At 40.1% G+C, this 135,052-nt stretch overlaps 1 protein-coding gene across 1 annotated transcript; it reads left to right on the top strand.

Annotated features, from left to right (window-relative positions):
• The first annotated feature begins 902 nt into the window (after positions 1–902).
• On the top strand, positions 903–120,821 carry LOC104579190 (guanine nucleotide-binding protein G(q) subunit alpha). Its single transcript, XM_088522074.1, has 7 exons — positions 903–1,105; positions 39,762–39,946; positions 82,724–82,878; positions 95,385–95,513; positions 96,524–96,653; positions 114,835–114,988; positions 118,443–120,821. The coding sequence occupies exons 1-7, from the start codon at positions 970–972 to the stop codon at positions 118,631–118,633; spliced, it is 1,080 nt and encodes a 359-aa protein (XP_088378200.1). The 5' UTR covers positions 903–969; the 3' UTR covers positions 118,634–120,821.
• Positions 120,822–135,052: the final 14,231 nt, after the last annotated feature.

Consider the following 135,052-nt stretch of genomic DNA (forward strand, 5'->3'; position numbering starts at 1 on the left):
GTTTTACTTGTTGCAACCACTAGTGAACATCTTCCTCTCCTCCTGCCCATGGCAGGAGCTGTGCAAGCACCGTATCCAGGTTTCCTTCTGGTGTGGCGAGTCCCTAGCGCCCAGCACGCTGCTCCCGCACACCGCAGCGCCTGGCACAGCGTGGCAGGGGCTGCTCTCCACCTCGTATAAACGTGCGTGTTTTCCCCCGAACCTTCTGTGGGGAGAGGCCAGGAGGGAACAACAGAAATGCCTCACACTGACCGGAGAAAGGGAAAAAAAAAGAAGAAACAGAGGAAAATAAACCATATAGTATCCAAATAATAATAATAATAAATGAATAAAAAAAAATCCAACCTCCCAAACTGCTTTATCGGGAAAAAAAATCGTCCCTACAGGACAAATAAATAAACGTATAAATAAATAAATAAAGGCGGCCGCGCGCCGCGGCCATTTCGCTCCCCGCGGCGGCGGTGCCGGTGCCGGTGCCGCAGGGCCCGGAGCTCGCGGCGCGGCCCCCTCCTTCTCCGCTCCTCTCCGCTCCGCTCCGCGCGGCCGCCGCGCGGGCCGCCATATTCCCGCCTAGCCGGGCGCGCGGAGCCGGCGCGGGGCCGCAGCCGCCGCCCTTCCCCGCGGGCTGCGCGCCCGCCCCGCCTCGAGCCGCGCGCGCGGAGGCCGCTAGCGGCGCGGGGGCCGGCGGCGGGCAGCGCTGCGGGCGCGGCGGATGTTTCCGCGTCGCGCGGCGCATGATTGAGAGGAGGGCGCGGAGCGGGAGGAGGAGCCGCAGCGGCGGGGCCCGCGCAGGAGGCGGGGGGCAGCGGGCGCGGCGCCGCCGGGGGACCCGCTCTCGCGCTGCCTGCCCGAGCCGGAGCCCGTGCGCGGCGGCGGCGGCGGCGGCGGCGGAGCGGGGCGCGCGGGGCCCGGGCGCGGGGCGCGCGGCTGGCGGGGGCGGCGGCCGCGGCGGAGCGGGCAGGAAGGAGAATGACTCTGGAGTCCATCATGGCGTGCTGCCTCAGCGAGGAAGCCAAGGAGGCGCGGCGCATCAACGACGAGATCGAGCGGCAGCTGCGCCGCGACAAGCGCGACGCGCGCCGCGAGCTCAAGCTGCTGCTGCTCGGTGAGCGGGGAGCGCCGCGGGGGGACGCGGCCGCGCAGCGGGGAGCGGGGCCCGCGCGGGCGGCGGCGGCGGCGGCTCCGGCAGCCGCATTGTGCTGCGGCCCCTGCCCGCCTGCCTCCCCCTTCGTTAATTAATTAATTAATGTCTTCGTCGCGGGGATCTCGTTTCGCGGGGTGGACCGGGGCGAGGGGTTGTGCACCGACTGCAAATATATATATATATATATATGTGTGTGTATGTATAAAGACGCAGGTCCCTGAAGCCCCCGTGCGTAGCGCCGCGGAGCAGCGCGGGCTCCGCAGCCCCCGGGCGCCGCGCTGGGGAGCCCCGCGGGCGGGAGCGCGCCGCGCCGCGTGGGATGCGAGCGCGCCCGCCGCCCTGGGCACTCCCCGTGGGAATCCGGCCTGCGCCGCAGCTCGCAGGCCGCGGAGTGTGTCCGCGTGTGCCTCGTGCCGCGGCGCCGAGCGGAGGGGCGCGCGCTGCCGGGGCCGGCGTCGCGCGGAGCGGCGCGGAGCGTCCCGCGCGTGCGGGGGGTGGCGCGTCCCGCGCGGGCTGGCGCGGGGGAGCCGCGGCGCTGCAGCGGCCTCGCGCTGCGCGGGCTCGGGCTGCTGCAAGCGCGCGTTGTCGCTGCTGCGAGAGCTGGGGGGAAGACGAAATAGGGATACGTAGCATGCATCTGCTTGATTTTGCAGGCGTTTAAATATGATTGCTTAATTGCATGCATCTGCTGCAGGAGAGACAGTTGGCGTTTTTGACTTACTATTTGGGTCCAAATCATTTCTGCGTTTCTCTGTTTTTTTCAGTAATGCTAGAGGCTTCTTTGAGGTTAAAAAATACAGACTTGTTTTATATATCTACATATAAAATGTAGTGAGAGCTGCTGGTAGGTAACATGCAGAGAGGGGGTTCAGAGGGTTTTTTCTGCCGTGTGTAACGCAGAACGTGCATTGCTCTGTAAGAGCCGCCACCGGCCACGCTCGGTGTGCAGGTAGGTTCGGCGAGGCTGAGGCCTCATGGTGACATTGCTCTGCACTGCATGAAACGTGGTGGCCTCTGAGAGGAAGCCGTCCATGGAGATCTGTGGAGAAAACTCGCTGGTTGCCTGCATGAAAGTGGATTTTTATTTATTTGTTTGTTTATTGGCATGTGTTGCCCTGAGCCGTTGTAGCAACAGGGTGTTGCTGTCCTTGGGAAGGTGTGATGGTGAGGTGGTTGGAGCGAGGCGGGGTGGATGTTCTGCCCCACGGTGGCCGCCTGTCCGCGCTTGCACCGCGGAGCCAGCGCAGGAGTAGTCGTCGCGGGTGCATTTTTCGTGTTGCTCTCCGTCAACCTCAGTCATGTATTTGACTGAAAGTGTTTGTGCGTGTGCAGCTGTTTGGATTAACACTTAATGATCTCATCTTGTAAAATGCAGCACAGTGGTGAGCCACTGTGGAGGGGTTGCATAGAGGTTGGAGCTTTGATTTATAAACAAATTTTGAGGAAAACTTTTTTTTTTTTGGTAGTGTTTTTTTTTTGGTAGTACTTTTATTTTAGATATCTGACAGCACTTCCCCCACCTCTCACTGCTTCCCGAAGTCAGCTGTTTAGCGCTTAAATTTGTGGTGTTCATGTGGGTCATTTGAATGGTTGTAGACAGACAAAAATCACTTTGCTAATAGGAACATTGTCACTAAAAATGGTGATATTGGGAAGACAAATAACGTCTCAGCTTGGTGAAGTGCATTTTATTTCTTATTTGACTAGGCTTCAACCTGATGTCCCATTACGTATATTTCCCTATCAAAACTTAAAGTAAAATTGCTTAATTTTGTTTTGTGTAAACATTAGTCAGACTTTTCAAAAGTGCCAAATTCTCAGTCCTGCTTTGAAAAGTGTTGCGGGATTTACAAGCCTACGTGGGTTAAAGGCATTTGAACGTGGAACTTAACGTGTATCCTTTTGATCATGAAAAAAGTAGCAGCAGTTTAAGTTGAGCCATGTTAATTGACCATGTGGGCTCCTTGAGCATGTTGCGAGTATAAAGTAGAAGGTTTTAATTTAAAAGGTTTTAAAGAACAAATTCATCTGTCTGCAACAGTTTTTTTTCATGTTTAAACTTGAACATGCAGAAGATGGAGCATGTATTTTAAAAAAAAAAAGTGCCTTTCCCAGCTCACAAGGGATTTTTCCCCCATAATCTTCAGAAATTACAACTGCTTCCTTGCAAGGTGAAATAGCTTTTTTCATTATTTGTTTGTTTGTTTTGTGTTTTTTGTAAGAAATGTTTAATGTGCAATAATAATTATATCTTTTACTTTTCATGTGATTAAAGAATTAAAAGTGCTACAAGTCTTTTTTGGGGACAACTTACATTGCTTTGTTGGGTTATTTTTAAAGATTGGCTTAAAAATAAACCCTCTCTGTGATGACAAAATAACACTTGGGGTCCTGTTTTGATCTGTTCTAAAATTAGGCAAAGGTGTCTTTTTTATTTCATTCTTTTTTTTTTTTTTAATCTTCTAATTCTACAAAGCCAGAACTCAGAGATAAGCCCTGCAGTATTTTACAAAGACGTACCAGCAGTTCTGTTAGCAAAACTTGGCTGTAACATTTAAGTACTTTGGAACAAATTCAGTCCTCCACTGAATTTGGTTTTAATCTCACATATTTTCCGAATTCTTCTGGTTTTCATTACTGCTGAACACTTTGTAAAAACTATGATTGTTCTCCAGAGCATAAAGTTGTTCATTACATCTATTGTTCACTGTTAGCTGTAAAAACACTTATAATATTCTTATTAGAGAAAAAGGTGTTTTTAATATGTTCCTTTATTGTTATGTGCCTGACAATATGTCCAGTATGTGTGATTGTGTTTCGTGCCTCCGTACACATTATCTCTTTTTAAGCAGTAAGAACCACGTGCTCCAGCTCTTCTACGTATATCGTTTTGCTTGTCGTAAGTGGAAGTTTTGCCTAGTCTCAGAAGGCAGTTTGGGGCCTCAGTGACAGATCGCAGCCATGAGCCTTCACCACCAGATTTATTCTACTTGTAGGGATTTGTGTTACGCACCGTTCTCTCAGCAGAAAGCGCGGGTACCTGCATAAGTAAACTGTCCACACCTCTGTGTGGAGTGTCTCCACCTTTGTAGCTGTGAACCTTGGCCAGGGTGAGTGCTGGAGAGCGTGGCATCACGTTCAGCGTTTCTCAGCGTGAAGCCAAGGGGAAGCCACACGCAGGAGAGTCCTCTCACCCGCTACGCGTTAGGGCAGGTGGAAGATGAGCCATTTGAACGAGCAGGAGTTGCAGCCAGTGTTCATGAGGAAGACGGATCCTTTTTGAGCCTAGGGTGAGCGCGCAGTAAAGCTACAGAATATGTATGTGTTTATTTTCTTATGCTGTGTCAGCTGAAATAAAGATTCACATGCAGAATGCGATGAATTAGCAAAGGCCAGGACTTTCTTTAGAAATCTGAAGAGGAAGTGAGCCCATTAAGCCAACAATGGTTTACACTGATTTTATATAACTTTTTCGTCGACGAGAGAAACAAGCACACTTCCTTGTTGTTCACGTAATGTAGCTGCTGCGTGTGGTTTGTTAAAACAGGACAGGGCAGAGTGGCAGTTCCTCACAGCAGATGCTGCAGTCAGTCTCTGCTGGTACATTACTGCTCGGGTGTGCGTCCTGGAATGCGAATGCATTTTAATGAGAATTCTGAGAAGTCGTGCATAAATGAATTTCCTGTTTGTATATGTAGTTTGGCCAACGCAGTCACTTTGACCACGTGTTGTTTGTTTGTTTGTTTTCATTTGTAGCTACCAAGCTGTGTGGAGGCTGATTTCTGGAGGTGTGCAAATCTGGCTAGCCAAAGAGGACAAGCCAAATAACAGAAATACTGAATATTAAATAGACACGCTGTCTGTTAGCTTTATTCATCTTGAAAACTGTGGATCTCGGACAGCAGGTTCTGTTACAGCCAAATCTGTTCAAAATCATTTGGAAAAGGGTGTGTGCAGTACGTGCAAGTGTAGTGTATGGTGGTGTGTGCAGTACGTGCAAGTGTAGTGTATGGTAAGCCAGTGTGGTGGTCAGAGGCTTCCTGCTGTACTGATTTCAGTGGTTTCACCTTCAGAAGAATAGCATTTAGAATAGACGTTCAAGTGTGCCTTTGAGTACTTTGAGATGCCTGTTTTTCTGTAATGAAGTATTTAATTGTGCTTGATGAGAAGATGACGTGGTTGTATTCAGCTCCTGGCTGTTCTGGAGAGGTTGCTTCACAGCTCTTGTCTCGATTTTCTTGGTTTACTTTTTTGCAATTAAGAAAATCGAATTGCAAAAAAGTAAACCATGATGATAAACCATGAGACGCTTCCGTTTCTACTATTGATTAAAAATACACTCCAATGCAAAAATGCTGAATGTTGTTAGAAATAGGTTAAACAAGGAGTTAAAAATCAATTTCTGGTCTGCATCTGTGCCCAAGTTCTCAAAATTTTATATCTTGGTGTTGGTTTTGTTTTTCAGTTTGTTTTGGTTTCAGGTCTGCTGAATTCTGAAAAAGAGCAATGGTCTGCTAGCCTCCTGCATTTAGATAAGTAGATGCACTGATTCAAAGTATTTTGGTTGTGGGTGCAAAAATAAGCATGTTGATATTGGCCAGTAAATTCTTAATTGACTATTTTATTTTCTCGTTGTTAAATCAGAAAACTTACTGTTATTGAAACAGAATTGTAACCTTTTATTACTCTCATTATTAGATGACCTACCCATCCTTATGCTCACACTGAACACTTTCAAATACTTTTAAGCAGTTACTGTAGCATACATTTACAGTTCGGAAATATACAATACTTAATGCGTGTCCAGATGTCTGTTGTAACAGCACTAGTAAGTTTATTTTACTCTGGAAAAGTCACTGGTGTATATATGTAATTTAATTCTAGACGTGAGGTGTTTTAATATATTCCAGTGTATATGAGTGTATGTGTCTTATATGAGTGACTGTTTTTGAGAAAACAGTTTATGGTGGTGATATCAGCGTGGTACCCCCAATCCATCACTAAGGGGTATTTTGTTTTCAGCCCTTACAATAGGTTTTCTTTGTTTTGTTTAGGTTTTCCTTTGTAGAAGCGATGTGCTCCCACCAAAGTTAATGAGAGTTAGCTTAGAGTCTGAATAATCAAGGAAGGCTAAGTTGATTTTACTTTTATGTCAAAGTGCTAAGGAACCCCAAATTTTACCTCACATTAAAGAACACAATACTGAATTACTAGGGGAGGGAAAGTATATGATGAATAGAAGAATCTCTTGAAACAGGGCATCTGAGTGTATGCAGAAACATTAAGAAAAATCATTCTGCCTTTTTAGCTCCTTCGAATTATTTTTTATTGGTGTATAGCGACAATGGCAATTTCATGGGGGAAAGGATTTTTCTTGAAGCAATATGCCAGTCTGTGCAAAATTAATCCCAGGAAGGTGTAAAACAGCATTGTAAACTCCCCTTCCCCAAAGCTCCCCATTGTCAGGTAGATGTATGATTAGTGGTAATTAGCTTTGTTGCAATTGACACTGGAGTAGAGTACTGTAAACATGGAACATTTCATTTAGCAGGGCAGGAAAAAAAAAAAACTCAGGAAAGAGCTGTTCTCACACTTGAATATTACTGTGTATGAACAGCTGTTGCTAATAAATTTATGATAAGTTTTTCACCATTCACCTTTTCTGTACTTAGAAAAAAGCCTGACTGGCAAGAACCAAGAGCAAGAAAGCAATGACAGAGGAAGGACTCTGATGTAGAAATATGCAGTATTTGGAAGACTTCAAGTATTGTGTTAACCTTGTACAAAGAAATGAGGTGCATTAATGTTGAAGTGATACCAAAGTTTTGAAAGTTTTGGAGTTACTGAGGAAGTTACTAGAAGAGCACACGTGCCTTTTTCAATCTAAATTAAAGATTAAGCCTCGGATGTTCTGAAAGTACCAGGTTCCCCCAGTAAGTATCGCTGATGTAGAAACCAGGCAGCAGAGGAATTGGCTGCAGGTTGCTTGTCCTCTGCAGCTGCTGAGAGGCTGGATGCTGAAGACAGCCACCAGGCACAAGGTTGGTCCCCTTGAGCAGAATCACCCAACAAATAACTGATAGGGATTATGTGGTTTAGATAATCCCCATGATGGTTTTGAGTTTATGTTTCTGTAGGGTGAGGAGGAGCTATAAGCACATAAGGGTAAATAAAGCAGTAGGAAATTTGGAGTCTGTCCAGTTGACCTGGACAGGCTGGACAACGCGGCAGTGAGAAACCTCATGCAATTCAACAAGGCCAAGTGCAAGGTCCTGCACCTGGGGAGGAATAACCCCAGACACCAGTACAGGCTGGGGACTGACCTTCTGGAGGGCAGCTCTGCGGAGAGGGACCTGGGTGTCATGGTGGATGACAAGTTGACCATGAGGCAGCAGTGTGCCCTCGTGGCCAAGAAGGCCAATGGGATCCTGGGCTGCATTAAGAAGAGCGTCTCCAGCAGGTCGAGGGAGGTGATCCTGCCCCTCTACTCAGCCCTGGTGAGGCCGCATCTGGAGTATTGTGTCCAGTTCTGGGCTCCACAGTACAAGAGGGATGTGGAGCTGCTGGAGAGAGTCCAGCGCAGGGCCACAAGGATGATCAGGGGCCTGGAACATCTGCCCTATGAGGAGAGGCTGAGGGAGCTGGGCCTGTTCAGCCTGGAGAAGAGAAGGCTGAGAGGGGATCTGATCAGTGTCTATAAGTACCTCAAGGGAGGCAGTGAGGAGGATGGTGCTGGCCTCTTTTCACTGGTGGCCACCGACAAAACTAGAGGCCACAAACTGAAGCATCAAAAGTTCCACAGGACTTACGGAAAAATTTCTTAACAGTGAGGGTGACAGAGCACTGGAACAGGCTGCCCAGAGAGGTTGTGGAGTCTCCTTCTCTGGAGATCTTCAAAACCCACTTGGATGCCACCCTGTGCCACGTGCTCTAGGTGACCCTGTGTGTGCAGGGGGGTTGGACTGGATGACCTCTGGAGGTCCCTTCCAACCTTAAGGATTCTATGATTCTGTGACATCAGGGAATTCCTGAAAATGGAAACTGTGACTGTAAGAGTGAAGGGAAAAGATGGGAGAGGTGCCGTGTTGCTGCTGCCTCCACACATCTGGGCCGTGCATCAGCCTTTCCCTCTCGGGGCTGGGTTGCTGATGAGTTAGCTTATCTCTAAACATGAAACAAGCTTCTGCTAGGAAACAGACTGGATGATAGGCTTCACCCCAGAGCAAATAGCTAGGTTAAATGCCTTCCCAAAGTCTTGTCTAAATTAATTATATATGTTTTTGTACTGGAAAACTATGTACAGGAAAATACTGTGACTGCTGTTGTTAAAATGCTTTAGGATTCGCTGCCAGTCACATGAGTCCGCTGCAGGAGAGCCTGCTTTCTCTTGGGGGAACCTGTGAATAGAATAGTCTGCATCTGAAATAAACCTTTTTTTTTTTTTTTTTTTTTCCCTAAAAGTTCCCCTTTTCTGCAAAGATATTGGTGCAGTTGGATCTCCAGCTGTTTTTAAAGTTAGTTCAGAATAGAGCTCAAACCTTGGTACGCGTCACCAAATGTGAATCAGAAGTTTTCTGCAAATTCAGATTAAACCCCAGACAGGAGCTCAGGGCGATCATGTGGTTGGGACTCGGTGTAGGCAGATGCGACAGAACCTGACATGGGCTGTGTCTCCTGCCAGTCTTGCCAGCTGAGGTACCCTGCAAGAAAGCTGGGCTAGGTACGTGATGCAGTTTTGCATTAGAAGAAATGTCCCAAATTTGGCAGGGTCTGCTCCTACGGCCCGGGACTTGCTCAGGGCCTGGTTGTGCTGACGGGGCAGTGGCTCCTACGCGCTGGCTGCCGCGGCGCCTCGCCAGCCGCCTCAGTGCTCTGCCAGCTGCAAACGCACGTGCAGCGTGGTGAACTTGGGCTGGAATCCTTGCACTGAGTGAGAGCATTTATGTGAGTTAAGGGAAGTCGCTTCTCTTCTTGTTATAGAAATCCATTGAGCTTTTAACTCTCAAGTCTTTAATTTTGCTAATTCTCTCGCTGGTTTTGGGGAATGTTGGAAAGCCAGAGCTATTCCAGCCTGCGTTTCTGGGTGAATGGGTGTTAGCCAGAAAGTCAGACAGAAGGTTTCTGTAACAGCAACTACTAACTTATAAGGCCAGAAGAACTTGAACACATAAAAATTGGGAAAGATGCCATCATTCCTTGTGCTTTTGGGAACCTATCAGCCTTTGGAAAATGAGGATCAAATATGGGACATTTATTTAGCAGGGTGTGTTCCCTTTCATCTCATAGTTCAGAAGTACTAGCAAGAAAAATTGAATACTGAAAAATGGATGTGTGTGTCATGTATCTTCAGAAGGTTGCTCTATTGCCATCCACGTATTGAATGATTTGGTGTTTGCTCTTCTGGAGTGTGATGTCCGGATGAATCTGAAATCAGGATTTTTGATGCTGGCTTGAAAAAAAGGTCTATTTCAAAAAAGGTCTATTTTTTTTTCCTTAAACACTTGTTATGAGCATGATTTGCTATGGGTAGAACTCAGTTTCTCTAGGAGAGAAAATAATATGGATACCTCATCCTTGAGTGTGTGTGTATGTATATATATTTATTTGGCTTGTAAAAAGGAAGTAATAGAAGCCTGGAAACTTAGATGCTGTGTGATGGTGTGTGGAGGGAAAAAAAAACTCAAAGGATGTTCTGTTTCTGCATAAGTTGATATGTATTTAAATAGCTCTGATTAAGATTTTTTTAAATTCTTTTTGTTCTGTGTCTGTGACCAATCCTGACACTTTGAAGTATTTTCAGAGAGGATGACAATCGGTCTGCCATTTTAACTTTTTCTGTTTTTGCTGATTCTTCCAGTTTTTATTAGGGCAGTTACAGTTCATGCACCTGATCGCCATTAAGAAAGAGATCACTAACTTATCTTGGAGCGCAGGCCACCAGGCAGCTCTCTGAGTGACTTTTGATCACTGCTGGCCTGGCCCAGTGCTGAAAGAGAGATTTAGAGGTCAAAGACCCCTTATCTCATTACCATTCCCCTCATCGGTCAAGTCGTCTTTAAAGTGACCTTCTGCTCTGTGCAGGGTTTTCAACCAGGAAATCACAGGTGATGGATGTCATGCCAAAACGTTTTCATGTAATTTCTTGTGAGAAACGCTTCTGGATTAGGGTGGGTTTTTTTGTTTGTTTGTTTTTGAAGAGCATGCTGTTTTCTTCCCTGGATGGGGATTTGTCTTTGGGGACCCTAAGACTCAGTCAAGCTGGAGCTCAGAGTGCTCCTTTGTAATGAGCAATTTCCTAGAATTAAATATTTTATACCTCTTGGCAACCTGACCGCTGGATGGAACAATGCTTGAGACTTCTTTTCTTTCCCCTCTGAATTTGCATGCAAGACATAATTCTGTTTTCCTGATGGAGAGGGTAGTGTGGAGAAGCAATAATGTGACATTTTGGTGCTGGGTTTGGTTTCCTCATGCTCTTTGTTTATCTCAGCTTTAAAATGGTAAATAAACTGAAGGAGGCAATAGCATTTACTTTCATCCATGAGAAGATGGGTTTCACTTAGGTGGCTGTTCCTCTTGGTTTAGCAACTGATTTCACAGAAAGGAAAAACAGACAATTTGGAAGTAAGATTGCTTTTATCAGAATGTAAACTTGAGCTTCTTGCAGAAATAGGGCCAAAACCATTGTTTCATGGATTTACTGAATTTTAACCAGTCGTCAGCATGTTTGCTCTTACTCAAGGGTTAGTCTCCATAATATTTTATTTTTATAAGGGTTGCCTTGGTGACCTTAAACCTGCGATCGCAGGAAACGAGGAGTATTGTTTGTGAGGAACAGTTTTTGATTTCTTGGGATTTATTGATTGATTCATCTTGTCTATTCTTGCTTACTATATACAAGACATTTCTAAATCAATGGCGTTTACCTCTGTGTTGGGGTGTCCAGCAGAGTACTACACTACAAATTATTACAACTAGCTTGGGTTAAGGTTGAGGATGATCTCTGGAAAATTTAGCCTTTGCACCAAAACTAGAGACGAGCTGTGGGCAGAGTTTGCTAATAGCTTAGTTGCAGCTGTACTCCCAATGAGAGGTGCCTTTGTGACTTGACACAGAAGATGGTACGCATGCCTTTTAGTTGCTTGCCTTGAAGAAATTCCTAGCACAAGCATTCTCTGCACAGTAGTGTTTTGTGCTTGTGCTCTGCGTAAGTATACCACCATGTTAGATTTTCTTAGTGCAGTTTTTGCTTGGCTGTTATCCTGAGAAAATCCTTCGTTTGAGTCCTCTAATATATGACTTTATTTTACTCTGTGTACAGTTTCTTGTAGAAGAATATGCAGAGTAATATTTTAAAATTTTGCATTTTTTTTATCCCTGTAGTATTCCTATTAAATAGTATAAAACCAGAGAAGCAGCATTGTCTACAAAAGGCAAAAATGTTTGTGATTTTTCCTTCTTTCCATAGTAATTACACGCTGCACCGTATATATCACTGACCAAGGTGGTAGGGTATAGTCTTGTCAGAAGTGCTTCCAAAGCCCTACAATTTACTTCTCAATTCCAGTGCCTCTGCGTTGCAGTTTGGCCGTCCGTGTCTCAGAGGAGCGATGTTGCTTCTCGGGATGACGCGCGGCGGGAGGGACGGGCCGCCACCTTCCGTGCCCGTCCCGGCGACGAGCTGCTGCTGCTCCGTCCTTCCATCCCTCCGCCTTCCTATGCACTCACAAAACCCCGCAGACGCTAGGAAGTGGTTAGAACCAGGGCCATAAGAAAAACAATTGCTTGTTTATTTCAAATATTTATTTTCTTTAGAACAGTATTCCAGACGACTAATCCAGAATGTCACTTAGGTATAATTACGCTAGTTCTATGTTTTGTGTGCATCTACCCTGGATTTATGGCTGTCAAATTTGCTTGTGTTCCGATTTATTTATTTACTTTGATTTTATTTTGTTTTCTGTTTAGCCAAATTGTATGCCTGTTCCACCACAGCAAGCAACATGTCGGTTAACCTGCTTATTTACTGCAGAATTTATTTTTTGAAGTAAGATAAAGGAGAAGAAATAAAATAGCTGCTCTGCCCCCAGTTTAAATAAACAGACTTCATGCACACTGCATTTATTAGTGACTCCAAAGGCAATAACAAAAGAAATAGTCAGAGACGCTCTGTTCCTAGTGGGGGAGGAACTGCATGGGGTCGGTCACTGCTCCCTCGAGCCTGTCTTCACATGTTCCGTAGGTTAAATGCCTGAAGTCACTGCTGTTGTTGGATCCGAGTTGCTGGATGGGGTTGGACCCCTGCCCTACTCCTCTTCCATTTTGGGGCACTGTGTTTGTCAGCACTGATAGTCCCCTGTGGATCCGGTTGCTGCCTGGGTGTAGTCGGTGAGTGCAGTTGGCTGCCCGGCACCCTACGAGTAGATGGCAGCCTTGGGAGGCGCCTGGCAGAGCGGAGGTCCCGCGGTATTAGTTTGGAGTTGCCTGGGTTTGCATCTAGCTGCTCATTATGTCCTGTTTACATTATGTCCTGTTTACTTTAGCCTGCGGTACTAAATGCCTGACTTGGGGACACTTAGGAAGCAACACCAAGGTGCTCATTCATCTTTGTTGTGAAGCTAAATAAATGGATTTCCTAAGGCTTCACCTGCAGGCTAGATCTGCTAATCCTTAAATGGTTCTCCTAGTTCTCTGGAATCCTTTCCCGCTTTCCAGCATCATTTCTGAAGCAGGGGTGGCAAGTGTAGAGCAGAGGTACGTACCTCTGTGCATGGTGCTGATGGGCTCGCCATTGGACTCGGTGACCTAAAGTCTCTTCAGACATAATGATTCTGCGATTCTGTACCACAAGTACAGAGTAGAATTTCTTCTCCGGTGGCCAAGATATTAACATTGTTACATGCATGAGGAATTCAACAGGCTTCAAGCTAGTTATGTTTAGGTGACTATCCACGATGACTGAAATATTCTTCAACATACTTGCTTTCCAGAGTAAGTTCGTTCATCACTTGCAACCTGCCTTCTCTATTTCTGTATGGATAACTTTAGATTTATCTATATTCAGATGCACAGTGTTGCCCGCTCCTGGTTTACAAGCTATTCTAGTTATTTCACATCATTGTATCCTCTTATTATTTACCATTTCTCAGCTTTTGTCACTTATGTGTATTGTCAGTAATATTTTTTTGTTTTTCTTCTTTGTCCTGGGTAAAGATACTTAAGTTTCTTAGCCAATATACTTGGGATCTCATTAGGAGCAAAGCTGTCTGTTGAGGACTTTCTCCTGGGTGATGTAATACTTGCTGTTTGAACAACTCCAACTGATACAACGTTTGCTATGTTGATTTGTTCTGTGACACCAAATCAGTTGCTGAGCCAAAATCCAGTTTGTCAAAGCCACTGCTTTTGTAAACTGAACCAGTGGAACTGTTGTTAACTGCATAAGAAAGTAGCCTTTGGTATGCAATAGAGAGTGCATTCCTCATCACCTTCTTGTCTTCTGGGTTTATTGGGTGATATTTCAAGACTTTTAAGGCTGGGAAGAGTTTTTTTGTTTGTTTTGTTTCCTCAAAGCAAATACTTACAACTTCTATTTGGATTTTTCTGTGTTCATATTATCAGTTTTATTGCGTACCTTACGAAGACCAACGATGTCCTAAGAATTTTGTGGTACAAAAATGTGAGGCTTAGAACTCCCTCTGGAGCCCCGGAGTTCTTTGAAAAATTGCTAAGCACAGAAGAGTCAAACGAAGTTTTACAAGGTTTTGATTTGGTTAAACTTCCTTTATCTCCCTTCTTAACCATACTACTTTTACTGTTTTTGTATTTCAGTTATTTTTTTCTTTTTTTTAAATGGAATTGAAGCTGTTCAGCTATTTAGTAAAATGGTCTGAATGGCTCTCAGTTGCTCCTGTTTAAATTTAAAGACAATTGTTTTCACGCATAATTCGGTCAACTTTTGTTGAAGTAGCTCAAATGAAACATGAAATACTTAAACTACCGATGTAAGCAAAGGCCCCAAATATAGCAAATGTAATTGAGTGATGTTCACAAGCTCCAAAAGCTACTTTTATCCTTAATTCTTCCACAAGTTTATTTTTCTTAAAACACTGGTGTATTTCTGTGTTTTGCTTGTGCGTGTATGATAGAAAATTATAATCTGCAGAACTTGCAAGGTCATTTGCTTCAGACCTCCTTTTTTCTTAAAGTGATAAAGGAGCCCCACCATATTTTATTTCTTTTTTCTTTTTTTTATCTATTAGAACACACAAAAAAGGACATTGTGCTTTAGAAATGGCTTCTAGACAAAAAAGAGCTTATGTCTGAATCTTCAGTCATGTAAATCTATGCTTCATTCATACCTCCCTATGCAAATTTACGAATTAATTTTATTAGCAATTATTGGGGTGTATCATCTATATCTCAAGCATACTTTTTACATGCAGTTAAATCCTGTTTTTTTGATTTGATGCTTTGCTTGATGTTAATCTTGCTTTGATATTGTGCGAACTAGGTGCAGCTTTGTTTTCTCTTTTATTTTTTCCCATTCAATTGTGTAATAATATTCAGACCTCTCTGGCCAGCCTTTTGGATATCGTTCTTCGTCTTTTAGCAGTAACCACTGTACAAAGTCCGCAGCTCCATCTTTCGCAGAAATCAGTGCATGTTCCCCAGAACAAAGCTCTCTCTTGTGTACTTTTTGCTGGTCTGGCAGTTTAGGTCTAGCTTCTTCTGTTTTCCTCTGGTATGGAGCAGAAACTGTTTACATTGTGCATCAAGATAATAAAGGTGAGGTGCCTAGATATTTGTAAAACAAAGCAATATGGTTCTTCGAAATGACACCAGACCTGAAGTGTCACCGCAGGACGCTCGCCTGGTGGCTTGAGGTTCTGCGTGCGACACTGCATGTGTTGGAAAGGACCCTGGCAAGTCCTTGAGTGTGTTGTGAGGGTCCTGCTTTCATCCCGACGGAGCACGCTCCTGGATCATCCTTGCCTGTCCCGCTGTGCAGATGTTCCCTGTGTCCGTGTGTCTGCACCGGCTTCCCACAGGTTCCTACGGGTGCTGCTCGGCTTGCAGCTCGGCCCTCGTGAGTGCCCAGGCTCTATGAGTTTGTGCATGGGACAGCGCGTGGTGCGCGCCCACACCTGCTGCCTGGTGCTGCTGCAGGCACGGGAAAAAGCTTCCCGGGTCGCACCGTGGCCAGCGGTGACTCTGGGGCCGGCTGTAAGGTCTGCTCCATCTTCCCAGCGCGTGTGCCCCACAGCTCGGTGGTTCTTGTTATCCTGAGCGCGCCATCTATGTTCTGCAAGCAGAAGAGTCAGGGGTTTGATTGCTGCTCTGCAGATGCAGCCTGCACCCTGCAGAGATGGACGTCCTCCTTTGGTGCCACGTTCAAACCCCTGACTCATGCTGTGCTGTGGGCACCTTGGGGTTAGCAGGTTCACAGTGAGCGACGCTGTGGCAGCCCCTTGCAGATGCCTATCAGCTGCTTTACCAGGTCACTTAGACCTTTAATTAGCGCGTAGTTGCGTGGGGGGAGCCCAGGGGATTCACGTCCCACCGTGTTCTGCCCGCTTCTCGTCAGGATTGTGCCTGTGGGTTTAGGAAGAACCCGCGCTGCGGGCAGTGCAGACAGTTGTGGTTCCCGGGCAGTCTGGAGACGCCTGGCCGTGCGGCTTGGAGCGCTTCCCGCGGGAGCAGGTGGGCACACGCGCCCTCCTGGGCAGCAGCAGCCCCCGTGCCGCTGAAGTGCGGGCGTCTTGTAGCCCTGAAGAGTGGATGTGTTGGATAGCCCTGGGCGCCCCGCGGCGGTGCCCTGAGCACACGTGGCTTAGTGTGGTTTGCGGTAACGCAACCTCATGTTGGTGTTGCCAGCTCAGTCAGTATCACTGTGCCACGGTGCTGCGTAGGTCCTTAGCGTCAAGAGCAGTTCCCGTTCCAGGAGGCTGGCACGTCGTGACCAACAGAGCCATCACAGGAGGTCCAGCACGGGTGCATGTGCTGCGGTGCAGCCTCGGAAGCCCGCGATGGGCTGGTGCGGTGCTGTGGGGCGCGAGGCCGGGGCAGGCTGCGGGACGTGGGGCCGGACGGGATGTGAGACTGGGACGGGATGCGAGGCTGGGGCAGGCTGCGGGCCGGGGCAGGCCGCGGGACGTGGGGCTGGGGCAGGCCGCGGGACATGGGGCCAGGACGGGATGTGGGGCCGGGGCAGGCCACGGGACGTGGGGCCGGGACGGGATGCGAGGCCAGGGCAGGCCAGGGGACACGAGGCCCAGCTGCCCAGCGCGGCCTGGTGAGTCTCGCCCGGCAGCGATCGCGCACTCCGCTCCCTTGCCCAGCGCGCAGAGGCCCGCAGGCCAGCGCCGGCAAATTGCCTCTGCACTCAAAGCACAGTAACAGTAATAACAAGTAACACAGGAGAAAAGCAATCTCTTTTCCGCCCACCAATGCTTAATTCACATAAGTGGGCTGTAAGGTCAGAGGTTTATTTATGAAGGCCAAGGTCAGTCCCCTTGTGTAACCAGACAAGGGAAGGAGGTGGAAAAGACTAATGGCTCATAACTCTCTGCAAAGGAAGAGAGACCCAAAATGTTGCCTGCATTCCAAATATAAATGTTTTCTAAGCTGCATACAAACGTGCTTTTAACAGGCACTCTGTCCATGGTACGTGGTTGAGGTTACTCGGAGGTCTCTGCAGGGGGTAAGCGTGGCCTTGCCTGTCCAGCCCAGCCTGGCTCCCATTTCCTGTAGGGAGGAGCTCGGGTGTCATATTGAGGCAAAAAGCATCCTGCAGCACGTTGTTTGGGAGAGATGGTGTGTTGGAATGGGAATCCTACTGTTTACTATAAGCTCTTTTAAATATAAAATTGTCCCCTGGTGTTGCCATGATAGCTGGCAAATGGAGTTCTTGAGGAGGACCAGGCCTAGAGCCCTTTGGCAGCGATAGTTGGTTTTGTATTATTGTCTAAACCTGCAGGTGAACTTCTGATTTTCCTTTTCTTACAGCTCTGTTTTTAATTATAGTGGCCTTGTGAGCCTTCAGCCTGTAGAATTTCTTTGCATCTTGACAAAATAAATGATGGTGAGTTCTTTCTGTGGCTCTCTCTGGCTCATTCCAGCAGTGGGTATTAGTGAAATCAACTGTTCAATGATGCACTATTTTCTTTTCTTTTCTTTTCTTTTTTTTTTCCCTATGAAAATCAATAAATGAAGAGAAAGCCCATTTGAATGGTGGATTATCTCAGTCTTTTTGTCTGTCCTTTCGCAGTAGCCTGCTTTAAATGTACTAAGGTTTTTGATTACCATAGAGATTTCTTTCAGTCTTTTTCCCCCTATGGAATAAGTTGTTTTATCAAAACAAAAATTCCATGCTATTGAGTAGAAGAAACAAAGAAAACCTTAGAGGTTTTAGTGTGCACCTTTCTTCTAGCCAGGCATTGTGAACTTGTTAGTTTTTCATTATGTCTTGCTCTCTACCCTGAATATCTCAGGTTTCTTTAGTTCGGAAGGCTGCAAAGAAGAGGTTTAGAAATGAGTTCTTAAATATAGGTTTGCAGTGTTGTAAATGAAGATGTTTTTCTCTTCATGCTACTCAGCCATCTGACACAATTGCCTTCCTAATGAATCCCTTTCTCAGCCTCTTTCCTGAGACAGTAGGTCAGGACCTTCCTCACTCTTTTCCAGTTTGGGTAGTTAAATGTAAGAGACTTAATCTCTCTAAATAGATTAAATAGGAAGGCTACTTAAAACCAGACAGGAAATACTTAATTGTTTCCCCTAGCACGTCCTCTCAGGAGCAGAAAGGGGAAAATGATTCTCTCTCCAGTTCTTTTTGGAGTGTGAGGCCTTCCTGACCAATGCAATTTTAGGAGTCCGACGCCTTCATGTTAATTTTGCTTTGGACTTTGGGCAGTTCTTCATGTGTCTCAGCAAGCAAGGTAGACTGCTTTTCCAGTAATTCAGACTATTACAATTATGTGTTGTGGCATATGATTTAAGAGTACTTCATCTCTTCTAAGACTAATGATACCTTTGTTACAATGAGTATGATAGACTTCATTCTCTTCCCAGTAATCGCAATCTTTTTATTTATTTTCTTTCATTGGCAGCACAGTGCTTGCTGTACTGCAGTTTATCAGGGATGGAGTGCATATGACCAGTGAACTTATTTGCCTGTGAATCATTTAAAATAATTAGTAAAGCTTGGATCCTGCTGGATGTTTCCTTTCCTAAATGGCCATGAGTTTGCCTTCTGCTCCTGACTTTGTGGATCCATATCTTATTTTCACGCAATAGATTTTCTGTTTTAAAAATCACTGTATTGTCACTAAATATACAAGCTGGGGGAGCAGGAGAAAGGAGAGAGAGATGATGCTGTGATCTGTGATGCTTACAGATGATGCTGTTCTCAGTCCAGCTCATCATCCAGTTTATAGGCTGAGATGGAAGAGCCCAAGGCTGATGAGAGATATATAGTGCACTAGAAATGCTTGCCTTGGAATTAAGTATAAGATGATTAAAGACTTGTCTAAATGTCTGAAATTGGTTTCATATTTAAGTATCTTGGGTACATCTTCTTGTATTAATTCTATAAAAGTAGCTATTTAATAGGAGTTCCTTGACAGATGTAACAAAGGATTTAAGTAGATAGTATAGAGATTTAGGCAGGCTAATTTACGTGTGTAAAATATCAGAATGATCCAGCAGGTTTTGCTTATAAGTATTTTTGAAACTTACAAATTTTCCCGGAGAACCAGAAGAAACAAAATACTGTGTTGAAATAAGCAATAGTGAGTCAGAAAAGAAACAAGAAGTTAAGAGGGGGGTAAAAAAAGGCATGGTGTAAGTTACTAGTGCTGGGCTATGCAGTCAGCACTGCAGGAGCCAGGACTCCTCCTTTGAGTGAGGATGGGAATGTGGTAACTTCTGTCCCTTCTGTGTGAGGAGGCTTCCCGCTTCTCCGCGCGTGGGAGAGGCCTGGCAGTGTGCACAGATAGAGACTTTCCTGCTTTCCTGAGCTGAACGTGGCCGTTTGGATTGTGTTGGGCAAGTGAGAGAAGTGAACTGTAATTTTTCTACATCCTGCATGACTCAGCTGGACGCTAAGCTACTTTTATGTAGAAGTGGTTATTATCCGCTCTGGCTGTATTTTGGAGGAGGGAATTTGTCCTCGTGTTTTGTGCCAGGCCTGCCCTGGTAGCTGGCCTCGGTCGGATGAGCTCCTCTGAGAGGTCTGTGGACCCTGGCGGGGCTTTGGAAGGAGAGGCTGAGCTCCTGGGTGTTGTGAGCAGCAGGGCGCTTCAGGATAAGGCAGAAGCAAAATTCGAACCGCCTGCTGAACTTAAATGTCAAAAAGTGACGTGCGGATTTTGCTCAGCAGAAATTCAGAGCAGCAGAGCAGAGACTCAGAGGCCTTGCACTTGTGGAGCTGGGCCTAACTCACAAGTTATTCTTTCTTTCCTTGCTGATGGGAGATGAAATTCAGATTGACTTACAGTCACTCGGTTCAGCGCGCTGGCTGCCAGGAGCGCGGGGACGCGTCCGAGTGAGCGCGGGTGCGAGGGCTGCTCTGTACTGCTTTGCCTTGGATCCGCAGACCTGGGTCGTCAGACTCACTGCAGACTGCTGCTGTACTGAAAAATCTGCTTTGGGAAGGAACTTTGGAGTCTTAAATGTAGTGCTCAATAGATCAGGGAAAGATAATAATTAACAAAGCAGCTTTTCCAAAAGTATTGTGCACAAATACCTTGAATTATCTCTAGTTAATTTAATTAAAATAAACAAATATTAGCTGGTATTTGTTACTTCCATTCTTGCAATGACGATAAGGAGGATTCAGGGTTTTTTTGGGTATTTTTTTGGACTTGGTCTTAAATATCCTTCTCAGGCCCAGAAAAAAAATTACCACATAAAAAGGCAGACTTTGCCTTTATAAAATAGCATTCTAACTGAAATTAGCAAAAGCCCTTCAAATGGAGTGGAATAAGAGAATTTTATGAACTTTTATGAAATAAATGTTCTATTATCTGAGTTATTTGAGCAGCTGGAATAAAGGTTAACAGTAGAGAAGTTGTGGATAGTCCAAATTAATCCTTGTTTTCACTTTGCTTTCTTCTTGGATGGTAACAGCACAAGAGTAGAAAGGAATAGCTCTGTAGCCCTTCCTGTTTTCAGAGTGCTGTACACCCATAGCTAAGCAGTTGCTCTGTCACCTCGGTGAGAGAGATAAGTTGGTAACTATTATTATTACTATTATGCCTGTGACTATGGGTTGTGCCTACGTTAGCAAATAGCACAGACAGGAAAAGGGGTCTGTAGAGCAAAACGGTGGGCGCTGAGAACCCGATGTCCATATGCCAAGGTGTTTTTGCCTAAACCATGCACTTGAGTTCCAGAAAATATAGCCTCTTCTGGCCGGCATGCGTTAAGTACTTCTGAAGTCCAGGGGAACTTCTTCCCTTCTGTTTGCCTTAGATTCTCTGCAGAGGAATCCAGTTCACTCAGAATTCAGGGCTCAGTAAAGAGGGATGATCAGGGTGTTGCTTCCAAAGGGCCTTCCTAACCCTGAATTAGACTAATGTAGATGCATTCTGAGGGATGTCCCAGGTGGTGTTTTCACATGGCAATCCACCTCAGGAATTTTCCTGGACCCTAACCTTTCCGTAGGAGTGGGTCATAATGAAATATTAATCCTTTAGATTGATTTAGGTTTAGAAACATCCTTTATTTAATTAAATCTGATTCTCATGAAGACTCATGAGATATTTCATGTTTTTCTATATGTCAGTGTCTGCAATAATTTAGTCTGGGGAAAAAAGCTTTCAGTATCTTGTCTATTTTATATTTTAAATTGTGTAAACCCTTAATGCAATTTCACATGTCCCTTGCTTTGTTTTCCATTTTAGAGTCTGCAGAAAGGTTAAATATGGCAACCTAAGTAATTGATTGGGGAACTGTTTATTTTTTGGTTAGGTAACATAAAAACTGCTCAGTTATTGTTTCTATTTTATTAATATCTAAATTGTCAGTCTTTGATTTTTCAGTTTATGGTTACAAGTCAGTATTCTTAAAATGAGCTGAAGTTGGCTTTCGTATGTGGCCGTTCCATGTCTATTGAAGTGACCCTGACTTCTGATTTTGTCCATGCTTGAAGTGGGACAGGTGCCTTTGGTTTCACAGCGTCTTTTACGTATTTCTCAGCAATGCTCTATAAAGGTTATTGTCCACCAATAAACGTGGAAAGGAAATATGTAAGTTAATAAACAGAAGGTTTTGGTCAGAAAGATGGGGTAGGTTTAGTGTGCTGGAGAAGTGTGTCAGAAAAGAATCTTAGAAAATTAGGAGGAAAAAAATGAATTTTACTCAATTAGCTGAGTTTGTAAGAGAGCAAGAACTCTAAAGATGAGTCATACACTGCCCTAATTGTGGTTTCATACATTACCAAAGACAAAAGGTTCCTGTCCATAGCTAGACTATGCTGTAAGTCACATATTCTTGTTTTTGTTTGCCTTTTTTAAAGAAAAATAGTTGTTTATTAAGTAACATGTCACAGAAAAAGGAAAACAGGTGAAAACTCTGAGACAAGATTGGTTTTGGAGTTGGGAAATGAGCTAAATAAATTTACAGGACGTGAATTTGAAAATCATTTGTTAACTTCATTGTTTATCATTGTCCAGCTTCGTGGATTGAGAGAATCACAATTTGTCTCTCATGGCCTCACAGAAAATTAATAAATATCTCCCAAATTCAATTAGGAAGACGATCATTTGAAGTAAACAAACCATGGTCTAATATGTCATACATTTGCTTCTAATTAAGATTGCAGGTAAAATATATAATGGTAAATATGAATAGATGAATCTTCTATGCTCGTATTGCTTCCTAGGAGCAATACTTTGCTCCAGGAAGTTAAATGGGTGATTCAGTAGCTTTCAGCAATGAACCTCTGTTTAATATGAATATTGCAGATGCTATATGTGCAGCATCTGCATCAAGGTGTTTAGGCTCATTGGTACTGAGGTTCTAATGAGTTTCCATGTGGGATAGTTAAACCCTTTGCTCTTCTGCAGAGTGATCTGTTGGTAGGTTTCAAAACCTTTTACACAAAAGATTATTTATAGCTTGCACTACTTTAAAGCTAAGAAATGAAGCAAAGTAAGATTGCAAAATCTGCCAAAAGGTACTTAACGAGTCAAAAAAAAGTATGAGAAGTAAGAATAAATTACCTGGTCCCAGTCCAGTTACTTTTCCAGTGAGCTTTTGTGTCTGGCCGAGTCTGTAAAAGTCGTCCATAGGAAGCTGGTGGATTGCCATCTTCCCGCTTCATCAGGCTTGGAAGTCGTGCAGCTGCTGGCTGCAGGAGAGCTTCATGTCATCCCCTTTGCTGTACACCCTGGTGATCTAGATGGTATCCGCTCACATGAAAGACCCTGGTGGTCCATATTGGTGGTCTGTATGCAACAAGTTTTGGAAGCCAGCGTTGTTTTTATTTGCTCTAAAGCACAGAGCTGCAGTAGGCGTTGGTGTTTGCGGACATCTGTTACGCTTACCCAAAATACGAGTCCACTTCAGCGGTGGTACAGCTCAGCCCAAGCCTCAGTCCTCGGGAGGAGGCCTGTGGGCGAAGATCAGTGCAGCAAAGAAACTTCACGCTTTTGCCTCGATAACACACGATTGTTCTACACGGAACATCCCAAGGTGAATGAAGCTTCTGACTGTGCCGTGTGCCCTGGATATGGCCTTGTGCTTCCTAAGCCGTAGGTTCGGCAGGCTGCTGGGACACGGCGATGAGCGGCCTCCGCAGAGCCCCAGCGTCGCGCGGGGCCGAGGCCCCTGCTCGTGGCGGCCGTGCTCCGCACAGCCCCTGCTTTCCGGGAGTGCTGCCGGCGTGCCAGCAGCGTGTTTGCATTGGTGCAGAAAGCCCAGGGGTTTTATGGATATGCCAGGTATGCGGACATGATAAGAGCAAGTAACTGCCACTGGGCAGTTCTGCTTTTCCTGCTTCTTCGCCGTAGGTCTTTACCTTCAGCAAGGGGAGGCCATGGCCAGCAACTGACACTGGGTAGGAGATGTCCCTGCAGCCGAAGGTTTGTCTTCTGTCATTCAGAAGTGGGCATGGTTGCATTTCAGTCCTGCTAATTCAGGAAATAGCTGTGCAAAGGAGGAGGAGAGATGGAAACACTTGCCTCAGGTTTTAGCCCGTGACATTGGAGGCCATGAAAATACAGAGCTTTGATCCATTAGAATAAGACAAGTGTTCTAAAACTTAGGAGTTTGTCCAGCACTACATTGCCTGTCGTCATCTGTCATTTGAGACCCAAAGTGAGTGAAGTACAATGCACTGCACCCGCATTTATTTTATCCAGGGTTGTTGATCACAGCATTTGTGTTTTCCACTGCATTTAACTGAATATAGCTAACGTGCTGTCGCGTGGTTTGTGTCACTAGATGCAGGGTCATGGAACTCCAGTGAACACAGTCTCAAAGAAACCAGATGGCCCTGGTTTGTGTAGAGTGGACTCTCTGCTCAGAGGCTTGGTGTTTGATTTCTGCTTTCAGAAAATGTGTCAAGGTGCAGGGTGACAATTTTCATAACATTTCAGGTAACTGGAATATGAAACTGGTAACCTCCTGTAAGAAAAAAAAATTATTATGGAATTTGGAGGGGAAAAAACCTGAGTTGAAATATACAGACGAAACAAATCGAAATTGGTTCTATACTTAAATACCAGTTTTTTTAAAGTAATACAGAAAAATGACATTGTTTTCTATTTCTTCTATTTATTTATAATCAAGTAAATTTTTCCTTTTTAGGACAAAAAATGAAAAGAGTAAGATGGAAACATTGGTGGGCAACCAATCTGGGAAGTGATGAATCCCAGTCACTTGGCACAACCGTATTGTTCCCTAATCTGTTTCCATTCAGGTAGATGGATATTTTGCCCCTGTGTTCAAATAGAAATAATACCTGTACCTCTTGTTTTATGACATATAGAAAAATCTTGGATAGAACCTGTTCTAATGTGGAATTGAAAAAGAATTAGAGCAGGTTAAGAATAAACTTTAATAATAGAGCTGCTTTAAACTAAAGTAGGGAATTAGTGGAAAATGAAAGGTTTTTCTCCTTTTACTTGACAGTTAGGTTTATAAAAAAGGAAGTCATTACTATTAAATTATAGAGAGAACTCTTCAAAAAAAAAATAAATTGTCTTCATTTGTTGTTATGCTGTAGCACAAGTAAGTTGCTCTTCAGGATAGCATTTTAACTTGTTTAGTCTAGCTAACTACCAAGCCCAGTAAAATTTAGTGAAATGGAAGAGAAATCAGTTAATTTGAAAAACCCTTGGCATTTGCCCATAGCTGAGGTTACACATGCAGACAATTACTGTGGAGCAGCTGATACGTGGTAACTACCCGCACGCACCGTGGTGACTCTGTTCTTAGACTTGTCCCTCCTGTTTTAAACAAACTTATTTCATTATTTATGATACTGCATGATGTACAGAAGCATTTCTAAAACGTCCAATACTCTTTATTCTTCTTCTTTTTTCTTTTTTTTTTTAAAGAATACCTTTGAAATTATTAAAATATGCATTGGAACACACTCTCTTTGTCTCTACTCTCATTTTTCTATCCTCATTCATTTTATTAAGGCCATAGTTTGCAGTAATCTATTGGGACTACTTAAAGAGTAAGGATGGCAGAATAAAGTCCTTAATAAGTACCACAGAAAGAAGGTTTCTATGATTAACCTTTCCTGAGGTCATTATCGCTTAATTTATTTTTCCAAGCTATTCTGTACCTGCTAATTTTTTTTTGAAGAGTCTGGCTGTGATTTTCATTGCTATTGAAAACAGTAGGATTGATAAGAGAGGATCACAAACACAGACTATTTCTTTTTAATTGAAATAGTCTAGCCATACCTTGGATCTGCCTTCCTGCCATGACGGTTACAATTTTATAGTCTCAGTAGTGGAAGTCTGATATTTTAACCCTAAACTGGATACTCTAATAATCCATATTTTAGTGCAAGCAAAGTGTGAGTTTTATCTTGTTCTTGCTATACAACTTAGATTACAGAATAAGTTTTCACTCAAGGCTCGAAAAACTAGCTTTTCAGTACTTTCTCACTTTGAGATACATATATATTATTAATGTGTGAGAAAATATTTTTCATTATGTTTTCTAAATTTCCACGTGGGCAATGTTCAACATACTAGCACGGCACAGGTTGAAGTCAACCTCTGCAGTACCTGATATAAATCCTAGTCTTAGGTGTGTGCAGAAGCTTTTAAAATGTTTGAGGTTTTTTCCACATTTTAAAACATGAATGATGGAAAATTAGTGAAAATGAAATGGGAAACTTAATTTTAAAGCTCTATTCTTGAGACATTCAAAAGTGCTTGACTTGAATCTAAAGAATGCCATTCACTTCAGAATTTTCATCAGGGAATAGCAAAAGAGCATCCAGGATTCTCTATTCTGTTGTCTGTTTCAACATAGTACTGTAATTTTATTCTTTTTGTGCCTAATTTTCATTTATTCCACTTAAGTTTCTCTGAGAAGGCTGCTGTACGTGTTATTTAGTAGATACCATTTTTCGAAGCAGCTAAATCCCATTCCTAAATCCCTTTAATATTAGTCTTCCATAGAACTGTTCCTGTAAGCAAGGGCCCAAAGGAGCATCCTCTGTCCCCTGAGCATAAACGTGAGGTGCCCGTTTTGTAAGTTTCGATGATCTTTAACGATATCCTGCAGCATCTTCCTGGCGAGTGTTTCTGAGGACATGGCTGTTAATGAAGCAGGAGGTGTTGCTTGTGTGGGATGTGCATACATGGTTCAGCAGCTGCTGTGTACTTACCTAGGAGGGTGCGTTGGTTAATTTTTTACCAGTGTGCAAAGACTTTCAGCAGTGTTTGGGTTTGTGGTGGAATAGTGCTGCAGCAGCTGATTTTTTTCTTGGGTTTCTTCTGTGACAGATGAAGCAGCTGGGTTCAGCTGAGAGTGTCCAAGAAACTGGCAGCCAACCAGAGGAAAAAGGAGCGTTCAGAAGTATCTGGTTATCACGTTGTCTTGCACTTCCCTTCCCTCTTAAAAATAAAGATGTTGTGAAGTATTGAACAGGGTTGACCACAGGTACCAGTAGGTGTGACGTCCTAACCCACTTTCAGTCTTCCCTTGCTCCCCAGCAGCCGAGCAGCTACATTTTCCCTCTGCTAGAATGCTCCGCAAAGATCTTAAAATGCTGTAGAGATAAATTATGCACTATGAGCTATGTGGGGGACTCCCTTTATAAGTGTAACCTGTGTGTCACGCAAAGCGTACCGCTAAGCCCCGATGGTGCAAACCGGGCTGGCTTGTTCCACCGAGCGCTCTCCCCTGCGTGCCCAGGGATCCGCAGGGCAGTTAGCAGCTGCCTGCGGGTGCGTGTGAAGAAAACGTGCCCAAAGGGCACGTGCAGGTGGTGGAGGCAACGATCCCTCCCGTGGCGGCCAACGGGGGTTTCCAAACTGCGTCCCCTTCTGCGGGGCAGTGTCAGGAGCCGAACGGGAAAGCCACGCGCGGAGCCTGTTCGCCGTCGGGAATTGTGAAGTTAGGGGAGGGAGCACTGCTTGTGTTAATGTTTTTCCTTGCACTGCAAGATCCTGGAGTTTTCAAGGAAGCAGACTTTTATTATAACAGGTTGAAGGCCTTTAGGGTAGCAGTGTTGAGCTGTTGCTTTTTTTTTTTTTTTTTGTTAATACATCTAAAAGAGCTAGGTTATTTTTTAGTCATCATAAGCTTTTATCTGTAACTTCTTCCTTCCTTCCTTCCTTCCTTCTTTCCTTCCTCCCTTCCTTTAGAGCAGGCCTGAGAATGAAGTAAAAAAGGTCTTTTTATCTTCAACGTTGATGAATCTTTCAGATTAGCTATGGTTCTTCCACATGTTCATGCACATATGCCTCCTTACACAAAAAGGCTTTACGGAGCTGGTATAATTTTCTATAAATATGTACTTTATATATACTTTCTTTTTACCACAAAGATATAAAGAGTTGTGAAAGAATACAAGTAAATATAGAAGTGACAAATATAATCACTTTCCAAAATCTTACTCCTGTGGTCATAGGAAATAAATCTTGTTCAGCTTTAACCAATTAACCATATGTTTTTTGGTAACAAATGGGTGCTTGCTTTGCTGTTTGGTTGTTTATTTGGTTAAACCGAGATTTTATAATATAGTATAAAAACAATATGGAGATGGTTGACAAATGTGGATAACATTTTAGTAACCTAAAATGTAAACTAAAAGTTTAGACCAGAACACTTTTCATTTGATTGTTGTGCAATGGAAGGGCGTATAAGATAAATGTTTACTTCCTGGAAGTAAAAATTCCCTCCGAAAAGAAAAAAACTGGCAAAAAAAAACTAGAAATCTTCCCCCACAGTGTGAGTTGCAATTGCGTTATGATGCTTTGCCCTGATACTTAAATTTGCGTGTAGTTTGGTGTACGAAATCAGAAGTGGGGACTGATTCCCTAATGCTCTTCCTATGCATCTTAACTCCATAACAATGAAAAATGACTAGAAATGTGTTTCTGAGCTGTCTCTGTGAAACTGTAGGCCAGTGAAAAGTGGAAATACCTGGCTGCCTGTAAAACAACAAACGAGCACCACAGAAAATTTAATGAAACACAGAATTAAGAGTATTTAGAATGTCCTCAGGTAAAGCAGGATCTGTGGTGTTGATAGCTTATGCGCCTGCCAAGAGCATGCACACATCCTGTAGGCAGACAGTCATGAGCTGTGGGACAGGACTGTGAAATGGCTTTGGGAGAGAAAGGAGCTGGCTTTCTGTAAGAGACATGAAATGGCACCCCAGTAGTACAAGTTCTTAGGCAGAGCTGACACTGTTGGACTAAAATGGCAGCCATAGCTCAAAGCGGCTCTAATTCATGCGTTTATTAAAATTTCTCCTGTACCATGAAAGTGTCCAGCAAGTAGATATCTTTTTTTACAAGTCAACAAGAAAAGCTGTTGCTTATCCATTAATTTTATTTATGCTCTATTTCATATTCTCCCATGTTTTTAATACCGTCGTTAATAAGTAGTAGTTATTAAACTAGCCATTTGGTTGGTATTTTATATTATTTACAAATGGTATAACCATAAATGGAAGGAAAAAAAGAAAGGCCACAGAAAACATTCTTAGAAGTGCTATATACTGTATACTAGAATATATACAAGATTACATAATCAAATCAAGAAAAATATTAATAGTATTCATAGGACAAGCTGCCAGGTAATTTATCAGCAGTTTTTCTTGAAGAAACTTGGACTACTGGAATTTTTTTTTCTTTTTTTTGTTTTGTTTGTTTGAGATGCTGCTGGAACCCGTTTTCCATTCTGCTTCCGAAGCCGCTCAGCTAAGCAGATCACCAGGATGGAGCTGAACTTGGGCGAGTGTGGCTGGAGGGGCGCTCCAGCGGCCACTGCCTGCGAAACAACGCGGTGCTCTGCAGTGGTGCCCAAATGTTTTGGGCAAGAAATGGCTCATTAAAGTATTCCTTTTGTCCATGGGGAAAGTGATGCTTCCTGAGATGGCCTGCTCATATGCTGAGCTATGAAACCCGAAGGCAAAGTGAAGTGGCCAGTGCTCAGAGCAGTAAATTATGCTCTTGTGTCATTGGTGTCTTCTAATGTATTCTTAGTGGCCTAGTAAAGGCTTCTGTTCTCCCCTCCCCCATGTTTAAAAAGTTTCAGCTTTTCAGTTATCTTTGTGAGCAAATATTGCATCTGAAAATAATGCTGCGTTTCAGTAATCGTCTAGTTAGTTTCAGAATATCTGCGTGATGTAGTGCCAAAGGCTAGCAAGGATGTCCTCTCAGAACTCAGCTATTCAATTTACTTTCTATTTTTTTCCTATTAAAAAGCAGGGGTGGGGGGTGGGGGAGAGAATCTAATTATAACCTTTTTAATTATAAACTTGTTCTTTGGTAGCATTACCCTTGACCTGATTTCCTAAACTCCATGCCAGCGGTACATTTGTGTCTATAAACCTGCACCGCTCTGCGCGCACGTCGAAGCACGCACATAGGTGTGGTCATGCCAAAATATACAGGGGCCAAGAGTAAAACAAGAATTTATGCTTTGTAGTTCGTTTCGTCTTTTTTGGGGGGGGGAGTTAAGGAGGTGTCTCTTTTTTTTTTGCTTGCGGCTCCTCGGGATGGCTGTGAAGGCCCCAAAGGGCCCAGGGGGAGCAAACGCGCGCTGGCTTTAAGGCCTGCTCGGGACAGGGCCCCTGGGGTCAGTGCCCGTTGTGCTGCGCGGCGCCTTCGCCGCAGGCCCTCCCCTCGCTCGGGAAGCAGCCGGTGAGGCCATGAGGCTCCTGCGGTGCCTGGGGTCCGCGCGGAGCGGAGCCGGGATCTCCCTGCGGAGCGCGGGACCCCGCGTGGGGAGCTGCGGCCCCTTCCGTGTCCTCCTCGTCCTCCAGCAGGCGCTGTGGCCATGATGCTCCGTGTGGTTCCCCGCTCAGGTTTCCTGTCCTTTCCATTTATTTTTTTTAATTGTCTTGTAGGGTGATTTTCTTCTTGTTTGTTCCTTAGGAAATCCTTAAAGCACCTTGCCCCCATGTTTAAATTCAGTTGTGTACCCAAACGCAAAGGCACAGAGACTGAGTAGCCAGGATAAGAGCATATGGAAGGGAGGTTGATATCTTCTTAAGAAATGTGTGTGAACAGCCTTGAAAGTGGGGGTTTGTGTAGGGTCTAGGGGACTTGTCCGGTCTTCCTTGAAGGAAGGACTGTGAAGAAGTTCCCTGTACACTGGTAGCAGGAAGAAGGGCTAAATATGAGAAGAAAATACTTAATTTAAGACTTCATTTTTACATCTCTTCTTTGGGAACATGAGGTTATGCCATATGTCATAAAAATCAGAAAATACATTATTTTAAAATCCAGTTATTACGTAGGCATATTCCTCACTGAAGTCAGCAGAAGGTTTCAGTTGTAAGATGCTGGGCTTGTGGATTTTAGTTCGCTTGAAGTTTGATTGAATTAAGAATTACTCTAGCATTTTAGAACTCATGGTATATTTGAAATGTGAGGACATGTTTCTCAAGTTTGGACCCTTGTGCTGACAAAGTGGAAGTTATGGATCAAGGAAACTAAGACGGATATCTGAATGCTGACATTTGACACGTAGTATCTTTGCTTTTAATGTGAGTTTGGTAATGATGCTAGTAAGTTGACTTTGTCTAATTATAACACACAGAAACAGCTATCGTGTTGTTGCCTTATTAGTACAAGGGATGTGGAATGTTCTGTAGCATGAACATCAGAAAAGGGGCAGTTTCATTATCTTACACAGGGCTATATATACCTTCCCCGGGCTTAACCTCAGAATTGCTACATGGAAAAAATGTTCGTAGCCCATCATCTGTCGGATCTGCATGTGTGATCTGCATTTTTTTTTATTTTGCAGTCTGAACACTTATGAAAATGATCTCTCTTTTGCATGAGTAAATACCATATGAAAAGGTTGTAAACCAAAGTATTTGTGTTTGTTATTGTATGCAAAAATAATGCTTTTCTTTCAGAAAGAATGCCTCGTAATATCTAAGCTAAAGCTTAGAATCAGCATCTATTTTCTGGACAGAATGGCCAACTATTTTGAGGAAAGAATACAGGAAAACACTAGAGAACATTTACGATTCTTGTTCTCTCATTTAAAATAGTGATATTTAGTAATACCAAAAATATTGCTTGACACAATTGTACTTCTGTTACAGTAGAATATTTATTCCTGTGGTTTTTGTTTTTAGTAAAGATAAGTTTATGCTGTTTTCAATATAATGAAACAATTCATTCAGAAAGCATTTAAACAGTCAAAGAAACTAAACACTTGCCGTATCCTTTCAGTTCTTGGATGGAGGCCCTTCATGTGCGTGGGAGGTCAAAAGTTAATGTCAAGCTCTCAAAATAGATCTCTCAAACATAAAATGTGCGAAATATTACCCCAAAAACCTTTATTTTTTTGGAAAGTGTACTTTTTTGTACTTTAGAACATGTCAACATGTTCTTAAAGATTAATAAATTATATAACATAACAGTTTTTTAATCACTATTTCTAATATGTGCAAATATGAAACAAATCTACCTTCCAGGCGTTACACTTCTTCTCTAAAATATCAATTAGAAAATAGAGCACCAGATAGTCTATTTCCAGTTCATGAAACCAGAATTTAAAAAGTATACTATTTTATTTGTATCGTATTTTTTTGTGTGTTTCTTCATTATGCTTTTGAATATGGTAATTATGTTTGATGTAGGAAAGCATCAGCAATACAGATTTTTTTTTTCTAGTTATGATGAGTGAAATTTCCGTCAGTGGAGAGTAATTAACCAGTCAGGGGAGAAGGGAGAAAAAAACAAAAACCCATGTTGTTTTGTGTGAGACATGAAGATCATGTTTTTCTAAGAGTTAGTGTGTTTTGTTTTTGAGGAATAAAGACATCTTATTTCCCCTAGGTTAAAAATAAGGAAAATCACTAAGATTTTGAATACTATCATTATTTGTCCGTGCTTGTGATTAAGCAAAGGAAGAATGGTTTACACTGTCCCTGAAATGGTGTTCCTAGGAATACGAGTTATGTCTGTCTGTTCATAAGTAACAGAAAATGAAAGAGACTTGAAAGGAATTTAAACAATAAACTTCCTCATAAGAAACACTCAAAGACTTCTGAAACATAAACTTGAAGAGTAGATGTTATTATTTCATTTTACAAATGTGTATAACAATAGAATATGTCATACTATTAGAATATGTAAATATAGACTATGATAGGACATGAGTAATATCTGAATTATTTACCATTAAGCCATTCTGATGTTTTTCTTGGTAACATTTTAGTATAAGGAGCCTTAAATCAATCATGAGACTTTTTGCCCCTGAATTAAAAAATCTTTCTTAGAGATATTAGCTGAATATTACCCAGATTATAAACTGTTCTTTAGAATGGTTGCATTTTTTTTCACTGTTATTTTAAACTCGTGTATTAGATAGGCTTACTTAGTGGCTCAGAATAACACCAAATATAGAAGTTAAGGACAGTTTAATGTCATTTGGCTTTGTTGATCTGAAATAGCCTCCGTAGTTGCTGACAAGAGCTTACTTTTCTCTTGCATTTTATATAACAATCTACCTCATTTAATAATAAAGTCAGTAAAGTCAGAGTGCTCTGACATGAGCCTCATATTACAGTACCTGAAATAAACTGAACTCAACAGGAAGTTCAGCTCCCAGAGATCTACCAGATGGGCTGCAGGACCTGCACAATTTCTGGTATTTTCTGTTGGATTTACAAGCGCAGTTGAAGGGTGGTAGGTGGAATATAAAAAGAGGTTAGGAGAGTCGACTCAAGTTGCCGTCTTCATTCAGATAGCAGGTGATTTGCTTTTCACGAGGTCAACAAACTTATGATGTTCTTAGTAATTTTAATCGTGGTCATCATATTATTTCCATTTTCTATTTAATTCCTTACAGAAAGCCTACATACTGCTTTGTGGGTAGCTGTAAATGATACGGGCCTCCTCTAAGGAGATTACCGTTAAAACACTGAGGGAAGATAAGAGGTTGGGCGAGGAGTCTGTTGCTTTATCTATGTGGATATTTGTGTCAAGTGGGCTTGCTGCGGCGGTGGCCGGGCACCGCTGCGTTGGTGGTCGGCTCCACCACGGTTGTACCCTGGTGCCAAGGTGGGTTGTCCCCAAGGGAGGCCGCTTTCCAGAGCCGTGTGCCTCGCTTAGGCCAGCCCGAAGGATCCACGTGGGAGCAGGCGGTGCCGCGGGCGGCCTGGCCCTGCGCGTGCGCGGCGGGAAGGGCCGGCCTCGCGCCATCCCGCACCACCGCTCCGGCTCTTTCCGCGAGGCAGGCTGGTTTTCAGCAGTTTTCTGTCGGGTAGAGTTGTGGCTAGCATGAATAAAGCGTTTCTGCGGATGAAGCTTTACTTGCAGCACTTTGTCTGCGTGAAGTAGATCTTTGATCTGAACGCGTCTGTTTCCTCCAAACCGTCTAAAATGGACGGCTGAAACTGGGCTGTAGGAAATTGCTTCCCGTTAGGAAGTCCCTAGTGTTTCAGAAGGATCTGTTCAAAAGCAGCCAGGAGGAGAAGGTCACACAGGATGGGATGGGATGTTGTCCTCTTTTGATCACACTTTCAAAGCGCTGTAAGATCTAGAGGAGTTAATGTTCTTCTCTGAAGGCAGCCAGTTTATCTCTTTGCTCATTTTCTTGCCCGTAGATTGTAAACAGGTCATAAAATGATAGCTCCAGCATTGTGAAAATTATCTGATCCTAATTTAAAAGATAAGGAGGTTTTTCTGCCTTATTTATTTATTTATTTATTTTTCCAGAATTAAAGGTGAGGGGGAGGAAGACAGTGACTTCCAGTAATGGCCATGCCTGGCTGCATAGTAGTGAAGCGTGGTTTTGATCATCTGGAACAAGGCTATATTTGATTAACTAGATTTCTTGTAAAGGAATTTGAGAGTTCTGTTTCAGTAAAAAGCTTGAATTAATATTCATTTAAGGAGCTGCACAACATCCACTGAGTTTTCAATTTTAATTCTATCTTCATGATTGTTGTGAATTCAGTGTCCCATTTAGGCTTTCTTGCAGGAGTCACTCGGAATGTCATAATTTTGTTACTGCTACAGTGAGGCTGTGTGTAAGTTTTATTTCTTAAAGTTTAGTGGCTGCACTAGAATACCAGACAAAGTTTATTGTCTGCTCAAACACAGGCAGATTAAATTTGTAAGAGGATTACTCTGCTTTAGGAAGCATTCAGACTGTCTCCATAATGGGAGTTTTTTCTCTTTCTCTTTTTTTTTTTTTTAAATGAGAGAATTGTACAGTTGGATATATATTCAGATATTAAAGAATTTGAGAAAAAAAAAAGCTAATTCGTAGATATGGGTAACTGACTCTGGTTTCATAATCCTGTCCTGGAAAAGAAAATGTTTCTAATTTTTAATGGTTATCACTTGTTGAGTTTTGCATAAACATTTAAAGAATGTTAAAGACTATTCTTGAAACAGTGCACTGTACATTAATGTTTATGTTTCACATGATGTTTTTTTGATGTATTCTTAACATTCTGAGCTGTATTCATGAAATTCTAGCAGTTCTTGCTTTTGGAAGGAATCTTGACTTACCTAGTCACGCGCTCTCTCTTTCTCCTTTCTCCCTCCTTTCTCTTTTTGCCTTTCCTTTTTTTTTTTTTTTTTTTTTCTTTTTTTGATTTGTTATACAACAAACACGAATGGGTACAGGAATGGAAGTGGAGACACCTTCACTTCTTCCTGCCCTGTTTTATGACTTTGCTTGTAACCTGCAATGCTCTCTTGTTCCAAAGTCTTCTCCATTAGTGGAACTGAAATAATTTTTTTTATTGCCTGACTCTTGTGAGGTGCAATCAATTAATGCGATTTAATACCTTTGCTAGTTCTCAACTGGAAAATAATGCAGACCTGCAGTCAACTTGACAGGTAATGTAAATATCCTTAATGTACTTCTTATCAAGGCTTGTCATGTTTTCTTCCAGAAATTTCAGTCTTTTCTGCATGATGTGTTATCTAAAAGGATGAGAAACATGAAAGCAGTCTGTCCCGTTTGTTTTTGCTGCGTGGGCAAGGGTACATCAGTGCTCAGCAGAGCTGCTCGCTTCTTGCCTCCTCAGGACTTTGCTTACTGCCTTTTCTCCTCTTTTTCCTCTCCACGCAGAGGAAGGAGACTTTAATTTTGCCCCAGAACTTGCACAAAGGTGTTACTGGGGAGCTTCCCATCTTCATCACAAGTAAATTTTGCTACAGACTGGCTCAGTCTAAGGCCTGGTGCCATAAGCGGCCTTTGGATGCGAACCTGAGAGACTGCTGCAAGTGACAGGACAAGCTAGCCATCCTTCTCAAGCTCCTGGGATGATTCCATGCATTTTATAGCATGTTGTGGCTATCCTGTTACCTAAAAAATCATGCCAGGCCAGCCAAAATTCTGCACAGTTTCTGTGTTTTCATACGGGACATGCTCAGCTACAGCAGAAATGTGATCCTTTTGCATTCTTCCACTGGAACAGCAGCAAAAGAAGTCACAGTTTTCCTTTAGCTGTGTTAACAGTAGCAGAGAGGACATAAAACTCTCTTCCAAGTGAAATACGACTTTATAGTTAAAACTAAATGTTTTTCTTCTCATGTGTCACCTCTTTTACTGCTTTAGCTCTTACTTCTCATAGAAGCAAGTCTGGTTCTTAATAACTGATGAGTTTATGATTTCATCTTTTTTTCCTTTGACATTTTTTCAGCATTGTTTGCGAGACAGTTCACAACACACTCTTATTTTCTTCTGGGTAAAATATTCAGTCAAACAGTGTAAGTACAGTAACGCTGCAAGCACGTATGTCACGCTGCAAATGTGCATTCTGCACAGAATGCTGCAGAATGTTAATTCCTCTCAGAGAAATAAACTCACCTTCCAGGTACCTCTGACACTGGTAGTTGTGGGATCCAAAGCCAGGCTCCTCTGAAAGAAAACTACATTGGTAGTTTAACAAGTCTTAGTAAATTTACATGGATCATTGTTAGAAAGGTTGTGATTTCCACAAATTTTTTTTCTTTTTGCTTTTCTATGAGTGTCTCCTTTTCATCTCTTCCTCTTTAGAAATATCTAATTTAGGTAAAAAATTGCAACCAATAAAATATGATTTTGTTTTTATTATCCTTTCATAGGTCAAATTTAGGGAAAAAAATGGAGAGCAAGGCCTAGTTTAGGATCATTTTTTCTCTTAACAGATGTCCGTGAATTTTGCTTTGAGAAGGGCATTTTTTATTTTAGTGGCAAAACAAGCTCATGTTTGATCACGCAAGATATGACTCTTTGGATTTGTGTGAATTACAGTGTAGATAAATGGGAAAGCAAATGCAGGTATACATTGTGCAGCAGTGTGTGATTAAAAAAAAAACAGGCTCTGGATCTTGAATCTCGTTTCACGTGATTCTTCCGAATTTTCCTTGGCAGCCACTACTTGAATTTTGAAGCCACTTTGCCTTGAGCTGCACTGATACTTACTCAAAATGAACCAATATTTTAAGGTTTACTGTCATTTTCACTGAAAGAAAAGTGTTGTTTTCCCATTTTGTAGTTTCTTTTTTTGCAGGATGTGTACCAGGAAAAACGGCTGCAATGAAATAAATGGTGCGTGATCTGTGTGTGCAATGGCCTCTGAGCAACCTGACTTCCTTCCTGGCGGTGCTCTTGGAGATAATCCCAGTGGGGGACTTTGAGATCTCTGGCTGTAAAATCCTCATCAGTGCGATAATATCGGTCGGTTTTGCTGCTGGAAGGAGAAGGCTCCTGGGAGGTGCTCGGAGGTTCGTGGGGTGGGAAACTGCCCAACTCGTTCCAGACTTCTCAGGCTGATGAGCCTTTATCATCCACTTGAAAGGGAGTTTATCCCTGTTTGAGGGAATTAAACCCTCTATTTAAAACAGTTGGTTGAAACTTTTAGTTGTGCACTTTTTTTTTAGTCTGGAGTGAAGTGTACAAGATGTTAAGTAACTAAGTAGGTTGGGTGCTTGAATCCATAGACTCTCTTGTTCTGATGGAGCTTTAGACTTTGCTCCGGAGAAGGACCCCACAGTCGTTCCCGGGTCGTATTTTTGGCAGGGAGCTGCTGTTTCTAGCAGGTGAAGGCAGTGGTTGTCCCACGGCAGCGAGGGTTGTCTTTTTGGTTTTAAAAACCAAAACTACAGGTATGCTGTGTGGCCTTCAAATTTCCATTGGCAGATGGAGACAGATCCCTCATCTGGCTCCCGAGAGTGGATGCAGGTTTTGATTGATTTAAACACGTAGTGGCAGCGGGCGGGAAGCTGGCTGCAGGACAGCTTTCCTCTGCTGCCCTCATTGCAGCTGACTTTAACCCTTTCACTGCCATCTGCCTGCCTTACCGTCTTGACCTGTCCTGGGATGATGGTAGCAGCAGTGGTAGCAAAAGCAGCAAGGCATCCGGGTTCCCTTGGACGTTAGGGCTTTCTATCCACCTTTAGGTTTTCTTCTTGTCACCAAGCAGAACAGACCTATTCCAGCATCCTGTTTAGATTATTGCCAGTGTTACTGTTTATTATGGTGATAAATACGATTTTTTGCTGTGTTGCTGAGTTGTATTTCTTAACTTACTCCGTAATGTGTGTCACTCAAAGTCTTGATCTCTTCGTAATCCTAGTCATGGGTCTTAAAAAGGCCAGGGGTGTGTGCGCGGATGTAAATAATACATGAATCAGGCTTGACACTGGTGCTGGAGTAGTAGTAGCAGTAGTTCTAAACCCCTTCAGTAGGAGTAATGCTGCAATGAGAAGGTTTGTTTATCTAAGCTTAGTAATTCATTGTGCTCAACTCTTGGTTTTTTCTTTTGTAGTTAATGACTTTTTTTTTTTCTTTTTAATCACCTTATTTTGGGGGAAAGTATCTGAATAAGCTTCTTGGGATGTACAAGTATTTTGTATACTACCTCTATTAGTAGTTTTCACATAAATTGAATCCTTGACAGAAGGACTTGACTTAGTGGATAAAAAAGAAATCTAAAGTAGGGACTTTCTTCCCTTTGATTATAACGATTTAAGAGAAACTACTAATATAAAATGAGAGAAGTTCTTACATACTGTGCCAAAATGAAGATTTTCACTTCCTCTTTTTGTGTGTGCGTGCAATCCCTTAAGTGTTATTGTATCTGTCTTGTCTTTTTCTTTTATTCTATTTTAGTGTTTTCTAGTCTTTTCTAGTGTTTGTCCTTGGAAAATTTGCATGACTTCATATTTCCTCAGGATTAACTTTGCCCCTCTACATGTAACACACCATGCAGTTAAGGAGAATTTTTCGTTGATTCTGCAGTTGAACCACATTAATCTGTGGGAAGCAGCAGCTTAATTCAGCACTGGGAAATGATCTTGTTTGCAAATTTTAGATTTCCCTTAGAGCTCCAAGTATAATTGGTTGTTCTTTTTCTGACAAAGCCACCCAATTAAAAAACTGCAAAGCTGAGTAAGATATAGATTCTTTGTGTGTTAAAATCTGCTTTGGCTTTTTATTTTATTTGCTCATATATGGTAGCTTCTACAGACTTACTTCCAAAGTACAAGTTGTCTGAACTACTATCTTTTCTAGTGTAACAAATTGTTATCAGCATTGTTTTCTTTCCAATTGTCTGACTTTGGTTGCTATTTAAACTCTCATTACAGAATTAAAAGAATTGAAACCTCCATTTTTTAAAGTACAGAGGATAGCACTGGCATGAGCTTTCCATTTCATGCTCAGTTTGCTTTTTGTGAATTTGAAGGAATCTGGATTTCTTTTTGGAAAAGCATCATGTTGACCAAAAATGGAAGTCACTTTGTATTTGAATGATGTTTAGTGCAAACGGTCTTCCTAGGCCTTAGTTAGAGCAGAACTTCTAGTAAAAGAATTAATCTTGCCAGAAAGGTAGAGCATAAAAGCTCTCTCTCTCAAGCATTCATGCTGAGCAGACTTTCATGCCGAATAGGTGACGTATATCTTGCAGGAGGAAAAAATGTGTGGTGTAGGACATTATTTCACTTTTTATGAAAAGACCATGTAAGTTTTAGAGAAATGGAAAAACTGAGGTCACCTAAGAGTAGCCACTTTTCTGTAGTATTTTGTGCAGGTCTGGAGTTTTATAAACTCTCATGTTCTCATGCTCGTGAGCTCTCCTGATCTTGTGTTCGCTCTCCTCTGGCAGTTACCAGAAGCAAGAAGATCTCACCTGCCGCTCAGGTGAATTGGAAGTGATAAACTTAGCACTGATCCATGAAATATCACCCTTCTGCAGGTGTTTAGTGAATGCTAGTTCCTAGGCTGCAGCAGGGAGACTTCCTGGCCCTCGGAGATGATGCGTGAGCTGCAATGTATAGTTTGTATTTGCGTGAAGTGTATAGATGCAAGGACCTTTCGAGGAAGGAATGGCTGCCCATTAACAAGTATGGCCCAAATTTGAATTACAGCTGATTTCATCTGATTCAGAGGTTAAAGTCTGGAGAACTGTAATTGCTATACTGTTTTCCCTCTCCCTTTTCTAAAGTCAAACTTATCTAAGAGTTTTATATTGCTGCTTCTTATAATGTCCTTAAAGTTGGCCAACTAAGATAATATGTATAAGTTTCTGAATTTTTGTGATAGTAATTCACCCAAGTTAGATTTTGCTGAGAATTTTATCTTCAGGAGTGGAGATTAAGGCTTACTACTTTCAACATTTCATTCAACATTTAATATTTTCAATGTGCAACAGTGTATTTAGATATTTTGGATTGTGTTTTTGTCTTAGTAGTTTAGTTATTTTCTCATGGCTGCCCTTTTACTATTCTGATTTTGTTCTCAAAATGCAAGTTACAATTCAGTGTTGGTTTGGTTGTTACTGTATGTTACTGCTGTTTTGATATGGAACTAGCCTTGCAGTTACTGTGCAAGCAGCATAAGCACTGACACTGTTCTGTCCTGCTCTGAACAAGCTGTCTGCTTTGTGCAGGAAAGCAGTTTGTCCAGTGGCTGAAGTGTACCCTTCTTATTTGTCTTGCAGGAACGGGAGAGAGTGGCAAAAGCACGTTCATCAAGCAGATGAGAATCATTCATGGATCAGGTTACTCTGATGAAGACAAAAGGGGCTTTACAAAACTGGTGTACCAGAATATATTTACAGCAATGCAGGCTATGATCAGAGCCATGGATACCCTCAAAATCCCATACAAGTATGAGCACAATAAGGTGAGACTTTTGTGTATTTCCATAACTGAAGCTCTTCCTTTTTTTTTTTTTCCTTTTTTTTCTTTTTCTTTTTTTTTTCCTTTTATCTTTAGAAAACATATGGAGGATCTCTAAAAACTATACATGGTGTATGACTTACGCTCTATTTAAAGTCTGGAAGAAAATAGCTTTTTGCAGTTCTCTACCCTTGGCACAGCCCTGACCAAACAGAAGAGATAGATGAGAGAACTCCTCCCATGTGTCTGTGGAATTTGTTGTGGGGAGAAAGCTAAGGGCAGACTGGTGTTTGCCTATGGCTTTAGACTCTCTTTTTCTTCCCAACCCATCCTATGACCAGAGCACGGTCGAACCATCCTTGTCTTTTCCAGTGCTGCTTAGGGTTTGGCCAATAATATTGCTTGGGAAAAAGTTCAAATTAATTGAAAAATAATTGGGGATATCTACTTGTATGTGAGACTTTTGATGCAAGACCTTAAGGCAAGAAAATTTGCTTTAGACTGATGGCATCACTGAAATTTAGGAGGAGAAAAACACATTGAAAGCATTTGACAAATCTAACTTCTTACCATTTTTTGTACTAGCCTATTTAAAGAAAGATAAAATATTTAAACCATTCCATGAAGGACAGTGAAGTGCTTAATATTTACTTGAATAGAAGGGAGACCTGCTGCATGGGAAGGCACAGAATTACATGGCTATATCTCCTGCTGCTTGCCATGGCAGTGGTGTATCTTTTGTTTGATAACAGGGGCGATTTTTAGTGTTGACAAATTGTCAGTACCTATGTCTGACAGCTTAAGTTCTCTTGTAAGTTTAGGGTTCACCATTCTTTGAAACTTGTAGAAGAGCATTTAGTTATTTTTGGATGAAAAAATATACTTTTTGGTTTTTGTTTTTAAGGACATTTAAAAAGTTGGAAAAACTTGTCTTAAATAGTAAATGAGAGAATGTTGAAATGAACTTCCTTATATTGACTGAATGCTGCAGCTGTTGGATTTCCTTTTGCCTCACTGAAATAAAAATCAAGTTTTTTTTAATTTTAAAAATTTATTTGTGTGTATTTCAGTATGCTATCTCCATGTTTTTGCTGTACATGGAGACACAATTTCTTGACATACTTGAAAAGTTGGTTGACTGTGAAGCACACATTTTTCTTCAAAATTGGTATAGACTGCTGTTTTGCTATAGCATCTAAAAGTCCAAATTATAAATCGGGATCTTTTTTTCTTGAATTTCGTACTGTGGAGTACATGGTCTATAGTTACTATTCAATTTTTGTATTGGATTTATATAGAATGTTTTTATGTAATTTATAGAATGTTCTTTTTGTAGTCGAAGCCAGTTAATAAGATGTGGCATAGCTGTATATGCATAGTCAGACCTTCCTATTTAGAGCTGTTCACTTTCTCTGTGCAAGAGTAACTTCGCTGAAAGTGAGTTTATCCTTGCACTCTGCTGTTTCACAAGCATTCTCAGCAATTTTAGTAGGCCCACGTGTGGAATAAGGTAAAACTCCCCAAATAATAGATTCTGGACCCAATTTCTTTAAGAATTCTGCCTGGCAATAGAGTGGAAAAGAAATATGCTATTCAGTCATGCCAGTCTACTGAGGACTACTTTTGTGCTTTGTACACAAAGTCACTTTAAAGCAGTAAACTTTTTTTTTTTTTTTTTTTAAAGTCTGTTGAAAACAAGCTCATTAGCCTGGCAGCCTAGAAAGCACAGGAAGGGCATTTCCTATTAATTTGAATCTCCTATCAGGAAATCCTATCTCTGGAGAGAACATCTCAAAGTTTGAGTAACAGTGTATTTTTAGCACTGTTTATTTGTTTTCCACAATAGTTTATGAAACTACAGTTCAAGCTGATATTGATGTGATTGCACCTAAAAATGATGGTAAAATGTCCCTTTTCTCTGCCCTCCCAAGTCTTCATGTTCATGACTAATTTGGGGGGTCATATTTTTGTCTTATTGTAAACTTCAGTAAAGAATCATTAAAATTGGGTTGTTTTTTAGTCTCTGAGTGCGTCTAGAATGTGAAGTAATATCTTGTCAAAAAGTGGTATTAAAATTTAGTGTCTCAGTGATGCTAGGGCATTGTATCAGGCAACACATTCTTGTTACACTGCAGGATATGAGCTGTGCTGAAGCTTAAGATAAGGGGTCAGCATCCCTTCTTTAAGGAATTTGTCATAGGAAATGGTGGCTAATTGTTTGGGTTTTGGTTTCCTTTTGGGTAAATGTTGTTATATTTTGTTGCTTATTTTTAACTGGAAGTTGTGAAGTTTTTATGGGCTGCTTGAGTTTTAGAGTGAAAAACATTTATCAAATGCAGAAGAGTGTTGGTTGTATATAGAAACGTGAACAAGCAGTTACTAAGATGACCACTCTTTGCAAAATTTTTGTGGGTGTACACAAGTCAGGCAAGCATAGACGTTCGTATTCACCTTTAAAAGATCTAAAATACAGGTTTATTTTTTATTTTTATTTTTTCTTGAAGTTTTAAAAGTCCCTATTTCTCCTTTTTTTTTTTTTTTCTATTTTTTACGTGTCTTGGAAAAGCTGTTACAATTAAAGCTTTTCATGCTAATTAAGGCTTTTTCAGGATCATGACCCTTTGTTTTTCTTGATGTATACAACAATTAAAATTTGCATCCTTTTAGCTAAGCTAATTCATAGCTACAGTGTGATAATAAATTGCCCATATTTTGCAACTTTGGAGTGTTTCTAGAAAACTTTCAAAATATAAATTACGTGCCAAGTAGCTAGTGTGAAGAAGTTCCTGTATTTTTAGATATTTATTTGCTTACTTTCAAACACAAGCCCTGGCTGGAATACATATGCTGTCAGCCCTGCTGGTGTGCACCCAGGTAGGTGTTCTTGGTGCATGAGGAGGTTCTTTGCATCTTGCTCTGGTCCTTGTCCAGCTGTTTTTTTGGACCAGCATCAAAAAGCCTTGGGTGAACCCATCTGGACTCCAGGGCAGCACGTGTCGGGTGGCCGTGCTGGTGCCAAGAGTGTCAGCACAGGGGCTGCCTGAGCCCTGGGTGCCCCCGTGCGCCGTCAGCACCGCGTCGCGGCCGTTCTGACGTGTGTGTTTCTGTTTGTCCAGATAAGCCAAAATATTCGAATAAAAATTATTAAAGACAGAGTAGAGTAAAGAGTAGGGCGGGAACTGGACCTCGTGTGCGTGCTGGTGTTGAGGTCTGTTTACTCGGTGGTGGTTACTTCTAAGGTAGCCCAGCACGTTGCTCTTCGCTGTTGCTTCTGCTCAACTCGATGCTCGAGTTGTGGTATCACCAATAGTGGTACCAATTATTCAGGGCTCCGTCACCAATCATGTAAAACAAGAACCTGCTGAGTACTAAGTAGACATTTAATACCTTTGGAACATGCCGGATGCACTAAGTAATCTCTCGGGTGGATAAACAGGATTTGTGCCTTGTCTGAGCATTCTAACAGGTGGTCTGACATAACAGACCTTTTCTGCAGTGTACTGCACAACTTTGGAGTGTAGATACAGGTAATATTAGCTGCTAAACTTCTTTTCAGGAAATAAAAGGAATATTTAGTTTGGATTGGAAGGGTGTTTTACTGTTACCAATTTTTATTAAGGGTAGGTATCATGATGATATGGCATGAAATATTCTATTTTCGTGTCTAAACCAGAACATGGTATGCTCATTTAAGATAATAAAACTGAAGCCAGAATAATCCACTGTACCAGCATCTGAGAGGTAAAATTATTTATTACAGACTCCTGTCACAACCAAATAGGACAATTCTTGTTGTCCTTGAGGAAGAACTTCTTTCCTGTGAGGGTGACAGAGCCCTGGAACAGGCTGCCCAGAGAGGCTGTGGAGTCTCCTTCTCTGGAGATCTTCCAAACCCACCTGGATGCCACCCTGTGCCCCGTGCTCTAGGTGTCCCTGCTGGAGCAGGGGGGTTGGACTAGATGATCTCTAGAGGTCCCTTCCAACCTCAACCATCCTATGATTCTGAAGCATGTGGGTCTTTTTTTAATGTCATACCTGAAACCATTTAATCAGATAAAATTGTACACTGGTGCACAGAGGTATGTGTGCTGGGATAGATTTTTTTTTTCTTTTGAAAAGCTGTTTGTATACTTCTTTGTATGTTTCCTTTGATGCGTCTATGCATTTCTTTAAAGCTGGTTCGATTCAAATTCTGGATTGGAAAAGGCCTTTGGAAAGCAGAAATCTCTTGCAGGAAGGCCTCAGTACTTTCTTTTTCCATAAAACGGGACTTTTCTGGGCTTCCTTTGTTTCTTTCTCTCCTTTCCTTTCTCTGTCCCTCTGGAATTTTTCTGTACTGCCTTGACCTTGGAAAAAGTTACAACTGTAAAGTAAAGAATTGAAAATAAAACCACTCAAAACAGTGCAAAAGTATACTGGGTGTTATAAAATATATTGCAGTCAGTAGTCTGCAAATAAAAATAAGGACAAAGGAAGAATGAAAAGTATTGATTTTTTTATATATATTTTGTGGAGCTTTTAATTTAGATGTGCAGTAACAATTTGAGGATGATAACTTGAACATTTATTCTGTCCTTAAAAAAGGGCTCATTTGTTTTTCTAACCACCTGTCCCTTCATAAACAGCTTGTAAAGCAGCTCTGCTGCTGCTGCAGAAAGTCAGCTGGTTCTGTGGTAATCAGGTAGGTGCCCTCAGAGCTGGACAGAGCATAAAATGGCATTTTACAGAAGAGAAAGTTGGAGTTACTTATCTGGGCATGCAGGCTTGCTCTTGGGGTGGAGGGTGTTTAAGAATATGCATGGAGAAATGGAGGAATACGTGACTGGACAGACGTTTTTTTCAAGGGCTTTCAAGAGACTGAGGGATTTATGCCGGGGGGAATATTGGAGCCTGCAGGTGGTTTCCAAGGATGGTTGTGAGGATTGGAAGGGATGCGTCGACTCGTGTAATCATGATAGTTGTAAAAGCGTGCTGCTTCTCAGCTATCCTGCGTTGTGTGTAGCTGATTCACTGCTCGTGAACCAAGCTTGCCAGCTCGCAACGAGGAATCTAAATCTGTAACAGCGTTTTTTTCTGTGTAGAGTCTTGAAATTTTTGGACCTCATCTGTGGGTAATTATAGTGCCACTGATGAGGAAAACAAATCTTGCGGGCTTATGATTAGACTAATTGTGAAAGGCCCAACTTCAAACACGCGTCTCTTTAGCAAGGCAATATGTATAAAGCAAGCCCTCCCGTAGGAGAAGGCCATGGCAGTGCAGCCTTGCAGCTCGCATCCTCTCTGTGCAACAAACAGTGATGTGCCCCTGCCAGAGCGGAGTGGTTATTCACTGCATTGGCACTGCAAAACATTTGCAACAGCAGCTCCCTCCTGTGAAAATGCAGAGCTTTTCCTTAATATCTCTCTCCAAAAATAAACGCCCACTTTAAAACAGTTGGTTTTTAGGATACGGTCTCAGCATGGAGAGGCGCAGGCGCCTGCTCTGCTGCCGCCCGGAGCGGAGCGAGCGGTGCCTCCTGCGCGCGGGACGCGGCCTGCCCGTCCCTCCGGGCCACTCGCCATCTCCCGTGGTGTTCCTGCAGAGCTTCCTGCGTGCTGCTCCCCCACGGCACCGCGTGAGTCAGCAGCGCGGGTCGAGGTTTACCCGTCTGGCAATGGGAACGCTGCAGCAACAGCATTGCCAATATTCTTAACTGAAATCAATCCTAGTCACAGAAGTACTTTCTTAATTTAGTAGGGATGCATTTCTGCAATCCAGTAGTGTCTCGCTGTTTTGTTTTGTTTTATCTGCTGTCTATTTACAAGAATATACAGTAAAAAGCAGCATTTTGTGGATGCATGCCAAGCAGATGCTATAACTGTCTGGGTGTACTGAAACAGACACCATCTACAGAAGCATTGTCAACATGACACAGAATCAAATTGTGCCTGTTCAACGCTGTAGAGTAATCTTTCTTTGTGTCCTGCGTTACTGGGCTGCAGTACATGAGAATTAAATTGCAGTGTTTCTTTCCTCTTGGGCAAGGAATGGCAATTAGATTTCTCTTATGAAACTATCCCAGTGAAAGGAGATTTAAATAAATACACTTTTGAAGGGTTTTGGCAGAAATGCATGTGTTGGTATAAAGGGAATGATAGAACTGAGATATAGGCTGAATTGTTAATAACCTGCTCTCAAGGCGTAAGGGTTAATTCCTGAAGATAGTTCTGTTAGAAGTGCTTCTCCAGTGTTTAGATGTTCTCATTAAGTCATTACTCTTTGAACATGATGTAGTTATTTATCAGCAGGGTGCCAAATAAATTTTTTCCCCTAACACCTTTTACTTATTTATTTATTTATTTATTTTTGCCATACTAGATTTGGTAATTACCTCTCTTTCATTGTATGAGGGTTCTTGTTTGTTATTCAAGGGTGTTTTGTTTTTTTGAGTTTTGTTTTTTGGTTTTCTTTTTGTCTGTGTTTCCACGTTTCTCATCTTTGACATTCTCCATATCTGATCTTGTGCAATTGAATTTTGCTATAGACATTTTTGAGTGTGAGTAAAATAAGAGCTGTTAGACTGCTGCTTTTGCCCTGGCTCCTGTATTCCTGTTGAACATTCAGTATTTTTGGAATTTGAGTTTCTGAGGAGCATCTTAATTTCCTCCAGAAGTGGGGATCATGTAGTTCGCTCCATGAGGACGTAGCTTCATATAGTGGAGAAAATGAGGTTAAGGTGTCTTTGAAATACAGGCTTTCTGATTTAGTCAAATTTCTAACCCATTTTTCAGAGGGAGAGTTGTATGAGCTGCAGAGTTCCAGAAAATTTTAATATAATGCTTATTAAAAATAACTACTTCGTATGACTGCAGAAGCAAACAGAAAGCAGTGTCATAAGCTTAGGTCTGTAGTTGGTGGTTTTGCACAAAATACAAAACATCCCTTCTGTGAGCTAAGTGAAAGGATGGTACAGAACCTCCTCTAGGAGACGCAGAAATGTAATGCATGCTTTGGCGATGAAGTAATTTTGACTCAGAAGCTGGAGTTCATAGACACTCTGAGAGGCTGGATAAAATGTGCTTAACCAGAACCCTACCACACCCAAAATGCAGACGTCTGAATTCATCTCCATCTCCTAATTATGCCTCAGTGCATCAGCAGATGAATGTAATGAAAGCAACGGGGATAAATCTTCCCTGTTCCGATATGTTACTGGTGCCAGCACTGTTACAGCTTATAAATAAAAGCAGTAACTGAGCAAAGCATTTTTCTTCTGCACTATACAGATTATTTTATCAGTACAGGCAAATGTCGAGTAAGGCACAGGCTTTGTGCACTTGGAAATGTTTCTCCTGTTTTGGTGGAATCTCGCCACTTTGAGTGTTCATCTGTGCTGTGTTTTTGTGTTTTTACAGCCTCCTGCTGAGCAGCAGCCCCAATGGGTAGTACTGAAGTGTTAATCCGTAGACCTTAAGATGAAGAGTGGTGGGGGAGGAATGTTTGTAGCTGCTGCCCAGAGCCTGCTGGTGCTGATCTCGTGTGTGGGGCTGTGTCTCTGTGCCCTCCCCGCCTCTGCATCCTTTGCTCCCGAGGGAGCTGTCCCCAATAACCCCACATTTGCTTTACAGCAAAGTTCAGGGTCCTGAACTAGACCATGCTGCATGCTATATAGATACAACAAGCTACAGAGCCTCTCTGGAGCTGGGCACTCCAGCTAGGTCCTCTAGCTCCAAAGAGGAGCTGTTGATCTAAGTGGGCTCCAGTAGGGATCCAGCTTTCAGTCCCTCCTCTGTCACTGACTCCTCATGTGGCCCCAGGAAAGTCAGTTTTAGTAGAGGGGTTGACTGTGCTTGTTAAATCTGGCTATGCCAGTCTAAATATCCATAGTAATGCCTTAGTTTTGGTTTACTTGCTTAATTTCCTTAATTTCAATAGCTAGTTTAGCTGCAGGATATCCAAGCACCTGCGTTTGGATATTGGAATGATTCCCGCAGCGTTTAAAATCACGTTACTGTTGTTTACTTTAGAGATAAAAAAGTTTAAGCAAGTGAATTTGAATATGACAATTGTCTGTGCTCCCCTCTTTTTTTCACTTCTATGTAAAATAAAGCTGGCTCCACCTTTTGTAACATTATTGTACGGAAGTGCTAACATACTAGCTTGGGTTTGCTTGGAAACTTAAATGATTGCAGAAGCAAATCATGTGGCCTCATGCAGTTGTGGCCCTGCACCTTGTGGGCACACTGCCAACCTCTGGATCATCCCTCTTGTCTGCACCCCTGTAAAGAAACCGTCCTGTGAGTGTTAGGGAGGTGCCATTAGATCACCGTGAGTGCTGATGGAGGGGGAGAAGCAGAGCAGGACCCGCAGGACCCATTAGCAGCTGGTGAAAGTCAGGTCAGCCTGATGATGCTGCAGCTTCAATTAAGTAATGTCTGAAGCTAACAGCTTTAGCCGTCAGGAGGTACAGAATTGTGATACATCATTCTCTACCTTACACTTAGCTCTCTTGCTTTATATATTGCTTGAATATATATTGCTTGGCTTGCTTTCTGGGTTTGACCTGAGTCCTCACATGCAGCAATAAAGCATTCTCTAGAAAGTCAGTTAGTCAATACCAGACCCTCTCCTGCAAGGGGGAAGGGATAATTCTTAAGGTGCATTTACTCACTGACTTCTTAGATGCTTCTGGCATTTAAATGTACTTTCTATTGGTTAAAGCAATGAACAACTCTTTTTTTCCTGGAGTAAATCAGAAAGCAGTAATGTGACTGTTAATGTGAGCAAATAACGCTTTACTGCGGGGTCTCATTTCTTTCAGACCTGATTTATTGAAGACTTTTTCTTTTACCTTAGAGGTGTTTTAAAAATATATCTTGTATTTTCATCTGTGTTTTGAGATTGAAGATGTAAAATGTTACCTTTCCCCAGAAACATATTTATATTCACTGGTCCTTTAACTGGAATCTCACATAATTGTTAAGAAACTTTTAACCTTTTTTTGCTACTTGGTGGAACAGTTGCTTTTAGGAAGTGAAATTTCATATGCTGGACATAAAACAGTAGTGATATAGGTGTAATTCAACTTGTAAGTAAGACTGTTCATAAAGAACTTTTGAAACACTTCCCATTTTAATATTGGCCATATGCTAACTTTACAAATGTAGCTTTTCTCTGAGGAATAAGAAGACAAACTGCAGTAACTCCCCTTTAATCTGATGAAATTAATGCTGCCTCTTCTGCCATCACTTCTTTTAAATCTTTAAAAAGAAAACCTCCATTCTCTGCTGAAATATTTCTGACAGCATTTTAGAGCTTTTTTAATAGTTTGCTAATTGTAGTTCCTAGACCCAAGAAGAAGCTGCGCATTGTTACTTTGATACCAACATTTTTATTGCTAAATATGGATTCAGCAAAGGAACTGATAACTGAGCTACTAATTCTAGTACAGAGACTGTCATCTTTAATATATATTTGTTTAAGGTTAGGAAATCTGTCTTCCAGGATTAGCTCTCACAAATGAGTCATAATTTTGGAAATTGCCAGATTGGACATACTCAATTTGTAATAAATAAGTGCCATGGCTTTCCTTCATCATGGTCCTTTTCTTTCCCCTGCCTTACCTTCCTTCCTCCTTTTAATGTCTTCATTTCTAACCTTCCACTGTCATAATGTCGATTACACGAAAACACAGGGATGGATTTTGCAAGTGAATAGGAGTGGGACGTAACTACTGGGAAGACAAAACCTCTCTTCCAGCTCTCTTGGCTGTGGGCCGCTAACCAGGAGCGGCTTTGCCTCGCGGATGGGCAGCAGGAGCGCCCGGAGCGCGCCGAGGACGTTCCCCTCTCCCGTTGCTCCGCGGCCCGGCTCGGGCAGAGGGCCGGGCTCGTTGCCCTCGCGCGGCCTGCGCCGTGCGGGCCGGTGTCGGCGGTGTCGTCCGCAGGCCGGCTCAGCCCCACGCGCTCAACGTGGCTCGTGCTGCTGCCTGCCAGGGATTCGCGCACGCCACGAACGGTCCAGGGCTCACAACCCGCTCCTGCGCGTGGGGGCTTTGTTAGCCACAACGCGGCCAGCACCCCAGTCCAGCTGGCTGCCTCTCAGCTGCTGCCTGAGTTGCACACAGCTGATAGGAAGGGGTAGGTTACTCCAGAGCTCTTTCTCCCACAGGAGAAAAACCTTGCCTTGTTTTTTCTCACTGATTTCCTTTACAAGAGAGATTCCTGGAAGCTGACAAGTATTCAGCATCTTAAACAGAAGCCCCAACGCTTGTCTTTCGGGTTTGAAGGGGCTGCTCAAAGACTTTCCTGCTCATTTACCTCAACAAAAAAAATGAAGGTGAAAGCTGAAGTTGAAGCTGGAACTAACAGTACGAGAGGCCTTTGCTGTGTGCTCCTTCTGCAGGCAGACTGCAGACCCTGTGACATCAGGGTCCCTCCAAGCACGTCACAAGTGTAGTGGAAGCCATCATATAAAAATTATTTTATAAAACTATAATTTGAACAAATACTTGAGGAAATCTTTGAGCTTTATTGTATGAATTGAAGTAGATTTGGCCCACAGGAGCCATTTGGCTCCTTTTTCTCCCCTGAGGGTTTCTGTGACTCAGCATTAATTACGGTGAGTCCAGTGGTTGTCTTTTTAATTATCTGGATGAGCACTTGCTCAAACTGGTAGCAGATTATTCACATAAGATTCACATTCACATGAACATGAATGAAAGTTGCATAATCAGGTTTGGTATATTTGAAATATCTTTAAAGGGTGGTTCTGGAACTGATTATCTTCCTGCCCAAGATGTAGGACACATAGAGAGGACTAACTTAATTTTTGCATACTTGGTGATAGAACCAAATTGCAATCCTCAGCATGCAGTGTCATATTAGTTAAAATTCTTACTTCAGGAAATTTGTAGATTTGTCTTGTTCTCTAGTCTGTTTATTGTATTGTAGCCTCTTAAAATTAGGAAGAGTTTTTGTCTGCTTCAGACTAAAGCCAATTGGTGAACTGCATGAATACAGTTTTTGCAAGATACCGCTGTTTCCTGAAGCTTTTTCTTGCTAAGCCAGTAAGGAACAAGAGTTGTTGATGTTACTGAGTATCTTGTTTGTTAAAATGAAAAGTTAGGGTGAAAAAGTATCCAGAGAACTATTGGCACCTGTAACTAATTAAAATTCACTTAGTGCGGTCTTTAACAGTGGAATATTATGTGGCTTTGGTTTGACTCAGTGTATTAAATGTATTTTTCTCCTTAATCTTTCGAATTCATGGCTTGGTCATTAGGCTTGTGCCTCTTCTTTCTCTCTTTTCATTTGTCTACTACACTACTCCAGAGGGGGGAAAAATTAGCATCTGAAGTTGAGAAGATTGAACTAATTAATTTTAGCCCTCTTCCAAGGACATAACTGCTGAAACACTGTTTTCCTTTTAAGTGAAATAACAGGAAATTATGTTTGCTAGCAGGCTAGCAGGGGTTTGGGAAGGGCATGTGGGGTGGCAGTAGGAAGTGTTCTTGGGGGGAGCTTTCCTTTTTTCTTCCCTTTTTTTGTTTTTTTTTAGGTCTACATGGGCAATAGTAATGTGGTGCTATGAGAGTCATTCCCTAATATTCCTAATTGGTTGAGGAATATTATCCATATCCTCTGCTGTAGATGTGAATGCTCGATGGCAGGCAAACGAGCAATGACTAATGTTTTTAATATGTAGTCTTGTTAAGGAGAGTCACTGTACGGCTATTTGTCGTCTTTTCCTTGCTTGTTTCTCTTGTAGCTTTTGCGTCTCTCTAACTGTGAAACAAAAACTTACTGCAGCCCTGTTTGAATAAAATCCTATAGACAGGATAGAGAGTTGGGCAGAGAGGAACCTTATGAGGTTCAACAGGGACAAGTGCAGGGTCCAGGGAAGGAATAACCCCAGGCACCAGTACAGACTAGGGATTGACCTGCTGGAAAGCAGCTCCGCAGAGAAGGATCTGGGAGTCCTGGCTGACAACAAGTTAACCGTGAGGCAGCAATGTGCCCTTGTGGCCAGGAAGGCCAATGGGCTCCTGGCCTGCATGAGGAGGAGCGTTGCCAGCAGGTGGAGGGAGGGGATTCTGCCCCTCTACTCAGCTCTGGTGAGGCCACATCTGGAGTATTGGGGGTAGTTCTGGGCTCCTCAGCAGAAGAGGGACATGGAGCTTCTAGAGAGGGTCCAGCACAGGGCCACGAAGATGATGAAGGGATTGGAACGTCTATCATATGAGGAAAGACTAAGCGAGCTGGGCCTCTTTAGTCCGGAGAATAGAAGGCAGAGAGGAGATTTGATCAACATGTTCAAGCACTTGAGGGGTGATTGTAGGGAGGATGGGGCCAGGCTCTTCTTTGTGGTGTCCAATGACAGAACAAGGGGTAATGGGTGTAAGTTGAAACACAGGCAGTTCCGTCTCCATGTGAGGAAGAACTTCTTTCCTGTGAGGGTGACAGAGCCCTGGAACAGGCTGCCCAGAGAGGCTGTGGAGTCTCCTTCTCTGGAGATCTTCCAAACCCGCCTGGATGCCACCCTGTGCCACGTGCTCTAGGTGTCCCTGCTTGAGCAGGGGGGTTGGACTAGATGATCTCTAGAGGCCCCTTCCAACCTTAACCATTGATGAGTAACTTGTGTAATGTTGTTATTGGTATCTCTTTTAATTGTTATTATTTTGGCTTCTGAGGCTCAAAATAAATGGTGAATCAGTGCAGCAAGTAGCTAAATTAAGTGGGAAGAGAAAGTCATTTTCTGGTTATTTGGCAAAGACTTACTCATTTCGATGGTTGACATAGCTTTCACGTCAGTCATACGTGTACCAGTTCCATTCCATTTTGTCATATTTGGAGACTCTTTGTACCTCTTCCATCTAGGAGGGGAACTAAAACTAACCATCTAGAATTAAAATACAAAAATTGAAAGCAGGAACAAAAGAACTAAAACAAAAAAAAAAAAAAAAAAAAAAAAAAAAAAGAAAAAAAGGAAAAAAGAAACAAAACCAAACAAAGAAAAAAAACCCGCAAGGGGCAATGCTTTCTTTTCTGACATCTTGGCAGTCTTCAGTGAATAACTTTCGGAGGAGGAAGGGTGGTATTCCTTTATTTATTTGTGGTATAACCTAATGGTGCCCGCTGGGTTTTATGGGCGTCCCCTTTATATTAACCCCTGGCTATAAGGTGACTGATGACTGCTTCAGTCTCGCTCAACTGTAGGAAGTGGAGGGAGGGCCGCCTTGACTCGTGAAAGGAGAAAAGCTGAAGAGGTTATTGTTCAGTTTCTGTTCCCAAGAGCTGCGAAATGAGAAAATGATGAATATATTCTGCCCGGTTCCCTCCGTTTCCACAGCTGTCTGTACTTGGCAGTGCATTTCAGATTTTCTTCCCCTTTAAAAGCTCTGGCTGAGAACAACAGCACTTCTCCAGAACTTTCCTTAGGCAGTTGCAGCACAATGCAGCTAGCACAGTCTTTTTAATTCAATGGCTGATGATGAAAAGGCAGTGGTGAGGCTGATTATAAACCTGTGGGTTCCTTCTCATGGAATTAGAACTAGGAACAACAGCAAACGCGACTTGGCTTTCTGGCCATCAAGTCAGGAAGACAGCACTGTTTTAGTGTGTGTGTGAGTCATGCTTGTTATCTCTGTAAATATAAAAGGAGGAAGCTAGCAAAGTAATAGTACTTCACTTAGAGCTCAAGTTATTCATGAAATAGCCTTGAAAACTGAACCAAAACAAGCAGCTCAAGGGAGTTAGGGGAGTGGCTGATGCTTGTTACAAAACTAACAGGTTTTCACCACAGTAAATCGGTGCTCTTACGTAAGTTGTGGGGTATAGTTGTTCTAAGGATGGAGTCGCGAGTGGTTTTCCACTGTTCTGCAATTCAGTTTCTACAGTAGACTGAGGCTGTGGAGTTGGGTCCACATGGTAGGTCGTTGGTGTCAGTGAAACTCTTCCTGTTCTTACCTGGCCTCTGTTTGCTGCAAATGCTGTAGCAGAGGATGCTTCACCAACACATCTGTAGCTCTCATCTGTCAAACTCTGTCTTTGTGTCGGCCCTGCTTGCTCCATGCTTAGACTGAAATAAGCCTTGAGACTTCACACACTGTTGACTTCAGTGACCAGTAAGGAGCCACACATAAATTTTAAGAGCAGCGCCTTGAATCCCAGCTCATCCTCCGAGGCCAAGGTCGGGGCAGTGGTTTGAAGGGGAAGGCAGTGGCAGCGTTGGCCCTGTGCTTTACGCCACCTTGAAGGGATTTGCTGCTGGCGCTGATTTTTTTTTTCTTTTTTAATTATTATTCTTAGCGTGATAACAAAAATGCCATAAATCATTATAGTTAGCGGTCAGAAAACTCTTCATTCAGGTAATCACACAGTAGCAAGGGCATGATAACCTAGCCATCATATTAATGACTGAGATGGATTAAAATGGTTACTTGGAGGGTTAAGGTCTCTCTCAGTCTTGTGAGCTTTACTGTTCCTTGACTGTCCTGGCCTGTTAACACGTAATAAATTGATTAGGTGTGTAATATTTTGCTTTATTATTATTATACATATTCATGGGCAGTTTTTAAAAGAGCATGCCATACTACAGCATTTGCATCTCTTTCTTGAAAAGATTCAAATTGTTTTGAATATCTTTATCGATGTTTGTCTTTCTTCTGACAAACTTTTTTTTCTCATGGAGAGTCATTCATCTTTTTTAGACCACTTTAAATAATTGTTGTTACGATAATCTTGGAACAGACTGGATAAAACAATGCCAATCATAAATTGTCCTCATTAAAATAATTTTATGTTAACCTGATTCTAAATGTTTCATTATTTTGGTAGGGAGGAAGCATCACTATCTCAGAATTTATCAATTAAAGCACAAGGAATGCTTTCAGAGCTGTATGCTGTATGAATAAGACAGCAATGAAAGTAAATCTAGGACCTGATTCCAGTTGAAATAAAAAAAGTAGTATTTCATACTACACTGGAACCTTTTGTATCAATATCTCCAAATATTGCATCATGTATAATTTCTAGTCAGGCCTAAGGTCCAGCGTAGGGCGATGAAGATAACAAGGGGACTGGAGCATCTGCCCTGTGAGGAGAGGCTGAGAGAGCTGGACCTGTTCAGCCTGGAGAAGAACTGAGAGGAGATCTTATGAGTGTACACCTTGATATCTTGAGAGAAGGTATCAGGAAGATGTGGCTAGGCAGAACCAACAGCCACAAACTGAAGCACAGAAAGGTCTGTCTGAACACAAGGAGAAACTTCTTGACCATGAGGGTGATCTTATCAATGTGTGTAAACATGTTAAGAGTGTCAAGAGGATGGATACAAACTATTCCCAGTGGTGGCCAGCAACAGGGCAAGAGGCAACAAACAACAAATTGAAGCTCACAAAAATCGTTCTGAATTTGAGGAAAAGCTTATTGACCATGAAGGTGACAGAGCACTGGAACAGGCTACCCAGAGAGGCTGTGGAGTCTCCTTCTCTGGAGATCTTCCAAACCCACCTGGATGCCACCCTGTGCCACGTGCTCTGGGTGTCCCTGCTGGAGCAGGGGGGTTGGACTAGATGATCTCTAGAGGTCCATTCCAACCTCAACCATTCTGTGAAAGTAGAAGGAAAAATTATTTACGTCATATAAGCTAAAGCATAGCAATTTAGGAGAAGACTTACACATTTCTTACTTTTTATATAGTTTAGCTGTCATATGCACTAAATGGCATATTACTCACCATTCTGAGCATCCTGCAAATAAATGGAGTGTGTAGTTCTGTAATTTTCTGAATTGGTAACTGGAATGATAAGGAAAAAAATAGCGTGAAGGCTATAATTAGAAGTCTCACGGGAGTTTTGAGGCTTTTGTTACGCAGTTCTGAAATTTTGTATGGTTATGTGACTAGAAGTGCCTCCCCCAGTGGAGCAGAAATGCATGCAGTAATCTATTCATCACGTCCCCTTGTTGACTGTAGGGTTGTTCACAGGTAGTAAAATTAATCTTATTCTCATACTGATCTGCAGGAAAATACCAGAGTTTATATACTTCAGTAGCAGAAATGAAATCTATCTGTGCTTCTCTATAAGGCCAGAAATAAAAAGCAAGAAATTAAAAATATCTTGAGATAGCAAGACCTAGAATTTTTATAAGTGGCCTTCTTTTTTAATTCAAAAAACATACTGCAAACTGATCCAAAACATGCATGCAGGTCAAGGAAAATGTACAGCTAGACAACACCTACCCTAATGTTTTCAGTTGATGTTACAGTCAGTCTTATGGTGTTTAATCATTATGGAAATATGCCTACTAGCTGGTATGCACAGGAATTAGTGTGGAGAAAAACTCCTTGAAAAATGTAGCTAATGTTATCCTTACACTATTTTGCTAGAATTATTATTTTTCTCCTTTTTTTTTTTTTCTATGTTTTTTCCCTCCTCCAAAAATAAGAGGAATGTCCCTTCTGGAGCCAGCAGCTCTGTAGGCATCTCCTGGCTTGCCAAGATTGCAGCCTCCTCTATATGAGTTAGGAATGTCCCTTTCTAAGAGGAAAGGCAGTCTCTTCTTTCCTGTACCTTAGCCTGACTGTGGCCGAAAACGTGAAGAAGCACTTGGTGGGTTTAAAACACAGACATACTGAACTGCATTTCATGTTTTTTCAATAGGTTCAGAACTGCCCTCTGCCAGCTTCAATTTAATAATAGTATGAAACGTATCATATAAATACTTAAGAGCTCACATTCACAGTCGACCTGCTTAAACAGTCTTACTGAATATATAGCAATCTCAGTAAACCTTCCTTAAACAAAGGGAAAGTTTCAAATATATAGGCTTCTTATTTCTGGTACAGCATACATGATTTTTTAAAATTAATATTGGACTAGAGAGGGCTTAGAAGAGATGAAAGGATTACAATGATTTCTTTTTCATATCTTTGAAAAGTAATCTGGAAAGTGTAGAGAATGGGTTTTAGGATTTTGTTTTGTTCTTTAGATAAAGTTGTGTTCCAGGACTTCATAGAGTAATTTTGCAAGGAAGCTGCTCTTTCTTAAGGATCAAATATGGGAGGAGTTAGCAAAGATCCTGGACATAGTAATCTTCAGCATATAGGTAGATGGACTAGGTTTTTTATGGACCTAATTCTTTTGTTTCAAGTTTGGTGACAAATCAAAAGTAGGCTTTTACATAACATTTACTGCGGTGGTACTAGTATCAGTAAACACACAACAGTTAGAGATGCTCTTACTGTACAGATTTCTGGTTTTGTGAATTCATAAGCTGCACACAGCTTTGAAAGCTGGAGTGTTTATAGGTTGCATGGGCGCTAACAAACTGATCAAGAAGTTTAGGCAGCGCCCTGCAAGGGTTTGGAACACTAAGGGCAGAAGTGAGAATAGAAGAGGAAATACTTGGAACAATAGATAGTGCATGAATCAATCAACAGAAAGGAACAATAGAAGGATAGAGACTGCAGAAATACGATCGTTTTTTGTGCTGCAGCAGCGTGTGATCAAATATGGCACCCCACTTAATTTTTCCTTTCTAATTTTTTAATAAGACTTCTGTTTTAAATATGTTCCATTTTCTAAGGAGACCTAATACAAAGGTGATCACTCTCCCAACATCAGCATGTATGCTAGTTTGAGAGTTTGACAATTACTTATTTTTGACTAGTATTCTCAAAAGAACAATGAGAAATATAGGAAGCATTATCAAATAAGGATATAGTTCTGAATATTTAAGTCCTTTATTTCAGCATTTATATAGGTCTTCTAGATCTCCTGCAAGATCTTTAATGACCTTTCAGGACTTGCACTCATTTAGAATCCTTAGAAACGTCAAGTAACATTGGTTAGCCTGTTCATAGTTTAGGAATGGGGGCACTCCTCTTACTATTTCAAAAGAGCTCCCTCCACAGTAAAAGCTCCTTTTAGGAGTATATTTCTGTGTTTGCCTCTGGAATCAGATGATTACAAACTGTGTTGTTCCAGTTTCATTTTCACATGCCAGATTACCAGAAGATATGCAGGCATTGCTTCAGGCTTCTTTCCTTTTTTTTTTTTTTCCTCTTTTTTTTCGTGTAATCATCAAAAGCTTGGATATTTATCTAGCCCATCTACCCTGCTCAAAGAGGCTCATTCTAGCAAGGAATTTATAGTCATTTTTATTAATTCTTCCACTGATTAGTTTCAGAAGACTTAGATCCTAAAATTGTTGCATTTTTTTTTAAGTTGTGTTCAAAAGTGACTTACAGTATACCTAACATACTCCAAAAATATAAAGTTTACTTTAGTGCCACATGTTATGTTAGTTGTGCAGCTTTATTGCCTGCTTTCAGTGTCATTAACATGTAGCAAGTAACAGAAGCCGTGGAAAATTTTCTTCTGAGTTTATTATTTGAGGCTGGAAGTTTGCCCCGGTGCTTACTGTACAGAAAGATTCATGTTTAGCCTTTTTATTTGATAAGCACTAAAATAGTGTGTTTTTTAATTCAAATGCTTAAATTGTGCTACAGCTCAGCATACACTAGAGGAATGATAATCTGTTAATGTATGAAATATCCTCTGATTTTTTCGCTTATTTTGAGCTAAGACCATCTCAGTTCGTATTGCAAAAAAATATGATTTCCTTTATGAATCTGAGAACAAGGAATTATGGCTTGAGTCAAACATTATGAAGATGAATTGAAACAAACCATTGCTTAAAACCGTCATTGTTAGGAGAAGAATGAAAAAGTTATCTTTTCTGGGGAGTTGAAATTCGATAGTAAAGAAACGACAAGCACTTCCAGTTTCAACAAAAGGGAATGTTCGGCCAAGAAACGTAATGCACGAAACCAAAAGTAGCAATATTTGTGCCAGTGAATTCTGTCTCATTTCAGTCATTTTGCACACACATACAAACACACCATTTTGCTGAGCTGTAGTTAAGCTTTTACTTGTTTTGCTTGAAACGCTGTGTGTTTGGGTTTGTTTGTTTTTCTTCTCCTTTTATTTAAAGAAGTTAATATCATAAAACCAGTTTTAAATTTACCTTGTTTTCCCTGTTGGTGAACCGTTCTTCTAGCTAAACCTGTGATAAAATGGAGACGTTGTGCTGAACGCATTTTTTTATACTCATACTGAACACATTTTTGACTACTTTAGTCATTTATCTGTTTTAGGATTTATAGTCCACTAGCAGTACTTTTACTTCTGCAGCTTCATGAGTCTGGGGACAGATAGATATTTTGTCAACTCTTTGAAGATATGTGGATGTACTTGATCTGCTTGGATAGTCTTTCTGGAGTGTTTTTTTCCGTAATGGGATGACTGTGATGTAATTATACAGTGTTACAGTCCATTCAAAAAGTCCATTCATTTTCCTCAAATCGTTTGTCAAATTTCAGATTCTTGATAAACTTTTTGTTTGCTACCATTACCTGGGGCAGTGGTAACATTGTATTATGTTTCATAATAATTTTAATTATTTCTGAACTATATTTTTTACAGTTCTCCCAAAATCCATGTTTTTAACAAGTGTAATGGTTGCCTTGAATTCCTTAGTTCTCTAATGTTTTAGAAAATCACCTCTATCCTAAAGATTTTTCTGTTTGGATGATTTGCAGATAGTGGGGAAAAAAATCAGGCAAAAGGGAGCAGGTGGATTAATGTTGGTACTTTTTTTTTTTTTTTAAATATATATTTTCTGCAGCAACCTTCCTGTAGCTTGAGATCAGTTTTGAGACTGTCATTCGGTAATTCCCAGAACAGCCTCATTTACCCTCCTGCTCCAAATGACTTCCTGTTTGCCTTCCTTCCTGGCAGTCTCTCATGTTTCAGTGTCAGGCTTTGTTTTCCCTTTCCCTGCTTTTGGCTCCCATGTGATTCCAAGTTATCCCTCAGAGCCTTCCCACTAGGCCTATATGGAATTCAGAAAGTCCTCTCCGCAGCTATTTGGACACTATAACACTGCATGAAAAACACTACACTGTTCACAGCCCCATGGGAATCATAATTTATGTGGAAACTTATTCTTTCAGAAAAAGAAATCTTCCTTTCCCAAACTTACCAAATGCGGTTGATTTTATGCCTGAGATTGAATTTGTTGGAGTTTGTGTCCATGATTGGGTTGTCTGAACCCTTGCAGACGGGAGAGACTGCACGAGTTGAAATAGGGTTGTTTTTCACAGTGGGTAGGAGGAAGAAGGCGGCCCTGGGGAATCCTAAGAAATTTTTGCTCTTTCTTTTCCTGTTTTTCACAAGAAGTTTTATATTCTGGTTGCATAAATGAGCTCAGTCCATTTCTGAGTAAGGGAGAACAAAGGACAAATCATTAACTATAAGTTGCATTAAACGTTGACGGCATGTTTACAAGAAGAGAGATTTGGATCACTTCTGAGAGCTTTGTTATCTCTGAAAAAATCATCTGTCAAAAAACAAAAATTTAAATGATGTTTTGTTTGATTTCCGCTTATTTTGGTGAAGCTAGTGGAAAATTTGTTTCAGCCTTAATTTTAGTGAAATTACTATCTTTCTTTGGTTCTTTTTAAAATTCCCTTCTGCACTCTTCCTGATTTCTTCTTTTACCTACACCAGCAAATCTTATTTTGCATTATTTGCCAATAAGCTGAGGAGAGGAAAAAAAACAACCTTTATTAACAACAGAATGATCTCAAAGAAGTAGAATTGGCAATAAATACTAGATTAGTCTAGAATTACAGGGTTTTTTTTGTTTTGATTTGTTGTGCTCCAGATGCCCCAGCAACTATTTGCAAGCCGTCCCTTTTCTGTGCTTTTTCCTTGCATTTTCCTTGGAAGATAACCCTTCTGTCAAATCAGCTGGGTCCTCCTGTTAAAGCGTTATTGACAAAAGTCCCAGGCTTGACCTACATGCAAGTGCATGCCAAACTCAGAGACCTAATACAGCTTGTTCTCTGAAAATTGTCCTCCTTCTCCTGATCATCTTCCTGATCATCAAGTGGAAAGCAGAAGGTGGCTCATTGAGAGCTTTCTTATTATGGGGTTGGAGTTTAGCTCTTAGCTCCTTGAGTGGGTCTTTTTAATGGAACTTTTCCGTAATGTTTCATATTACTCTATTCTTTATTGCATCCCTTATGTAAGAGTTATTCAAAGTGGATACATTTGAGGAGTGCAAAACTGCTGGTAGTATAAGCTGGTAAATATATGAAGAGGTATAGAAGGAAGTAAGCAGATTTGATGTAAACCCTTTAGTTTTCCTCTGAGAAGATGTGTCCTTGCCTACTCTGTATGAAAATGTCATAATGGTATGAGATCTGGTTCCCTAACTTAACCATTCACCATTCGTGTTCTGAAGTACTGGATTCTCATTTATTTCCGCCTGTATTTAAGCTTTCTTCAAACACATTGGATAGGCAGCATTGTAAAGCCTTTTTATAATAAAGTTCTGTCCTGATAGTACAATATTTCCAAATTCAACTTTGGTTTCTACTGAAACAGAGTAATACATAGCTTTGCAAGTTCTTACTCTTCGAACATCTGTTTTTTTGGAGGTAGGAAGGAAAGAGATTAAAACAGAAGAGGATGAATAAAACTATCCATACGTGCTGCTTCTTATTATTCTCTGTGAAATAGCTTAAAATACATAGCAGGAGGAATAGATCACTTAATTAAAATTAAAATTAATTCAATTGCTAATGATTTTGAAAAATGCTTGAAGCTTAGATTTAATTATCTCAGAGCACGGTACGTGTACCTTGCCAGTGAATTCAATCTGCATATGGCAAAAGAATCCAATATTCTCTTTCAGATTATACTACCATGACAATGGTTAGCAAACCTGAATTATTACTGCTGTACTCTAGTCCTGCAAAATATAATTCATATATCCTTTGAAGGCACTTTTTTGTGTTTGTTTTGAAACTGTTCATCATTTACAACTCCAATATACTGGAGGCTAAATGTATTTCGTTCTCACTGTTACATGCAAAATAACATACATAGAAATAGCTTATTAATGTCCCAGGATGTTTTTTCCTACGACTATGATTTTCTGCATCTGCATTTAGCTTTGATTCACTTCTTTTTCTTCTTATTCCTGAGGGCGATGGCTGTAGCCCTTCGCTGTGCGTACGGGCCCATCGAAGCGGGCATTTTGTTCTCCACACTCGGTGCTTCCTCGTGCCGTAGCGGCGCGCGGGGAGGCGGGACGGTGCCCACGGAGCCCGCGGCGCCGCGCGCGCTCCGGGCGGACGCGCCACGTCACGCCGCGTGTCATAACGCATGGAAATTTGTATCTGCTCCTTGACTGAATTATACACCACCTTTTTCTTGCTCCTTAAGAAATCAGTTCAACTCTGTTTTGACAAGGAAGTAACTTCCTTAGGTATTCAAATTTTTCATATAAATTCCTTTTATTTGGTAAAAAAAATTGTCCTTCCCACTGTATCTTCCCTCTCTATTTGTGCATATTTCTTCTCTAATTGTGATATAACATTTTGTTGGAGTCAAGAAATATGTGTTTTGTATTTCGCAAAAGTTTGCTTTTTGTAGCCTTCCATCAAAGACCAGGCTAAAGATTTCTGATATAACTTCACGTTTTGCCATGGTTTAATTATTTTATAAAACAGATCAAAATTCTTGCCTGCTGAATCTAAAGAATTTCTGTGGATTGCAGAATATACCCTTTAATCATCTATGGAATATGAATTCAGACATAAAATACAAATTTTAACTGTGTTGAAGACTACCTTTTAAGTTACATGTATTTAAAAAAAAAAAGACGGGGTTTAGATGGATCAACAGCAGCCTATATCCTCCTTAATGAAAAGATTTATTTGGTGTATATAACGACTTCTTCTCCTATCTTTAGCTTCAGATACATGCTGTTTGTTTCACATGATAAAAGAGATTTTGAATTCCCACCATAGAATAGAACCATACAGTTGTTATGGTCGGAAAAGGCCTTCAAGATCATTGAGTCCAACGTCAGCCCCTCGGCACCCTGCCTGCTAAACCATGTCCCTAAGTGCCTCATCTGTGTGCTTCTTGAGCACTGCCAGGGACAGTGACTCCACCACTTCCCTGGGCAGCCTGTCCCAAGGCTTCACCACCCTTTCCGTGCAGGAATTCTTCCCGATGTCTGACCTGAACCACAACTTGAGGCCATTTCCTCTTGCCTGAAATCTGAACACTGCAGAAAATCTGCCAACCAAAGAATGCACATTTTGAGCAAGTTTGTACTAAATACTGTAAAATGTTTTTACAGCACATAAGTAACAATTACATTTGTAAAAAAAAAAAAAAAAAAAAAAGCTTTATTCTAACATTACCAGAAAAACAAAAAAGCAAAGAAGGAAATAGACATTATAATAGTTTCTGTTTTCGTGATAGACTCAATGTTGCAGTTGTTTTGCAGCTTTCCTTGTCCACCTGCAGTTGGAAGGCACCTTGTGGTGTGACAGATTTGGCAGCAGGAGCACTCAGAACACTGAAACTCCCTGGTTGCCTCCTCCTTCCCAAAGGCTGTTTTTCACCGTGGAAAAATATCCAAGTCTTGTGCCATTAGGCAAAACTTCCTTCTGCAGCCTCCTGTGTAGACAGTTCCCCTTGGGACAAATTTAACCCAAGAGAGAATATAGCCCAGTGCATTATAAAGCCAAATGACCTAATTTAGGTATGAACTTAAGGAACATTTATGGTAATGCATTTCTCTCGGGGAAGAAAATCTAGCGCCTTGAAATTGCAGTAGTCCACCCTATTCCCAGGAGTCCCCAAATCACCTAGCAGGCGTGATTAGTTTTCCAACCTCTCTTTTTTTCTTGGGCCAAGTAATTGAGAAAATGATAACTAGCAATCATCATTAACGTGTGTCACCCACTGCCACCTCGGGTGCCTCACAGTCAGGGTTCAAACTAGGACAGAGATCAAGGATTAGCTGTTAAAAAGTAGTGTTGGTGGAAGTTGCACATACAAGCCAAGTCTCCCTTCTGATACAAATGAATTTGTTTTTGGTAGGTTTGCAGTGTAGAGCCACCTTCTAAGCAAATTAGACTGGGCTAAATGAAGCACTGTTTGCTGAATGAGAGTCCCTACAAAGGGATGTTATGTGGCTTAACAAACCTTTCAAAAGTTTGTTCCAATTAGTTCCCCAATGTAGAAAAGCTGTATTTATGTGTGGAAAAGCTAATGTGGTGAGTGGCACCTAGAATGCTTATCACGGTGCTTCGTGATACAGGAAGAGCTTGTTAAAGGTGGAAGAAGAATGTAGGGCTATTTAATTTATCCTTGAAATGGGCTTATTAAAAGCATAGTGTGGTACAGTATTTCTCCCTTCATAAAAGGAGGCACAGCAGTGTAAATGCTAACGTGAAAGGTAAAAGAGGTTCATGAGCAATAACTGAATTTCGGATCGGAACTGATCAGTGAGCAAGCCTGCAGCAAACATTGTGCAGCGCTTACTGGAGCCGTAGTGGTCATATAAAGTAGCCTGTAGAATGTACCAGAGAGAAATTCCAAACCATTATTCCAAACCCCGTTCCTCAAGAACTGCATGATAAATTCATGCGGCTTTGGAATCCACGAAGCCTGTGAGTCAGTAAAAATTCTTGTACTGCCAGAGAATGAGCTCAATTTAAACCTTTTTTTCTTATGCCCAGAAACGAAAGTGGGTATTTCCAAATAAGTCTTTCTTTTTTTGGTGATAAACCTGTGTTCAGGACTGCAAAAGCTAGCTCCCTCCTAGGCTGTCTAAAAGAACCCAGGGAAGTTCAGCAGCTTGGAAGGAAGCACAGGTTGTTAAGTCTGGCCGCTCCTGAACTGCGTTTCAGGAGGAGGTAAAAGAGTGCTGAGTGTTTCACGGTGCAGTAGCAAATGGAGTGCTTTTGTCTGCTTTCTGGAAAGGGGCAACAAATTTATCGACCCAGCCCCAATAAAAGAGTGTGGAGCATTAATCAGAGCTATCCATACACAGCTATTCTTAGCTACCATGTGGATGAGTACTAAGTCTTTAATATGAGATAAAAATAAAGAATGAAATAATGGCCGACAGCAAGATTATCCTGAGGAAAAAAAAAAAAAAGGGAGCATGGCATAGGTGAAAAATATGGGTTCTGTGGTGAAATGTACATGAACGAACTCTTTTTTCTTTGTTTCTTTGTTTTTTCTCTCTTGTTTTTTTTTTTTCCCCTTCCTTGGCAGCTTTCAGTTTTGGTGGTTTGTCTGTTTAACAGTTCTGCTCTCCTCAGGAGATCTCTGTCTGGCTCCAAACTAGCCAGAAGGCTGCCTTCCTTCAGCAGCCTTCCGTGACGGTAGCACAGTTACATATGTTAAGTTTTACAACCTACTTTTCATCAGCTGAGCAGTGTGAATAATAATGCAGACATTAGTCTCCAGGCTAATTGTGATAGAGACAAGGTGATCTGTTCCGAATGCATGAGCAGTAATTCCAGCAGTTAATTTAAGGCAGGATTTTTGTGTGTGATAACAAAGTGATCAATTCCAGTTCCAAAATGGAGAATGCCCCTTTATCCATATTACCTGACATCAGGGAAAGCATCAGGGTTTTTTTGCTTGGCTCTTTTCTCTGTTTCGTTGATTTTTTTTCCTAATCCACTTTTTTTAGAGTATAAACGGGCATGTTTCTGACAAATGGATCAATACAGTTTATTTTTAGGTCCTGCTTCATGTCATTATTGTAACTACGTGGTTTGTCCGTTTGGCTTTCTGGAGATGCTGTAGAGCACATTTTGAGTCATGATATAGTTGAAAATAATCTTAAGAAATGTGTGGAAGGGACCCTATAATTGACGTTTTCTAATGACATTCCTTGTTTACATTTTCACTAGGAATCTTGAAATGTTTCCAGTGGTACCATTTTATAAAGTAGCGAAGCACATATGCTGTATCTGGCATTTATTCTCAGTGTTAAATCCTACTTTTTCTACTAATGTCTTTTCTCTTGCTGTATTTTCAGAATTCTCAAAAGTCTCATCTTCTCCTCTGGAGTCTCTACTTCAGTATTGACATTGGTGGTATAGCTGCTATCAGAGAAGCCATGAGAAAGCAAGTCTCATTCAGTTAAATGGTGTCTGTGGTGGATTATTTCCATGATGTGTGACTTCTGAAAATAAAAAAAATAAGATTTGTACAAACACAATCAGATCAGGATGCTTTAAATTTACCGAACAACGGACAGCATCATAACTTGAACACAGAGTGAGAACTGTGTTGGCTGTACTAGGTCTAACACATAGTGCCTAGCTGGAATCTGCATAAACCTGAATTACCTTGCAATAAAAATATATTAATGTAGTAAATCTACCAAGAATGTGCCTGAAGTTACTTTCAGGCCATGCAGAGTTACTTACTTCTTATTTACAGTCATACCTGTGTATATGACATAACCATGTGGTTGTGTAGCCACCCTGGTTGTGCTTTACAGCATGAGGATTGGCGGTGAAATGTTTGTAATCCTCCCTGTTTTGGGAGGCTGCTTTGTGTTCTGTGTTTGGAACTAAGCACATTCTGTAGGTTATTTCTTGTATGAAAAGTGAAGATACGCTGTGTGCTGTGTGCATGTTTTAAATAAGTGCTAGGATGGGAATTGCAATGGCTGCTCTTTCCTTTGTTTTTCTGGGGGAGTCTTTTTTCCTGTTGGTTTCAGCCCTCAGTTTCCAGAAGTAGAGGATAAATATGTAGTGATACAACCTAAAGGCGACGAAAGAGGAAATAGAGGATTGCCGCTCATTCGTAAATCAGCCTTTCACGAAACAGCCAATTTCCTGCTTCCCTGCTGGGCAGTCTTCACCCTTAGCAGGTCCCTCAGCTGCAGGTTTGGCGGGCTTGGATGGTGCACTGCAGGGGTGGCCACACGCTGCAGGGGTCATGGCGCTGCAAGGGTGGCCATGCACTGCAAGGGTCACGACGCGCTGCAGAGGTGGCCGCAGGCAGCCACAGGCTCTGCAGAAGCAGCTCGGCTGGGCGGCTGCAGGCCAGTGCGAGTGCAGAGAGGTGCCCTCTGCATCTGCGCGTGCGCTGCAAGGGAGGGCCAGCACAAACCCGGGGAAGACCAGCACAATCCCAGGGAAGACCAGCATGAATCCAGGGAAGGGCTGGTGACAGGGAGGAGAGGCTGCTGGTGGTGTCCGTCGCTCGTCCTTCATGGGGCATGAACTGCTGGCAGCCCGTAAGTGGAGTGTCTGTGCTGGCGCTGAGAGTGTCACCCGAGCGTTCAACACTGAAAACAGACCTACCTGTTACGAGGTTCTGAGAAGGTTCTGCACGAAAGCAATCACCAGTGGTGGTGCCCTTACCATGGGAAAAAAAAAACAAAACAAAACCTAAATATAGTCATATTAGTTGCTTTGAACAAATAAATATTCTACCTCCACCATTGTGTTCCTAAATGAAGGTGGGGAGACCTGTGTAGTGTCATCAGTTTATGCATGCTTCTAAAATACTATTCTGAAAATATTTTTAATACTTCCTTTTGTTTTAAGTTCTATACCCATTTTTCCCCCTTTTTTTCCTGTAGTAACAGTACTCTTAGGGCAGCAGGAGACAGTACTGCCTGTAGGATGTTGTGTTTAAAGAAGCTGTTTCCTTCCCCATTTCATCCTCCTTTTTGCTATTACATTTTTTGTTTACCATGCAACAGGAAAATGCATTGAATACCAGTACTTTCCATTATATTAATGAAAGCAGATATGATATATGTTAAGTGAAAAATTAATAACTGAATTCACCTTATTCTTTGCCAAATGCAGTGCATATTTTCAGTTGCATGTGAAACTTGCAATTGAGCATCACAACCTTTTGAACCACTTTTTGTTGTTCATCAAACATATATTGAGTTCCGTTTCCAACATGGTGTCTGATACACAGACCAGGCAAGGAGGGAAACATAACTTCCAGGGCTTTTTAAGATGCACACGGAATATATCCACTTAATCATATCAGCACGTTAGTTTCTACAGTGTCCATTCAGCACTGATTTCGGAAAAGAAGAGATTGCTTAATATTATGAGTTTTGGCAAATTCTTTCAGCTTATTTTTATCTTTTTTGTTTGTTTCTTTCTTTCTCTTTACATAGTTGTGTAGTGCCAGTGATAGTCCTTTTGATGCTGTCAGCCGTAGGTGAAGAAGGTTTGGCAGCGTTATTCCCATTTTCCCAAGCCAGGATTCTGCCCACACTCACAGAGTCAAGGTGTGTGGTGCACAATGCACTGCAGACAGAATTCGTGGACCCCAGTGAATGCTGTAGTTGGGTTTTGTGGGACAGTAGCAGAACGACAAGGTCTCTGCCAGCGCTGCGGGACCGACCACAGATGTTTGCTTGCCACAAATGAAGCTGCTTGTCAAGCCTTCGGTCTTCATGGAATCAAAGCGTCATCTCTAATTAAACTTTCGTTTCCTGCTTAAGGGCACAAGCGGATTTTGGTGCTTTCTCCCTGATCCCACTAGTGCGTCTTGCAAGTGCCGTGCGTGCAGCCCCGGCACGGGGCTGAGGAGAGCTCTGCCCGTGCTGCGCTGTGGCTCCTGGGGAGGCCGAGGCAGCCTGTGCAGAGCAGCAGCCCCGGCGTGTGCCGGGCAGAGCCGCGGGGTCCCGCAGACGGGTTTGCTCTCCGTGCTCTGTGTTCCCCTTTACGGGGCTTCACCCATGTGCTCGCTGTCAGGAGCAGGCACTGCAAACCTGGCGGGCTTTCGCTGCTTACATTGAAACGAGGGAGATCTACAAAGAGCAAAAGGCTTCCTGACCTCCGACTGGTATCTTTTTTCTTTTTTTTCCTTTATAAAATGACATTATTTTCTTGCTCTGTGATTAGCACACTGTGAAAGGTAAACGTGATTGCAAATACAAATTTTCATTTAAATAAATACTTGTCCTAGTAATGAATTACTGGGGTCTCCGAGTGCATAGGTAGTTTTCTGCATCTTGGAGTAAAACTAGTTTTCCTGATTGTGGAAAGCAGAATTTTGAAAAAGAAGAGGAAGATTATTTGCAGGTAGTGATTCAGGAAAAGATGACTGATTACCACACAGAAAAATCTCTCCGTTTCCAGCTCTTCGGAAATTTACCCTTTTCTTACAACATTTCCAAGGAGGCTCTGTGAGTGTGCTGTTTAAGGAAGGGGGTCTCATGCTGCACAAGTCTCCTGCCACTTCCGTGTGTTATCCTAGAGGATAAGCCAAATGTATGGACTGCCCTCTGCAACATAGGGTGGTGTGACCGTGAGGCTGCTGTTTCCAAGAGGGCTGCTTCCTGCCGCTTCTTCCCCTCCAGCTATGCACCCTTTAATTTGATGATAATGTCCTGACCTACCTGCAGGCAGGCAGAGGTGTTCTGGTTTAATACTCATCTGTGGGGAGTTTGGTCTCATGAAGTCGAAGTACTGCGGTGAGCCAGTGAAGCTAGATAATGCCTACCTGCCTTTAATCCAATTTTTGATTCATTTTAGGCTAGAAGTCCTTTTGAATGCCAATACTTACCTACTGTGTCGAAAAATGAATAATGATAATTTCCTTATAAAGGAGGAATTTAAAGCTCTCTGAAGAAAGAGGAAATGTTTAGGATGACTAATCTTTAGTTAGTACTGGGTCAGGTCAAGAGTGCTCTGCTGTCTTTTTCAGTATAGTCGTGTCTTGTTCCTTAGGGTGAACTAAGCTTATGTTGTGTTTTAAATTGCAGACAATTTTTGTTAACCACACACTTCAGTGTTATTGGTAGCATTTGTGCTAGAACTGTAATTCCGTGTCAAAGTGTTGTGTGTGTGTGGCAGCTGCATGCTGGCTTGTTAAGTAGTTCTCTGACAGCAGTTATGCAGAAAACACATAGGTCTGTTTTTTTTTTTTTTTTTTCTTCCCTGCACCCATAACTTTGTAAAATCAACTTGATAAATTTGTCTTGTAGAGTGTATGAGAAACTGCTCTTTTCTGAAAGAATTGTTTAGGGTTAGACTTGGAACATTTTTGGCTCCAAGAGATATGGTAGGTTATGTCAGTTTGTGTCTGTTGACATTGTCCCAAGATCTTCAGCTCCTTGCCATGTCCTGGAGACTTTCCAGAGTGTATCCCACAGGAGGGTTAAGTGATTTAGTATAGAAACCTTGCCATAATAATGAGAAAACATTGTTTTTCTCAGTAGACTGTGTTGCCACTTTATACCCATTCTATTCCCTTCCCCAAAGCTTCCCTAGGTACCTTTTAATCTCAATTAATTCCAAAAAGCTCAGTTTTGCTCGCCTCCACATAGGTGTAACACTCACTGAAAATATAGGCCTTCTAAAAGCCTGTTACTAGAAACACCAAACAAACAAACAAGAAACTCCCCTGAAAACCTGTTTCCTGATACTAATAGTCCACTTAGAGGCACCGTGTCCCATTTTGGCTAACATCTTGTGAGAAAGCTGCATTTCGGCTTCGGCAGATAAATGAGCCTTCCTGAATGACTGTTAAATAACCTAGCTTGGCTTCTCCCCGAAAGTACCAATTACCTAGTAAACAGATTTAAGCACTTCAGAATACATGTTAATTCGGTTAAATCAGAATATGAGTCAATTTTACACACATCAGGCTCAGAAGAAGCAGCTTTCATGCTCTTACTTATAGAAGATGCTGTTTTGTGATTTGCAGAGAAAGATCTTTTCTTTAAATTTGTTTTTCTTCCTTTCTTCTGGTGATGGAAGTTGGCAGCATAGTTTTCTTGAAACCTTGAAAGACAGGTCAGCCATCCCGTACTGTTCCTTAAGCAGGATCTGCAAGGGATCTGGTTTGACCCAGCAGAAATAAGGCATTTCTGGGACTGAAAAGGGTGCGTCTGATTTATTTAAAAAAAAAAAAAGAAGAAGAAGAAGAAAAAAAAAGATAAAAAAATAAGCTGCCACTTCATTTCAAACATGGCATAAAGTTTTTTATTCTCCCTCAAGGCACATTTCAAACAGTTACTCATCACCATCACATATGTCTGTGGTTTCTCTGGAGTAAATAATGTTGCGTTGCTGGCTTTAATGTCTTGGGGCAAAATTCATTCTTGAATGACCTTCTTCCGTGCAACAGCTTCTCTGAGGTTGAATTTTACCTCTTGCTTCAGTCCTGTATGTTCTCTGCTCTGGACAGATTTCTCACGTAAGTGGATCTGGGAGAGCACCCAAAAGAGGAAGGTGATGCCATGTAGCTTTGCATGCCTAGGATGAGTCTGAAGCTCATTTTCAGAGTTTATTTCCAAGAAATGAGGTAATTGTTTAGAAAGACAGTCTTCTCAGTTGGAAAACACACAAATGCAACCATTTAAGTTTGATGCAATTTTTTTTCAGAGGAAAATTCCCGCTGGAAGCATTCATTATTTTGAAAGGGACCCTCCCAGTCCTCTGATACTTCTAGAAATACAGTTTGAAATTACTCCTTTCGCAGACTTAATGCTTTAGGCAGTAGAGGGCACTCTCTTCCTTCAAAAATATAAGAAAATATGACTTAAAAATATGGAGACTAAATGTTTTTCTTTGAGGTGCTTATATTTCCTCACAAATTATATTTGTGAACTTGAAATAGTGAGGTGATGTAAATACAAGTTTATTTTTAACGCATTGAAGCGGATATAAGGACATGATACATATATATACATATATATATGTTATTTTAGTTATTTGTTTTCCTGTGCCTGTGTTATATTCACTGCAGGCTTTTCTTAAAATAGTAAAAGCAGCAAAACCTCCATGGTTTCTTTGTGTAGGCAGCTGGATGGGATTGTTTAATTTCTGAACTGTTTGAGCTAGCTGACCATAACCTCTGCTTTAGAAAGAACCAAACAGTCTTTTGCTCTGGGTATTTAAATCTACGATGCCAAGCTAAGCTGTTATTCTTCTGATCCTTGAAAACATCTCTTATGCAAGAGCCGGTCAGGCTTTGTACAGGAGTGAGGCTCGGCAGGAGTTTTGCGCACGTGTGCATTTGTGAGGTGAGAATTCACCTGTATAAATAAAAGTATAAATACTTTTTTTTTTCTTTTAATGCATTCACTATTGTATTGCAGCTGTTGATTGAGGCACTGGATTCTTGGGGAATTAAGTACAGCCAGTTATTTCACTTCAAAGTGGAATGAAAATTTGAGTGTGTCCATGTTTGCGTAACAGCCTCTTCAGTAAATTCAGCTGTATCAGTATTCAAAAGCAATACTGCAGAAAAAATGCCATTATTCACAATAGTATGATTGCACACCATTCTTCAAAAACAAGTGCTGAGACATGGAGCGTGCTATAAAGCTCTTAAAATCCACGGCGTGTGTAAGGTAGGAGAAGGATTGCTTAAAAATTACAGCAGTTTATCCCAGCTCCTTGTGAAGTTTTTCTGGAAAGACTGACACGATGATACATGGATGCATCTCTTTAACCCCTACGGGTTTCCGTTTTATTTCTCCCGCGCGCAGGAGGTGGAGGGGCTCCCCGGAAGGCATGGGCAGCGGTGGCTTTTGCTGTGTCTGTTACGGCCCAGGTGCCCTTTGGCGCTGCTCCCCGGTGCCTCTGCGTGTCCAGCGCAGGCTGCAGAGCCACGGGCTGGCACCCGTTGGCTTTGGGTTTCCCACCTTGTTTTGGAATTTGCGTGAAGAGAGCCCCGAGAGCGCACAGGAGCCTCGGCGAGCCCGCCCGGGCTTTCGGCTGGTCAGCCCTGGGCAGTGCCTGCACGCGGCAGCGCTGGTGCGTGGGGCGTCGCTCCCAGCTGGATTAGCCCCCTGCAGAAACAGCCGCCTCACTCACCGCGGGTGTCCACGTCTGCAGTTACGTACTGCAGCTATTCGCACCATTACTGCACGGTTTCGAAGATGTTGTATTAAAAACAGTACTTTAGAAAAAAATCTTATTTTTATGAAAAGCTGATTGTATATGCATGCTTGGGATGGGTTAATGAAAAACATTTACTTCAGATACTATTTTGGTGTAGACAAAAGTACTAATTTGGAATACTTATTTTAGCTACAGTAACTGTTGCGGGGGAAGGGTTTTTTTGTAGAATTCTTGCCTGTGTTGGTCCAAACTTGATATGTCTTCAAATCACCCTCTACCGCAGCAGATTTATGTTAAATTTTAAAATAAGTGACAAAAGTTTTACCACTTGAGCTCTGAAATGTGACAACTTTGTTGGGCTTTAACATTGTTGCTTGTCTTGCCAGGACACCTGTGTTTAGTGTTGAGCTCGGGTAGCGCTGTTGAACCCCACATGCAGCTGGGACCTGTTCTGAACTTTCAGAACTTCAGTGAGGGCCTCTTGGCCAAGCTCCTCCGTTGCTTCCCTGGGAATCCTAAAGGTTTAGCTGAACCAGAACATGAAGGCCGTAACGTTGATACCCCTGATCAGAACTTTTGATTAAAACCTAAGGATGTTTGGACGTTACAGAAACGTTTGTAGTACAAGTCAAAACTCAACAGCCCGAGACTATCTCCTGTTTAAAACAAATTTTGAAGTAACTTTGGAATCCAGCTCTGGGTCTCTCCATACTTACATGGCCTGAAATTCACTTGTTGCTTCATTTTCTTTGAAGTCAAGTTAGGCAAACCCTGGGAAACAAACTAAGCTTGTTGGATTAACAGAATAAGGTCCTCGATCTATATAAATAAACTGTACTGATTTCCATTATCAGAGAAGCAGGGAAAGCTAATTCTTTGTTCACAGTGAGCATACCATTACATAGCATTTTTTTAAAAAGATTTTAGCAGAAGTGAGGGTAATAGGGATGTCACGTTTAAATATGCAGTTTATTTTGAGCAATAACAGGGTAGAATATCTTGCCTCCCAACAGGACAGCAGTAACTGGAGGGGAATTGCTGAAACATTTGAAAAGGACACAGTGCTTGGCTGATACGTAAAGAGACTTTCTGAAAGTCAACAGCAGAACTTGTCCAGCCCTGCATGCCGAAAACCTCGTCCAGAATGTGAAGCAGGTTTTGCTTCAGAGAACCGCAGCTGGGGAAAAGGTGGGAGATTTCCACAGGACCTCTCAGGAAAATACTCACTAGCTACACCATTTCAGAGCCAGTGTGTAAAGCTTCAGCTAGAGTGCTAAATTTATTACAAGTTGGAGATGGGAGAGGGCCTAATTTGTAATCCATTGCCAATGTAACATATCAGAGACTCAGAGTAAACATTAAGCTTGGCCTTTTTTGGCGTAGATCTCTGCAACCCACTGTTGGGTTTTTGGACATTGTTGCCGTCTGGCAGCTCTGCTTTCCTAACCCTGGCAGAGATTTTAGCGGCATACACAGGAACTAAAAGCCAAAGCTGTTAGGCTCAGAATGATTTAACCTCATGAAAATATTATCTAAGAAAGAGAGTAGCCAAAAGGCCACAAGAAATCCTGAAGACTTGACTGAACGCTTAGCGCTTTGCAGCTTTTTTAAGAGACAACAAAACATTGTGTCATTTTTGAATAACAAGTTTGAATTTATATGGAATATACTTTATTTTGCCTGTAAAAATGAAGCAACTAGATTTAGTGAAAAAAGGAATGGTAGAACAAGTGGGGAAAGCGTCAAGTTAAATTTTGATTTTCTTCTTCCCCCTCTGTTGCCAGAGAGAACATCTAGATTTAGTGATTCCAGCAAGTGTCTGTCCGTAGCTGTAACAAAAGAGAAGGAATCCAAAAAGACAGGAAAATGAAATATGCTTCACGTTGGACAGTGTATCTTGCTGTATTCATGAGCTTGCTCTGAGTGCATAGGTCAATCCGAGCATTTGCTGATCTTGTGTAGTCACGAGCTCCCCCTTACCCTTCCAGAGAAAGCTACATTGGTTTTATCAGTTGCTCTTCCTTTTCAATCCAGGAGCATAGGAAATAAAAACTACAGAAATTGCTGACATTAGTAATTATTGTCTGTGAGTATTTTGGGGGTTAGACCATACAGTCCAGTGTAATTTTGCTTTTGAAAAACAAATAAATTTACACATGTAACTTTTGTCAAGTCTGAAGTCTCTGACATGCCGTGATGTATCAGTGCTTGATAAATTGTGTCTGGTGTGCCAGGCTCAGGCAAAACGCTGTGGGTGTTTCAGTAGTTACCACTTTCATGACTGAGCTAAGAAATGCTCCCGCTCGCTGCCGTTGGGCGTCTCCTTCCTGGCACGTGGAGCTCTCAGCTTCGCGGGGGGGCTCAGCACTTATGAACAACTTCCCATCTTCACGGGCAAGTCTGTCAGCAGAGCGACCCTGACTCGTTGTCACTTGCTGGTTGTTGTACCTGCCTCTCCTCGTGTTGCTGGAGGAGTCCGGGTGAGAGGAGTTACAAACTTTTCAGTCAGGAGCCGTGCCATGTCTTTGTGTTGAGATTTTCCCTTATTTTTGGATGCCATAAAAGAATACTGGACATTTGTATATGTAATTGCTAGATATGGACTTACTAAGGCTCCTATCCAACTTTTTTTAAATCGCTGCCTTTAAAAAACTGATGTCACTGCACGCATGAGATTCAGAATTTTTATGTTGTTCATGATTTTATATTATACAGATTCAGAAGCTAAAGACACTACATGAAGTGGTATGGTTTGGTTTATTTTAGTGTCTTGTCCATTCTTGTTTTGTTAGGACTCTCTTTTTCCCACTTAGTCTTATGACTTGATCATACAGGAAAAAGCTGTGTAATTAGTACTTCTCAGTGATCAAAGTAAGTAACAGTACAGTGGAAGGGTAAGGCGGTTCTTCTCTGTGCTTTTCCTTCGCTGTCTGCCCGTCTACTAAAACGTGTTCAGTCTTTCTGGAGCTTTGCAAGCCAGCCTCGCTTGGCAGGCTCTTGGCAGTGGGAGCGATGACTTGCTTCTTAGTTTCTTCCCCTGTTTATCTGCTTTTCCACTGTCTGACAGTCAGCTGGGTCTTGCATCCTGTTGCAGAGGTTTTCTGAGAGAGAACTTTCAGAACTTTTCAGAGAACTTTCAGTCCAGTTTCTGACTCACAGGTTAGTTCAGTGAGGGGACTGCAGTCCTCTGTGCCAGCATTTGCCTTTGGGAGTGTTTATCCCCTTCACCCCATTTCGTAGGTGGTGCTTGTTTTTCACAGGAGAGGGAGATTCGGAAAAAAAAAGAAAAAGGGCATGCAAAAAAACCTTGCAAAAGCTGTGGGTTTTTTTATGCTTCCACGGTTCAGAGTGGCTTCCCTGGTCTTGCATGTTTATCACGAACAGGCAGTTGAAAAACACATTACTCTTTTTGCCTGTCTTATCTTTCATTTTCTTTGGGTCATGAATTGTCAGAAGATAAAAAGCCAGTCTTCTGCTTACCAGAATCTTGGCGTCTTCTTTGCCTGTTGTTGCTCTTTCCTAAGCTTGCAGAGGAGAGAAAGCAGCAGAAAGCTGCTGTTTTGTGTAGATGAAGCTTCACCTCAGAGCTGTTTCATTCCCAAAAATGATGGGGCTTTACAGAAAAAGACTGATTTTGTTCCTTATGTAACTGGTAAGATTAAGTGAATATTTGGCACCATTTGTTTTTCTTGAATTTATTCTGCTATTCCTCTTCCTATGGGTAACTACCATGGTAATTCACTGAAGCATTACTTTAAGTAAATTAGTAAAGTACATCCTGATGTGTATGTACAGAATTACCCAAAGGTAAGTACCTTAATAGTAAGGTAGCATCAAGTCATTAAGGAAAGGAAGTCCTAATTAGCATTAATGTAATGCTGCATGGTCAGAGAGCACTTTCTTGAAAGGGCGACCCTTTTTCTTAGTAGCAATGCTGAATTACAAAAGCCTTTTCAGCAGTGTATTTCTTCTAGCCCTGGCAATACTGGGATGTGTCAGTCATGCCACTTCACTGGGTATTCTTGTGTGACTAGTGTAGATCTTAAAAGCATATGGTGACCCATATTTTTCACATATTGTGTCTTTAGACAGTCTTGACACAAATAGCCATCATATCCTGATCCCTGGTGATTGGATGCTTTGTAATTTTATTTTGATTAGCGGGAATAATGAGAATACATAATTCTGCCTCAGAACTGTCTTTCCCATCCTGGAAGAATATTCTAGCATAATTCTCTTAAGATTAAATATTATACTGTCGCAAACTGGGTAACCGTAAGAAGCAGTAATGAACAAAAAGCTGGCCCAAAAAAGAGAAGGGGAGAGAGCAAATACTGATAGCAAGGGAAAAGGGAGGGTTTGTTGGCAGAAATTCCTGGGGTCTTGTAACAAAAGGAATTGTTATTTTTTCCATCAGTCTTTAAACACAACTTACACATTTGGAAACTGGACCTGAATTATCCTGCCTATTGAAAGCTGTGTTTTACTGTCAAAGAACAGAGTATCCTCTGATTGTCTGGGACGAACTTAGTTCTTCCCACAAGTAGCAAGAAAATGAAAGCACAAAGTGTAATGGATCTGTAAAACTAGTTGCTAAGAGAAGAATTTTCTTCAAACAAGCCTAGATACTTTTTTTATAAACTGAAACTTTTTTATACTTTTTTTATAAACTTTATATGATTTTTTAGAAAAAAAAATGTCCTTTTGTAGTCAGGAATGTTTAGGGACATGTATTAGTTTGTGTGTGTTTACACATGGGAATTTCTATAATGTGGCACTGTTTGCCATTTAATACTTCTGTGAGCAGTGATGTGGGCAGATCAGGTTTTGAACCATCAGGAATATAGTTAGAAATATTTGTAGAACAGTTTTTGCAGTTTCAAGCTTTACAGGACAGAAACAGAGTTCATTAGAAGTTACGTTTATATCTGTACTATTGATATTTTATACTAAGGATTCTTGTAGTCACTAGAAAATAATTCTTAAGAATTTTAAGAAACAGCTTATTGTGATTTTTCATCCATTTGCATTTACTAAAGGCTTTTCCTAATGCTAAATGTCATTTCCTTTATTCTTTTAATTAAATATCTGAACTAGATTAATAATCTAGCTCTGATTACTATTAATTGGACATTACCATGATTATGTTTTCACCAGTGAAAATGATTGAGCTATGTTGTTGTGGTTATTTTATGTAACTGCACTTCCTTGTAAAGTGCTGTGAGATCGTCTTATTAAAAATATGATCTTACATAATATAGAATCTTAATGTCTATAATTTGTTTTGTAGAGTTGTAGGTTATCATATTGAAAATGGGGGTTTCAGTTTTCTTACCAGGATTTTTGTAAAGTATTCTGCTTAGACTTACCACAAACAACAGAATTGGGATGAATATCCAAAATTTAGCTTTCTTTTGAGGGGAAGAAGTAGGAAAGCTTTTAAGTTACTTGTCCTAACATCACTGTAAGATTGCCTACACCTCCTTCTAGTAGAGGGAATTGCTCGTGTTCATTTGGGTTTTTGCTCCATGTTTTGCTTGTTTTGTTTTGTTTTGCCAACCTGGTTTCTTCAAGGTTGTTGAAGAAGTTTTTTCAGTTAACAGAAATATTCTTATGGTGTAGGAAAGGAAGGGGTGAATAGACACACAGGTGATGGATCGGGCATTTACATGCAACTAGATATTCTATCAAAATAACAGTAATGTGCATGTTGGTAAATTTATGTTGTTTTTAGTTGTTAAGCAAGAGCTTAACAGCGATAGCCAGGCAAACTGAAGTTTCTGTATGAAAAGTATGACAATAAGTGACAAAATGATCACACCCACTTGTTGCTCTGTAGTGTGATTTGCACTAGCTGAGACTCTTCAGACCTGTTTGCTTTTAAACAATATCTAAATAGTGCTGCTGTAATTTCATCTTCCTGTAGCTTTCTTCTCTCTGGATAAAGAAAATATATATTCCATCTCACAGGAGGGAATTCCACATTTCCTAAGAACTGTAATGTTTATGAGTAATTTTATAATCAAATTTCTAACAGTTCACACTCGATTACTTATTGGAGACTTTTTACTCCTCTGAGTGACATCCGAAAATCTCTTATTTTACCTCTAACATAAACTTCTCTTGGTGACTTTAGCATAGAACAGTAGGGTACTTGCAGAAGAACATACATCATGATACTGAGTGACTGAGTTGTACACTGTCCCCTTTCTCCTCCTTTGGCTTGACTCATGTTCCCTGTGTGTGTCTTAAGATTTGCAAGAGGAGTCTGCTGCGGGAACAAGAATTTGTGTTTTCATGCTGCTTCCTTGCTGCATACCAGAAACCTTTTTTTTTTTTCCAAAAAAGTACAGTAAAATTTGTAACAGTATGATCTTATAATGTATGTTTCAGAAACCTTTTCTATTAAATTTATAGACAATGTGATATAATCTTAGATAAAAAGCTTGCTTGGGTTTTCTTGCCACAACCCTACAGAAATGGCAAAGCCTTTATTGTTCTTCATATCTGATATAGCTTAACAATAAATAGGAAAACAAGAAAATTCAGGGCTCAGAATAAAATAAATAAAGTTGTAATTTATTCAGCTGCTTCATAAGCTTTCTTTCAGCTCAGGGGAAAAAATACTAAATCTCATAGGCGTAGATATGACTTTTGTTTTCCATTATTCCAGTGTTTTGTTATGTAAGATTCAAAATATTAAAAGTAGAGTTTAGTGATACGTTTCGAATGGAGAAAGAGATTTGTGAACTCAAGCCACAAGATATTTTGTTTTAATCCTTACTCATTGTTTTATTGTAGTACCAATGAGTCATGGTTGAGGATCTGTTCTTCTGAGCATTTTACAGACAATGAACAGCAACTTGGCTTTATGCAAACCCAAAGTTTTACATACTGTTATGTGTCTGTGGCATTCTGTTTCAAAGAACGCATGCTATTTTTTTCTTCTGAAAAGTTGCAATGGAAAATAGGAAAGGGTGTCACACTTGCAATAAGCAGTTTAATACTTTATTGACCTTTTTCAGTAACTGCAGCGATTAGCATCGTACCAAGGCTCCTTCCAGCAAATACATTTATTAATTAAATGCTACTCTTGAGTATAGTGCATCATGAGAGCTCTTTCCTGTTTAACCTTATACATTCAGTGCTCTTGGCTTGCTCAGAGAAAAAGAAACGTACAGCCCTCTTCAACCTTCATCTCTCAGGACGCTTTGTGAGAAGAAGTTTCATTCCTTGAGTTGATCATTAGAGACTTCTGCTTTCTGGCACTGTCTGTTACGTGTTTGAGACAGTGAAGTATTCCTTAGAGTTATTCTCTTTGAAGTTATACCTGTTCCAAGTGTGTGCATGTCCATACTTTTGCATTTGCTTTTCATTTAATAGGTCTGAGGAATAAGATTTCCTGCAGTGCTGCATATCTACTGCGTATCTTGCTATGCAGCCCAATAAGGCTGGGTATTTGCGGGAACCACAGATGCGGATCGCAGTCATCAGGGCTGAAACCTGTAAATGACTCATGACTCTTCGTTGACTGGTATATACAGTCATTTCTGCTGTAAGCAGTAGCCACATCCTCAAGACATTAATCGCTTTGGTGGTTTAGTCCTCCGAAGGCCGAACTGCAGCACAGTGCAGGCTCTGTGCTGACTTCCACGCGGCTCCCAGGCTGCCCGGGTCGCATCGCAAGACATCGCTCCCAGCCGCGCGGCTGCCGTGCGTTCCCCCATCCAGAGCACTATCCCCGTGCCTGATGGGGTAGCTTTTGACTGCCAAGCACTACAGCCGCAGGAATTCTTTTCCTCATATGTTGGAGAAATCCTGTTAAAAGATGGGAAGTGTTTACCAAGGTATGGTCTGCCATGCGAGAGATCTGAAAATCAGCTAATAGCCATCGATGCCAAGCGATTTTGCCCACCGTGTCTCAATTATCCTACTTTCTTCTGTGAATTTAAGACTGCGAGGTGAAATTCTTTTGAAATGGGCTGTGAAGTTGTGTGTGCTCCCTCTGGTGGGTTAGAAAGCTAGCCGGGAAAAATCTCAGAGACAGTATTAAAATGACAGTAAAAATCTGAACCTTTTCCAAGTTTGCTAATCACCCCTATCATCAGATTCCAAGTGACTAATACAGAGTGAGGATGAGAACTGATCCTTTGCTGGCCCAGGTAGTTACTAGGAAACACCAGTACTTTCAAAAAATTGCCAGGTAATATTGAGGAAATTAACAACATGGAAACTAGAGACTCAGAAAGCAAATCTATTTTTAATGGTGCTTATGTGCTAAACAGTGTTGACAGAAAGACAACCGTAAAACCGTGACGTTATTCAAGCTCAAGATTAGACAGTACCAGTTGCTTTTGTAACACTGTGAGTAGTTTTCTGAGGGAATGACAAAGAAGGAGAAAAGAAGAAGGTTTTGGTGTCTTCTCATGCTCATAGATTTCCTGGTTTCAGAATCTGTGGTATCCTGGGAAATTCCATTTTGCTTTGTCTGGGATAACATGTAAAATACTGGTAGGAATCGAGGAGCAAACACTTAATCCAGGGTTGGTGAAGTTTGCTGAAGAGAATTGTTTTAACAAGATGTGTGGCAAATAATGACTAAATTATTACAGGCGTTTTTATATCCTCAAAGGCCGTGAAGTGATGGCCATTGCCAAAAACAACGTGTCAGACTAAGCAGCCAGTTGCACTATCTAGTTTTTGTGCATGGAACAAGCAGAACTAGTAATTGCATCTTAATTACCAGTTTGAACTTGGTGAACTTGCAGAATTTGTCAGGTTTGTCCTTTCTTGGTTTGGTTTGGTGTTTGTGTGTTTGTTTGTTTCAGTGCTCTGATAGTAATTGTTAATGACCTAAAAAAAGAAATCTAGTTTTGTAATCACAGCTGCCTAACAGACAGCAGCTTGCATGTTTTGCTTCAGTAATGCTGTTTTTGGAGTGTAGCCAAAAGTATTATTGAGGACTAAAGTTATGGATAAAGCTTATTCTGAAGAAACTGGATCAGTGATAAGGTTTTTCACGCAAGTAGTTTTGGATTGTAATATCAAAAGTGATGTTCCAGGTTTCCTGATGTATTGGTGGCAGGAAATTAAAACCAATTAGCAGTTGTGACAGCACCTATCATGGATGGTTGAGTCTTCTCTTGCATTAAAGTTATACGTGTGCATATCATCAGGTTTCAGTGTAATTACTTATGATTTTGCCAGAGTAAATTACAGAAGAATTAAGCCAATAGATGAGATCCCTCATCTGGATCTCTGGCTCTATGACCCAAAATTAGAAGCTAACAAAAGATACTGACTGAAAAAGATTCCAAGAAAGAAGTTGTAGTCTACAGGAAGGTATAGTACTTTTGAGGAATCAGAAGACATAGCTGAGAGTATATAAAGATTTTAAATATGTATGAAAGGACTTTAGCGAAGGAAGCATCGATACAAAGAGCTGTATAATACTTCATTAGGATGGACTTATTCCAGAAGTTTGAGTTCATACACACATTTATTAATTTTTCCTTCTTTTGTATCCTCCCTGTTACTATTTTCCTATGTTGGAACACACCTTATCATTGCTTATTCTTACTTCGTTTGGTATTCTTTTGTATTCCTATTCGTTTGCTATTTTCTTTCAGGTCTTTTCCAATTAATCAATATTATTGATTTCTTTCAGCACCAAGTTGATTGACCCAAATACAAAAAGTACTCATCTTTGAATGATACGGGTTTCCTTTGTCTTTTCTATCCAAGCAGGTCCAGTGGCTAATGAGTGGTTCAATTTGCAGGTTGGATGGTAGGTATTGTTTGGCAGTGTCCAGTGCTGTGAAGGTAAACAATATGTTGGTCTTTCTCATTTCTGGAATTCCCTATACTTGTTGTTTCCATTTCTGTCTTTACAACATTCTTCACAATAGCTGATTTTCGAATTGTATATAGACATTGGTGAGACGACCAATCTGAAAAAGTATTCTAATAATTATGCTCATTGCATATGACCTGCCTGTAGCTGTAGAAAACTAAGTACATTTTATTGTTTGTTTGTTTTTTTTTTCTGGTTTGTTTGTTTCAAATTAGGCTCATGCACAGTTAGTTCGAGAAGTGGATGTAGAGAAGGTGTCAACTTTTGAGAACCCCTATGTAGATGCAATAAGAAGTTTATGGAATGACCCTGGGATCCAGGAATGTTATGACAGACGACGGGAGTATCAGTTGTCAGATTCAACTAAATAGTAAGTAACTAGTGATTACAAACAACTGTATCTTATTTCTGTTCTTTTTTACAAAGCAAATTTTAGTGTCTTGTATTTTGGTATATGTGTGTGTTCAGTTTGTGTGAATGCATGTGCTGCACAAACATACATCAATATGCACTTAAAATGAGTTTAAAGTCTGCTAAGATAGATACTATATACATAGATTAGGTAGTGTATCTAACTTAATACTATATGTTTGTCTGTTTGCCAGAACGTAAGCCTGCAATCATCTGAAATTTTACAGAAAGATAGTAACTAATTATGGTTTATCACTGCGCTAGTGGGTTTCTTTGGTTACTATTCCCTTACTCTTTTCTGAGGTGGGTTCACAAATGCAAGCTGGGCAAAAGTACTTTCACCGAGTGTAATGAAATTCTGTTTTCCAAGATCTTCATCCCCTATTAGATTTCTTTTGCAGTCGTAATGGTGAGGTAGATAGTAGCAGGCAAGCGTTCTTGTGTTTCATTCAACTGCTTCTTCTTTGTGCAAACAAGGCCTAAGCTTGCAAGAAAATGCTTGCCAGGAGAGCAAATATGTAACAGACTCAAAACAGGCTCCAGTTTTTAAATGGTGGAAAAAATACTGTGTTCTGCACAAGAAAAATGCTATCGGAAGATGAAAGGTGACTTGAAGTGCAGTTTGTAGGAAAATAGGAAATGGAAGATGAAGTAGTTATTTCCGAAAGCATTTTATGTTAAATCCCATCTTTATAGATCAGTAACAATAAAAATGTTAATGTAATTAAACTTGGTCTTGAATGCTGTGCTTATGCTTCTTGGCAGAGTTTTGATAAACTATCCATGTAGAATTTAACACTGGACTCTGAGGACTGTCTAAATGTTGCTTCCAAGAAATTCAGTTGGTCTGACAAATGTAGCATATAACTGAGGTAGAATCTTTCATCTTTTGAAAAATGAATGATGGCAGGACAGGGTGACCTTTTGGTGTTGCCCACTACAAAAAAAGGAAAAAAAAAAAAAAGGCATACTTTGTTATTAAAGCCATGGCAGAAACTCCCGTGGTCTACACTAGAAATCTTGTATAAACTGTGAAAATTAATCTGATATCACTGAAGTCTTCGTTTGTCAGCTTGTCATGACTGGAAGGCTCTCACAGAGAAAAGCAGTGGAGAATAAAAGGCACCATCAAACTCCCACTAAAGTTATTGGAATGTGGCCGTAGACATAACAGGTTTAGAATGAAATTTATCTGCACAACAGTCCATAGATTCTTATTTAGTGCAATCACAGCAGTTAGGAGGCAGTTAGACTAGTGCATAAATTAGGTATATTTTGCTCGAGTGCTCTGCATTGCTACCACATCACACCTGCAGCTGATGAGTAGATGAAGGGAGAGCAGTGGATGTTGTCTGCCTTAACAAGGTGACAGGCCTTTTGGCCCTGTCTTCTATGGCGTTCTTATAGGCAAGCTCAGGAAGTGTGGGTTAGGTGAGTGGCCAGCAAGGTGGATTGAGTACTGGCTGAAAGACAGAGCTCAAAAGGTTGTGATCAGTGGTGGAGAGTCCAGCTGGAGGCAGAGTCTGCTTGTACCTAGCAGTATCCCCCAGGGGCCTGTACTGGATCATCTCTTGATCAATGGCCTGCATGAAGGGACATAGTGGCCCCTCAGCAAGTTTGCTGATGACAGAGAACTGGGAGGAGTGGCTGATACCACAGAAGGCTGCGCTGCCATCTGGAAGGATCTGAGTAGGCTGGAGGAGTGGGTGAATAAGAACCATCAGAAGCTCAGCAAAGGCAGGTGGAGGTTCCGACACCTAGGAATAACCCCAGACACCAGTACAGGCTGGGACTGACCTTCTGGAGAGCAGCTCTGCAGAGAGGGACCTGGGTGTCATGGTGGATGATAAGTTGACCATGAGGCAGCAGTGTGCCCTTGTGGCCAAGAAGGCCAATGGGATCCTGGGGTGCATCAAGAAGAGCATCTCCAGCAGGTCGAGGGAGGTGATCCTGCCCCTCTACTCAGCCCTGGTGAGGCCGCATCTGGAGTATTGTGTCCAGTTCTGGGCTCCACAGTACAAGAGGGATGTGGAGCTGCTGGAGGGAGTCCAGCGCAGGGCCACAAGGATGATCAGGGGCCTGGAACATCTGCCCTATGAGGAGAGACTGAGGGAGCTGGGCCTGTTCAGCCTGGAGAAGAGAAGGCTGAGACGGGATCTTAGCAGTGTGTGCCAGTATCTTGAGGGTGTCAAGAGGATGGTGACCAACAAGAAGACAAAGAGGCAATAGACAACAAACTGAGGCACAGAAAGTTCCATTTGAATTTGAGGAAAAACTTACTGATCATGAGGGTGACAGAGCACTGGAACAGGTTGCCTGGAGAGGTTATGGAGTCTTCCTCTCTGGAGGTGTTCAAAACCCACCTGGACATGATTCTGTGCCACGTGTTCTAGGTGACCCTGCTTGTGCAGAGGGGTTGGACTGGATAATGTCCAAAGATCTCTTCCGACCTCGCTCATTCTGTGATCTGCTCTATCTGCCCCATACATAGGATTTCTGTTGCCTGTATCCTGTGGAACTAATTACCTTTCCAGTCTGACACTTCTGTTATTTCTACATGCACATTTTGGAGCACGGGGCGGTGGAATCTCTTCTGTTTCTTTGATTTTTCGCTGTCCCTATTTGCTATTTATTATTGTGTTTTATTTTTCAGTTGTAAGAAGGCTAACAATATCATAGGAATTTACGTAGGAGTGATATTCTCTGGAGTGTGAAAATAGTAAAAGAAAATTAGTTAGGCTGACAGTAAAGAAGTTAGTATACTTTCAGACTGTATTCGTGCTGAAATAAACACCAAACTTCAGTAGAAGGTGAAGTAGCGCCTTCCTTGTACCTTGGATTTCTTATGATAGTATGTTTAATTTCTTAATAGATATGATACTAGAAGTTCCTAAAACTGAAGTATATAATACATATATGCATACATGCATACATGCATAAAAATGGTTGGAAGATAATAATGGATCTAGTGAATCTCCAAAATAGGATATTAAATATCTGATGCTACTTCAGACCAAATTTTACTGAATACCTTTGTTTGGACGTAGTGGATGTTTTGAGCAGGATTAAAAAATGATTGCAAACAATTCATTCAGAAATTTAATTTAAGGAACAGAAGCAAGTTTTAGTACATTTTAATACAAAACATAAATATACTATATGATTGGTTATTTTTAAAACTCGATATGTTCAGCCATTTACATGAGGTTTTGCAGATTTGATGATTTTAATTATAATAACCTATAATATATACATGTCAACAAAATTCATAAAGCAGTTAAAAGGAAGTAAGCAGCCAGTGCTCATCAACTTATTGAGATTAAGTAATTTATTCTGACTTTATGTATAAAACTGAAATGATTGTTTGCCCACCAGATCTCCTTTGTATCTTTTTAGGCATTTGTGCTAATATGTTCTACTTAATTAATCCTCTATGTGTCTTCTCATCTTCTCAGTGTTTACTCCAATATGTTGTTGTAATAACATTATTTTTATCTGTTCCTTGTATTGCTTTTTGTTTTTTTACTTTCACTATTAGCACACAGGGTCTTCTAAATTTTGCACTCTGGATTTTCTGTTTCTGTCACTGTTCTATTTGTTTTCTAGTATGTTGTCTTCTTTCACTTTTTGTCATCTTTTGACCTGCTCTGTCATTCTGAGCAGCATTTTTGATGTTTCTGTACGCACTGTGTGTATACCCACATGTTTTGTACCCACACTGCAGGATTAGATCTGGATGTGTTTTTACCAGTAGAGGAGAAGTTAGTGTCTAAGAAACAGAAATCCTGAAAGGTGGGAGTTGATTTGAGTCTGAGACTGAGCAATTATGTTTCATTCTCTCTCTTTATCATTGAATCCTCCAAAGGTTAGGTGTTCTTATTGTTTTAAAAGGAATTTCTAGACTCGATTCTTATCTGTTGCAAAGAGCGCATCAGGTAAACAGAGATTATTCACTTCCCATACACATTATGGGGCGGCTTACCCACTAATTTACCACTAAACCACTTCCCTTTATGTCTTCTGAGATACTGTTCTCGGTGTGAGACCAATGTAAACTGACACCGCAGCGTGGAGAGCCTCTCACTAGCTGTGACGGATGAGATCTTTTTCTACCTCTTTCCCATACAGGGTGTAAGTGCTTTAAGCCAATAGGGAGCAAGTTGCCAGTCAACAGTCTGTGTCATGGCTTTTCAAAGCCTGAAGGAAAGAAAGGCAACAGTCTCGCCAATTTACAGATCTTGGATTATAACTAGAGTTTGTGGAGAGTCATTGACCTTTTTTTTTTTTTCCATAGCACGTCTGTTCAGGCTTTTCCTTTGCTGACGAAAAAGTAGGAGTTATTTAGGGTTTAACTAGAATTTTTTCTGTAATGGAAGAATTATGTCACTATGTACCTGCAGGTAAGGATTTTCCAGTTCCTACACAAGCAGAGTTAACAGCATTTGTTTAGCTTCCCATCTCTAGCTGTGTTTTATCATGCTTCATACAATGAGATGTGATTCTGTCCCAGGTCCCTGCTCTACTTTATCTATGCCAGCCAGTGTTTAACACATTACCTTGTTAGTCATTTAGTTTTGAGTTCCTTTGTTACTGTATAGTTCACCTGTGCATCTGCGTATATCTGTGTGTGATCATGTGAACTTACATAGTTGGACAGTTAATACATTGTTTCCTTTTTACTAAGAAGTGGTGCAGAGCTCCACGGTGCCATTTCCAGGACATCTTCAGAATATCTCTGATAGGTGGATTGTTGTCTGCTCGTTAGAATTCATTTGTCACCTTTCGCTGAAATACTGTATTAAATGTAGTGCTCTGGTCAGCTAGTAATTTTTGCTCTGCTAGTTCATAGTTTCTGCTGTTCTCTCATAGCTGTCCTTTGAGGTAACATTCTCCTTCCGCGTTCCCCTTCAGAAGTAGGTGCATTTCAATGGAGTTGACTGCGTGCTAAACAGAGTGTTTCTAGGGACGCTCAAGGGACCCTAGATATTGATATTTTTGTATTGAAGAATAGTATACTCTGGTTTATGTATTCACAGTTTGCAGATTCAGATATTTTACAAAGAAGCAGAAACATCAAATAAAATGACAGGTCCTTACCAGAAGAAACAGTCTAAGTAAGTAAGGATGGTAGAAGAATGGCACGTACCCTGTCTTAAACAACAGACATACTCCCCATACTTAGGAAGGAGGACTAAAGATAGGTAGGATATAAAATGTGATGCATCCTATATAGAAAATGAAAATGAAGCTACTGAACTAGGGATCCTTTTTTTTTTTTTTGCGCGGTACTAAACATGCTTTTAATATCTGTATACATATTAACTGTATTTGCCATTGAGAAGTTTTCATATATTTGCACAAGCAGTTTTGGGTTTGGTGACTTGCTTTTTCAGTCTGCTGCTAATGTTTGTAAGAATTCTACATGAAGAGAGACAGTAAGGTACAGACAGTCAGCATAGTGCAGCCTTCTTTGAACCTCCAACCTCACTGCAAAAATCTTAGATTCACTGCACTTACTGTAGACACTATGATTAGATAATCCTGGAAATGGGGAAACATACTTCAAAATTTTGCCAGTGGCCTACAGGCTCAGAAACAAGCATCTGTGGAAATTCTGAAAATGCAACCAACACTTGTTTACATTTAGCTTTGTTCATGGCTTTGCTAGTACATTGAAATTTGATTCCATTTACTGCATTGCACGTTAACCAAAGAGGAACTTGTCTCAGTTTTTCTGGCATCTCTGTGAGGCAGGAAAATCCTGCTAAAACAGCTCTAACATTTTGCTTATGAGGAGATGAGAAAGTTGTATGTACCTTCAAAAATTCATTAAGATACTTCTTCCTTTCAAAGCCTATTGTTTTCTAGCACATGATTAAAACTAGCGCTGGTTTAGTCTTATCAGCCATTGCAAACTTTTACCAAAGGCATAAAAATCAAAAACCAAAAACAACAACCAGTTAGGAAGGCTCCACCCAACTCCAGAACAGCCAGGGCGGAAAGGACAGAAGTATAGCACATTAATTAATAGTTTGCTTAAGGAACCTTAGTCATAGGTTTTGATTAAGAGTTTTATTTTCATTTGAACTGTCACTACACATGTTTGAACAATCATCTGTAGAGGATCACACCTATAAACTTATTGTCCCTTTTCAAGATAAGAGACTTTTGCATTAAGCTTAAGAGCTGTAGGATGGAAAATTGTAAATGTTTACTGTTATCAGCATAGATGGAAAAAGTCAGCCATACTCTGTCTGCATTCACATGTGACTGAACACACTGAAAACACCTGCACCAGAAACAATACTGGTAGGCTCTGCCTTTTGTGGCTAGTGTCATATTGAAATCTCCTGTACAAGCAACGAACTTTATAGTTTTTTGGGTTTTTGTCCCTCTTTCCTGTAGCACCATGCTCCCTTTATGTCTTAAGAAGAAGTCTTAGCATTTGCTGACTGTTGTAACAAGTCAGTTTTGGTAATGAGCAGAATGGAGGAGCCTGTGTCTCCACAGACATGTGAGCTACTCCACATGCTTTGGCGAACAGGACTAGGGGGCACAGGCAGGGAGGTGGTGCCATGCGGTTGTGACTGGGTGCCCTTGACCTCGGGGAAACAGGACGGGGGCAGAGAGATCCTTATTTATCCACAAATGACCACAGGATGAACCTTAGCGTAATGAGCTAATGAATATTAACCTTCACACCCAGGGGAGGCAGAAAGTCTCTTCAATTAGACATGAGATGTGTGACCAGGGAGGGGGATCACATCAAGGAGCTACATACATCAGGTGGGCCGGGAAGTCTGGAGCTTCTGTGTACCCTGCCCAGTGCGGAAGAGGAGAGGGCCCAGCTCGGTCGGGAAATCAGGAAAAGCAGGCTGCACCCTCCTGTAATTTGAGAGACCCCACGGGAGTTTGCCCCGGTGGACTCACCCTTTATTCGAATGAAGTTTTAGGGCTCCTCTGTCTCCTTTGCGGGCATTTGGTCCTTGACAGCGAGATTTTCTGCACAGTAATTTTAGATTGACCCTTTTATTAGAGTCAGTAATCAAATTAGGCTATATACTAAGTTCAGGCTAACTTAGTGTATTAGCTATATACTAAATTTCAGTTACAGAAATTCTGATGGAATTATTCCCAAGAAAGTGCTGTGATATCATCTGATTACTTGCAACATAAATCTGATCTCCAACCTGTTAAAGAAGAGTAATTGATGGTTGGAGAGGGCGGTGTCCATTAAAAATGCTTGGCGCATGATTGTTCATTTTGAAGTTATTTTAAAAAAACTTAATTCAAAGTGAACTCAAGTTTTGATGTTGCATATTCATTAGGCAGTGTAACTCTGGGAAAATGAATTAAGGCTGAATATGTTCCTTGAGTTGCAAGATTGTGGTGAAAGAGATTGTATTTAATTTCCTGACAAGGGCTACTAGCTAAAACTATTCTGGTTGTTCATTAGGGTTTGAAGTGTTGTCACTTCTTTGCCTGATCACTATGTGAGAAAGACATGTGGGGAAAATACAGAGCTAATTAGTCTACTCCTATTGCTCGGTTCTTTCTGCGTATTTTGAAACAGGGAAAAACAGCAGCTGTGAAACGTGGTCCCTTGCGAGAGAGGGCAGCTGCCCTCGGCTTCGCTGACGCTCGCGGGCAGCGCGGCCCCTTGGCGGGGTTCAGAGTCCCGCTCCGTTCCCATCCAAACTGTTTGCACGGTGGCTGCTCGCTGAAGAACTGTCTTCTCGGTAATAAGTGTGCTGTTCTGGCTTTGGACTTGTCCGAAAGTCAATTCCCAGGATATTCTCGATATCCATATCATTGTTATGGTTTTAAATTTTGACACTAACAAATGAAGAAGATACCTGGTTTTGGCAACTCTTTTATTATTAGGATATGAGAAGTCTTCTGTTTTGTTTGCAAGAGAGCACAAGTGTAGCAATTTCTTGTTGATACTGAAATGGCAATTGTCTTGCAAAAATCGATTGCAGAATTTGTGCCTGAATGCAGGTGTGTGATGAAGTTTCTGAGAACTTGTAATATTTGTTTTTTTTCTTTTTTTTTAGTTAGGCCCTTATGCTAAGGGACTTTTGCCTGCTCAGTGCTCAGAGTTTGTGTACGTACCTCCTAGGGCAGAGACTTGTTTGTCTGCATGGGCAAAGTGTTTAAATTTGTTACTAGTTTGATTAGGACTGCGTTAGGTAAGTGCTTAAAAGCCCATGGTCAACCATGTCTTTAATAAGAAAGAAAAGAAATAAATACATCTTCACTGCCTGAAAGTGCAGGTGAAGCTTAGAGCCCACCGCTGCGGACACGTTGGAGGAGCCGGCTCTGGCCTGGTTCCCTGCGGGAGCCTCTCGCCTTCCCGCATTCAGCAGTGTGTGTCGGTGCTTCCTTTGTTTATTAGGCAAATAAACCGGCTTAATTTCAGCAAGTTCACTAGAATTTCTTCACTGGTCCATGAGTCTCGGGCTCAGGTTGCAGAAGAGCCAGCAGCCCCACGGACAGAGGTGCAGTGGCCAAGGGCTGGCGAGGGGCTTCCTCCTGCAAGCTGCAGTTCGGCAGAAAATTCACACTAACTACTGCATTTTGCTGATTTCATTTAAAGTTGCTGCTTGGTAAATGATTTCTTTTTATTTTTTTAAGCTTTGTCAGTTTAATGCTTTGCAATATGCTGCAAAGTGCTGCCAATCCACAGTATTATCTGTGTCAACTGGTGCCTGGTGAATTTCTTTAAATTCCAGCTTTCATCTGAGAAAGAAATCATATTGGTATGAGGAAGACTTGTTGCTATTGTTGCAGTGAATTAAGCTAAAATAAATCAAATACATGATATTCTAAGGGTTCTGTGGGATTATGGAGACAGATATATGAATATTTTTGATTTTGGGGGGGATTTTTTTTGTGCTCTTGTTATGTGTTTAAATAATAATGCTGTTCCAATTGTCTTCTTATGTAAATATTCCCTTCTATTCTTTTGCATATTACATACTCCTTCTCAGCTTTTCAAAATAACTAGTCAACCCAACAATTAGATTATTTGAAAAAATTAATTAATCACCCTATCCTTTCTAATGCAATGTAGAATTGTTTTCTCATTCTGTAAGAAAAGATGATATCTTGTTCTATAGACAAAAAAAAGCCCAAATAATGCAAAAATTGTGATAACGATAGTGAACATAAGTGTGTTCCTCTGTTTTCTTTGGCATATTGGAAATATAGTACACGTCTAAGGAGAGGATTCTTTTCAGCAGCATAGCAAAATATTCAGATCTGGTACAAATATTCAGATGTTGACTGGGGATACAGGAGAGAAGAAAGGCCTGTTCAGTACCAGTGATACAAGGATAATATATTTTGTAATTGTGTTAGTCTGTATTGGAAGAGACATGGGCCCTAAGGAGAGGCTCAAGTTGATTTTAGTGACTTTAAAAGTGTCTTGAAAGGAACTTTATATTGCTACTGCAGGCAAAGCTTTCAGCGTGATTTCAGAAGCATGTTTAGTAGATAATTTTAATAGTTTAATTGATAGAAGAATGTGAAATTATACAGTTACAGAGTGTGTGGCTGATCTTCATCAAAATCCAGAACTAACTGAACTGATACAGTCTTATGATGAAAGTAAATAAATCTCTGTTTATTTGCTACAGAGCAAGGCTGCACAAACAGGAAGCAAGACTGCTCCTGTTCTTCAACAGGAATGCAAAAAGAATGTAAAAACAAAGTAAAACTCACAGAGGGAAAAGCTCTTTTTAATTTTAAAATAATTTCATTGAATACTTGCCCTACATTCAAGAGATGAAACGAGAAGTAAAAGCAAGGTTATGCAACTAAAACTTAAGTAGCAATTTTTCATTTAAAAATGAATACAGTGATATGTATATGTCTATCAAGTGTTAAGTTAGAGAGAAAGTAGCAGGAATAATGACATTATCCTAAAATAAAGAATAATTTGAAGGTGATATATTCCAAACTGCTTTTGTTGGATTATAGATACCATTTATCAGTAATGCAAAGACTTTTTTAAAGCAATTTTGTGAGTGTTACTTTTAATGGTTTTGACACTCCTTCCTTGATTCTGTTTTGGATGTATGATGTAGGAGACTTCTTAGAAGGCTCTGCATCCTTATATCGGTTAAGTGAAAACATTTAGGGAAGGAAACAGGACTCTGTAGGGGTGTGCAAGGTCTCTGTTACGGGCTCTGGGGGCTCTCTCAGTAAGATGGTATCTGTCCAGTACATATGTAAGAGCAGGACTCGAGCAGATCTGAATGAGGATGAGGAAGAGGCATTTATTTCTGAAGGATAAATTAAATTGATCATAACAGCATCAGTGATTTGTGCTAGAACAGGAAAATTCCCATGGGTCCTTCAAGCAGTAACACAAATGAGACTGGACTGCTGAGCAATGTCCTTCTAAGCAACTGCCTATCTAAAGTCAGTGGGATGTGCTCCAACGCATGTCTTGCCCACTGTGCTCAGGGTGGGGAGGTAAAGCAACCAGGCTCCCCCGCTGCAGGATGCAGCTGGAGCTGCACCAAGGTGCTTGTGCAGGTCACCCCCCGACAGATTTATTTTCTTAGTACATTTCTGTTCTCCTGAGAACCACTGTAGTGTGTAACGACCCACCGCGCTTCTTTGCATCTTTCTGATTTTTTTTCTAAACTGAAACCATTACTTTTGTTGGAATGAGAGGGGGGAAAAAAAGGCCAGTTAGTATTTCAGAGCTTTTATGGGTTTCATGTTGTGGCAGTTACGTATTTTATTCATTTGTTGTTTTTTTCCCCCCCCCCAGTAAATTGATAATCGACTTGTCCACTCTGCCCTTTTTTGTGTAAAATGTGAGAGCAGGTGAAATCCTGTGATTCTCAAAATCTTTTTTTCATGTTGACAGGAACTAGTTAGCATTCTGAAAAAAAAATCAGCATAGTAACTTCTGAATTTGATAATATGTCTCAGATATATGGTTCAATACATCTTTTATGTAATTTTCTCAGAGTCAACATTTACATGTTGAATTCAACATTCAACATGGCTTAATCTTTCATGAGTAAATCATACTGATGAAAATCTGACAGTACTTCTGGCTCACTCACAGATTTAAAAGATTAATTCTTCTGTATTTTTTGCTGTAAAGTGGAACTGGAACTGCTTTGTTTCTGTCATTGTTTATAATGAGTTAATTTTTGTGTATTTATCATAATAAATCATTCAGATAAATGATTTATCATAATAAATCATTCAGAGCATTTAGAAGTAGTCTGATTATTCCTTATGTGGATTTTTTTTTTTTAAAAAAAGCACCCTGAATAATGGCCGTGAGAAAAAGAAAGCATTCAGAGCTTCAGATAGATAGTGATTTGAGAAATTACAGGGAGTCCACTGCTGCCTCCCTTGGAATGAATCAGGACAGCCCTAGGCTATTGTATCTTGTCAGTAGCTAACTATCAACTAGTTATTCTTGTGCTTGGAGGTAGCCAAGTGCACAAAAACTTCATTTTCTGCAGAAGTCTTTCTCGCAGACAGTGCTCCCATGGGAGATCCCAAGCTGTCTGGTGCACTAAATTCATGTAACGTGCAACCCCTGGATCCAAAGAAGCTATCAAACTTTGTTATTTTGCTCCACTCTTTCATAAAAAATCATTAAAACCTTCTGTACACTGCTGCTTTGTGGTTGAAAACACCATTAAGCAATCGCAGAAGAATCGTGTGTCCTAGCCATGAAATCCTCACTAGCAATTTTATTGCAGTTTCAGATTATCTGCAAACCGTCTGGGGTGTATGTCATGTGCTACCGGCATATTAACCTGTCTCAGTCCAGGTTCAGGAATTTCAGGTGCCAGATATCCGAACAGACCATCATAATCCTGATTCTGATAATGAGATCTAGAGAGTTATTTTATTCTTCGGTGAGAGAGAAGAGGGTTATCCATGTTTTTTGTTTTTTTTTTTTTCTTTTAATCTCCAAAGAAGGCTGTTTTTCCTTTCCTCATTTCATAACTAATAATGATTTCTGCTAATTTCTAAAACCAGACTAATTTATTTCAGTTGGGAGATTCTTGTTTATCTATCAGTGCAGATGCTGCAGTGTGAATATCAAGAAATACATCATAGTTTCAGATAAAACGTGACATTTTGTTTCTTACAATGTTTGCTCATTTGTCTTTAAATAGTCCAGAACGGAGCAGTTGAAAAACCTGAATCTTTGTGAAAGCCGAGTGAGTTTAAATGGGAAACAAAGTAATCGTGCTACCCCTCGTAACATTTGTTTCAAGCTAGGAAAAAATACAGGAAGGAAGAAAGAGCACACCTTTCTACTTCCTCCCTTCTTTTATGCCAATAGTGCTTTTTTTTCTCTGCTGCCCCTCTTCCTATCCCACACCCCATTTCCTTTCCTGGCTCCTCCCTGCTCTTTTCCTCAGTGGGATTATGTTGTCACTGTTTTGCATTCCTGTTGTTTTTCCATGTCTACAGCTATCTTAACGACTTGGACCGCATCGCAGATCCGGCCTACCTGCCAACTCAGCAGGACGTGCTCAGAGTTCGAGTCCCAACAACAGGGATCATTGAGTATCCGTTTGACTTACAAAGCGTCATTTTCAGGTAGAAAACATTTATGAAGCACATTTACTTTGTTTCTTTTTTACATTATTAATACCACATGTACAATATTGGTTAAAATTCTGTATAGAAATATTACATATTTTTAAATTTAAGCTTGGGCATACCATTTTTGTGGTCCTGTCCATGTATGATTAGCAATTGATTTTAAAAACGTCAGGAGGATAACAAATAAACTTGACTTTTTCTGAGTATATTCTATGGATGGGAAAACTGTAATATATTTTTTCCATAAACTGAAATTATATGAAATTTTCATTACAACTAGTAATCCAATAATACAATCGTATGTCTTCCTAATTCATGTAAATTACAAAGTACAAAGGTACAACTAATGTACCTGTCTAAATGATATTTAGACAGAAATGGCATTTTGCTGGCTTAATATGTCTCCTATAGACACTTTTCCCCATAGCTCGTTGTGAGTGCAGATACAGTTGCTTAAAAAATAACTATGCAATTAGAACTGCAATTTAGACACTTGAGTGTCCAGTTACACAGAGATGCATAATGAATTAGGAGTGCATGCTGCCAGCAAATACTGATTTTTTGTTTTGGCTATTACTGACTTTAATAAATGCATTTTGGAGTCTAAGTATACTCTAAAAACTGGAAAGCCTTGACATGTGGACAACTGTGTTGATTTCCTGGGAGAAGGGGAGGCCACCAACTTGATTCTGTGCACACATCTTTGTGCTGACTCTACAGGGCAGAACTTTGCAACGTTCCTAAGTCGTGCTTAAAAATTGTTGATGGCTTTGAAATCTGTAATAATTTAAATTCAGAGAGTACATACTAAAAAAAGCACAGACTAAGAAGCAAATATGGTGATTTTTCTACCTGCAACACGTTCCATTGGTCTTAAATGCAAAAAATATTAAAGAAAACTAGCAATTTGTTTTCAACTAAATTCCTGAATTTGGTGTTCGATATGTGGATGTTTATCTTTTAAGCTGTTCACAGAGCTGATGCAGATTTTGTCAATCTTGCAGAATGGTTGATGTAGGAGGCCAACGATCAGAAAGAAGAAAATGGATACATTGCTTTGAAAATGTCACGTCTATCATGTTCCTAGTAGCCCTTAGCGAATATGACCAAGTGCTTGTGGAGTCAGACAATGAGGTAAGCAAGCATCAGTCTAAAACACATTTGAAGAACAAAAAAAATTCTCTAAAATTGATTTTAAATTTAAAATATTATAAAGAATTGATTAAAACATACAGGCTTTTAGAGAATTTCATTAGCAGTTTGAATGTTTTTGCATAACTATTTGGTGATTCAAATTGGTAGACCAGTAATGTGTATTGATTGAATGAATCATACGCCATGCTGAATAGCTAAGCTTGAAGTTCCTGGTTCTCTTGAGACATTTTCAAAGCCAACTGGATTGTTCAGTCCTGGGTATTTTCCAGACGCGCCTACCACCATTATACACAACTATGCGTAGCAGAGCATGAAGTACTACAGGAATCAAGACGTTAATACTCAAAAAATATGGTCAAATTGATATTCTGCATGGAGTGTTAGTCAAACCAATCTATTTCGTGTTAAAGTGGAATACAATTGACTATACAGAAGTGTTCTTATTGTAGTTTTTTGCACAGGTAGTGTTGTGCAGCCAAGTCGTAAAAGTAGGGTTGCGTGTTTTGAGTGGTTGCAAGGTTCTTACTGTTCATAGCAGGCAGTGGGAATGAAAACAAGTTGTAGGCTGTTTGCAGAGAACAGAACAGACATTCAAGTAATAAGCCTTATTCCATCAACTTAAGGGATAGGGTTTATACTGGTGTATACATTCTGCTTCTGTTGTTATTTCAAAGAATAATGTAAGTAAGAAAGTGATAGATGGTATGCGCAACCTAAGCAGCCAGAGCACACTAGTACCCAGTGTTTAGTATGCCATATACAGAGCAAGGAGATATAATTTTTATTATTATTTATTTTATTATCATTTATTATTATTATTAGATAATCTAATTTTTAGATTCCTTTGCTTTCTTGTAGACTTTTCCAATTGCTCGTTAATCTCACATGAGTTACTCAGCAGTAGTATTTTAAATTGGTCTTTTTAGCCTCGTTTACAAAAATCAGTCAGAAAAAATAGGTATTTTAATGTTCTTCACAACTGTATGCATGTTTATTTCGCTCTTGAAAGGGAATGATAACGGGCTAAAACACATGTCCCTGGACACTCAGGATTGTACATTCAGTGTTGTTCAGCATTAATTTTCTTATTGAAGTCTGGGTGGTCTGAGATCCTTTAGATTTAAGCGCTTTCCATAAAGGAAAGCAATCTCATTACATTATTTGAATGCTGTCCATCTCCTTAAAAAACATGGCTGCTACAGAGGAGATCTTTTTTTCAATTTTTTATACAATAAATACATCTTGTCATTCTGTTTATATTTGGATTCTTAACTCAGCAAGTACTAGAATGTTTTTATTCTGTTTTTTAAGATATCTTTGATGTAATATTAATATTTGATGTAATATTTTTTTTTCTCAGTGTAATGATCTGACAGAACCACCCCATCAGTCTTGTGTTTTTAGCTAGAGCTCAGGTATAGAGAAGAGAGAAGAGCATGAATGAACACTTAAAAGGGGAGAGGAAAGAGAGAGTTGTGCAAAAAGCTGATGGCACAACATACATCCCACTTTAGGGGGCTGAGAGAACAATTGTACTTTTATGAAGGTGAATAACAGACTGAAATATGTGGTATAATGAGACTTTTTGTCTTTGTGAGCATTTTTTGTGCTGTGGTACACATGAACAAAAATATATTGAATTTGTCTTTTTATCTTCATGAAGATTAAGCAAAGCCTCAGTTCCTTAATCTTCTGTCTATGTTAGTGCATTAAATTATTTATAATTTTACTGTAGTAGTAAGTCTTATGGGGAACATTAGTTTACTTCACATCCTTTGCAGGGGAAGTTGATTCATAATCCATCCCAACCTCTGTTTTAGGAGAAAAAAAGCTGACTGAATTGAATAGGTTAGTGGTAGGAGGCTGAATGAAAAATTTATTCCATGGATTTTCACTGCTGACAAACACAGCATGTGTGGGGATGTAAATTTATTGCAATTTTTATATATGCCAATATAAAGTACAATAATCTTACATATTCTTTTATAATATGTGGTATTGAACTCAAAGCTGAATTTACAGAGAGGGATAATCTTAAAATGAGTGGTTTACGTTTTGTCTTAGTGATCTAATTGACCCCAGTGTGATCTCTTGTAAATTTGGAGACTAGACATGTGTAGATTGAAAGCGGACTCAGACTTGGCTCGCTGAAAGCCAAACCAGCAATGTCTGGTTCTGTCTGCTTTGCATTATTCTTTTGTAGCCACAGAGTCAACACAGAAGTATCAAACATTTTGATTACACAAGTCAAAGCAAAATGTATTGAAAATCCCATAGAGCAAAATTAGTTGCGATAGTTTTTAAATACAGTCGTACCTAACCAAAACTTTTAAACTTCCTCGTTAGCTATTTACCATGCTATGTTCATCCTTCACAAACAAGCACAAGGATATGTCCTTATGAGAAAGAGACATTAACATGCTCTGTGTCTCTATTAGGTGTATCCTGTTCTTAATAGGTGGCATGTCCCAACTTTTGCTCTCATTACTCAAATAACTTTAGTTGACAGGTTATGACTTAGAACATCCCCGCATCTTCAGAAGATGGGGCAATTTTGTCCTTGTCTGACTCACTGGGAGCCTTGCCTTGTGCTCTCATGAGCTGAAAGGGCTCCCACGTTAATGAACCTAATGGAACATATGAACTGAAGCTTCGTTTCCGTCTTGGGCTCTCCGAACACTCTAAAATGATGTGAAATTGTGATCAGTTTTCTGTGAATTGTTTTTTCAGCTCTCATGGAAAATACCTTACTTGTAAAGCTGTTTTGATTTTTCAAGTTTTCACTTTTGTGAATTGTCAGTTTTGTGGATGCAAAAGCTCTAAAACTCCTCTTTGACTTGAAGATGGTTCTTCCACCTCACTGCTAAACTATTTATGTTTCTCATTAACACCAGTGGAAAACTTCTGAACCTTTTTGTCTTTTAGTTTGAAATATGTTCACAACTTTAATTCAAACCAGTTTTTGTTTTCAAGTCATATGTAAGGCCCTGGTGGCACATTCCAGCAGCCTTAGGCCTGTGTTTCTCTGGCTCTGGGATGGGTTCAGCCTATCATGGAGCTAAGCAACCATCTGGACAACTTTATTCTGGCTTTGAGTAGACTATACCTTGTCTGTCCAGATTTTGTTGGTATAGCAAAACACTGAGTTATTCTGTTTCCAAACCTTTTTTGGGCATTCCAGTCCCAGAAAGCAGAGGAGAAGAATATATATCTGTATTCCACCTAAAACAAAATGTATTTTATTTTGATGGCGGTGTTGCAGAGGTACAGAAAGGTTTTAAATATGTTAGTTCTTATCTTAAATATAGAAATTTACAAGAAATATTTTTTCCTTCACCTTAGTTTTTTCACACTCCGTAAAAATCAGCTTGTCTTAAAATTGTATAACAGTATTAAAATTTCAGTGATAGAGTGCATGTAAATGTCCTACTTTCTTCTTATGAATAACAACAGTATCATACTGTGATAGAATCTAATCCTCCTTTGATCTGTGTGGCTCTTACTCAAATTAAGAGATCTGACTCAACAATTTGCAGTATTTTGCTGCTCCTGTTGTATTGCTTTCATGGCCTGATTAAACAGCATGATTTTTGTAAGATGGCCTACTTTCTTTTTCTAATTAGTCCACTGCATGATATTGCCTGAAGCATTTTTCTTGTGGTATGTTTTCATGAAGAAAACTATACTTTCTTAATGGTCTGTGTTAATGCATTTTTCATTAATCTCGTTTTCATATATGAATATGAATCTTCAAGAATTGCTATTTGCCCTTTAGTGCATCCATAATATACACGTCCCCGTATCACTGTAAAACTCTTTTAGTGCTCTTCAGACTCCAGTTTGTATTTTCAAAGTGCATGGTAGACTTTCTCCTGTAAATTTATTTTTCCCTTGTTTGGCTTATTCAAGAGAGATACATTTGGATTATAAATCAGATGAGGTTACAGAAATTTGAGAGGTTTCACTCATATCTCAAGGGCTTTTAATAACCGGGTATGAGGCGTGAGTTGGGCACCATTTCTGATTTTATGCTCTTGCAGGTGTTAAAAGTCTTCAACATATAGAGGAATGTATCATAACTACTCTGTAAATGGATGTCATGAATAGAGAATGACACGAATGTTCAGACTGCCTATCTTAGAAAACCCAGTGTAAAATGATACCGCTTAAATGATACCTCCATGAAACTGCAGCTCAGCAACAAATACCTGTAACTAAAGAATTCAAGGTTTCCAACCCTAAGAAAAGCCTCCAGGGCTGTCAAATGCTTAGTACAATTATGACTCCTCTGAAAATCAGCATTCAGAAACAACATTATCTGTCTGAACTATATGCCCAGTTTGTACATAGCTGTACATCTGATTTTGGTGCATAAAGAGAAAATTTGCTACAAAATATTTTAAAATCTCTTTCAAAAAATTCAGCTTGTGTACAGATTTGAAATGCCTTTTTCTCCCTAAATGCAAATAAAAAGAGGGATGCTTAGCTGTTCCAGATTCTGTCCTTAATAAAATACTAAGTTTATCTAAGTTCATACATGGAAATGAGGATGAAATTTCATCCAGAGGGCATAATACACTAATTAAATTATTAGTACTGTAAATTAATCACTGTACTGTAAATCTTCACTCAGTCTGATATGACATGACAAAGAGGAACAAGTTACAAGTTAAATTAACATATGTGTTTGACCTTTTGCCTTTTCCAGAAAAGTCTAACAGGATTAGTGTGAGAGCAGAAATGACCATCTTTCTGATTAACTAGTTTATGATGAATTATATTCTAAGGATGAGATTTTTGTCAAGCATACGTGGACATGGAGAAACTTGCGATTTTATCAAAGAGGATTTTAGAACTTTTCATTTTTTTAAATCAACTTCTCTTTTTTAGCAAAGGATTTTTCCTAGAAAAAGTGTATTATTCCATCTTCCAGAAGAGGCTGCCTTCAAGCAGGGATTACAGATAGCTTCTCTAAGCAGATAAATCTCATGTTATCAGGACAGTAAATATGTAAATACGTTTGAGCTTTCCAGGAGAGTCAGTTACCAATTCCAGTCATGAGGAGACTTGAGAGTATAGTTTTAAAATCTGAGTTCCTAGGAAACAAGATTTTCATGAATTTTCAGAATTCATTTGAAATGAATGTCAAATTCATATTCTGACTGAGTTTTCATTACAGAACTTGTAAGTATTAATACTAGTAGGAATGGTAAAACAAAGGACCATATTTATTGATGTTTGGACATACTTTTCTTCCAGATTAACATACTAATAGTTTGAATCATATGAACCATACTGTAGTAGTTGCTTAGGTTTGTGCAATTATGTTAAAGAATGGGCTTTAGGAGGTATGTTAAAGAATACTGAGGAATCTTTCTTTTTCTGTATTCCCAGAGGAAAACAGAAAAAGCCACACTTTCCTTAGTTTGACTTGATTAATGACCTGTGTTAAAATTATAATACACTAAATGAAATACTGATATTTTCTAAGCTACTAGAGACAAAACATTGTATTTTCTGCCATATTATCAGAGCCTGAAAAATTAGAGAGGAATAGAGAGCTTAGAATATTTACTGATGGAAGGTGACTTTTAGATATAAAGCTACAGAATTGATCTGAAAATTCATTGCACAAAATAAAATCGGGGAGAAATGCCAGCTTAAATTATTTTCACCAGAGCTAATACGTTTTGATTAAAAAGAAAAATATACATATTTTTATTATATTTTACATATACATATATAATTGTAAAATTTGTAACAGGATTCATAACAGGGTTGGAGATGTGTATTTGGAACTGTGGATGTTCTTACCACTTTAACTCTTGAGTGAGGAAATTTATCAATATACAATTATTTAATTACTAAATGTGTATCCTGTATGTGGATAACATACATATGTATTCTATACAATCTCTCGCTGTCTGTCTTAGGAAAACAATAGAGTATATAGTTAAACACTATATTTTTAATTGATAAATGGAACCACAAATAAAAAAAAATAATAGAAATGTGTCTCTGTTACTTCAGACAGCTTAAAATATAAACATAATCTTTAAAGATGTTTTTTATACGGGAGTTTACTTGCTGCTTTTCCCTGATCTGCAGTAACGAAACAAACAGAACCAATCAATCATCCTTTTTCCTACTGTCTAATTCATTTATATGTCCTATCCGAGTGGGCTGTTTGTAGTCCTGTTAAGAGAGTTGCTGATGTCATTGGTTCTTATCAATTAGAAGGAAAAGGCTCTTTTCAAATAAAGACTGTTTTTGTTTTGTTTTGTTTTTCCTAAGCTTTTGTTGGGGTTCTAAAGCGCCTACGGTGCCTTAATAGTTATTCCTTTTACTGCAGCTAAAATTTGTTAGTGTTTTAAAATAATAATGTGTGATTGAAATTCTCTTAAACCATTATTTCCTTCTCTTTTTAGTGGAGTTGTCATTAAAGATTTAGAAAATACTACCTAATTCATGTTTTTACAGGTTTGATCCCACATTACAGCTCTTATTGAAAAGTACTGTGATATATCTTGTGTGATACAGCAAGAATGGCTTGAGGCTTTGAATTTTTAAAATCACAACAAAACCGATTACTTAGCTCAAGTGATTCTAGACCTGTGCCTTCAAGCCATGCCTGATTTGGCCTTTTCTTCCTGCGTGGCTGGTTTTCCTCCTTTCACACGTGTGAAACCGTTATCTAAGATCTTGTCATCTTTTCTGTGGTCTTCACAAATTCCATGTTCCTCAGTGTGTATCCACAAAAATCCTGCCACAGCAACTTGTTATTACCACATGTGCATCTTTCTGATGTTTCTTGTTTCCTTGCCAGATGGAACCAAATTATTTTTCTTTTAAGGCCCTTTGTCATCTAGCCTGATAGGATAACAAAAATGATTTTTTTTCCTGCTCGTTTTGATCAATGGTTTATAGAATATTCCAAGAAACACTTTAGCGTTCATTTGTTACCTTTCTCTGCCTTCCAAGCAGAAAGATTTCCCCAGAAATTTTCCGGATCTGTTCACTGTGTAACGTTCACTCTGCTGAACTCGTGCCGTGGTGAAGCGGCCCGAGTCCCGCGGCGGGGACTGCTTCTCGCACAGCTCCTCGTTTTGTTGCTTTAACTGGATCATCTCTCTTTCTTCTCTTAGTATGTTTGTTGTCTTCTAGCTTTATCCTTGGGTAATAAACTTTCAAAGCAGTGACTGTTCTTTAGGAATGTGTGTACCTCTGTAGTCCCCCATGGAGTCTACTAGGTTTCTGAAATGTATAATAGCAGAGTCATGCAGCAATAACTGAGCAACATCTGTGCCTGAATCCTACCAGGAGGAAAGTGTAACATTCTTAGAGTGGATATGAACAGAACAAGAATGCTGAGAAGCCACAGAAGCAACCTTTCCAAAAATCACTGCACAAATCTTGCAGGAAGGAAGGAAGGGCCATGTTAGTGGTGGGGTCTCTTCTGGAGAGAGCTTAAATAGCCTCAGAGAAGTTGTTTTTAGAAATTCTCTGTCCAAAACATTGCTACTAGAGATGTGTTGAACTGCCTAATGACTTATCCTTAGCAGCCTTCAGTAAAACTGTATTTAGCTCATTTTTCATAGATCATCAGGACTGAAAAGTAATGACCACAGATGAGAGTGAAGCAGAACAGGTCACCCTGCATGATCTCTGTCTGAGGAGACATAGCTCCTCAGAGCTTGGCTGGGCAACGCAGCAGACTGAGTACTCTGATGAAGTGACAAAATAAGTCTTGCTCTGAGCAAGAAGTTGAACAGCTGACTTGCACAGGTTCTTTACAAAATAAATTATTCTGTGATTCTAGGTAGAAAAATCTTAGTTAAATTTGACCAGTGAAAGCGATTTTGTTGTTGTTTCTTTGGAATGGATGGAGTTTTGTGATGATGAGATGAGGTTTTATCATATTAATTCAAAATCCTGAAGAATTCCACTGTACTGCATTGTGTAATGTTGTGACGTAATGTTACTACCTGCACAGAATTAATTTAGAGCAAAGAATCGTTTTGCTATTTGATCCTAAGTAACACTGGTGTGATTGCAGAACAGGGTATTCAGAAAAGTCTTCTCTTCCTCAGCTCTAGTTTCAAATTGAAACTGAAGGAACTTTACAAGAGGTTTTCTGCAGGACTTTAATAAAGGCAGCATGCAAGGACTTTTTTTTCACTGATGGCTTCACTGATAGTTTTATTATCCTTAGACAGCCTTAAGGAGAGTAGATTGACATTACTTGTATTGTTAAAAATATTTATGTTAAAGTCTAGTGTATAAAGTCATATGAAAGCCTAAAACCCAGCGTAGGTGCGCATTCATTTGTGTTTGTAGCCTGGTAAGCAGATGCAGGCTTACAAGCTCATGTTTTGAATCTGTGCAAAGTACATCTGTAAGATAGATAAGCATCCAGAGCCTAGATGGAACTTCTGTAATGCTCATCAGTGTGTTCTCTTAACGGATGACAAATAGGTACAATGTTCCAGTCGCACTTTCTTTTGATGTAGGCCAAAAATATGAAATGGCATGAGGCCATTTTTAAGTTTTCAGAGTACTTCATTCTTCATGGAGGCGATTATCTGAGGAACATATTTCATTCTTACATCAGAACTATCTTGTTGCTAACATCTGGGCATGTTTCCATTTTTCTTCTAGCACTTTGTGTTCCTTATTCACAGGCTAGTCCTACATGGCTTATGGTGAGGATTGAAGGAAAACAATGTGGAGATCAGAGCACTTCTTCCTTTTTTTTTTTCTGTATTGTGCAAAAACATGTAATAATCCTTTAGTAATCTGTTGTTTTCATCAGCCTTCAGCAGCCCAGAACAATTGAGCACCAGGCAGAGGGATAATACAGGCTTCCAGATAGAATTGAAATCCTCAGACAGTCTTCATATGCATTTAACGATATTATATCCATGGGAAATAAAATCTCAAGAATTCAATTGTTTATTTCGAAACTAAAGAAAAATAGTGCATTTACATTTTTCTCTTCATTCATGTTAACACACATGTGTGTTTTCTGTTTGGTATGTGTTTAAGAAACCCTTTGAGTATAAACTATCAGTATTGAGAAACATTTCTATAAAAGAGCCTGCTCTTCTATGTTAAAATGGGTGGTTCGTAGTAGAAGTGGGAGGTTGAATGAGGTTGGGCTTTCTGCAGAGGCTGCTAGAAATGTTCCTCCTAAGTTACTATTGGCAGTGTCTGCTGGGAAATAAGGCTTTCCCCCCCGACCCAGTAACCAGTGTCAAATCTGACTAGAGAATAGCCTTTTTCAATGTTAATTTTATTTTCAAGGATTTTTGCGTGTTTTTTTTCTCAAAAAAAAAGTGGGTAACTATGAAAAACATTTTCCAGCATGCATGATATTTTATAAAAAATAACAACCTTTTTTAATTTAAAAATATTTTTGCAGCAGTGTTCGGACCATATTTTTGGACACTTTTTGTTATTTGATGTTTGGTGAAGAATACAGATTTCAATGTGTTTCAGCTGTCACTGATCTTTGTCTGGCCTGATGAATACTGCATAAAACTGCAGTATGTTTTCAGGTTAAGTATTGCAGTTTTCAGTTGCTGAAGAGCTTTGAGTTCTTCTCCAAGGTATAAAATAACTTTACAGGGCAGCCCTATTACATTTCTAGCCAAGCTGCAGGGTCTCCCTGTGTCACCAGTGCTGCTACTTAAGTAATTGCTAGGAGGAGCCTTAATCAGAGAATGGAAGCATTCCTAATGAATTTAGACTTCATAACAAAAAAAAAAGGCATAGCTTTTGTCAGTTTAAAATAAGGCTGGACTGTGATACTAAATAACTTCTGAAATACTAACCACCTACATTGTAATTTTTGAGGTGTTTTTGTGTGTCAGTTTCTCTTCATCTGCGGTTATCATCTCAATTTGAATGCCTTCTTAATCTGTTAGCCAAATATACTCACCTGATAGCAGTGTGGACATATACACAGTGCCAACTGAGTTCCCAGAAAAATACATCTCTGTTAATCTCTGTACAGTGTCCAGCCTCTCTCCACATTTCAGTGCAATTTACTCCCTCACATTCCTTGCAATTACAGATTTATTAGCGTAAAATATTTAAGTTAGCAAAAATTTATGAGAAAGACTTAATGCTCCATTTGTGCTTTTTTACTTTAGTAGCTGTAAGTAACTGCGTATGTTACTTACAGTGTGCCCACTAGATGCCACTCTAGACAATCATTCAGCATTTAGTTGTGTGAAATGTTCCACTACAGGCTCTGTTTTGTTCCAGATTAGTCTTTCCTCTTGAAACAGTGGAAAATGCTTGTTTTTCCCTTCAGTGTCTTTTTTAGTCCTTTTCAGCCCTTTCTCAGGGCTTGACTTGCTACAGCCAAATGACAGTAAATTCTACCAATTACGTTGTTTCTGTAATTGCAAAAGTAATGCACATTTTTCCAGAGTAGGAAAAGGCAGAAAGAATTTTAACATATCAATTCAGAATAGCAATCAGTTATCTTAACATGTGACTAAAAACGCAGGATTAAAAATATATATATATAGAAGCAAGTAGACTCTTTAAAGTTTGTATTTGGCTAAAGGTGTGAGAAAACAGTGTGCTTTACTGATTATATTTGTGGTTATTCACAAGCTTCTTTCTGCAGCGCTTTCCACTGCTGCTGAGGCAGGATTTTGCTGTAGGCAGTTGGTGAGGTAGGGCTGGTTGGTAAAACCGGGCCTAGTGCTTGGCCTGGCCGTTAAACCCTGCTCGCCAGGGAGCTCCGCCGTTGTGCTGGGCTTGTCAAGGCCTCCCTCGCGTCGTGTCGCGTCGCGTCGCGTCCCGCGCAGGGTCACATCTCCAGTGCAGCACTTGCCTCGGCTCTAGTTCCAGAACCAGCTCACAGCTCTTTGGTTGCATAAAACTGGCAAAACCCAGTTTAGTTAATGTGTAAATGGCCTCGTGTTTTCCCTAGCAGTTTGGAAAATAGAGGACTTTAAGTTGAAGTATCTCTGCTTTTCAGAGTTGCGGTAGAAACATGTCCAGTGGCTATGAATACAAACTGGCTTAGTATTGCTGGCTTAGTAGACATGTAAGTGATTGAGCCATGCATGAATTATAGGGCATAATGTGCCAAGAACAGCTGGTTTGAATTTAATTTGAATTCCTTTTCTAATACAGATTTTCATAAGAACAGTTCTATCCGTGATTCATAAAGCTTTTGTTATGAAATATTTTACAAATCTTTTTGTAACCTTCTGTCCAATGCTGAAAATTATAGACATAATTTGGACTTAGGGATTCTCTACAGTATTCAAGCAGAAACTTGCACCAGCGTGTTCATTTCTTTCACTTGAGTAAATCAGTTTTTATTTAAATGAGAAGTGGGCCCATCATATACACTCATACAGACTGTGGAAGTCCCCCAGTTTTTTCTTCTAAACGTGAGAGGGTTTTGGTTTATGAGTAGTTGAGAATCTCAGAAGCATTTCCAAATCTTTTTAACTTGGCCTGGACTGGTTTGTGAGGGCAGCTTTTTAACACTGGGGAGGCTTAAGATCCTGAGAATATTATAGACAATAATATAGAGAATGTGGTGCTGCATTCAGACAAAATATAGTAATTTGGTGTGTCACAGACACACTGTTCCTCCATACTTAAGTATGGATCTGTGAGCAAAGACAATACCTCACATATATTCCAAAATAAAAGGAGAATATTGCTTTTAGTTGTTTTCTTTCCAAAGTCAAAACAAAAAATCTTTTTAGCGGTAGTGAGCTTTTTATGAAATCCATAAAATAGTGTAAAATAAACCTGTTCAACTGCGAAAAAAGAAACTGTAGCATAAAACTTCCATACTTAAGGAAAAATTTCTCAACAGTGAGGGTGACAGAGCCCTGGAACAGGCTGCCCAGAGAGGTTGTGGAGTCTCCTTCTCTGGAGATCTTCAAAACCCGCTTGGACACAGTCCTGTGCCACGTGCTCTAGGTGACCCTGCGTGTGCAGGGGGGTTGGACTAGATGAGCTCTAGAGGTCCCTTCCAAACTTAAGTGTTCTATGATTCTGTGATTCTATTAAAAAAAAAAAAAGTGCACCCTGTTAATGAGAAGCTTTTTTTTTTAGAAAATGAGCAACTCAATAACTTTGTGTTGTTAAACATTCCTTAATAAAGCTGATTAAAAATACTATTGTAGTTACATTGCTTATATATTTAATGAAGAAAAATGTTATATATGTTTGATTAGTTGTCAAAAATAAGAAGTCCAAGAGAAATTTTAAATAATAGTAAGCATGATCTGTGGAGAAACAACATCTGGAAGATAGTTTTATCCATCTTGACATCCCTAAAAGCTGATTAGCTCCAATGCACTGAATAGTAGAGGGATGAAAAACTTGATCAGGCAAAAAGGGGTTAATCAGTTAAAAAAAAAAGACATATTTTTGGAGTAATCCTTAAATACTTTTGCAAGGAAATAGCTTAGAACTTTTAGTCTTTCAGAGTAAATCTCAGGACTTGTATTACTTCACCTGCTCAAGCAGGTATAGCCTGCTAAAGAAAAGTCCCTAGGCCATCTTACAATTACTGCAAAACATCTATAAAGTACATGGCTGAGTGACCAACCATTAAAATACCTTTCACCATCGTTAAAACAGCACTCTGACATTCACCTCTGAAAAACCTGGAAAGAGTTTAAAAATGCACTTTGACCAACTGTTGGGAAAATTATGAAGGACAGGAAAGCTCAGAGCTGCTGCTCAAGGGCCAAGAGCACAGAGAGGGTGACAGCCTGGAGCTCGTTTATTCTGGTGATGAGGAGGCTAATGCTTGCCAGCTGGAAGAGCAGCTGGAGATGTGCCACGGTTCTCCCAGGTAAACAACGCAGCAAAGATCAATCAGAGGCCACAAACTGTGGCTTGAGGGGGTGAGGTGGGACACAGGGAAGCAACTTCCCTCTGGAGGAAACATCTCCATCCTTAGGAGCTGTCTAGGCTAGTCTAGACAAAGCCATGACCAACCTGCCCTGCTGAGGTGAGCCCTGGAGCGCCCTCCCAGCCAGCCTTTCCGTGAGGACACCCTGTGGTGCCCGAGTGTGTGATGCCGGCATGAGCCCTTGATTGCTTTTAAAATGCATTAGATACGTGTGGTTGTTACTTGTTGGTATCACCTGGCGCCTGCCAGACTCAGTGATGGAGGAGCATCCCTGCTGCTCGACACACAGGGTCATGCTCTGTGTCTGCACCCTGCTTTGTAATAGTAACTGCCCTGGTCAAACTGCCGTATTTTTGTCACTGATAGATCTCTATTCGAAAGCTAGTCATTTAACTGAGCTAAATATGTGTATGCTTAGAAAGTCTGCTACTGGAAATAAACCATAGATTACTGTTTCTGATGTTATAATGACTTTCTGGTGAAATAGAGCAAAAATTCTCCTATGAAGTGTTGCAGTGTCTTAGTATAGAGAGCATGGAACGTTCCCTTCAGGGAAGAGCTATGTAGGGAGAGAATACGGTGATGTTTTCTTACTCCATTTCTAATGAGGCAGCTTTATTAGAAGGACTTTTTCTTGACTTGTGGCTGATGGTGAGCAAAGGAGTCATCTTGTTGAAGTACATGCATACTTATAATTGTGCTTAAGTATTTTGCTGAGTCTAAATTCTTTATATATTAATAACAGTTGTAAGAAATTAATTCTTCTGCTAATATTTATCTTTGGGGCTTAATTTGGATGTTTATCAGCTACTTCCAAATAAATTTACTGCACTTGCTCTTCATTATAAATGTGCTGAGTTTCATGACAAGTTTAATGGAAAGAGTACATAAAGTTAAAATTTAACTGGCAATTTTTTCTTAGACATATTAAGCTATAATATTTCATCTTCATGCTGGTTTTGTTGTGCCTACACTTTTTGCTGTCAAATACAAACTACAAAAAGCAGTTTTATTCCAGTTTGTAGCCCATCTTGTAGAAGCCAAAGGCCACCAGTGTTTCCTAATGATATTTATTAGTTTCAGGTTTTCAGTGGTGGCTTCTGGGGACTGTTCTTAAAAACTGTTGAGAGTTTAATGAACAAAGAAAGAAGAAGGAAACAGTGAAAGCTGCCTTAATTCAAGCAACTGATAAACATTTCATTCATGTCTTGCGGGGCTCAGTTTTGAGGACATTTCAGGAAAGAAATGGAAGATTTAGGTTCTCTAGATTTTATTATTGTCAAAACTAAGCACTAGGAGAAGAAAAAAGTAGAATGAATATACAAACAGTATTTGTCTCTTTAAAGCATTTAAGGAACTTTATTTTCTTACACTTTAAAAGTTAGAGATGGTACTGTTCATACTATAAGTGTAATTTGTGGCAGCAAAAAAGCAGGCATCAAATTTATTTTAAATGGATTAAAAGAAAAAAGTCTGTGAGCTTAGGGTGCATATTCACTAGGTTTTCCCTTCCTCTTGCCTCACCACAAGTCTTGCAAGAGTTTTCAGCTATGAAAGTATTGTTAGATCTATGTTTTATAAAGTTGTAAAAGAAGTGAAAAATAAAAAAGGGAACAGAGATAACATTTAATTTTTGATTTCTTTGGTCAAAACTGTGGTGCTGCCATAAGATACCACTGCAAAAACAGCCTGGTAATTTATGATACTCTGATATATACCTCATGGTATTTGTGTACAATACACAAATACAAAAACAAGCAAGTTGTGTAGGAGGAGGCAATATTTTTATTAGACCAGGTGCTACAATTGGACAAAACATGCAGTGAATTCTTAAAATTGAAGTGTTTAAAATTAGTATCTCTGCAAGGATTTCCAAGACACCCTTCTTAAATATACAAATCATATGAAATCTGCACTGAATCCGTGGAAGTGCCTGGGCTGTCCCCTTGATGTTTTTGCTCCATTATCTTACTCTAAACATCTTTTGAGAGGGCAGCTGAGTTGTCTCCAATCTTTTCAGTGTGGCCAATATTCAGAGAGGGTAACGGTGACATCTGATCTCTTCCCTCTGTTTTAAGTGTGGACAGCAGCATTGAGCGGCCTTTTGCTCGGGAAGGATTTAGGAAATCCATTGGCCTCTTAATTGTGGATCTGAAGCAGAGTGACCTTTTTCTTAGAAGTTTGGGACAGCTTGTCACCCAGGTTCCTTAGAAAGGATTTCTCCAGCCTTCCTGATGCCTTAATCGCAACTGCTTCCTTCAGTCTGCTGCCCAAGATGCTGCAGGCTGTCACTGCAGTGCATCCTGTGATGTGCATCATGAAATTGCCCCTCTACTGAGGTAGTTACCTTTCCTTCTTAGTCTGCAAGGCTTTGCTGCCTGCCTTGCAAACAGCCTCAGCTGGTACCACTGTCGGGCAAGATTGTCTGAACACGAATTGTAATTCTGGTTCAGAGGATTCTGATGCACTGTGATTTATTTATTTATTTATTTTACCATTTCTCACAGTTGTCTTTGGGTTTATGTTAATTTTGTTTGTGATTGGATAACAAAGTACAAAATTTACAAGTGGCCACCAGATTCAGATGGATTGAGATTTAGCCTGGCTCTTTCTTGGAAGTACAGTTAAGTGGATGACTTCTGAAGAAAGATTACTGTGTGAAGTGAAGCTTGTGGCTAAATTAGTGAACACAATGAAGAGAAGGAAGCTGGGATGATCCAACATTGTTTTATTGACTTATAAAGTAGTCTAGCCTTTTGTTCCTCTGTTTTAGGCTGCACGTTAACCATGTCTTTTAATGATTTCTCAAGGCAATAGTTATCTCCTATAATGTGTTATAGCATTACATTATTTTTTTAAAAGAGTGTCTTCTAGACCATCATCTTAGTATCAAGTCATCGTTTTTTGAATCTTGGACTATTCTTGACTTAGTTGAACTTTCTTTGAAATCATGGAAACCTGCTTCATCTCTCTCTGTTTCTGTTGTCTTTGGTAGATACCCGTCCAGGAGAGATTTAGAGCAGATGCCTGAGGTCAAGTCCAAAAGGCCTCTAGAGACATTTATAAACCTATAATAGGAAAAAAATGATTTTGTGGTACAGAGTAGAATTGATATTATATGGAATTCATAATCGATGTAGGTGTGTAAGATGTTCTTTTTACATTGAAAAAGCACAATATTTTGTTTTCTACTGTATATGTCTCCTGGAATTTTTATGATTTGCATTAGTTACAGAGGTTGCAGTGGATAAGATGCTGAAAATTTTTAAGCACAATATCAACATGGACTTAGTTAGCCTTCATCTAGTTTGGCATCAATTTCAAACAGAAAATTTGCAAAACCATTTTCCTGGAGCTTTCCTGTAACAAGGGTCTCAAATTTATCCAAATTGATAATTTTCTTGTTTGTCTGTAAGTTTCTGTGTTATGAATATGAAAGAAGTATCAGAATTGTAGATGAGTATTTTGCAGTGCTTTTGAAGCGTTTTTGCAGAAAGAAGGCAACCCTTATAAAAGTATTTCCCATCTTTGTTTTCCATGCACTTTTCTTATGGAGAAGTTTTCAGTAGCTCATAAATTTGCTATGAAAGAAAAACACACTATTAATGCAGTGGTGAATTTGTTTCATTTTCTGTGAATATCAGATTAGAAGGTACTGAATGAGTTCACGACTTGAAACAGTGGCTTGTAAGTTAACATTACATTGCCTATCTTTTATTGTCAAGCTATCAAAGAGAAACTAACAGTAATTTTCAATTGTTCTGACTGTATATGCTTTGTATAGGGCCTTGTATAGAGAAGCCACCTGTATAAAACATTGAGAGGAACATCTGTTTGTGCTTTAATGATTGATCAAAGGCCTGAGGTTTTATGCTCAGCTCTGCTGATAGTTTGATTTTTGTACTTTCTGAATGAAATCCTTGCACCATTGAAATCAAAGGAAATCTTAAGAACTTATTGATAGAAAGCAAGAATTTGACTTATGACCTCTACCTTAGTTTCTGCATTCATAAATTCAACTATTTATTCTCAACTATCACTCCAGTGGGCTGTAAAGTTTGATAAACTGCTTGAAAATTTTGTGATGATACAAGATGGCTAAATAAACCATCGACCTCTTCAAAATTTAATTTTAGGCCTTTTTTTTTAGGGTTTCTGTTCTCCGCGCTTATGCAGGTGACTTTAAAATGCAAATTAAAGCAACTCAAGATACATTTACTGCAAAATTGTCTGAATTTTCTGTTAAAGCGTTGCATGGGTTAGTGACAGCAGAATCTGCAGGATTCACCTTCTACTGTTTTTCTGGAGTGCTGCTGGGTGATGAAATGTTGTTTTCCAGGGACAGCTTCTAAAACCTTCTGCAGGTAGTTATCAGGCCTGCCTGATGCCTTTCCTAATAAAGAAATAAATAGACTTAATTCCTGGTGCTGAACTCAGTATCATAAGAATGTGTACTAACTGCAACACGTCAGCCTCACAGTTCTCCAGAACTGCACCGAAACACAGTGTGATTTTTTTGCAATGTCAGAAAGCCCTGCAAACACAACACAGCCGTAGACCGGCTTCACGGCCATTTCACACCTGAACGTGCTTTTCAGGAGCAGTTCATCAGTGGAGGCAAAGGCTAGTCCAGCAGGATTTTAAAAAAAAAAATCTATTTTTTCTGTTTGTTTGGGTTTTTTTTTTTTTTGTCATAACGCTTACACTGGGGAAATAGTTAGCAACGGGTGGGTGCCAGAAGAATCTGTAGCTATTTCAAAGCTGATATCCTTTGAGTTAAGATTTATTTGCTGGCAAAATTTGGGACGAGCATATAAAACATGTAAGTTTCTTAAAAACTGACTCAGGTATTGTGTCTGTTGTGCATTTGTCCCTGCCTTGAGCTCCATGCATTTCAGCACGCTCGAGTTTGTTGGCTGCTCCTAGCTGTGCGTGGTCGGATTTTACAACACTACCTGTTACAGCTTTCATATTCATGACCTGTGTTTTAAAGAACACTTAGGCTTGAGTGGTTGAGTTTTCAAAAGGAAAACTACCGGAATATTTAATTAATTGCCTACTTATGAATTATAATTGAGTCAGTTAAATCCCTTATGTTTCAGTATGAAGGTTCCAAAGATGAAATGAATCCATTTATGAAACAGAGTAGAACTGTATGGATTGAATTCAAAATTTATTTTTGATTTGTTTTCATAATAATTTTTATAATAATTTTAACCACATAAAATTCTCTCTCTTTTTTATTTCTTTTTCCAGAATCGAATGGAGGAAAGCAAAGCACTCTTTAGGACAATTATCACATATCCATGGTTCCAGAACTCTTCAGTCATTCTGTTCTTAAATAAAAAAGATCTCTTAGAAGAGAAAATTATGTACTCCCATCTAGTTGATTATTTCCCAGAGTATGATGGTGAGTATATTGCCAACAGAGCTTTTAATAATTCAAGTTTTTGAAATGTGATGGAAGTCTTGTGGGATTTTTTAGATTACTGGAGTTTTGTTTTATACCTCTCTTAATTGTGAATGGAATGACAGTAACTTTCACATAAAATTGGTGATTCTAGATATAAATATTATCATACTAGCAGGGGATCATGTTTTATCTGTGTAAGTTGGACTTGATGAAGTGATTAGAACCAGGAGTGAGATTCTGAAATGGAATATCAAAGCTAAAAAATCATTTCTTATTTTTACATATTGTCTTACCTATTATTTTTTAGGTTGTGTTTTGTGGCTGGATAGCTGAAGAGAAGTATACTAAGTTCTCTGTAGCATGCAGAGAAACCAGTATCACTTCTCCTGCCCTTTCATTAAACTTATTTTATTTATTTTTTGTTTTTCCTTCATTTTAATTTCATCATTTATGTGAAGTGTTGTGCTTGTCTCAGGAAACACTGTGTGGATCAAATAGCCATTTCTAAGGAAGCTAACTTTCAGAAAGTCTCCTGAGGTGAAATGTTAAGTATTTTAAGGTATCCAAGTGGAGGTTTTGGTAGCAAAAAGAGAAAAATCTTATGTTCAAATAATATGAGGGCTGAATAATTAAATATTCTTAAATTAAAAAAATAAAAAATAAAAAAACAATTGTCCCACCAGGAAGTGAACAAGTGACCTGAAAGGTGTAGAAAGATTAATTTTCTGATTTTCAAAATGTGTAGTAATGATAGAAAAAGTTACAGCTTTTTTTCGTGTTTGAGAAGGCATCTGTTCAGTGAGCAGCCTACAAGATCGGACCATACTTACTTACCTGTCAGTGTGAGTTTAGTTTGACAGTGCCATTCTGAAGACAACTGGCAGGCAAATAGGAAATATTCTTGCCCTTCCAAGCTTATTTCACGTGACAAGCGTCCTACATGGCATCCCGAGGGTGGGAAGCCGTTACAGGCGCTTCCCTCCCCTCCTCCCTCCAGCGGGGACACAGCTGTGTGAAATGCTGTCGGCAGGACGCAGACCGAGCCCAGGCAGCGAGCCGGAGGGCTCCTCACGTGCTGTGTGGCGAAGGCCCCGCGTGGGCCTGCGCAGCCTCCAGCTGGGCACGGGCCTGGCGATCGGGATCGGGTACTTGTCAGCCGCATCGCTTCTCTCTTGCCATTTCTTCATGCGAACACCAAATGGGACTTGAATGAAGAACTGGGGGAGGAAGAGAGGTGAAGACAAAGTGGGTCACCCTTGGGTGAACAACAAGAGCCATCCACTGCAGCGCGCTCCTCTCCAGAGTGCCCCGTGAAGATGAACACACTCACCAAACCATCCCAGCCAAGCTGTAGCACTTTCCGCGTTGAACTTCACAGTATCTTGTAGATGGTCCCTTTGAAGACTGCTAAATAGCCAGCAAAGGACATCAGACTTACAGGTCACCATATTAGGCTGTAAAACTTTGCATTGTAAATCTTTTTTTTTTTTTTTTTTTTTTTAATTCCTGAGGATGGCAAACTGCCTTTTTAACTTTATTTTCGCATACTTCAGCTCCAGTCAAACAAAAGTTTGGGATACAGGCAGTAGTGCAGTAAATTTTGAGAGACAGTGAGCCTACCTAAGTCCAGGCTATAAAACGTTTAACAAAATTCTAGGAAGTTGATTTAAACAGTAAAGGACTTATTTTGAAGAAATGGTTGCTGGTCTTTGAAAGTCATAGAATCACAGAATGCTTAAGGTTGGAAGGGACCTCTAGAGATCATCTAGTCCAGCCCCCCTGCACACGCAGGGTCACCCAGAGCACGTGGCACAGGACTGTGTCCAAGTGGGTTTGGAAGATCTCCAGAGAAGGAGACTCCACAACCTCTCTGGGCAGCCTGTTCCAGTGCTCTGTCACCCTCACTGTTAAGAAATTTTTCCTTAAGTTCCTGTGGAACTTTCGATGCTTTGGTTTCTGGCTATTACCTCTAGTTCTGTCGGTGGCCACCAGTGAAAAGAGACCAGCACCATCCTCCTCACTGCCTCCCTTGAGGTACTTACAGACACTGATCAGGTCCCCTCTCAGCCTTCTCTTCTTCAGGCTGAACAGGCCCAGCTCTCTCAATCTCTCCTCATAGGGCAGATGCTCCAGCACTGTCCTGTGTCAATATTGCAAATTTATTGAAAGTAGGAAGAAAAAACACTAGTAAAATTTAGTGTTTCTGTTGTTTGTATAGAACCTGGTGACCAGGCCAAAAGGGAGAACCTATGTAAACATAGGAGAATCTGTGTTTAGAATATGTAAAAATTGTGAGCAATAGGTACTCAGAGGCACTATGATCTGTCTCCATGCTCTTTTCTATTTCTCAGCAGACACAGTCTGCATGTATGTGTATTTGCTTTTATGTTCATATATAGAAGTATTTCAGCATGCACACACCGCTGTACTGCAGAATCGTCTTTCCCTTCACAGACATTTGCAACAGCTGGATGCCAGAAAGCAAGTCATTTCTCTTTTGTGCCTCCTCTGCTAGCTAGTTTTTGCAGCCTTAGGGAGAATGTTTACAACTGTAAGCTTTAAGCATTAAAAATGCGTTTTACTATGCACTTGCTGCAAGATCAGGGGTCAAGCACTGGCATCCGTATTGCTGTGTAACAAGATGTGGACCAATGAGGAGGCAGGAATGGGAAGAGGCACAGCAAATAAGCTCTACATATGTGTTGTATAGAAACTTGTGATCCAGAAATGGGAGAGCAGAGGGATAACAGCCTGTGAAAACTGCTCTCGATTAGTGGTGCAGAATTGCAGCGTAAGAAAACGATGGCTTGTGGCCAGTGTTCATGCTACCTCACTCCTCTTTCAGCTGTGAGCATGAAAGAATCCTTACTCTGCCAGATCAGAAGTTGCCATTTTACCAGCTGCCTCATGTAGAGTGGTTTTGTTACATGGGCTCTGAAAATAACATCCTTAATTTAGATCCAACACAATCGTTGTCATATGTAATTTAGATAGGAATGGATTTGTTAGAACATTAACTTTAGCATTTGAATAGGCTCAACTAGCGAGCCTGTGTTATCATTAAGGTAAATTAAGTTCTACTGATGACATGCCAGACAAGTTTAGAATGTACTTCATTATGCTACCTATCAAAATCCTCATAAAACTTGTAAATGTTGTAGTGTGAAAAGGATTATGTTCTTGGTGTAGACTGAAAGTTGGTCAGTCATCAAAATTAAAAAGATATATTGATACAATAAATGATATTATTTTAATAGTTCCTATTGTGAGTAGAATAGTGAATGGCAGTGTATATTATTAAAGAAAAAAAAAGATTTTACTTTTCTTCTCTTGGCTGAGGATAGTAGCGTAAACCTACCTTATGTTTTCTGCTCAAAATTTTTCCCTGTTGAAGAAGCTCAAGTATTGAATCGACATGAAAGCAAACTGACTTTCTCTTCCTCATTAACAGGACCACAAAGAGATGCACAAGCGGCACGAGAGTTCATCTTGAAGATGTTTGTAGACCTGAATCCAGACAGTGACAAAATTATCTACTCCCACTTCACATGCGCTACAGACACAGAGAATATCCGCTTCGTCTTCGCTGCTGTCAAGGACACGATCCTACAGTTAAACCTGAAGGAGTACAACCTGGTCTAGCCGTGCCCAGGAGGCCCTCCGAGACCGCCTCCGCGGGACTGAGGATAGACCTGAGGGACTGTATTATCTGTGAAAACAATTTGCATAATACTAATTTATTGCCGGCCTGGACTCTGTGAATGTCCACAGAGTTTGTAGTTAATATTATGATTTTATTTAAACTATATGGAGGAAAAACAAAAGATGCTGAAGTACATTCACAGCACATTTCCTCATTTTTTAGGCAAAACCTTGTGACTCAATGTGTTTTAAATTCTCAGTTGTACACTCACAAAGGATAGCAGTTTTTTGCTACTGAAGCAAAATCAAGCTGGTTTTCTCTTTCCCTGACCCTTTCTCTCTCTATCCCTCCTTCCCTTTCCCTCCCCTCTTGTCTTTTTAAAGGTACAATGGCCTTTTTGTTCCCTGTTGCATTCCTTGGTAAAATATTTTCTGTTGAGTGATTTGGTCAGGAAAATACTATCATTAGATTTTAAGACATCAGACATTCTAATTTTACAGTGTGTGCTTTCTCTGAAGGATCAAAAGTATTGATACTGTGATTTTTTTAAATTCTTGACATAGGTGTTTTCATTCTGTCTTCAATTTTGGGTTAGAATATTTGCAATTGCAAAGTAGAATTACAGTTGTGTATGGACTTTAAGTTAAACCATACCCTTACAGCATGGAAGGATGCACAGAAGACAGTAATGAAATACTAAGACACAAACCTAGGGATGTATGTGGAATGTGATAAAATCTCTTTTCAATTGCCATGTGCCATTTTTTTTCTCTTTTCTTTTACTCACTAATGCCAAACAGAAACGCCATAGACACTACATTTTTTCCCAGTGGTTACAGCCTGAAACAGTGTTTTTTTTTCCTCAGTTGTGTAGGTTTTACCTTAGGTTAGAGCTTTTCTAAGTCTTTTTTTTTTTCCACAGTAGAAAAAATGTTTTTATTGTATAGAACTAATGTTGCCAAATCTGGCTTTTATAAAACCAATACTCTTGAAATATAAGATACTGATTAAAATGCCAAATTGATAGATTGGGAACTGACCTGATTGAATCAACTGCCAAATGACAAACAAACACAGTTTCAGCTCATATGTTCCCTTTTTTTAGAAAGCGTTCCATTTTCTAATGCCAAAAACAATAGTGTAAGTGAATATGTGACTAGGTGCACCATGCACATGCATATGGTCTTCTAATTTAAAGACAGTTTAAGTCTCTCCTTATGTCAGAGATGGCATGAGATTGCATAGAGTGTTTTGTGTAATAATAGCCAGGCACCCTTAGTTGCACAAGGTGAAATTATTGATAAATGACCACATTCAGGAACCTTTCCCAATAAGGTTGCGTGTTAACTGATTCATAGACATTTGTGCAAATCAGCCTCTCTCAGTGTTCTTTAGAAAAAAATATATTAATGTAAGTGAAACAGTGAGAAAAAATCACTTTAAATGTGCAATTTTTTAACAACAAAAACACAGCACAGATTGATGAGCCTTTATTCTGCAGCTTAGGTTGAAAGAAGGTGTTTTTTGACCAGATACATGACTGCTAGCAAGCTACAAGAGAACTTAGAGGTCAGACATTTAATTGGATTGGTTATCTGCAATGCCAAGTAGCACCAGAGTGCACTTAACACTCTAGGGATTGCTGTTCCACAGCAGTGGAAGGGAGGTGGAAAAAAAATAGTGGTTTACAAGCGGATTACCAAAGTTACCAGTAAATACTAATGAGGCGTTTTCCATCCTTGGCCCTCCCAGCTCCAAAACAACAGTAACAAGAACAGTTGCTATTTTTTGCTCCCTTATAAAACACCTTGTAATTTAAAACTGGTTGTAGGTATAGTGCAATTATGAATGCTATAATCATTGTACATACATCTATATATATATATATGGCAGCATCCATATTGGCTTTGTAATCATTAATTTTTGGCAAATTGAATGTGCTGTATTGATATGTATCTATGTAATTGTATTGTATGTCTTATAGCTAATTCACATTTTAAATAATGTTATTTTATTTACTTTTTTAAGAGAGAAGAATGTAAATTTTGTCAGTTTATTTCTGACTAGGGATTTGTTGTTGTTTTTTATTTACAAAACAAAAAAACTTACTATAGTACAGAGCGGTACTAGCAGCGTGCTCTATAAAATCATTTGCACATTCCTGAGTAGAAGTAAATTTGAGACACCCAGAGGACCTTCACATTTGAAACTGCTTAAATCTTATCAGGGCTTTACACAGACTTAGAAACCGGTTTTGTTAGAACTTATGCCATTATATCTCCGACTGGAACATGAGCTCTTAAATATAAACTTAATTTGTATTTGGCAGATTCACATAAGTTAATTTTACCTTTCTAGTAGCCTTTTTTAGAAGAGCAGAGACATTTCAAACCATTGTGCATAAGTACTAATGGGTATGTTTTCCTAAAAACAATATGAAGAAATACAGAATGTCAGATAAATGAAACAGTACTTCAGAAAACCCAGATCTAACAAAAACAACATAAAAAGTCACTAGCATTAACAGTTTGAAGGAGTCGGAGCGTTGTATTTAATAAAGCTAAAGCAAGTGGATGTAGGATAAGAAGTGGTGCTGATATCTAAGTAGATGATCAGAGCAGTTAGTCTTGTTACAAACAGCATTATAAAATTGGTCCCAATCTTACAACAGAGCTTGTGTTTCCGCTGTTGACTCTGGGGTGCTTGACAATATCCCTTCTTTTAACCCAGGAATAGATCTGCCACCTTGGATTTAGTGGTATAAATAGAACTGTACAAAAAGAAAGAAAAGGTGTCAGTGGTATCTAACAGTGGTTTGTTGGTTGCTTTTTTATTCTTTATTTTGTTTTGTTATGGGATATTGGGGAGTGGGGGGAGGGGGTGGAAATGTGGTTTTAAGTTTTGTATAAAAACAAAACAAAAGTTTACTCATGCTTTATAGTTATATTGTGATTGCAAAAGTTTTCAAGAGTGTGTGCCACTGGGCTACTTCTGGTATATTTTAGGTAAGTTGAACCTGTGGCAATGTTTAGTTCATTTGAGCATGTTCTGAAAAAGAAATATTCAGCATGCCAAGGCAAGCTTTACATGAATCACCTAACACAGCATTGCAGTGTGACAGTTCACAAAAACATTTCCTTTTTAAATGACACAGCTGTTCCCACTTGCAATATATTCCTTTATTGTTGTTGTTGTCGTTGTCGTCGTTGTTTTAATTGGTGGTTTCTACTATGCCTTATTGTGCTTGAGTCCAGAAATCTGTGCCTCTAACATCAACCTGAAGGCAAAAACAACTAGACAGAAACCCTTTTATTTTTGCCAAAATTATATGATTTCATTGAATGTCATAAGTGGCGGAGGTCTTGGGAACCTGTGTATTCTAGGTGTTCACTAGCACAAGAAAGCTGTAATATGTGTTTTACAGAAACCTTAAACTTGCCTTTCTCACAAGTTAACTAGTGCTGTCCTGAAATATGTAGGATGATGCAGTTACAAGGGCAGTTTACTTTTTATAATTCAGACTCTTTTGATTGTCAAGGTGTATGAACTGTAATTTTTAATCATACTGCCACATGATTGTGAATCACTTTTTTAAGTTTGAAAGTGAAGAAGAGACTTTTTATGCTGGATATCAGTCAGAATTGACTGCTTGATTTGCAAAAACTTTAAATGGGGGCAAAAGGGCTGCATATGAAGACATTGCTAGATTCCCACCCATTGGTTGTAAGGTGCAAAAGACTTTCAGATTCCTCAACCTAATCACCGCTCCTTTGTGATACAGTCTTCACAAAAGAGTAAAATAATAGGAGGAAAGAAAGACATGTTAACCCACATGAAAAAAATAAAATTTACCCAAATAATTTATTATATGTGCTGCTGTCCTTGGAGCTCTGTGCATGTTTATCCTGCAAACTATTGTCTTTAGTAAACTAATGAAGTGTGCACAGTGTGTTAACAAGGCCAACAAATGACCTACCTCTAACTAAGAAACCAAGTAAATACATTTTGGAGATACGTCATGAAGTTAGGAAATTAAAATGGCCTGTCGTAGGTGACTAACTACTGTATTTTAGACATTAATGCTTTTGTAAAGACAGTCCCTTTTTTAACATAAACCATAAATTCTAATGCTTAGTGTACATTCATCAACAAAGATCATCTCTCCGTGTTCAATTTTTTGTAGCAGAAATTTTGCAAAACCATATGTTTTAGTTTGTAGGAGGAACCACTGAATCTCCTCCTGGCTGTTACTTACTCATAATATTTTGAGTTGTGTCAATCAAAAAAGAAACATTTTCATGTAATCAATCGTCCACTGAAGCTCATTATTTAGCTAGCTAGAGGGGTTTTACTGCAACTTTCACTCGTGCTTTTTCACAGTAACCGTGCTGAGGAGAAGGGAAAAATAGAGAAGTTATTCAGGCAAAGTTGATACTGAGGGTAGTGTTAAGATACAAGATAAAAGTCAGCCAGATCAAACCTGCTGTTGTTCGCTTTGTTTTGTTTCGTTTTTCCTCTGGAAAGATAGTCTGAGCTGAAGTCTGTTGCTGGATTCCTTATTTACCATGCTGCAGGAAATCCTTACTTGACCAGTATATTGGGGAGGGGGTTTGTCAGATACATTTTTAAACTTGCAGTATTTAAAAAATAAAGATCATATTTGCTGTTCTTAAAATGTCATTTAAATGCATGTTGTCTGTTGTTTTTAGACCTAAATAGTTTTTGGGAAAAAGAAATATGTTGTATAATTACTGCCCCTCAAAAATCTTGCTGGTTAAAAATACAATATTTTTGGCCATAACTTTGTACAATAGTATCTTCATTCCTAAAAAATTAAGTTTTCTGAGGCATATTTGGAGTTACTGATCCCCCACAATGCTTCTCACTATCATAAATATTGTATAGATATTTCAGTGATTGCTTTTTTAATTTTAAATATTCTGTGTCCTCATTGTCAAAATACAAAAGTTTTCTGAGTATCTTTTTTACAGCTGGAAAGTTCAAAGTATTTCAGGTTCAGTACAGTGAAGGCAGTTATTTGACAGCAATGCTAAACTTTTTTCTGGCTTGTATACAAAACTCAGAAGTGTGGGGAAAAAAAGAAATAATAATTGCTATGTTTATCATTATTACTTATTAATAGAAAACTCAGGATTTGCACACTGTGAGGATTCTTAAGTGTTTCACAGACTGCAGCAGTGTTGCAAGAACAGACTTACGTTGCTCTTTTTTATTATTATTATTATTTTTTAATTTTTGCTTAGGAGCTGGTAGGAATAGCAGAAAGATGCCTGCATGTTGCAAATGGTTTGGGGTGGATCTCACATCTTCAGGACAGATGTTGGGCTGACCTGCTGGAAAGCAGCTCCGTGGAGAGGGATCTGGGAGTCCTGGCTGACAACAAGTTAACTGTGAGTCAGCAGTGTGTCCTCATGGCCAAGAAGGCCAATGGGCTCCTGGCCTGCATGGGGAGGAGCGTTGCCAGCAGGTTGAGGGAGGGGATCCTGCCCCTCTGCTCAGCTCTGGTGAGGCCACATCTGGAGTATTGGGTGCAGTTCTGGGCTCCCCAGTAGAAGAGGGACATGGAGCTTCTAGAGAGAGTCCAGCGTAGAGTCATGAACGTGATTAAGGGACTGCAGCATCTATTGTATGAGGGAAGAGTAAGAGAGCTGGGTCTGTTTGGCCTCGAGAGGAGAAGGCTGAGAGGGTGTCTGATCAATATGTGTTAAGTACCTGAGGTGAGAATGTAGGGAGAATGGGGCTAAACTCTTCTTGGTCATGGCCAGTGACAGGACAAGGGGTAATGGGTACAGCTGAAACACAGGAAGTTCCATCTCCATGTGAGGAAGAACTTCTTTAGTGTGAGGGTGACAGAGCCCTGGAACAGGCTGCCCAGAGAGGCTGTGGAGTCTCCTGGAGATCTCAAAACCTGCCTGGATGCCCCGCTGTGCCATGTGCTCTAGGTGATCTCTAGAGGTCCCTTCCAACCTTAATCATTCAGTGATTCTGTGATTACAGAAGAGACAGAATTTCAGGCCGCTTGCCAAAACTAGTTTCTTCTCCTTTATATGACTGCAAGAGTTTAAAGGGTTCTTCGGAAGGACGTCAGTGAATTGCTATTCATTTTCCTTTCCTGTTGCACCATGTAAAGGGAGGAATGATTTGTTTCACTGTTATGTCCCACTGAGAATAAGATCTACAAAATCAACTTAGACAACAGTGTAAGTTGTGATACTTAGATATGTGAAATAGATAATAGGAATTGTGTCTGTGTGACAAATTGTGCACAGCTGTGATACCAACTTACATCACGTGCGGTGATCCCCAAACCACTTTGTACCGAACCACCCCAGGCAGCAAGGGAGTTAGTTAGGACCTCGTGTGCTGTTAGCTACTCTGGCTTGGGAGGAGCCCCTTTCACTCTTGAGAGGTTTTGATCTCATTTTTTGCTTTTAGGAATGGAGATACCTAAAAATTGGACTTTCGTTCATCTTGCAGAAAAAGTTAATTGCCAGTAAAGATATAACAAAAGAGAAAAAAAGAAAAAAAAAAAGAAAGTCTGCTGGCTGGAGTTGTTAGAAATCCCATGGCACTTCATGACATTCAAGGTCTGCTATATCCTTGCCCAAAGGACTCCTTCCTTCTCCCATCACACCCGTCCATCACACTGATTCATCCTGACATCCAAATAACCCCGTTCTGCAGTTCTGCTTTACACACCTGGAATCCTCCTGCTCCTTCCAAGTTGAGCGTAAATGGGTCTTCTAAAACTGAGCCACTGATAAAGTGTAATCGCTGAAGAGGACCTGAACTTGCTGCTGCTACTGCTGCTTTTGTCTCAGTGATTTTTCAGCATCACAGAGTGAAGGTTGCTTCACATGTCAGCTTCAGTTCTGGTATTGATCACAGAACTTACCATACTGGCTAAGTTAAAGACCCGTTGTGAACGACAGGATCAGAAAATTCCAGTAAATGGGGGCAGATTCAACTAACTGTGTGGACACGGACTTCAGAAAACAAAACTATTACAATAGTATAGTTAAAATAGAGTCCACTGAAGTGGTCTTCTGACAGTGGTGTCAGTGGTCTTCTGGCAGTGGTGTCATGTGGGCCAGATTGGGCCAAAACTGCACATTTTAATATACATCATTTTTCACTCTTACTAGAGAAGTGTGTTTGCCAAAATATCACTGGAATTTTTTTTCCCCATTTCCTAGAGTCCTGTATGAGGTAATTAATTCAATGATCAAAAGACTGGCACTCAACTGAAGAGATGTATTAATTCAATAATAAGTTAAAATGTGTTCTTGCAGAAATAAGTTATTACATAAAATTACTTTCTATGATGATAACAAAATGATGACTTGCATGCAGAAAAAAAATAAGATTCGGCCCTTTTATACATTTGTTATTAAGAAAAATCACTCTCTTCCCTAAAAAATAAAATTCCATATATCTGAAGACTAAGTACTGGAATCTCTTAACAATTTTCAGTTAGTTAAATGTGCACACAAAGTTTTGATTAACTTTGCTGTCCTAGAGGTAAATATTTGGTTTTCAGTGCTCTGTAAGTAATTGTTTCATTCTAACTGCATGTTTTGGAAAGATGGAGTAACACCTAGTAGCAGTATCTTGATTCCTACTTTTTGCAGCAAAACTTAGTAGAAAATGGGGTAAATAAGACCTGATTTATTTTAGGTTATGAAAATGACTGCAATGTGAAATTCACAATTAAGGGCTTTTTTTTTTTTTTTTTTTTTTTCCAGATAGCTTAGAGAGTCACTGTTTTATCTGGACTTACCTAAGTTAAGTAACATGAGTATTAGTGCTTGGAAAGATGCCAGAAATGTTCTTAATCGAATTGGATACTTCCCTGGCCTAATAATCATTTGTTGTAAATGTAAATCAATAATATCACTATACCTTAGCTGATGGAACTAGTTCTCTTGAATTGCAACAGGCTACTGAGGTACTAAGACAAAAACAGTCAGTTTTCCTCATCTCATGTACATCATCATAGAATTCAGTTTTTTAACCAGATGTCAGATGTGTTCAAATTATGTTGTGACTAATATCTGTAAAAACATCTTGATTGTTTTCCAGTAATATTTAATATGGTCTGGATATTGTTTGTAGGAAGGTGTCAAAACGGTGGCACAAGTGGAAGGTTTCTGTGGTTGCGGATTAAACAATTCTTTTGATATATATTCATATTCATACATGTTGTTTTCATTTCTGCTAATAAGAAACAAAGCAACTTCAGGAAATATAGTAAGATGTAATTCCATTTAAAACCAGAACAACAAAATATTATATACATCGCTGGAGGATTAATACCTCAAGCCATCCTGGATCGTGATGTTAGTGTAAATGAGCACGGCAAACTCCAAAAGCAGAGGACACTTAGGTAGATTGGGTGATCGCTTTTGAACAGTTTGTCTGAGCGCACCTGGTATACACGGTCCAAGGTTAACAAAACCCACAGCTGGGCACGAGATGCTGTGTTAACGTCTTTCTCAGGGACTCCTTTTCCCATTCCCGTGTCGTTTGCCACAAAAGCTACAGGCGAAATCCCGGGAAAGGGCCCGCGCACCCGCACGGTGCCGTCCCGCCCGCCCGCGGGGGATGAGCGAGGCCGGCCCGGCGCAGCGGAGCCCGTGTGTGGAGACAGACGAGCGGCACCGCGGGCCTCCGGCACCGGCGCCCCCGTGGGCCCGCGCTCACACCGGGAGACGGATCCCGACAGCTCTCCGGCAAAGCAGGCCCGAGCCCGTGGCTTGTGTGCCTCAGCGTGAGGAAACCGTCTCAGACTCCAGCGGCAGAGCCGGTCATCTTCCTAAGTCTTCTGATCAAAACGGGAAAGAATTAGGATTGTCCTAAGGCCGGCTATAAAACCCAAAGGTAAATTCTTCTCCCCAAACCTGCAGCATGTAATATGTCCTGCCTTGGTTCTTAGAAAGTCACAGATCTGTCCTGTATTTATTCTTTATGGCGCAGCAAATGAAACGGCCAGTATTTGCCATCAGATTTTTAGTGAAACAGCAAACACACCCTGTTAGTGAAAGGGTGTGAGGGCTGTGCCTTCAAAGCAAGAGCAATTCTGCTACTCCTTAAGTGAAACAGAATTTCTTTACCATGGAGATACTGTATTTACTTTCTCTCTTTTCATCCTTTCTCTTATTTTTATTAAAAAAAAAAATACGAGGGAACCAGGAGTGCTAATAATTCCAGTAACTCACATTGCGGACAGTAGTTTTCAGTAGTCTTGTTTGAACCCTGAGGACACCAACAAGGTTATGAATGTAACACTGCCTATTGATTTTGACCTTGTAATTATATTATGCAGTCTGCACTGCCTGGTGGAATAGGTATTCCTTATTCTTTAGGATAATGACATTCCTGACACTCTAAAAAGTGATTCTGAGTCAATTTCTAAATTGGACAGGGAAGAAGTATTTACATGGCTGTTGATGAGATGCTGACATGAATGGTGTACTGAGATCCAGTGTGAGGACAGCCAGGAGACTAGACTGTTATCCGTACATCGATAGAACCGATATGGGGTTAGGGGTCTCCCTGTTTGTGGAAAATGAATTCGATACCGCTTGGACAATGAAAATTCTTTTGAGAAAACCCAAAGGCAAAATCTGAAGTTTTTTTGCAAAGACAAGAAGAGAGGCTCATCTTGAGGCAGTTAGTAAATAAAAGACATTAAGAATTTTGCACAAAACCAATACTGAGCCTTGCAGATTTACGTCTTTTATCAGAGACAAGTATAAAAACTTCTAAATATATTTATTTATAGTAACTGAACTAATCTTACTTAGTTTAGTATACTAAACTATACTGTATAAATATAGTAAATATACTTAAGTACACATTGCTGTAAGTTTATTCAAAAATGATTTTTTGCAAGTAGATAGAGTCTGAGTTCCTTTGGCTTGTTTAATTAGATTCTTTGACCCTGAAGTTAGACAACAGTTTTTTACCTTGTAAATTCTGAGTCTCTTTGAAGGAAATTAGGTTTCATGTACTATGATGATAATATTCTGGATGTTTAACTATTCAGCTGAGAGATAGGAAATACCTTGTGAATCTACAAAAACAGAAATAATTGCAGTCAAGGAATATTCTTATATGTCAGATTTTTTTGCATATGTATGCTAATTTCTTTGGGGACTTAAAAAGAACAGTTACCTTTTTCGTCACCTCTTAGTGCTTATGCTACATGTTTTGTTTTTTAGCAGTTACTGTATGTAACTGTGCTGAATGAGGTGGGAAGCAGCTGATCAATCTGCTTGTGCTTTAAGCAATTTATCATACATTTCAAAATATTTGCTACATAATTGCCTTCACATCCAAATAAAAGTTTTATTATGCAGAGTGGGGATTACTCATCCTCCAAGAAAATTAAAAAGACTTCAAATTTTAAAAAGATTTTATATTCTACCTTGCAGCTGATCAAGCACTTTGACAGAGGATACTGCAGAGATAAAAATGCACAGGCACGTGTGCGCACACACACACACCCCCTTGACAGGCCCGTACTCTGTGCATAATTCCCATGCATGAAAACTTCCCACTGGGCAGTCCGGTAAGTGTCTGGTTTGAGTGTTGGGTACAAGGTCACAGCATATCAAATTCAGATGAAGAAAACAAAAAAATGTATCTGTAATTATGTGCTGGATTTCATTCTTCCTCAGTGAGTTGTTTGAATGCTCCCTGATTGAGCATTCAAGCCAATTAATTTTTCTGTAACTTGCATTTTAGCCATGTAATTTTCAATCAGTATTGAAATTCTGTAGGAGAAGAGTGCTTTGATGCTCAGCTTAAATCAGCCCTCACTGAGGCCAGCACTGGCTTTGGCCAAAAGGGAGTCCGTAAAGAGCACCAAGGGTACAAGGAGGTGTCGGGTTAGCTGCGGCCCTCACGAGAGCGGCTGTTGATGCTGGGACTTTGTTTCCTCCTTCTGTTTCCATCTAGTCCTCAGTCCCGAACCAGAGGACTGCAATTCATTGCAAATACCCAGGATTTTACAGGTAATACTAGCAGATCTGCTGCAATTTCAGAGTGAGTGAATCAGTCAGGAGACAGCTTAACGGAAGTGCTGCCCACTCTATTTAATATAAACACATCGCAGAGAAAACTTGTTGTGAAACCATAAACAGCATCCACACCTGCTAACCTGTCACTCAGAAACAAGCCTGACACGTACGGTATGTAACAGCCTTCTCATAAGAAAAATTTTAGCACTTTATATTTACCAAATTCCAAAAACAAAGATACTTTCTAATTTCTGCCAGGACTGTGTGAACATCTTTGTGGTACATGAATGTTTCTACTTAAATATCAAAATGATTGAGTGCTTATGAAAAGTAAACAAAACCTGCTATTGTTGTGGAGGTTATTTCAGACTTCCTCTCATCTCTGGTAATATTTTCATAAATAGAGTTTCTCAGTGCGCAAAGCTTAAATGTTATGTCAGTTTAAAATCTTACCACAAGGCTGCAAATTAATCATCTGTCAGTTACTTTTCCAAAAAAAACAAAAGCCTTCTGCTAGTGATATGATGGGAAGTCATGTCAGAAATATAGAGAAGGATGTTTTCGTGTCAGAAAAAATAATTATAACAACAACCAAGGATGCTGGAGAGTTAGACACTAACCAAGTAGCTATTTCTTATAAGAAGAGGTCAAACAAGGCTTTTCTTGTAAATTTAGTAATAAGTATTTTGACCAAAGTTGCATTTAAAAAAAGGAAAAAACATTTCATCTGCTGTTAAAAGGACAAGATACTAAAAATCTCTTCATTGTAATAAGTCCCAAGCACCCTTCATGAGACAGTCCTCTGTGCAATCACCCTTAAATACTTTTTTGATAGTATATGCTGGAGTCTTCTGAAAATGACTGGTAGATTAAACATTCCCGTAGAGAATGATCCTGCTAAGATTGTTTCGTTCAAGACAATTTTTCTCCTTGTTTCCTCAGTTCCTGCAAGTTCTTCTCACGAAGTCCCATTTTAAGGTTTCTTAGACTGTGGGAATCTCTTATATACATGGCAGATGATTAACCACACGTTGCAAGGTTAAAAGTGATGACTGGTGTCATGAGCAGCAGACGGCTGGGGCAGCTCTGTGCCGGCGTCAGGGCCAGCGTGCACTGCAGTGCCTCAGTTGAGCGCGTCAATAATCCTGCTAAAGGGTATCTTCATTTTGAACATCTGAACATTGCCCATGCGTAATACTACTCTCACAGACACCAGGCACTGCTGTGTTGGAGAGGCTCTACCTGTTGCATGTGGTTGAGACCTGCTTTGATGAACCCTGAACACCTGCCTTGAGCTGATAACCCCTGCGGGAAAGATGGCTCGTAGCGTTGCTCAGCATGGACACACGTGCTCACTACTGTACAAGAAAGAAAAATGACAATTTGCCAATAACCCGAGATCTTCAGCACATGAAGAACATATGAAGATACATGTTCAATGAGGGCATGTTCATTCACGCCTTCATCAACATATGATATGTGCCAGCCTAGGCCTAAATCATACAGCAGATATGAGGTGGGGGAGGATATAGGCATCTCATATAGGTACTGCCAAATTTTCTGTACCCGTGTGCTAGTGACTATGTGGATGAACATCACAAAGTGTTTCTTTGCCTTGTGAAGTATGGGCTACTGAACTCATTTTTGCCATTGCCTAGCTCAGTATGGTTGTATGTGTTCCAACGCTACGCAGTAATCATTGCTACCTGGATTCAGAGCCCCTGAGAGTTTAAAATTTGCAAATTGCAAATGGTACAGGGAAATAACAGGTCAAGTGTTTTTTCTTCTATCACCACTACCTCTGTGAAAAATAAAGGTATTCAAGTGTTTAGATGGATTGTCCTCATCTGTGATGGGCAAGGGCCTGAGCTGGAATACAGGTCTTTATTCAGTAATGTACTTGATGCCCCAAGTGTATTAAATTTGTCTGCAGCACTTCAAGAAAAGTCACCCTCATGAGGAAATGTGTCATAAAATGATAAGAGAAAGAAGTATGAGAATAAATGAGCCCCACGGGAAAGTTCGTTATGTAAAATAGAGGCAGGGAGCCAGTGGTCTCGCCGTTCTAGGACTGACATGCCAAATTGACTTACACTGCAAGCGCCTTTGCAGCTGTAAAATACACTGTGACAAAAAGCTTTTCTATTTCAGACCTTCACATATGTGTTTCTTATTCTGACTTCTTCCTTCACTGCTAGCGAGTCTTCTGACAGATCTGGATATGCACTGATTATCTATCTCTCAAATTGTTCCAGCCCTTTGAAAATAAGTGTGTAGTTTCTGAATGCCACCATATAGACACATTTTGGCTGCGGGACCAGAGAAAAGCTATTGTTGTAGAATAAGAACATGTCAAGAGCATGGACCCTGGCAGGAGGCCATGAACTGCATTCACAATGTTTGTTTTGTTGATTTCATAGAAATTAAGACTGCTGTTGGACAAAGGGTTGGAAAAGTTCACTAGAATTAATAACTTTCAGGATCTGAAACCCTCAGATTGTAAATAGAAAATAGTGACATACTTGGTTACAATTTGATGCTTGCTTTCTAAGGAATTTAGAAAAAAAAACACCTTTAGTTCTATTATTTTTTAAAGTGTCTTCTAGGCAGTAGGAATAGCTGAACAGTATGAATAGTTACAGCGGTAGAAGTGGTACATCGAGACAAGCGACTAAACCAGGAGCAGTAATTTTGAAGAGACCCGGTTCAAATATTTTACACACAGTAACATACAAGAATCGTTCCTCTGTACTGAATTTTTTTATTTCTTTGGTTAAAAGGAGTCCTCCCCGTGGGAGCCCCCGTTAGTGCAGCCCGGGCCATGGCCATGGCCACGTTACCGCCCTCACGGGAGCAGCCCAGCGAGCAGGGCTCGCGGCGGAGCCCCCGGGCTGCTCGTGGAGCCTGCGGAGCCACGAGGCCGGCGCCGGAGCGGGGCCAGGGCCGGGGGAGCCCGTCCCATCTCATGTATAAAAAATACAACACGTATTTTGCTATTGGAAATATCTGTCTGTATTTGTTGCTTTCTGAAGCATATCTTATTCTGGCCAGAATCAGATCTAGTTTTAATCTGGTTTGCATATGAGGGAAAATAATTTAAATATGCTTTACAATTATTTCATTATTGACCATAATAACCATAATATTTAGCTATTCAAAATGTTTTGGGTGGAACTGAAAATCTTCTGGCTTTGTTCTTTCTTCCTCAATCATCACTAAGTCTTGTATTTGGTTCAGCTTTGGCTGTCATTTTTGATAATCCAATTCCTTCAAAGATTAATACAATTTTTAATTTAACTTGAGTTAAATTAGCCTTTTTTCTCCTAAATTAGCATTGCCAGGTCTTGGCATTGTGCTTAAATTATCAGCAGCTCTAGTGTTTCCCATTATGCAATAATCAATATGCATTTTAGTTACTTCTGAGTTGTATCACAATATTTGAAGTTGATATCATATATCATGCTTAACTGTTGCTAAATATCTACCTTCAGAAATGTTCTGAATTCCTAAATCATTTGTTTTCTTGATTTGTTTCAGCTAAATAAATCCAAAGGCCTATCTTCACTAACATTTCTCAGACTTCTGATAACTTAACTGGGTAGGAAATCTCTGTTTTATTTGCACTGCAATGGTTTGCCAAACTTCACATATTGACTTAAAAAATGCTTTATCTTAAATGCTTCAACGGTGTTGTCATTTGGAGACTAGCCTGTATGTTCATAAAAGGCAGCATTCTTTTTTAGAAAAAGAAAAAATCTGTTTACAGATGTTGTTGCACTATACTGTTAGTTTTGAGCCTTCTCCTCTTGTCTTCACACTTTTGACCATATTAATTCATTCTTACTACTTCCCCTATAACTTATGTGCTTAAACAAGATTTTTACAATACATGTATTTTCAGGATTTTATGTAGTTTTGATTCAAATGACTTTATTTCCAAATATAAACATGATTTTTGTTTTCTTCTTAACCTGCTCCTTCTGAGTCTGTAAAGTTAATTTTGAGATAGAATTTGTGGCATAAAATTTCAATATTACCTTTGACTGCAGTTGCAGCTTAAATTTTGCCCCAGACTTAATCACAATTCAGGCTTTATTATTTCAGCTATCCCTACGTGATTCTGTTAACAAAGGGCTATTCTTTACCCTTACCCACAAACTCTGTTTTGAAATTTAACAGTAGCTTTCCAGGCTCTTCATTTTAGTATGGTTTGCAAACTATATATGTTTATATTTGTATTTTAGCTTATACCTGATTGATAGAGTGAGTTACAGGCATGGAGTATGTGTGTATTTGATTGCAGCCTCTGTACTAAGAAAGGGCATAAAACAGGCAATTTGGCATTCATGGTAAACACATATTTTAATCTTTAGTTCTGGTGATGCACAGGCTTTGAATATGTGAATTATGAATATGTGAACAAATGCCTTAACTAAAAACTCTAAAACCTAAAAGGGTTATGAAGAGAGGGGGGTAGTATCTTATAAATCAGTTAGTTAGTTAAATAAGAATACAAGCAATTACTCCAAAAGCTATACAGTTCATAGAGGTAGAAAATTATGTTTTAGGGGATAGTAAGCCAGCCAGCAATAAAACATAATTTATTTTTCTAAAATTATATGCAGGAACTCTTTAAACTCAAAAATCTTTGTACACTATCTGAAGTGGCCTTTTTAAAATTTTAATTATGAAGAAGAAGCTTAGTCACCTAACCAGAAGCCAGTTATTGCAAAGGAATCAGTAATAAAAATCTGATTACATTTATCATGGGCAAAAAGAAGAGATTTCCTGTAAGTAATCCTTGTACTTGATACTTCTAAGTGCCTATTAATCAAAGCTAAAGAAAATTCTGAGTTAAGTGTGGAAGAAAAATAAGCACAAAGTAATACGGAGAAATTAGAATTTTTAGGAAATTTTTTAAGAGTCCCTGTCTGCTTCCCTGTCTTTGATTCAGTGTAAGGGAAAAAAAAAAAAAAAAAAAAGGCACAACGTATATATATAAAGAATATTCATCACAAAAAAAAATAGAATGGTGGGAATACAGGAAATGTTGAAAGGAAGTTTAAGTACCAAAGTAAGGCTCTCAGAAGTAAGGAGAGACTGAAAAAGGCAGATGCTTTGAACTGATTAGGAACGAAAATATGTAAACAAGGGTATAGGCCCATGATGGAAACAGCAAAACATAAGGCTGAAGAAATTACTGAGCAGGCATACCAGATATGCTAGTATCTGGTCTGTGAAAGTAGCAGTGAGGTACTGTCATGTGAGCATGATTAAATCATTTTATTCCATTAGCAACCAGGGGTAATTGTGAATAATATTGACTAGGAATTAAAACAGCCTCTGATGGCTTGCAGCCAAAAGTCCTGAGGA

This window comes from Tinamus guttatus, unplaced genomic scaffold (assembly GCF_059628265.1).
Source record: "Tinamus guttatus ecotype Peru unplaced genomic scaffold, ASM5962826v1 Tinamus_guttatus_pri_ptg000146l, whole genome shotgun sequence".
NCBI lineage: Eukaryota > Metazoa > Chordata > Aves > Tinamiformes > Tinamidae > Tinamus > Tinamus guttatus.

What these genes read in the sequence shown, in the direction of transcription:
- LOC104579190 (XM_088522074.1), top strand. Translation starts at nt 970, where the DNA reads ATGACTCTGGAGTCCATCATGGCGTGCTGCCTCAGCGAGGAAGCCAAG. An exon ending in ACAAGTATGAGCACAATAAG is followed by an intron (nt 39,947 to 82,723) that starts GTGAGACTTTTG and finishes GTTTCAAATTAG; the next exon opens with GCTCATGCACAGTTAGTTCG. An exon ending in TTATTTCCCAGAGTATGATG is followed by an intron (nt 114,989 to 118,442) that starts GTGAGTATATTG and finishes CCTCATTAACAG; the next exon opens with GACCACAAAGAGATGCACAA.